The sequence below is a fragment of the Camelus bactrianus genome, chromosome 15 (assembly GCF_048773025.1).
Source record: "Camelus bactrianus isolate YW-2024 breed Bactrian camel chromosome 15, ASM4877302v1, whole genome shotgun sequence".
NCBI lineage: Eukaryota > Metazoa > Chordata > Mammalia > Artiodactyla > Camelidae > Camelus > Camelus bactrianus.
In genome coordinates this window covers 68,600,692-68,744,870 of record NC_133553.1, presented here as the reverse complement: position 1 = coordinate 68,744,870, position 144,179 = coordinate 68,600,692, and the positions used below count along the sequence as shown (strand labels likewise).

The window sequence follows — 144,179 nt, the reverse complement described above, 5'->3', positions numbered from 1 at the left end:
GGTGTGGGCCAGGACTGGCTGCTGGATCTCAGTCTTTCACGAACAAACCCAGGAACAGGACTGGGGCTGACTGCACAGAGGCAGCCTCAGAAGACGGGAGTGTGGTGCAGGCTGTGGGTTGGAATGTGTGCAGAACAGAACAGCCCAGAACCTCCATTAAAACACACACACACACACACACACACACACACACACACACACACACACACACACACACAACTGCTGGTACACAACAATGCAGCCAGGCCACAGCCGCTAACCCAGAGAGCATTGCTTGGCACCACTGTTGGCTCACATTCTCATGAGAAAAGAGGGGGTTCAGAAATAGCCATCTTTTCCACATAATCACTGGTTTGCAGCTCCCTGGAGGAGGTGGGGCTGAAACCTGAATCCATACGCAGAGATGCCCCAACTTCATGGGCAGGACTGAGGTTTGATTCCAGCCCCAAGCAGCAGTGGTGGATTTGCTCCACTGGAGCCTTTGTGGATGTGCACTTCTAAGATGAACAAATGTAATTCTGGTACCTGATGGGGATGAGTTTGGCATTAACAGTGGGACTGTGTACCATATGCTGATGCAGAGCTGGGGTCTGCACTAACTGTCCCCCCATGGATCCAGATGTGAGGCTGCATTCATGCTATGCTGGTTCTTAGTGCTTAACATTGGCAGATTTTCACTGGTGGCTCTGTGGGTGCAGAACCTAGGGGGCTACCAGAGTGGGTTGCCAATGTTCCCATGGCTGAGGCAGGGACAAGGGCAGTGTCAACAAAGAGTACTTGTAATAAACTTTAGCAATGTTTTCCCAGACAATAGAAATAAAAGCAAAAATTAACAAATTGGACCTAATTAAACTTATAAGCTTTTGCACAGCAAAGGATACCATAAGCAAAACAAAAAGACAACCTAAGGAATTGGAGAAAATATTTGCAAATGATGTAACTGATAAGGGCTTAATTTCAGAATATGTAAACAGCTCATATAGCTTAATAACAAAAAAAAAAAAAAAACAACCCTAATCCAAAAATGGGCAGAAGACCTAAACAAGCAATTCGCCAATGAAGGTATAAAAATGGCCAATAGACACATGAAAAAACGTTCAGTGTCACTAATTATCAGAGAAATGCAAATTAAAACTACAATGAGGTATCACCTCACAACAGTCAGAAAGGCCATCATCCAAATGTTCATGCACAATAAATGCTGGAGAGGGTGTGGAGAAAAGAGAACCCTCCTACACTGCTGGTGGGAATGTGGTTTGGTGCAGCCATTATGGAAAACAGTATGGAGATTCCTCAAAAAACTAAAAATAGACTCACCCTATGATCCAGCAATCCCACTCTTGGGCGTATATCTGGAGGGAACTCTAATTCAAAAAGATACATGCACCCCAGTGTTCTTAGCAGCACTATTTACAATAGCCAAGGCAAAGAAACAACGTAAATGTCCAACAACAGATGATTGGATAAAGCAGTTGTGGTATATTTATATAATGGAATACTACTCAGCCATAAGAAAGAATAAAATAATGCCATTTGTAACAACATGAATAGACCTAGAGATTGTCATTCTAAGTGAAGCAAGCTGGAAAGAAAAAGAAAAATACCATATGATATCACTCATATGTGGGATCTAAAAAAAAAAGAAAACACTAATGAACTTATCTACAAAACAGAAATAGACTCACAGACATAGTAAAAGAAAAAAAACCATGGTTACCAGGGGGAAAGGGGGTGGGAAGGGATAAATTGGGAGCTTGAGATTCACAGATACTAACCACTATATATAAAATAGATAAACAACAAATTTCTTTTGTATAGCACAGGGAACTATATTCAATATCTTGTAGTAACCTATAATGAAAAAGAATATAAAAATGAATGTATGTATACACATGTATGATTGATATATTATGCTGTACACCAGAAATTGACACATTGTAATTGACTGTACTTCAGTTAAAAAAAACGGAGGCCCAATCATCCTGAACCTCTTGGCCGTGGAATAATTTCTGCACGCTCCTAATAATGCAAACACTGATTTAACAACAAGCAAAATATCTAAAGATGGTGAGAGCGAAAGAAGGGTAAGAGGTATTTAAGGTGTTGAAATAACAACTTGAGAAATATCTAACTATGATGTGAGTGAAAGATGGGCGGTGGTTAAGGAAGTCGATGGATACATTTAAAATGGCAGTATAAATCTATTGCTTAGAAATATGGAATTAAATAATAAAGAGGAAACTAGAAGAGCTGAAGGTGGTTGTCTCTGAGGAGCATGACTGGGAAGGGAGTGGGTAAGGCATGGCTGTTTCTCATTATAAACCTTCAGCAGAGTGCCTGGCGTTCTCTCCCTGCTCTGCATGTACACTGTCCATTTCTCGTCTTCTCTTCACTCTTTTCTGCCCTGCTCTGAGCCTCATAAGGCTGACGGTGATGCTCCTTTTCCCCTGGGTTCTGGTTGAATTCAGCCACTGAGAGGCACTGCAGAGATAAAAGTTTGGAAAGAGGAAGGGATTTCCTGCAATGTGGCAACCTCCCTGCCCTGGGGGGATGTGTCCGGGCAGGGGATGCATTTCTCCTCCAAGCTCCAGCTCTCACCAGCTCTTGTGCAATATTCCCTCCTCTTAACGCCTTCAGATCCAGGAATGAGAACAGCTGCTCAATGTCCCTTTTTGTGAATCTTAAACCCACTCAAACCTCTGAAAAGTGTCCCCTTACTAAAGTCTCCTGAATTTCTTGAGTGTTTTAGTTTTCTGCCAGGACCCTGACAGATAAAAGTATTACACTGCATGACTTTTTAAAATTTTGTACATGCCAAATTATATTCTAAAAAAAAAACTGATGGCCCATTTTCTTTAAAAATGTCAAAATCATGAATAACAATGTCTGAATATCTGATACAGATTAAAAAAGATTTAAAAAAAGGCATTATTATTTTTTATCTAGAAAACTAGATAAAAGGAGGTATCCTGGATTGCATCTGGATAAGAAAAAAATTATGAAAATTACTTTAAAAGCCATTATTAAGATGGACAATTGACAGAATTTTTTAAAATCCAGACATTTGATAATAGCATTGTAACAAAGTTAAATTTCCTGATTTTTATCTTTGTCTAGTGGTTAATTAAGTGAGTGAATGCCCTTGTTCTTAGAAAATAGTTTCTGTAGTATTTAGGAGTTCAGAGCATCATGTCTGTAATTTACCCTTAAATAGTTGAGAGTAAAAATTATATAATAATAATATATATATTAAAGAGTGATAAAGAAAATAAGAATCTAGATGAAAGCAGTTTGAGGGTTCTTTGTACTAGACTTACAACTTAAGTTTGAAATTATTTCAAAATGTAAAGTTTTAAAAAAGTTATATGAGTTATTTTGACAAAAGAGAAATAATTTGATACTGGTACACGAACAGATCAATGGAACAGAACAGAGAATCCATAAATACATATATCTGTGAATGGAAAATATTGCTGGCCACATCAGTAAACAAAGAATTCTATGACCTTCAAGTCGTCGGCCGCTACCGCCACCCCCATGACAGTGAGTGGAGGGAACTCAGGATGCAGACAAGTAGGTAGCCTACCTCTGCAGCCACCCCCAGCAGTGCCCCCTGAGGGAACTCAGGATGTGGAAGAGCAGGACACTGGCCCTAGATAGCCAGGTGCATATCAAAGGAATGATTTCAATGAGCCCAGACCTTTGCACCTTCCCAGTACATACAAAAGCACTAAGTTCCTTAACTCGAGATGTCTGGTTTTCTTTAATTAACAGTAATCCTTAGATGTTCCAATTACCTGGTCATTCTTGTAAATCCTCATGCATCCTGGCTTCTACTTTGCCACATTGGAACTGCCTCTTAGAGAGATCTGAGATGCTGTGTCCTGGGCTCGAGTCCTCAGAAAATCTACCAAATAAAACATAACTCTCAGCTTTTAGGTTGTGCATTTTATTTCAGTCAACATATCCCCGCATGTATAGAATTTAATACATTAAAAGGGTGGCATTTCAAAGCATCATGTGCTGAGGGTAGGAGTGGGGAAGGTTTATTTTTTCAAATGATATATGAAAAACTAAGTAGCCATCCAGAAAAGAAGTAACATTGGCTCCCTATGTCACTCTATAGGCCAAATTAAATTCCAGATGGATAAAAAGCTTAAGCATTAAAAGAAAATTTTAAAATACTAGAAAAAGAAAACCATGAGCGAGTAGGAGATTAGTGGAACCACCTCTGTAGGAGTCAAAGTCCCCACACACATGCGCATCTGGTCCTTCTGCAGGGGCTGCCGTCTCCTGACTAGCCCTGGCCCATCCTGTGACTGGACCTTTATGTAGAGAATTAATGGTGCAGAGATGGGAGGGGGCAGGGGTGGTGGCAGCTGGACAGAATTTGTTGATCAGGGGTAGTGGTGACAGCAGCAAGCAGCCCTGACTGAGGCTGAGGGAAGGGCACAGCTGAGGAGTCCCTGCTCCGAGGACAGCTGAGGTGTCCTCACCAGACCTGCCCTGTGGGGGCATCTGGCTGTGCTGCTGGGTGCCCAGCTTCCTGTTCCTGGTCATGATTCTTCTGCTTACAGCCTACTGCCCGCTCCCTCCTACTACTGATTCTAAGAGCTACTTGACATTGAATTCCTTCCCTGTTCAAAATCAACCATGGTTCATTTCTATTGCTTACCACTTAGAAGGCTAACCATACACACACACTCACACACACACACACACACACTCACATATATTCATTTTTACATAAATGGTATGTGTATGTCTAGATATCTATATTGATAAATAGATCACATATATGCCATTATATGGCTTGGTTTTTTTTCCTCTTTTGCCTTAAAATTATACGTGTATAAATATGAAAACCCTTACAGAAGGCTGGCAGGCTAACAGCACACTGCTAAGTTACCTATGGGGACGGGAAGCTTAGTGGTGGAGTTTGACTCAAGGGAACTTCCACTTTTTAATCTATTTTCTGTGTTAAATTTTTTACAGTTATTATAGATTCACAGACTACTTTTCAAAATAAGAAACCTTTTACCACAATTTATTTTCAAACAAATCTTTTACTTGTTTTACTCCAGAGCCCAAGTGGGGAGGGTGGGCACGAAGCAGGAAGACCCGGCCCCCAGCCCCGTGAAGCCGGCTGCTTCCTGGGAAACCGGGACTGGGAAATAAGCACTGATTTAAGAGAGGGGGCCCTGTGACGAGGGGAGATGGGGCGTGTGGGAGCGCAGGGCAAGGGCACCGAGCCTCACCTAGAGGGTGGCCTGGAAAAGTTTCTCAGCCTTAGACTTAAAAAATGAGTAGGACTCAGGAGGCAAATGAGGGAGTGGAGAATGAGTGGGAAAGTATAGCTGGTAGAGGAAACAGCCCCTGCCAAGCCAGAGCCCACGGCTCCCTCGGGAAACCCAGAGCGGCTGGAGCACGAGGAGGCGGGGAGGAGAAATGAGCACAGAGAGACAGGCCAGGTCCCATCAGAGACCTTGCAAAGTCTTATTAAGAGTCTGGACTTTATCCTAGAGGAAAACATGGATCCGTAGAGGACAGAGGCAGAAAGACTGAGGGACTCGCCTTTAACATGATCAGCTAATCAGCATTTCCTGCTCCAGACTGTATCACTGTATCAGCTGGGAAGTATGACATTTTTTTTTTTATATAGACTTAATTTTTTTTAGAGCCATTTCAGGTTTACAGCAGAATTGAGCAGAAAATATAGAATTTGCACATAGCCCTCCCCACCCAAACATATATACTCCCCTGCCCTCAACATCCATCCCTCATCAATTGGTACAATCGATGAGCCAATGTGGGCACATTATTATGGGAAGTATGACATTCTTACTTTCATTGTCTCATAACTGCAAAATTTTTTCTCACCTTTTAGAAAACTGGGTGGTGTTTTCCTAGTGGCAAGAAGGAAGACCATCCACCCATCTGTCCCTGCTTGTGGTTCTTGGCTCTCATCGCCAACTTTAATAGACAGTTTCCTCCAGGGCTGACATACCATCATTCCTAAACCACTAGCTATACAGAATGATGCAAACCAAACCCAGAAACAGCCCAGCCCTTTCCGGAAGTTTAGTGTGGAGGGATCCCCCTGTGAAGTCCTCCCTGGGCAAGTCCGTTCAGCCACACTAGGCCCTGCAGGGCCGGGGCTGCGTCTGAGAACATCAGCGCGTACCCCCATTGACACCTCCACTGGCCCTTGCTAGTAACACACGCTGACCTACTGGCATCGGCTGGCACAGTCACCCTCCCCTCCCTACCTCGCGGTGCCACCGTCATTGCAGGGGTGCTCTTGTCTTTTGCCCAAACACCTGCTTTCAGGCCACAGTCTCTCTTATGCTCTGAGCTCGAGGGTTTTCCATGACAGTGAGCTCTGCTGGGAGTTCTCTCTCTGTTTCTGTTACGGCTGACGCTTTCTCTGCTAGGACACAAGTTCTGACTTACAGCAGTTTTGCAAACTGCTTTGTGAAATCACTGATTCGTGCCCCTTGCAATTAGGAATGATAATTAGAAGAAAACCAACTTAGCTTCTTGCTTTTGGCATGCACCTAGTGACAGTGGCACGGGAAGGATCCAGAAATTGTCCCTAAGATTCCATCCAGCACTCATCTGGCATAAAACCAAAGCTCTGAAGGCAGGTAAGAAATACTATCACCCATTGTTTTGAAACAGAGTCTTACAGTTGTTTATTCTGAAATCACACATTTCCATTTTTTTTTTTTTTTTTGCATCAACAGTCACTTTATTTTGGGGGGAGAATCTCATTTTTTTTAAAAAACATCTTTATTGTGGTATAATTCCTGTAATAATCTACACATATTTCAGACGTACAATGTGATGGATTTTGATAGATGTACACACCAATGAAACCACCACCACAATCAAGATGGCTAACATTTCCATCACTCCCCAAGAGGTGCAAATTTCTAATTCCCAAATTATCGCTTCCCACCTCCTTTACCTCCCGGTGACTGTAAGTTTTTTCTTTATGTCTGTGAGCCTGTGAAATCATGCATTTCTTTAAAATGAATTGAGAGTCCTTAGTGAACTTTTTATCTTTTTGTAATTTAAAAACCCAAACATTGATCTCTACTTCACGACACTCTGGTGTGACATTCCTGACATGAGAACAGATGGTTTCTACAACTCTCACTGCCCTACTGCTCCCAGATCAGTCTCTATTTTTTTTTTAATTGAAGCACAATTGATTTACAATATTATATTAGCTTCAGTGTACAGCATAATGATTCAGTATTTTTACAGATTATACTCCAGTAAAAGTTAATACCAAATAACGGCCATAATTCCCTGTGCTGTACAGTAGACCCTTGTTGCTTACCTACTTTATACATAGTGGTTTGTATATGTTAATGCCATACCCCTGATTTGCCCCTCTGGTAACCACTGGCTTGTTTTCTATGTCTGTGAGTCTGTTTCTGTTTTGTATATACATTCATTTGTATTATTTTTTTAGATTCCACATATAATACAGTATTTGTCTTTCTCTGTCTGACTTATTTCACTAAGCATAATATTCTGCAAAAGGCAGAATTTCCTTCTTTTATGGCTGAGTGTATTGTTGGGAACGTTAATTGGTGCAGCCACAATGGAAAACAGTATGGAGGTTCCTCAAAAAACTACAAAATAGAACTAGCATATGAGCAGCAACCCCACATCTGGGTATATATCTGGAAAAAACAAAAACAATAATTAGAAAAGATATATGTACCACAACATTCATAGCAGCACCATTTACAACAGCCAAGATAGGGAAGTAACCCAAGTGCCCATCAACAGATGAATGGTCAGTTTCTACTTATCTTCTTCAATAAGGTAGAGATGTGCCCATTATCTGCTCATCAAGAAAACACTGTGAGCTTACAGGCATAGACATATTTTTCTAAAGCATGTCTTTCTCTGTTCACTGTACTAGACTCTATTAGGCGGTGGGGAGTGAAAGGGACACATTGTCTGTCTTGGGTAAAAGCTCTCCAGCATCCCCCAAGAGGTCCTTCACCGTGGCATTGTAATCTCAGTTAGTGCGCCTCAAACTAAGAAACCTGGGATTGTCAGTGCATCCAAATGAACCTTTTTCTCAGAAGCAAACTCTCATTAACCAAACTCAATGTCTGATGGGCAGATACGTCTCCATTTATGTTGTTTCCTTTATGTGTGTCTGGCAGAGTCCTCATTTCTTATTGAGAGCTTGTGTTATCATAGTCCAGCCACGTTCAGAACAGAAAGGACTTTAGTGCTCAGTAAGCGTCACTGAAGGCACACGCTGGAGGTGACAGAAGCTCTAACAGCAAAGCCCAATGTAGGCTCAGCGCTGTGTGCCCAGCATGGTCCTGAGGGCTTTACCAGTATCATCGCATTATGACACTCACAATAACCTTACGGAGTAGTGATCCTTATTATCATCAAGGCTTAGAAATGTTAATGTGCCCACAGTCCCATAGTTAAAATTTACAAAGATGAGACTGTGGCTGAGACTTCAAGATGGCCACCAAAATCTGCCCATCACTTGACCATAACAATAGAGTTGGAGCTAGGCACATGGCCCCTAGCCAGAAACAGGATTTCCTCACTGTCCTTGCAACTAAATATGGCTAGATGACTAAATATGGGTAAATGAGATTTGAACCAAAGTAATGTACACAACTTCTAGGACCTCTCCAACCTAAAAGATGAGCCCCTTGTTCTACTGACACTCTCTTTCCCTTCCTGTGAGCTGGAACTCAACTTGGAGACCACCTAGCTCTGATCTACAGTTGCTCTGCCAAATAACCACTAGACATCTGTGGCTTATTTAAATTTAAATTAAGTAAAATTGAAAATTTAGCTCCTTAGCCACATTTCAACTGCTAGCCACATGTGGCTGGTGACTATCATATTGTAACACTACAGATGTAGAACCTTTCCATCATCACAGGAACTTCTACTGGGCAGTACTATGCAATAGGTAAGGAACGACAGAGCAATAAGATGGAAGGAGCCCGGATTCCAGCATGACCCCACAGAACACAGCTGCCCTGCTCGTCTATACCAGTTGAATTGTTACACGGAGGAGAAATAAACTTCTACTTGATTTAAGTCAATGTATTTTGGAGCATATATGTTACAGCAAATTAGCTTGAACCCTAATACAGAAAACGAGCAGTATCACTGCCAGGCAACTCAGCACAACAGCCAGAGAGCAGCAGGTCTCTCCCACCTGCCCCAGGGCTTCCACTGTCTTGAGACTGGACATTTGTGTTTTGGTTTTTTAGACCTGGTCCAGGATGTCTTGCACCCTTGACCTGTGCAGTTCACCTTCTCCTCATTCTACACCTCCGTCTCTCTGCCCCACGTTGGAGATTGCAGCTATCTGACACATTGAAATATTTATAGGATTCTATAAATATGGGCATAACGTAGCCTGCAGATTCTCCCAAATGTGACCAAATCACCTTGTTTCTCTCCTGCATCATTTCCTATAGGAAGTTTACTTTTTTTTAATTGAAGTATAATCCGTTACAATGTATCAGTTTCTGGTGTACAGCATAATGTCCCAGTCATACATATATATACATATATTTATTTTCATATTCTTTTTCATTAAGGTTATTACAAGATATTGAACACAGTTCTCTGTGCTATACAAAAGATTTGTTTTTTTATATATTTTTACATATAGTGGTTAACATTTGCAAATCTCAAACTCTCAAATTCATCCTTTCCCATTCCCTTTCCCCTGGTACCCATAAGATTGTTTACTATGTCTGTGAGTCTGTTTCGTTTTTGTAGATGAGTTCATTAGTGTCCTCTTTCTTCTGTTTTTCTGTTTTTTTTAGATCCCACATATGAGTGATATCATATGGTATTTTTCTTTCCCTTTCTGGCTTACTTCACTTAGAATGACGATCTCCAGGTCCATTCATGTTGCTGCAAATGGCATTATTTTATTCTTTTGTATTGCTCAGTGGTATTCCATTGTGTGTTTGTATGTATGTGTATATGTGTGTGTGTGTACACCACAATGTCTTTATCCAGTCATCTGTGGATGGACATTTAGGTTGCTTCCATGTCTTGGCTATTGGATACAGTGCTGCTATGAACATTGGGGTGCAGGTGTCAGAAGTTTACTTTTAATCTGTGTGTGTTCTGGCTATACGTAATTTTCCAAGAACACATCCCTTGCTCATGTCCCTTTCTCAGCCCTTGCTTGGCGAGTCAGTAATCTACAATGCAGAACAACTCTTACAAGGAGTGAAATGCTCCCTATGCACATGGCCACCACATCCTCCTGTTTCCCTGTAATGATGCAACACGGACAGACAACTCATGGCTGGAAGTGGCCCTATTCATTCATAAAGAGAAATCACTGTCACAGTGAGTGGAAATAGTCCAAATTTCCATGATCAGCACCTTCTTTCCCTGGGGCAGAGCTCCCTGGGAAGTCAAGTCAGCATCAGATCGTGGTTTGGGGATTGTTGGCTCAGAACAAAGGGAGCCAGATATATGATTCCAGGGTTTGAAGACACCTGAATAGGACAGTCTGTCATGTCTGGTCAATGGGACCACAGTATTCAGAGGCACTGGCTCAAGTTACCCTACCTTGGCGGGTGGGCCCTAACAACATGTCTCTGGGACACTTTCTACACTTTCAGAGACAAGAGGAAAGGAGGCAGGGCAGAACCACTAAAGGAATGACGCGACAGTTGAGGACAGGACACACTGGTTAGAACCAAGGTGGAGGAAGATGAGACTTCCAGTAGACCTTGACCTTGATCTCGTGGCACGGCCACAGGTGCCATGACAGCTCTTAGGCTGACCATAGAAGGTCAGAAAGTGGGCAGAGGGCCTGATTCCTGGAAATCCCTGCCCCTTCCCCAACGTAGTTGGAGTAATCCTTCTACTCATTAGCATATGAAATTACAGAGCCCATAACACCTAACAACTCTGCACCTTGTGTTCGCTCTCTCTCCTGCCCTCTGAAATGGCCTGCACTTTGTCTGTGGAGTGTGTATCTCCCTTTACTTTAAACTAAACACCCTCATACCTCTTGGCTTCTCTCTCTCTCTCTCTCGCTTTTCGAGATGACCCACGTTCTGCTTACGGAGCGTGTATCTCCTAAGCTGTTTTCCCTTCTGAGTGAGAGGACCACTCTGTCCATGGAGTGTGCATCTCTCTAAATAAGCCTGCTTTCACTTTACCAGGCCTTGCTCTTGAATTCTGTCCTGCACGAGGCAAGAGCCTCCGACAACACCACGACTGACCAGTGCCCCCTACTGACTGGCACGTCCTTCCAGATGTTTAATCAGGCCTAGTCGAATCTGGGAGCAACTCAGCCTCTGAATTCAGCTTGACTTGGAGGTTCCATTTTCAGAGGGCAATCTTCCTACCCCTTATTTCCAAATTCCTGGGGAAAACACGGCATAGTTAACATACTGGAGCATATTATTATGAGCAAAGGGCTTTGATTCTAGGATGCTGAGCAGAGCTGCACACTTGTTTCCTCTGCATTGCACAAAATTTGCCCAGCAGGGACAACACATTTCTGAAGTTCAGGGAGCCAGCAGTGAAAGGGAAGTAAGAATTTTGAATATAACACTCAATCTAACTCTTGGAGACAGTCTGGGACGCTCCTAGGCCAGAATCCATAGAAAAAGTCTGTCATTTCTCAGAAAACTCAGAGGAAATTCCTAAAATTGTTACAGCCTTAACCTGATTTGGCAGAAGACAGCATTTCCACCAAGTGGTTGTCTAAGGGGGGGGCCACCTTCATCAAGGGCTTGGGGAGCCAGTCTCCCTCTACTGGTTATGGCCCAGAAATGCAGGAGCCTCTAAATTCCTAGGCTACCTGTAGGCTTTATGCCAGGAGGTCAGGACCACTTCTTACCAGGACAATGGCTACTTTATTAATGATGAATCAGTTCCACAGACACGATGAAGGGCCCCTGAGCCAGGCACTATGTATCGTGAGGACTGGATAGACCAGGAGGGTTGATAAACTGCATATGGGACCAAATGATGTCTTTCAAATTCCAATAACCCTCATTCCTGGGCTCTCAGATGTCTGCCTGTGATTCTTCAGAAGATAAAGTACATTCTCTTCTGGGCATATTTGCCCTAACAAACTAATAGCCCTAGGGAATGCCTAATCTCACAGTAACTCCGGCTGGCTTGTTTCAGCCCCCTTATCAGAGTCATAAATCTCAATGCCCTTCACGGATCCTAATCTTCTTACCTCACCTACAACCAATCAAAGCGTTGTGCACAAGCTGATCAGGCACCTCGAGACCCTACCTTGTAAAAGACCGCAACAATCGACCCTCCGGGCTCACACAGGCACCCCTCATCTGTGTGGCCCGCTGTTATCTATGGCAGCTTAACCCGCATCACCAGGCCACCTCTGTGTTGTTTCCCCACAACACTCAGGAACACAAGTACATTGAACAGATGAAACAAACAGCCTTGCAGATGCTCTTACTGGGCCCAGCCTTCGGCTTGAATCTTTCTCTGCATCTTTCTGTGTCCAGTCCTTTCCTTGACCCAGGAACCGCACCAGAAGACCTATGAAATTCGATTTTTACTTCTTCTTAAAAAGAGTGGTCATGATTGTTTTCCTTCACTTTCTATTTCAGACATTCTGCGTTCATACTTTATCTCCCCCTGATCTTAGAGGATTTACATTTTCCTGTAGATCAGAAGTCTGTAGATCAGTGCTGGGGAAAAAATTACCTGGGGAATTTATTTTTTTTAAAAAAAGAGAGAGCGAGAGATTCTTGGAGCTCCAACCTTGACATTCTGATTCACTGGGTCTGGGGGTTGAGGGTGGTAGAGTTCAGAAACAGGCATTTTTAACAAATGCCACAGATGAATTTGATACATGGTCAAGTTTTGGAACTACAGTGTTCAGATCAGTAATTTCCAAACTGAATTCACTCTAGTGACACTCTGAAGGATACAGCCTTGGTTAAGGGCAAGTCTCTCCATGCCAGCACTAACCTACCCGTAAGCTCCCACTGGGAGAATATATTACAGCGAACATGAGAATGGTTTTACCGAGGAAGAGCCTTGAACTGACTTTAATAAATTTATTTTAAAGTCAATTATAACTATCGTTAGTAACAGATCAGTTGTGAATGATCTATCAACACATCTATGTCATAACCAAGAGCAGCTACTCCATAATGGGTTTTGAAGCCACCTCTTCTGGAGGCAATGGGAGTTTCAGGGTAGGGTTCCTCAAGGTGGGGGAGATGGCTGTCCTTCCCTTGGGGTGGGGCCGTGGTTTATCTTAATTTCCTCCGACTGGGATGTATCTTTCCTTTCTCACACTCATCACTTTGAGTCTCTATTAATGCATCACTAAAATACTTATTTGGATTAGAGAAATTTACTCCCGAGTGGTTCTCCTTCCACATCCCCATTTCCTGCAGGACCGGGATGGATCTTATGCATCTCAGCACCTCTGCTGCACAAAAATACTGTCTGGTGGACTGGACTTTTGGTTCTCTTTCGTCTCCTTCCATTTTCACTCAGCCTCTCATGAGATTGCAGTGGTCTTTACTTCCCAGTATTTTATTATGAAAAATTTTAAAAAGAAAAGTTGACTCGCCACCCAGAGCCTATAATTGTTCATGTGTTTTCCCACATATTTCTTCATTTATCAATTCATGTCATTTTCTATGTATTTCAAAGTAAGTTGTAAATATTACACATTGCCTCTAAACACTTCAGTATTCACATCATTAACTAGAATAAAAAATTTGTTTATGGGCTTTTTAAGGTAAAATTTACATACACTGAACTGCAATAATCTTAAGCGTACCATCTGCTGAATTTTGACAAACACAAACCGCCATATGACCCACACCGCTACCCAGATAAGAGAACACAGAAAATTCCTTCGTGTCTCTTCCCAATTCTCACCTCCATCCCTCAGAGACAACCATTGTTCTAATTTTTTTCTACCACAGTTAATTTTGCCTGTTCTAAAGCTTCATATGAGCAGAATTATATAGTATTATTCTTTTGTGTAACACAGATAGGCGAAATGTAATCTGACTTCCAGAAAACTGGGAGATTGTATCACTCTTGGGAAACCATTAGGCAATATTGGGGCAAGCAACCTCAAGCCCAGCTCAGAGATCTTAGTGGTTAGTCCCAACCCTGTATCAAAAAAGCTTTTCCAATCTCCTCTAGTTCTGCATCATAACAACTCCTTGTGTCATAACAACTTGCATCACGTAATAAGCAATGCAGAAAAGAACAGAGATGAGAACTTTAAAAAAAATTTCCCACCACCTGGAAATAACCATCATTAACATTAGGTAGAAAATCACCCTAGACATATTTCCATGAGAGAAAAATGGGTAGGTAAATATAAATATAAATAATACATAATAATACTACAACTGCTATTTTAATTGGAAAATACTAAAATGGCTTTTATTAAAATTTAACAGAAGGAAAAACTAAACTGAAAATAACTTTAATTAGGCTGAACATCAAATATTTATTCAGCATGAGATGATTTCCTAAAACACTCCCCTATGGTTAGCGACTACAAAAAAAAGAAGCAAGAAATTAGAGTCATTTTTTAAAAAACCGTATTTCCATTTTAGGTAGCATAAACTGATTTCTAGCAAATACGGTCTGCAAACTCCCCTTCATTTCTTTAACGTATTACTTAGCCTTTGAACTCTTATTTTATTGAATTCATGTTGTTACATTACAGTGTAATCCAAAGCATTTGTGAGGAATTTTCTTCGTTCTTTGTACTATGTTCTCTTCTAGACTGGGCTCCTCGTCTTCGAACACTGTGTTTCCGTTTTTCATTTGTTTCGCTGTTGCGCATTCATAGAGGTGTGCATGCTCGGGCAGTCTTTCCAGACCTTTTATATGCTCTGATAAAATAATCACATTTGTACTAATGAACACTCAGCCACATGGCGCTTACCATGTCCCAGTTACTGCTGCAAGGGCTCTCCATATTCACTCATTTAATCCTCGCAAGAACACTGAGGTTTTATTACTAATCCCATTTTACAGATGAGAAACTTCAGGCATAAAAAGGTTAAGTAACTTGTTCAGGTAACTTGGAAGTAGCAGAGGCAGGTTAGAAACTCGGCATTCTGGTTCCAGCATCCATTTTTCTTAGCCACCTTACTTCCTGCCCTTTGTTCTCTACTGAGCTACAGTTTGAGGGCTGGGTATTTCCTGTTCTGCATACTTTTCCCGTAGCCTGAAGGTATGGTGGGTAGAGAGGGAGAGCACATCGCAAAGGTGGGGTTTGGAGATGTAACTTACAGTACTAGGCGTCGCTCCACCTCGCTGGAGGCTGTATTCCAATCTCCTTAGAATGAGCGTCCGCAGCACTTGGACTCCGTTCCCTAGTTCACCCTGTGGCCCTCACAGCCACTGACGAGGGTTCATTTGCATCTGCTTCACCCATTTCTCTCCAGCAACCGTATCTTCTTCTCTACAGTCAGAGGTATCTCCTTGGTTTTCTTCTCTCTTGATTGAGGGTTGATTAAGAATTCTCAGAATTTTGAGTGACTCAGTTATATGACTTCTGGAAAAGGAGGTTAGGAACCTTTCTATGCAATGCACTTCTTCTAAATGTCAGAATCTTCAATATTATTCCTTATTTGCCACTTTCTGAAGTTAATGGCACTGCAGTGCACCCTATTCCTTTGTTCGACTGTTGCAGTAAAACATTTTGCTGATTTACATAACTGTGGGGGCGGGGGGGTTGTTCATTCATTTAATTAGGTAGGTATTAGAGAAAGGAGACTCTGTGAGGCATATTCATGCCACCATCCTGAACCAAATATATATGCCCATAGATAAGCATTCATTGTTTCTTGAAGATCCCAAGTTAGCTAAATTTTATAAATTTGACAGAGGAAATAGGCTCCTATGGGAAAAGATGAAGGAAGAAACGTAAAACCCTAAAGAGTTAAAATTTTTAAAATCTAAGATGAAATGGAATATTCTGAACCAATTAATCTGGAAAATAAAGAAAAATGCTTTAACCACTGGGACGACCAGAGCTACTTAGCCTTTGAGTGAAAAATGTCAGATACTGAGAAAAAAGGAGCAGGGACAAATTTTCTATTTTTCTGCTTCTTAACATGGTTTGCACTTACCCTCTGTGAGTATTAGGTCTTCATAGTGTTAACAGCAGCTTTCGGTAGCTTCACCCAACTAAACATCCAGCAACGGTCTCATCTGCCTTTCTCCACCCCCGGATGTGATGTAAGACACCAAGAAACTGCACCCCAAGCCAGCTGGGAGTGCATAAGCTTTCTGACCTGTTAGCCCGTGACTGCTAGACAACAAAGGACGGGAAGGAGGGTGCAGGAGTTAGTGTGCCGTGAAGGGAGCCCCGCTCCTCTGCAAGCCTTGCACAGAAAGGTTAAAAAAAAAAAAGCAAGGAGTCGCCTGGAAGTTACAGCTGCCTCATTTAAGTCGTTTCACCAACAGAACTGAGTGCAGTTAAGACTTATTTATAGGATTAAAAATACCTTAATGTCACAGAGAACTGAAAGAAGATATTTGCATAACACATGGCTGATAAAGGATTTATATCCAGAATATATAAAGAACTTGCAAAACTCATGACTCTTAAAAATAAACCCAGTTTTAAAGAAAAAGATGAGAGCAGACATGTCACCAAAGAAGTGCTATAAACAAGCACATGAAAAGACGTCCAACATACTAGTCATTAGCGAAATGCAAATTAAAACCACAATGAGACACCACTGTATACCTATTAGAACATCTAAAACTTTTTAAGTTAATACCAAGTGCTAGCAAGGATGCAGAAGAACTGAAATTCCCAAACACTGCTGGTCTAAACACAAAATAGTACAGCACTTTGGAAAACAGTCAGGCAGTTTCTTTAAAAATCAAACATACATTTACAGTAAGAACTAGCATTCCCAGTCCTATGTATTTACCCAAAAGAAATAAAAACTTGTCTTCACACAAATACCTGTATTCAAATATTTATAGCACCTCTATTCATAATCACCAAAACCCAGCTGATATCCAACTGAGGAATGGATAAACAAAACGTGGTGTATACATCCCACAGAATGGAATACCATGCAGAAATACAAAGAAATAAACCACTGATACACATGACTACATAAATGAATCTCAAATGCATTGTGCTAAATTAAGGAGGCCAGACTCAAGTCCACACTGTGTGATTCCATTTATGAAAGCAAAACTATAGGGGCGATAAATAGATCAGTGGTTGCCAGGAGCTGGGGCACCGGTTGGGTGGGAGAGGACTATGGAGACGCAGTATGACGTGATGATATAAGTCTTCTTTGTGATGATGTAACTTTTCTAAACCTTGATTGAGATGGTCATTATACGCATTTATCCAAGCTCCTAACACTACACACTACCGGGGTGACAGTCTGGCACAGTGTGACTGGGTTCTCTGCTCAGGGCCCCACCAGGCTGAAGTGAAGGTGTCAGCGGGCCTGGGCTTTTCTGGAGGCTCTAAGGGAAGATCCATTTCGAAGACCATACAAGTTACTGGCAGAATTCAGTTCAATGCAGTTGTGGGGCTGAGGTCATTTCCTTGCTGGCTGTTGGCCAAAGGCTGCCACATTCCTTGGCTCATGCCCTCCCCATCTTCAAAGCCAGCAACAATAGATCAAGTCCTCTCCATGCTTTGAATCTGACATCCTCTTCTGCACCATCTCTGTAATTTATTCTACCCTCAGCCAGGGGAAAGCTCTTCTTTTTAGAGTTCATGTGATTACTTTGGGCCTGCCCAGGTAATCCAGGATGATCTATTTTAAAGTCAACTGCTTGGTAAACTTTTTTTTTTTTTTTGAGTTATAGTCATTTTACAATGTTGTGTCAAATTCCAGCATAAAGCACAATTTTTCAGTCATACATGACATACATATTCATTGTCACTTTTTTTTTCACTGTGAGCTACCAGGTTTTGTATATATTCCCCTGTGCTATACAGTATAATCTTGTTTATCTATTCTACATTTTGAAATCCCAGTCTGTCTCTTCCCAACCCCCTGCCCCCTTGGCAACCACAGGTCTGTATTCTATGTCTATGAGTCTGTTTCTGTTTTGAATTTACGTTTTTTTTTTTTTGTTTTAGATTCCACATATGAGCGATCTCATATGGTATTTCTCTCTCTCTTTCTGGCTTACTTCACTTAGAATGACATTCTCCAGGAGCATCCATGTTGCTGCAAATGGCGTTATGTTGTCGGTTTTTATGGCTGAATAGTATTCCACTGTATAAATACACCACATCTTCTTTATCCAGTCATCTGTTGATGGACATTTAGGCTGTTTCCAAGTCTTGGCTATTGTAAATAGTGCTGCTATGAACATTGGGGTGCAGGTGTCTTTTTGAAGGAGGATTCCTTCTGGATATATGCCCAGGAGCAGGATTCCTGGGTCACATGGTAAGTCTGTTCCTAGTCTTTCAAGGAATCTCCATTCTGTTTTCCACAGTGGCTGCACCAAACTGCATTCCCACCAACTGCTTGGTAACCTTAATTACATCCGTTTTGCCACATAACATATTCACAGGCATGACCCCAGGGGCAAAGGTCATGGGGGCCAAAACTGTGCCCATGACATAGATTTTAAACAATGACCTAATATACACACATATAAATGAAACAAAAGGTAAAATAATACTTACCTTTCACTCAGTTCAACACTTTGACGCTTTTAATGTATTAAAAGGCCAGTGTCAACATACTATACTGATTACATGTTCCATTAATGAGATGCAACCTCTAAGTTTATCTTGAGAAAAAGGCCTGCATGCCCTTTTAAATTCTAATCTGAAACAACAGGAGACCCATGGAAGGGCATCAGGGGCCTGTGTAACCCCTGAAATTATTTATCTGGGACTAACTAAGCAGAAGAAAAACAAAGTCACCTCGGGGACAGTTTGCAGGTATCTCCCCAGTGCCACTACAGGCTGTCAAGGTCATGAAAAGTGAGAAAAGATTGAGAAATTGTCACATAACAGAGAAGACTGGGGAGACATGATAAGTAAACGCAATGTAACAGATTGGATCTAAGAACAGAAAAAGAATAATGAGAAAATTGGAGAAATCCAAAAAGTCTGGAGTTTAATTAACAGGGATATAAGTTTTAGTTTCTTACTTTTGACAAATGCACCTGGAGACGTAAGATGTTAACAATGGGGAACTGGGTGAGGGGTATACGAGACCTCTGTACTCTGTTTGCAGCTTTTCCGTAAATCAGTATTATTCTGAAAGAAAACTTACTTATAAAACATTACAAGATTGAGTACCTGTACATTTTTCTAGGAAGATTTATAGATTTTATACCCTCCATCCATGATCCAAAAATAGTAAGACCCACTGTTCAAAGCTTCCGCTGTTTTCCTTAACCACCCCTAAGTATTGACTCCTTTCTGCTATGTCACCCACACCTTCCCTCAAAAAAAACAAAATTTAGCCAGGACCTGGGGAAGGGGAGAAGGGATATGTTTAATGGGTTCAGTTTCAGTTCAGGAAGATGAAAAATGTTCTGGAGATGGGTAATGGTGATAACAATAAGAATACTTAATGCCACAAAACTGTACACTTAAAAATAGTTAAAACGGTAAATTTTATGTTATATATATTTTACCGCAAGTTAAAAAATAAAGGAGTGGGTACTGATATATGCTATAACATAAACCTTAAAAACATTATCTAAGTCAGAGAAGCCAGACACAAAATATCACCCATAATTCCATTAACAATGTTCTAAAATTGACTGCGCCGAGAGTTGTACACATCTGCGAATATACTAAGAACTACTGAAATGTAGACTTTAAATGGGCAAATTGTGTGGTCGGTGAATTACATCTCAATAAAGCTGCTAAAAATTTTTCACTGATTTTAAATACAGGATCACATTTACTTGACCTCTGGAGACCTTAAGTGGCACCTCGTAAATTCTGGAACCACATTCTGCTGATGTGCTTAAAAAAAAATAAAATAAAATAAAATAAAAAGGAACAAATAAATGGAAGACCGAGGCTTACAATGGCTGGCAGGGAAGATGAGAAGGATCTGTGACTAGGTGTGGCCTCGTTCCAACCATGGGGGCAAGAACAAGGCGAGACTGTAAAACACACTAGGCTGAAGTTGTCAGATGCCTTTATTTGGTCCTTATGATTCATGAAGCCACCTACACAAATCACTCTCTGTACCTCTACCGCAAGTAGCAGCAGCATTGATCCAGGCCAAAAATGGAAGACACGGCAGTGGAAGACCTTGCAGAGAAAAGGTAACAGGTGAATCTCTGCGTATCCAGGCTTAGGTTGAAGGTAGGACAGGAAAAGGGTACAAGTACAGGATTCCAAAGACTGTTCTTCAAAGCGGAGGCCTGCAGAGGTCCTGGCTGAAGGACGCAGGTGCAGGCTCACAAAACTGCCTGGCTCAGCAATCAGTCCAACGTCCCTAGAAACACAAAGAGCAATGTTTAAAGCAACACGCTTCAAGAGCTGGACAGTGTAAGCAAAGTGGGCAAAGTTACGGGGAAGCTACTCTGGTATTGGTGGTTCTTCTAAGACCAAAACACTCATTTTGAGGAACAGCCATCCAAAAGATCCTTGGGGGAAAACATGTCATTGCAGAGGGTGGGCAGCTGGGTCTGGGAGAGTTCGAATTAGAGGTGGGGAAAGGGCTAAGAAGCTGTTGTGTCAATCAGTGGGCATCTGCGGAGACCACACAAGGGGTGAGTGATACAAAATAAATGAGGGAAGTTCTCTAAGCAGAGTTTATAAACTTTGGCAAAAGTTTCAGTTCAAGATGGGAGGCTGAACCCACAAGTCTGTATGCCCTCCGATGCAAGGAAAAAAAAAATCTTTTAAAAGGTATATAAATCTACGATAAAGAATGGGGGCCCATCAGCAGTTAACAGATTTCAACAAAAAGCTGAATGATAGAAATCAGACTGAAGTACGTTTATAAATAAAGCGGAGGAAAATGAGCCTCAAATAAACACACAGGGGACTGCAGCAGAGATGGGGGCCCATCTACCCAGGAAATTCACGAGGAGACTCAAGACTCAAGACACCAAAAATGACAGAGACGCAAGGCCAAAATGAATAATGACTCAAGTGTCTGTATGAGAAACAGTTGACCCCTTCTCACCATAACCCTCCCTGCATGCAGCCCTACCAGAAAACAAGCCTTTAAACTAAACCTAACTTTGGGGGGAAGGTGTAGCTCAGTGGCAGAGTGAGTGCTTAGCATGTACAAGGTCCTGGGTTCAATCCCCAGTACCTCCATTTAAAATAAAATAATGTAAACAAACAAACAAACTAAACCTAACTTGAAAACCAAATCAAAGGGCTCTCTTCTAAAGAACTAAATGAATTATCCGGAGAACCAGAGCAGCTTCTGAAAACTGCAGCACCCCGCAGTCAAGTTTTCAATATTCTAGCATTTGGAGGCTCCCAATGTAACATCTGGTCCCATCCCAGCCACACTAAGGTAAAATCACAAGACAAAATTCACTCTCCATACATACACAGCTTCCAAACAGTGTTCTTATTCCCTCATTCTAAAATAGAATAAAAATTATAAGGCATTTGAAGAAAGTCTATTGAGGACAAGGAGAGACTAAAACTTACTTAAAACTAAAAAAACAAACAAACAAAAACCCTAGAATAATTCAGGGGAAAAAAAAAAAAACAACAAACAGAACTAAACAACAAACCAAAAGAGAAATACCTCAAAAAATGTTTTAATAGTCCTTGCTTTTGATAATGGCAAATTCCTGCTGAGACCAACTGATACAGCTGATTAAAATATTTTTAAAAAGAAAAATCCTTCAGGCATTAAAGAGGCCTCAAGAAAAGGCAAATGCAAAATCTGGAGAAGGTAACGGAACACAAAGAAAACCCAACCTTGGAAACTGCTTTTAACCGGAGGGAATCTGCCAATCCAAAAGAAAGCTCAAGAAATTGTGCTGTGATTTTGGCAGGCTGAGCAAATCAAGAGTCAAATCAGAGAGTCTGCTCAAGTGAGAAGTTCTGATTAACTGCCCCCTTTTAAAAGCTGGATTCCCAAAAGGCTACACCCTCAGAGTAAGGTAGAGCTAGAATTAAATGACCCCCTCACAGACCTGCCATCGGGGTTCTTTTTATCATCACAATGATCAAGGAATCCTCAAGTCTTAGATTTGGAAAGGAGGTCCTGCACTGATGCCCCGAGGTGCCTTGCAGAAGCAAGTGAACATCTCGTTTGGAGAAAGGTCTCATTATTCAGGCCTCAAATTATCCAACAAATTATTTTTTCAAATACAGTGAAAAATATACCAACATAACTAGGCATACAGGGAAAGAAAGACCATGAGACAATACCAACAGAAACAACAGAGAGAAAAATCAATCAATCAATCAATCTTAAAAGGCTTTGGACATTAGCTTGGACACAAACTATAAACAATTGTACCTGTTATGTTTAAGAAAATACAAGCCTCAGAACATCTGCAGCAAATACAAATAATAAAAAAATGACAAAATAGATTTGAAAACTAAATGAAATTCACAAAAACTGAAAAATACAAAAACAAGAACTGAAACTAATAAATCAACAGGAAAACATTAAAGGAGACAAGACCACAGAAGAGAGAGATAATAAACTGGAAGGTCAGAAAAATTACACAGAATGTGTCATGGAAAGGCAAAATTATGGTTGACTTTTAGCATATTTTAATAGGAATCCAAGAAAGAAAGAACAAAACAGAGTCAATATCTGAAAAGATACTGGCTGAGACCTCTCCAGGACAGACGAAAGCCATCAATCCATAGATTTAAGAAACCTAAGCAGACTACGGAAAAGCGAATCAACACCTAAATACATCAGAGTGAAGCTACAGAAAAAAATCAAAGACAGAAAAATCTTAAAAGCAGACAGAAAAAAGGGGAACAAATTAGCTTCAACAGAAACAACAGAAGCCAAAAAAAGAGAAGAATGATCACTTCGATGTGCTAAAAGAAAGAAAGTTTCACCTAGAATTCTATATTCAGCAAAAATATCTTTAAATAAAGAAAATAAAAGGTTTTCACACACACACACACACACAAAGTAGAGTTTGCTACCAGCAGACCCTGTAAAACCAAGGATTTACATCACAAAGAAAGAAAGTGATCAAAAATGGAGAAGAAACATAAAAAAGGAAAGAGGAGCAAAGACAGCATAAACATATGGTTAAGTTCACACAACGTCGCCTGTATACTACAGCGATAATAATGCCTTACGTGGGTTGATAATGACAACATAAAATGGGTAACAGTAACATCATGAGTCGGGGATGAAGGACTTGTAAATCGAGCTCATTGAATCCTAAGATCCCATTTGGCTGAGGATGAAGGGAAAGGTACCAACACTAGGCTCTCACACATTAAGGATGCATGTAGTACCAATTTTTTTAAAACTAGAATGTAGAACGTTCAAATTGATAAGAGTTAAAAACGGAATGAATTATCCTCAAAGAAAGGCAAAAAAAAAAAAACCCCATAAAACAAGGACAAATAGAAAGCACAAAATAATAGGATGCATTTATACATCATTAATTACATTAAATGTAAATGAATTAAGTGCTTCACTTAGAGACAATCAGCCTAAAATTTTAAAAATAATCTAATTATGAGAGAGGAAATCAAGACAGTGGAACAGGAGGACAAAGAGCTCACCTCCCCTCAACAACACATCAAAAATACATCTACATGTAGAGAAATCCTCACTGAACACTTAACTGGAGACTGGCAGAAAGACACCTGTAAAATCAAGGCTGTAGGAAGGATCCACAGACAGTTGGGTAGGAAGGGATGAGAAGCAGTCAGGTCAGGACCCGCACCTAGCAGGGGGCACAGAACAGGAGGGGGGTTATGCTGGCTTAGAGCCCCGCCCTGGGTAGTGAGCAGTCTGCATCACACCATGGGCACCCCAGCTCTGGGGTCCAACCACGGAGGATGAGGCCCCTCAGCTGGTTTGAAATTCACTGGGACAGACAGCATGACTGTTAAGAAATGTAGACTCCACGAGTGAAGGGCACTTATATGCTTGCTAATTCCTGGAACAAGGCAGAGGAAGCCGCCTGCAACCGCCCAGCATTCTAGCTGATTTCCCGTGACCACTCAGTGCAAGCCCCGGCCCGCCATGCTCCAGAGCCGCTCCACCCTAGGGCAACGGATGCTGCAGCTGAGGAGAGCGCATGCCTGTGAGGGACAGAGCTGGCGGTCACGGGGCAGCAATCAGGAGTGATCTGGAGCTCCAGCTGCTGTCGGGACCACCCCAGAGAGCACCCCAGCCGACACCAAGTGCCCACTCCAAGCCCCTCTTGCTCTGCAGCACTGTTCGCCACTAGGGCAAAGGCTAATGTTGCCGAGAAGAGTACAGAGTTGTGGAGGACAGAGCTGACTGAAGCCTGGCAGAGCATCCAAATGGGGAAAGAGCACCCATTACTACTGATCATGGGGCAGCAGATCAAGAGCAGTCTGTAGCTGACTGGTGCTGGGACCACCTAAGCATGGGCCTCAGCCTCCACGGGGAGCCCAACCCAGTCCTTGGGTTCCAGCACGTCTCCCTTCTGGGAGGGGAGAGGGCACACACTCAAAGAGAACAGAACCAGCTCACACCCTACTCTCAGGGCTTTTGCTCCAACAATTTAAGATGTGACACAAGCCCTAACAGGGTGGTGTTGGCAACTGAGCAGCAGAGAAGACCTGGCTCACACCTGCCTCTGGCTCTCGCCCCTCCATGTCCAGCCTGCCCTCGTACCAAGATGACAGCTGCCAGCACCCCCTGCAGGAAGAGGTGACTCTTGTTCATTTCAGATCCAGCTCTCCCACCAAAGCCACAGGCCACACGCGGACGGCATAAAGATGCTCCATGGGGAGGGTATATCTCAAATGGTAGAGCGCATGCTCAGCATGCCTGAGGTCCTGCGTTCAATTCCCAGTACTGCCTCTAAAAAATAAATATATAAGTAAGTAAACCATAATTACCACCCCCCCAAAATGTAAAGATGCTCCCACACGAGCACACCCCTTTAAGACTGGGATAGGTAACTGTTTCACCTAATTTCACAGAAATAAAGCTAAGCAAAATGAGAAGACAGAGGTATTTCTTTAAAACGAAAGAACAAGGTAAAAAAACCCTGAAAAAAGCAACTAATGAAACAGAAATAAATAATTTACCAGATAAAAAAAGAGTTCAAAGCTTCAGTACCAAGAATGCTACCTGAACTAGGGAAAAGAGAAGATGAACACAGTGAAAATTTTAACAATAGGAAATATAAAAAAGAACCAGTCAGAACTGAAAAATAAAATACATGACATGAAAAACACACTAAAAGGAATTAGCCAACTAGGTGACAAAGAACACGTAAGTGATCTGGAAGACAGAATAATGGAAATCACCCAATCAGAACAGCAAAAAGAAAACAAATTTTAAAAAGTGGTAACAGTACAAGGGACTCTGCGACAGCAAGCATATCAACATTCACATTATAGAGAGTCCCAGGAAGAGAAGAGAGGAAGGGGGATAAAAATGTATTTGATGAAATTATTGCTGAAACTTCCCAAACTTGAAGAAGGAAATATATTCAAGAGGAGGAGGCACAGAGGGTTCCAAAAGCAATGAACCCAAAGAGCCCCACAACAAGACATATTATAACAGCAAAAGTTAAAGAGAGAATTCCAAAGGCAGCAAGAGAAAAATAAAGAGTCATATACAAAGGAACCCCCGTAAGGCTAACAGCTGATTTTACTGGAGATCGTCATTCTAAGTGAAGTAAGCCAAAAAGAGAAAGAAAAATACCATGATATCACTCAAATGTGGGATCTAAAAAAAAAAGAAAAAGGATACTAATTAACTTATCTACAAAACAGAAACAGACTCCTAAAGTAAACAAACCTATGGTTACCAGGGGGAAAAAGGGTAGGAAGGGATAAATTGGGAGTTTGAGAATTTCTAGTACTACTATATATAAAATAGATTAAAGAAAATTCTTCTGTATTATAGCACAGGAAACTATATTCAGTATCTTATAGTAATTTGTTTTGAAAATGAATATATATGTATGACTGAAACATTATGTTGTACACCAGAAATTGACAAATTGTAACGGACTATACTTCAACAGAAAAATTTTTAAGTGAAGATTAGCTAATATATATAAAAAAAGAATACTGTGAAGAACTTCACATCAATAAATTTGAAAATTACATGAAATGTACAAATTCCTAGAAAAACTATAACACTTCAGGGGTTAAAAAATTGTGTCAAGAAAATAAAACAGGAATGGTCCTAAAACCATTCAAAAAATTGAATCAGTAATCAAAAATCTTCCCACAAAAATTCCAGGCCCAGATGGCTTCATTGGTGAATTCCATCAAATATTCAGGAAGAAATAATTCCAATCTCACCGTTTTCTAGAGAGCAGACAAGATAAAAAGGGCACCCTCTCCAACTAATTTATATAAGGCTTACATTCAATACCAAAAAAATGCCAATCTCTTTAAGCAAGTGATGCAGCATTTGCAATCGGTTAAAATTAATCTACAAAAAGCCTATAGTAGGTATGATTAATGGGGAAATGCTGAAAGCTTTTCCTTTGAAATCAAGATGCCTGCTATCAGCACTTCTATTCAACACAGTGTTGGCAATTCTAGCCAAGGGAAAAGAAAGAAAAAGATAAGGATTGGAAAGAACTTCACAAAAGTGTCATTATTGGCAGGTATTACTGCTTAATTAAAGAAATCTAAAACAATTAATGGATAAATCATTAGAATTAATTAGAATTCAGCAAGATGCTAGATACAAAATTAAAATATAAAATCAAGTATATTTCTATATACTAACAACATTTAAATGATTTTAAGAAAAATACCAATAACAGCATATTAAGCACTTAAAGGAAAGCAACTAAAAAATGTCAAGATTTCTTGAAAGATTTCTAAAAAAAGGTTTATTTTAAAAACATAAAAGATCTAAATAAATGGAGAAATGTACCATGTTTATGAACTAGAAGATTCACTATTGTAAAGATATGATTTCAACCACTAAGTAATCTACACATTCAATGCAATCTCAATCAATAACCCTTCTTGTGGAATTTGACAAGCTGATTCTAAAATGTACAGGCAAATGCAAAGAATCAAAAATCACCAAGACACTTAAAAGAACAAGGTGGGGAGATTTGCTCTCTCCGACAAAATAATTCAGATAGTGTGGTACTGACATGGGAATAGACAAAACAGATCAGTAGGAGAGAAACAGCCCAGAAATAGCCTTGACTTTTTTGTTTGTTTAACTGAAGTACAGTTGATTTTCAATGTTGTGTTAGTTTCTGGTGTACAGCACAGTGATTCATTCACACACACATTATACATACTCTTTTTTATGTTCCTTTTCATTATAAGGTTATTACAAGGTATTGAATATAGTTCCCTGTGCTTTACCATAGGGCCTTGTTGTTTATCTATTTTATATATAGTAGTTTGTATCTGCTAATCGTAAACAGCCTTGATTTATAACAAAGGTAGCACTGAAGTGAAAATGACATGGAAAAGTGGCTATCCAAATAACAAGAAAAAAATTAAACTGGACCCCCACCTCAATCCTATAAACAAAAAATCAACTATAGTTTTATGAAAAACAAAAAACTGTAAAGATTTTAGCATACAGGCGAATGTCTGATGAACTTGGGGTAGGGAAAAAAGTCTTAAACAGGACAGAAACAGCACTAGCTATGAAGGAAAAGATTAACATATTTGACTATCCTTAATTAAAAACTCACACTTATCAATTATCTTAAGAGTGAAAAGGCAATTCATAAACCAGGAAGATATCTGCTTCTGGTATACTGAGAAAGATTCCTATTCAGAACAGATACATAGACATATACATAGTAGTATAAGGCAGTAAGAAAAAGGACAAAATATCCAAGAGAAAAATAGGACTCCTTCCTGCCTAAAATGCACATGCACATGAAGAAGTGCTCAGTCACCAGCAATCAGGACGAAGCAAATTAAAAGCACAAAGCAGTCATCACTTCACATTCCTACCAGACCGGCAAAAATCAAACTCTGATAATACCCAGTGTTGCTAAGAATGGGGAGCAATGGAAATTGTCATACTCTGGTGGCAGAAATGTGAATCAGATGTACAGGTTGTCTGGCCGTACCCACAAAAGATGGAGGTAGATATATTCTATGTCCCGGAAATTTTACACACACACACACACACATCCCTAGAGAAACATGTACAAGAATGTCCATAGCAAATCGCTCATTAAAAAAAAGGCTATCCAAATACCCACATTAAAATGGTTCAGTTGTGGTACTGCCACACAACGGCATGCCATTCAGCAGAGAAAATGAACAGACTAAAAACATGTGCAACAGTGTTAACTGAATCTCATACATGTGTTAACCTAAAGAAAACAACTGTGGGCCCGATGCTGACCATCCAGATGCTGGACTACAATTTGGTTCCATTTTTTGGAAGCTAAAAAAAAGATATAAAACTAAATCTTAGTATTCAGGGATGCATGCTTCTGTGGTGAAACCATTAAGAAAATCAAAAGTAATTACCACCAAAAAGTTAGGATACAGCCATGTCAGGAAAGGAGGTAAAAACAGAATGGATAAGGAGATTTTGGAGGCTGCCTATTCTATTTCTTGGCCTAGTTGATGGTTACAACAGTGTTCACTTTATTATTTATTTATTTTACATTTGTTTTTTGTGTGTTACATGTCATAAGGAAAGGCTTGGAAAATAATATATATATATTTATATACACATATGTATACACACACACACACACATATAAATACAACTGCATAAAATAGCCAGATTACTAATGACAGCTGCCCACAGGGAGGGGACCTATATGAGGGATTAAAGACACAGCAGAGGAAGACTGTTCACAGTACTGTTTTTCAACTTCTACATTCAACCTACAACGCATGGAAGATTTAATTATGGTAAGAAATGTGTTTTCAGCCTTGACAATGTCAAAGTAACACATGCAGATAACACAAAGTGAGAGATGGGAGCGGGCTAAAAATGGGAAAGGAAGTCACACTTATAAAGTGAGGAGTCAACAAAAAAAATACATATTTTAGTATATTATATAACTTGTAAAGGTAACAGAGGAGCAAAAAATAATGACAAAATTACCAAAAATCAAAAAGGAGGGAAGGGATTAATGGGGCACTATAGGTTAGCCAAATCTTCATTTATCATAGCAGGAAGTCAACAGATAACATTTACAGTTCATAAATCAATGATGAAATATAAGTAACCATCTGAAAAGCTAAAAACAATAAAAAGATGAGGGGCAGCAGCTGCATTGTATTATAAGTGATTAGGTAACTATTTGAGTTTTAAATATGAATATATATACTGACTTGATTAAAAAAGAAAAAATAATTTCACTTAGAACATACACATCTAAGGACATAAGGACATTTATTTTATCAGGTATAAAATAATATAATATTGACTCAAGATATACGGGCTAAAGAGACCAAAATTCAGATCTGCTAATACACGACAGAGCAGAGGGATTCAACTGCTGAGATTATTAACTCTGAAGATGAGAATAAACATATCCATCACTCGGTAAATGGCCACTGATTAAAAATCCAAGCCAAGCACTATGCATGGTCGGTAGGTACTGTGATGTCTTTAAAATGGAGATTTGATCATCTGGCTTACCTCTTCGAAAAGCTGGTAATTAAAAACAAACAGGGTAGGCTCCAAACATTTTTGATTGGTCACTGATGGCATGTCGGTCACAAGAAGCTGCCCGCCTTAGTTAGGCAGCTAACAAGTTATTTTTAAGAAAAATGAGTAAGCAGTAAAGAGGCTGAAAAAAGATGCACAACTTAAGAGAATACTCAATAATTTAGGCTAACAGCTAGCCATGGGAATGTATCTTAAAAGACATTTAAATGAATATATCAAAAGAGCCATAGGCCTAAGTTGATACACAGTAGCAGAATAAAGAAATACAAATAGTGAAATAAATAATTTGAAAAAAAAGATTTCTGAAGGTAACGAGGCTTCAAGGAGGTGATGAAAACATTGGTGTGGTAAAGGTGAGAAAGATCTGAAGGCCCCTGGCTTTCACAAAACTATTCAATCAGAATATGCAAGGATGAGTATGCTGATCAGATTCAGGAATTACGTAAGAGAGAGAGCTCTAAGAACAGGTAATTAAAATGAGGTATTTCAAATATTTTCTACTTCAGTAATAAGCTTTAGTTAGCACACAAGTTAATCCAACAATCCTAAGAATAAATAGCTTACAGGGCAGTACAGCATCCCGCTGTGGCAAAATAATCACTTTACGCTAATTGTTAAAGAAGAAAAAAGAACAAGAAGTAATCCTTTAATTGTTAGCAACTGTTTCTGATCTCTAGCATTATGATGAAGGGGGAGATTTATATCTAGGGGTATAAATAGATAACTATTATCTATGGAGATCAAAGTAAGAATCAAATTTCTGAATCCACCTAATTCCACTGGTGTCTTTAGAGTGCCTCCCATTTTTTATGGTTAACAGTTTTCAGGAAGAAGTTCTAATTACCCAAAGGAATATGAATTAGAATTTGTTTTTCCTACCTTAATAGGAAATAGGGAGAAAGAATTATTCCCTACATGAACAAGGAAGAACCAGGCATCAGGTTTATAAGGTTGTGAACTCAGATCGCTAACGTGGGGAAGACAGGTGGAAATGATTACCCAGGGACCGAGAACTCACCTTCTAGAAAAGCAAATTCATCCACAGCTTCTATTGCATTATCTGAAACACAAGATAAAGGCCTACTGACTAACTCTGGTCACTTGGGCATCAACCTCTTCTAAAAGCACAACCCACACAGTGAAGGCATGAGGCTTTACACAAGGGAAGGCATTTATAAAATTTATCCCTTGCTATCTTGAGATCCACATCTACTCCACCACCAAATCTTACATATCAGCTGTCTCTCCACAAGAGTTAAAAATCTGGGTAAATACCGTTCACTGCGAGGAATCTCTTTGCTCTAAGAGTCATCAGAAGAGTTTCTGAAGATTATATATATAACATATACAAGGAAAGTAAGATTATGGTATATGAAAGCTTATACATATGCAAGGGTTACCAGCTAGAAAGTAGTCAGAAATCAAAACTACTTTCGGGGGGGGGGGGGGTCAAGCCTGGTACAACAAGGCAGAAGGCATAAAGGGGTCCAGTTAACTCTGGCAACACCTAGAACTCCTCTCGTTCACCGCCCTAGCACGTCTCCAGCCACCCAAAGCACAGAGATTCAAAAGGCAGGATTTTTCTGGCACTGAGGCAGTCCAACAGAAAGCATCGTTGAAAGAGACCTGGGACACCTCTCCCCTTCCAGTGCTGCCTTCTCAACCAGTCTAAGAGAAAGCCTCACCCAGCCCTCCCTTGTCTGCCCCCAGATGCAAGATACCAGTGACACGCTACCCAGATCTCTCCTCTGAAGGGTCTTCCTCTTCCCTTGTTGAGCACAACAGTAGGCATCTTTTGCAATGGTCTCCACAAACAGTTCCTGTGAAGAAAACAAGCCGGGGGACAAAAAGTAAAAATTCTAATAAACAAACCAAAATTGAAAAATTAAAAAAAAAGAAAAAGAAAGAAACAAAGAGCAGAGTTGTATCGATGAGTTTCAGCACTATTCTTGTGCGTGCTTCGGTTTGTGAGTGCGGCGCCAGAGGTGAAAGGGGGCTTGGATGCAGCGGGACGCTCCCGGGAAGGCTGCACTGGACTTCATGAAGGTCTAGTCCCCTTCCCCCTCCCGCAGTGGCCCATGACACATCCGTCCCTCCCTCCCTTTTAAATCCACCCCGCTCACGTACCTGCGACTCCTACAAGTTCTGTTAGTCTAGAGATGCAAATTAAAGTCGTGTCCCCGCCCTCATGAAGAGGCAGGTGAGTTAACAAACCAATGCTACAGTTCAACGTGATCCTTTTTCTGTCTTCCCTTCCTATACTCACATCTCAGAATCCGGCCCCAACACCTCTCTTACCTACTTCACCCCCGCTACCCACCCCACCCCCGCCTGGGTCCTCAGCACACCCCGCCCCAGACCCAACTCTTCCTCCGGCGCTCCCCAGACCTGGCCCGGGACGCGGCTAGGCCCCGCCCCCGCCACGCCCCCCTCCCCCCTCGGGCCCCGGCGCTCCCCGCCCTACCGCGGCTCGTGCCAGAATGAAGATGGCTTCCTGTCCCGCGAGCGTCACGTCGGGGTCCGCCTTCACCAAGGCCTTCACTCGCGCCAGAGGCAGCCTCGAGAGACGAGCCCCGGGCACACTCGTCGGGGCTTGAGGCTGCGGGGCCGCCGCGTCCCCACCTGGCCCCTCCTCCTCCCGGGGAGCCCCGCTTCCAACCGCTGCCGCCATCCCGGCCCCGAGCGTGCTGCGCGCGGCCGCCGACTGTGCGCGCGCAGGCGGCGCCGGCCCCTTTCCCGCGCCCGCTGGAGGCCGCGCCCCCAGCGGGCGCCTGGCTCCGCCCCTCGCGCGGCGGGGAGCTTCCTGGGAGGGCGGAAGGGCGCGGTGGGGTGGGGGTTGGTCTGTCTTTTCTGCCTCTCTCTGCGCCTCTGGCGTGTGGTGTCTGTCTTGCCGTTCCCGATGACTATCACGCGCTTTCTGTCTAGTTGAGCCCCCTTTTGAGAAACTTGATTGTAAAAGTAAACACAGTAGTAACAGAAACATATAAAGGAGAAACTTGAACAATTTTATATGCTACTGGAGGAGACAGTAAGTTGGAGCGGTATAATGTGGGAGGGAAGAGGACGCCACTTCCACGATTCTTCCCTTTCTCATGACAAAACCTCATCTATACCAGTTAGGGTCCAGTTAGGAGAAAGATACCACACAGGATTTTAATAGGGAAAGTAATTTGAAAAGCAAAGTTTAATATAAAATTAGTAACTGTAACGGGAGTAAAGAGGACTATTAAGGGGTAAAGAGAAGTTTAAAGAATAGAGGACTCTCATGTATATGCCCAGTGTTACTGAGTCCAAACTTGTTCTGCTCAGCACAGGACAGGCCAGTAAACTGGGAGACGAGGTGTTGGGGCAAGGAACAGCGACTTCATTTGGAAAGCTGGCAGACCAAGAAGGTGGCCGACTAATGTCCTGGAGAACCATCTTACCCAAGTCAGATTTCAGGCTCCTTTCAAACTAAAAAGGGGAAGGGGTGTGGTTGGTTGTTGCAAACTTCTTGCTGTAGGAATTCTTTGTTCTTGCAGCTGTCCACGTGGGTCGGTCATGGTGCCCCTGTAAAACCTCCAACAAAACAAATGTTATTTTCTATGTTGCAATTTGTTGTCTTTATATAAGTGCAAAAGTGTTAATAGCCTTAAAGGTCAGAGCCTTGAGAATAGGCTCTCCTGTATATTTCAGGCTGTATGCAACATTATTTTACAAAAGGTGCAGAGCTAGCAAGACTTAAGCCTAGAAAACAGGGCACAGGGTTAAAACCAAAGGAACAGATCTAACATGGAGTTAGATTTGTTATTTTCTATTACACCAGGGCTGGGGTGGAAAACTCACGGATGTAATGAACATGGGAGAACACGCCCTCCGGCCAGAACTGAGATCAAGACCTTGGAGAGGGTGCAGCCATTACTCCCTGAGCAGTGAAGTCTTAGAAGTGTGTGCTGGCAAGACTCACTGGCAATTCATCTTCTGGGATGCTTTGGGACGGTGCCTATGAAGAGATGCTTCACACTGCTGGCCAATGTGCACCGCACAAGCTTGTTAAGAAGAAAAAGCACGCTGGAACCAGGAAATGCCCTCTTTATCCTCCAGTGCCCTCTATTGATAAAGCATAACGTCATAATCATCTGGCCAAGGAGAAGTATTCTGGTACCACCAGCAAGCAATGAAGGTGGATCCGTAGCTGAGAGGCAATAGGTTGATAATGGCACACCAATCCGGGTTAAATTGAATCTTAATGCCTATTCCACACTGACACCCATGCAGCTCTATGTGGACAGAGAAAACAAAAACAAAGTCAACAACAAAAGCCAAAGTGACTACTCTTTCCAGGCTTGTCATCAGTCTCGTGGGGAAATCAGGGCAGCCGGCAATCCCACCACGTTCTACTCAGTTGCGTATTCACCCAGAGGATTGACACCTTCTCCTTCCTCCTCAAATGTACACCTTCTCCTCAACCCACTGGCTCTCTCTGCTGATGACTTTCTATTTCACAGAGAAAATAGAAGCACTGAGAGTAAGAGTTTCTGCCAACACTCCTCACCGCACCTACACACCTAACATCACTTGCACCCACAGACTCTGCCTTCCCACCAGTGACGGCACTCAAATGTCCGCGCTCCTCTCCAAGGCCATCCCTCCACCTCTCTCCATCAGATTCCCAACACTTCTTGCCTTCAGTTCCTGTCAGGATACGGCTTTAGTTAGGTAGGAAAAAGTAATTAGCTTTATATATATTTTAGAGGAGGTACTGGGGATTGAACTCAGGATGTTGTGCATGCTAAGCATGTGCTCTACCACTTGAGCTACAGCCTACCCCGCTACACAGCTTTCCAAAAAATTTGCTCTTGACCCCACACTTCTGTTCAACTTCTGCCTCATTTCTTTGCTCTTCTTTATAGCAAAAGTCTTCTCCAAACTTATGTATATTCAGTGTCTCCATTTTTTTTCTTTTCACTCCCTCTTGCATTTACTCCAATGAGATATTTGTCACTGCCAGTCAGCATTTTCAAGATCACCAATGACCAGAGCCACCCCTGGTGTGCAGGGACTGGAAAGATACTTTTTTCAGGGCTGTTTTTTTCATCTAAACTATTTGATTCTAAAATATATTTCAAAATATATGGGCCTGTGTTGAGATTTATCAATGAAGATTGAGGATCATCGGTATCAAAGAGATATTTACATGTTAGTTCATTGCCTCATCGCTGCACTTGAAGATTCTTTATGGAGTCTGAGCACCAACTATTCCTGGTTCGGGTGCAGGAAACATCTTTCCATGATCTTTTGGCTAACGTATCTCTCACCGTTAGAAAATGGTAGCAACGCAACAGCCGTAACAATTGCTCACAATATTATAGTTCTTTGAAACCTGTTTATATTGAAACAGTGTGGTTTGGGGCTTGGGTTTTTTGTTTGTTTTGCGTGCGTGCGTGCCTCTTCATTTCTCTAATAGCATGTATGTAATGCTGGCTACATCATTATTCTCATGCTGCATCATTAATCATGGCACCTGTGCATACTGGCTTCCAATCACTCTCCCAAATCGTGTCTCTGTTCTTCGTTGATGACCAAAAATGCAAACCTTACCAAGACTTATATACAGGAAAATATGAATGGTAATCCATTTTCTGATTATGGTAAATTTTCTGTTTGGAATTTTATAGTGTTAACATAGAACAACACATCTTCAAACCACATATTCTCTTAAATTCTTTAGGCTGTAATTGTTGCATTTTTAGAATGTGACCACCTTTAATGTTGCCTGTAGTCCTGCTTCTAAACACCACCATCAGTAGGGAGGAGAGGCAAGGAGATATGAATGGAGAAAGAAAAACAGTCCCAGTAACATGAGGAATGGCCATTCCTTATTAGGCATAGCTTAAGATTGACCTGGGAAAACACTATCACCATATCACCTGGAGCCAGAGTGGACATTGGTTGGAAGAGCCTGTTGGCATTACAAAGCAACAGTCTTAAAAGCCCTCAGAGGAGACATGCACAGCCACCCCTGGAGAACTTTCTGATGTGTGGTGTGAAGGAGACTGTGACATGACAACCCCCAGTGGCGAGGGACTCTGCAAGGTAAGAGATGCTGGCCACCATCCCACACCTTTGAGTGCTGTAAATCAGAGATGGCACTGTGCTTGGAACACAGATGGGTGAGAGTGAGATATGGGTCCACACATGCAGCTCAAGACAAGTGTCAGCAGTACATCCTTAGTAGCTCAGTGTCCTCTGTCCGATGTGAGACTCACCCTAAATTGGTGAGTCAGTGCCATCCTAGTGACCCAGCGTCACACAATCCCACATCAGCCAGCAGGAGCAGCCCAGTTGCCAGGCTGCCCTCCGAGAGCCATCTGATGACCCTATTGGCACAAATCTTGGCATTCCTCAAGGCAACGGGTCAACCCTATACGTAGAGTGGAGGAGGTTCAGAGAGTGCCCCAAAAGAGGAGAAAATGAGGATTGGGGTCTTCACATGTCCCTGTCTAAAGATGGGGGCTGCCATTTGTCCCCAGCACTGGGGTCTACCATGATGAAGCGAGCCCTACTCGAAGAGGGGGTTGGATAACCCCATCTATGTTTTTCCACGTACATTGTTGCCACGCTTCTCTCCAGGGACCCTCTTTTTTGTTCTAGACTTGACCTTATCCACAAGCACTTTAAGGCCCAGATAGAAAATTCCTCATTGCCAAGAATTAATTTTTATAGTATTTGGAGAGACCCCATGATTCATTGGGAAGTTTGTTTTTCCAAAGATGCGATAGAGTCCCAGAATTTCCCAGCTTGAAAGGATTTGAGGTATTCATAAAATCATACGACATTCAGATCTGGAGGAGTTCTAGGGTCATTCAGACCAATTCTTTATTTCTGCATTTCCTCTTTCTAAGCCTCCTATATTGGTTTCTGTAACATCCAATGCCCTAGTTTCCCTCCTATCTTTCTGGCCACTCTTTCTCTGTCTCCTTTGCAGGATCTACTTTTTCCAGGGCTAAATCTTCATACTCTTTTGCTTACTCTAGATCCCTGGGTGAGCTCATCCCGGACCATGGCTTTAAATATCATTTATAGGCTAATGATTCCCAAATGTATGTTCCCAGCCCCACACTCTCCTCTGAGTGTCAAGCTCATATATCCAACAGTCTGTTCCTTACCACTGGTGTATCTCACAGGCATCTCAACCTTGACATGCTTACAAATGGACCCTAGATGTTACATTTGACATTTATCAATGAGATCGTCCTCTAGTCTTCTGACCAAAAGAAATGGCTCCAATGTCCATACAGATGCCAGAGCCTAAAAGCCAAGGGTCCTTCTTCTTACCAACCTTCTTTTCCCTCCATCTCACATCCAGTCTATTAATACATTCTTTCCAGCCTTCCCACCTTTTCTCAAATGCCTCTACTTCTCTTCATCTCCAATGCCAACATTCGTATCGAAGCCATCATCGTGTCGCCTCTGGACCATGCTTGTAATGCCCTAACCTGTTTTCCCTATTTCCCGTGTCACCTCCATCCATTCTTTGTGTAGCAACTGGAGGATTCTTTCAAGGTGTGAATTTAAATCTTAAATCGTCCACGGGCTCCCACTGCAATCAGAATAAAGTCCAAACTCGTATAACTGCTTCAGACGGCTCCGTCACCTCTAACCTTTATCTCCTACTTCCCCCCTTGCTCACTGTGCTCCAGTATTGCTGGCCTTTCGATGCCTTGAACACACCAAGCTTTCTCTACCCTCAGGGCACTCACATACCAACACCTCTTCCTGGAATGCTCTTCCACTAACTGCTTCTTCAGGTCATGGCTTGTCATGGCTTTTGAACACATCCACACAGTCTTGGACTTTAACCTATCAAAAGGCGGAATCTAGTTTCCCCTCCCCTTGGCTTTGGACTGGACTTACTTAGCAACTTACCTCTAATGAATAAAATGCTGCAGAAGTTTACTCTGTGTAACTTCTAAGACTAGGTCAAAGAAAGTGGGGGGGAAGAGGGGGGATACAGTTCCCAACTTGGTTCTCTCTCTCAAGATCCTCACCGTTGGAACCCATCCACCAGGCAGGCGGACACATGGAGAGGCCACATGCAGGTGTCTCAGCTGACAGCCCCGTTCAGGTCCCTGGCAACAGCCAGCATTGACCACTAGACATGTAAATGAGAAGGACTTCAGATGAATGCAGTCCCCACCCTCCAAGCTGCCCCAGCTGATGCTACGTAGAGCAGAGACACACTGTCCCCATCAAGCCCTGCCTAAATTACAGATTTGTCAGCAAAATAACTGCCAAAATTGTTTTAAGCCACTAAGTTTTGGGGTCAGTTGTTACACAGCAATAGCTGTCTGGAGTACAGCTCACATGCCCCCTTCTCAGCACTGCCCTCCCTGACTGTTCTACCCTAAGTGTCCACTGGCTCCATCTACCACTAATAAATGATTAATTATTATTATTAACTTCAATGTCCAGCCTAGTGCCTGGCACACAGGAGGTAGGTGCTCAATGAATATTTGTGGAATGATGGATTAAGTAAATGAATCATTCTGTCACATTTAAAGTTATCAGTCATTAATAAGATGGAAGTTGTTTAATCATTTGCAGGATGCTAACATCAAATATTAATTCAGATAGAGGGAAGGGTAGGGACAGAGCATGTTTTTGTGGTGCTGCTGCTTGGGGAGGCTGGGCAGACTCGATGACCTCCACTCAGAGGATTGGATAACTAGAAGTCACTGGGGCCTGGGAAGGAGAAAGGGAGCCCCAAAGACACTAGCCTTCATGTCGGCGCAGCGGACAGTCTGCCTGTTATCTGTTACTGAGGAAGCAAGTGACTCTCTTTGTTATCTGTTATGCCTGCCAGCACATGTCTTTCTCAGACACGGGCAGAGTCCCAACTTGGGACACAGAAGACAGGCGGATTGAGGCAGGAGATGTTTCAGAGAATCATTCTTGCAAGAGATGCTGCAGAGTTGATAATGACAGACATGTCAGATGATTGAATTTCAGGCTGGTTCCTGGGGGCTTTGTTCATTGCTTTCCACTCTGACTTGCGGTTTCCTTGGTGACAGGACAGCTGCTGGGCAGATGAAGGCTTTGGGGCTGCCTGACTAGCTTGGAAACTAACTGACTCTGACAGCTTTGATTGGAATGAAAAGATTTAGGGTCCCTACAAGCTTTCCTAAATTAAACCCTCCCTCCTGGAGTGAGTTTGTTTATAAATGTTGCACTAGATTAGGAGACTTTTCCTGTGGCAAGAGAATTCCTTTACTGTAGAGGTTGACTTGTTGGGGCTGCTGGCAGGGTTTCTGAGGTGGGCTCCTCAAAGCAGCCCAGCCAGGAAAGGCTACACACTCATCTGCTCCCCAGGCAATGCCTCTCAGGGGTATGTACCGATCAGGCCTCAATAGGAAAACAGAAACCACATCAGCTGTCTTAACAGAAAGAATTTCATCTAGGTAATGGGTGATGTGGGTATTGAAGGCTGAAAACGCAAAAAAAAGGAATATCAAAATAAACACAGAGGCAGTAACTACAGAAGGCAGCTCCTTCTCTGGGACTGGAGAACAAAGGAAAGACATTGGGGTTCTAATCATTTAGGGGTTTGGAAGAGGGGCCCCGCAGAGCTGGAACCCAGACCTCCAAGAAGGGGTGACAGACTAGTATCTCTGAGGCTGTGCTGAGAGTGTTAGAAAGAACTGGAAACTGGAACACATTGCTATTAGAAAGAACTATCACTGCCGGGTGAGGGGTCATTGCTAGAGTGATGCTCACAGGGACAAGGAGCAGTGAGGAAGGAGCAAGTCCCTGCTCCCTCCTCCAGCCTTGTAATCCACCTTGTTGACAGGGCCTAATCTGGAGCTAGATGGCCATACAGAATTGTGATTTTCAGAGTCACAACCCCAGAATCATAGAGTAGCATATAGAAGAGTGGGTCTGAGCTGAGAGATGTCAGCTTCATAACCAGCACGGAAGTCTGAACAAAATGATCGCAGAGGATGGGGAGATAGAACACCCAGGCCACAAACACTCACACCTGCTCCCTCCTTCGCTGGTGGAAATCATTCATGTTTGCTTAGCTCTTTACACATTACACGGAGCTTCTTACATTATCTTATTTAAAGACAGATGATGGTAGCATGAGAGAAACTGCCTATGTGTCCTGGACCAGAGGAGGATGAGAGACTGTCCCGTGTCCAGCTTTGGCCTGCTTCACCCCCACTTTACCCCTGAGCTCCTGCTCTCAGGGCCAGGACAGCCTGGCGCAGCCCGACTCGCGCTTCCCTCATCTAGTGCGTTTCCCAAGATCTGGGAGTTTCCGGCTTGTTCCAGGAGCAGGGGGGAGGGTCACCAAGCAGGACAGTCACCCTGTCTTCCAACCCTGTTTCAGCCAGAATAGCCCCACAGTGTTTGTTTCTCATATTTGGTTTCTAAGTCAGTTTTACACTTGAAGAGAAGGAACTACAGGTGGCAAACCCTTACCCTAGAGGGGGAAGCTGTCAGACTGTCGCCAGCAAGTGTGCTGACAAGGCTGACTTCTAAAGTCTCCTCCTCTGAGACATCCTCTGTCCCAACCAACTGAGGCAGATACCAGTCCCTGTTTGTCCCCTTCAGAGGCTAACCCTCCCCCAAACCTCTTAAGAATGTCCCTTCAAAGGCATGTTGGCAGGTTGTCCACTGCGTGCTCAAACTCTGGGTGAATGGGTTGTGCCTATTTGTATGTGGGTGTAATTTTGAAGTATTGCTTTTTGTTCATATGTTAGTTGATGTGTTTTTCTGCAAGAAGTCTTTTAATCCACCCTAGAGGAAGAGCAGGGAAGGGAAACGGGCGCCTCCATAGGAAGGAAAGAATAGCATTTTTCCTTTCCCAAATGGACCCCAGTCCCACACCTGCCCCTAAGGTCTGTAAGAGCATAAATGGAGGCAGTCGGCCCACACACCCGCCTTCTCTCCCCCCTCCCAACTCCACCCAGCAGTCATTGAACACACACCTCAACCCACATGCCTAAGTCCCACTCAAAGCTCACTACAAACAGCCACCTTTGGCTACCCCTCAGCCCTAGATGAACTGAGCAGCTCACCATGGGCAGGACAGATGGGGAAGTGGCTCATGCAGCCCTGGGAGAGGCTGGGGAATTGGGACAGGAAATTTTGAATCCCAGGTACCCAGGTATGGTCTGAAGGGAGGGACTGGCCTTGGCTGGCGCAGACTTGGTCCATGAACCTCTTAGCCTGTGGGAAGGGGCCAACCTTGTGAATGAAAAATGTTGCCAGCCGTATCAGTAAACAAAGGACGCTGTGGCCATCAAGTCATCAGCTGCTACCGTCACCCCCTTGACAGTGAGTGGAGGGAACTCAGGATGCAGACAAGCACCCTCAGCTGTGCCCCCTGAGGGAGCTCAGGATGTGGAAGAGCAGGACACTGGCCCTAGACAGCCAGGTGCATATCAAAGGGATGATTTCAATGTGCCCAGACCTTTGCGCCTTCCTAGTACATAGAAAAGCACAAAATTCCTTAGCTTGAAGTATCTGATTTTCTTTCGTTAACAGTAATCTTTTGATGTTCCAACTACCTGGTCTTTGCTGCAAAAGCTCATATATTTACCTTGCCCCTCTGGAACAGCCTCGTAGAGTGATTTGAGATGCTGTGTCCTGCGCTCAAGTCCTAATAAGATCCACCAAGTAAAACATAACTCTCAACGTTTAGGTTGTGCATTTTATTTCAGTCAACAACCCCTACCAGGGTGGCGGGCGGAGGGAGGCAGGTCCTGAAATCATGGCTCAGGATTGTAGTCCAATAGGACAAAAGAGGCTGCCTGGGCAAAGCAGATCCCAGAAGGAGGGCAGTCCCATGCAGCCAGCCTCCTTCTGAAGCCCCCCACCCAGGCTGGTACCCCTCGGCCAGGACAAGAAGCAAGAGAAGTCAAGGTAAGGGGCCAGTGCTCAGCAGCAGTGCCCGGTAGCAGACAGGACAGGGGTAGCCACAGCCATGCAGGCTGGCCAGGGGGCCGCTTCCTTAGCAGAAGCCCGGGGGCACTCCATTCAGGCCCCCACAGGCCTTCACGACCCCAGAAAGACATGCGAAGGAGGTGGGCTCCCCAGTGAAGGGCTCTGGGCCACACCCTGGCTGACAGCTGGCGTTGGGGGAGGATGGAGTGATGGCTGATTACAAATTAATTCTAGAAAAGCAGAAATATAGTATTTCTTCACCTTGTTACACTTGCCAATTTTAGGTCCCTTCCCAGCTGTGCCCACCACCACCCCTACTGTCATAAAGCACAGAGTTCTTGAGTTTACTACCCTCCACTTTAATACCTAATATATATTTTAAAAACTTTTTCTATGGAGAAATTCAGAGAAAGGCAAAGTAGACAGGAGAGTACAATAAACCCAGATGTACCCATCACCGAGGGTCAGTGCCCATCAGCTCACACTCTTGTTCTATCCGAGACCCCATCTATGTCTCCCCTCCTGGATTATTTTGAGGCAGTCCCAAGTATCATTTGGTTTCTTCAATTAATATTTCAGTGCATATCTTTTTAAATTGATTCTTTTAAAAAATATTCACCTCAATGCCTTTACCACACCTTGATAAAAATTCCTTAATATCCTCAAGTATCCAATCAGTGTTCTCATTTCCATGTCTCCGAAATATGACCCGTGGTGCTTTGGGAGGGACCTGGGCAGAAGCATAATCCCAGACAGGACAACAGTGGACCTGGCTGTGGCTTGGACCAGGTGGGTGCTGTGAACAAAACACACTACAAGCCTTATCGGTAAACAGGGATGCTGTGGCCATCAAGTCGGCAGCCGCTACTACCACCCTGACAGTGAGCTCAGGATGCAGACAAGCAGGCAGCCCGGCCTTGGCTGCCACCCCCAGCGGTGCCCCCTGCGGGGACTCAGGATGGGACGCACAGGAGGCTGGCCCTAGACAGCCAGGTGAACATCAAACGAATGGTTTCAATCAGCCCAGAATTTTGCGCCTTCCCATATATAGAAAAGCACTAAATTAAAATTAATTAAAAGTAGCTTTTCTTTAATTAAAAGTAGCTTTTCTTTAATTAAAAGTAATCTTTTGATGTTCTGACTACCTGGTCTCTGCTGTAAATCTCCTATATATCCCGGCTCCTCCCCTGTGCCATTGGAGCGGTCCCTCAGGGCGATCTGAGAGGCTGTCCTCCTAGGCTCGAAGGGTTCAAGTCCTCAGAAATGTCCACCAAATAAAACATAACTCTCAAGTCTTAGATTGTGCATTTTATTTCAGTCGCTAGTGCAAAAGGTTTGAATGGGGGGAGAAAATGGTGGGAGATGGTCAGGGAGTATGGGACCCTGAGTGAGCACTGCGCAGAGGGCACAGAATCCTCTTCCATTCCCTTCCAGCCAGAGGGCAAGGGGAAGGTCAGGTAGGAAGACATGGTCAGGGAACAGCCAGGTCCACTTTTCCCCCTTCTCTCCTGGGCACCCACTTGGCACATCCACCCGCAGCACTTTGGTCTCCCATCGCAGCCCAGAGGCTCCTAAAGGGAGACACCTTCTCTCCTTCACTTGCTCATCCCCAACACAAGCAAGGGACTTGGCACACAGCGCTGTGTGGTGAATCACTGGCTGGACACTGCTACAGCTAGGAGGCCACTGCTGGGGGCCAGCGCAAGCCAGCGCAAAACGTGCCTCAGTGGCTATTGATTCTTTTGAATTAAAGTTATTTTTTAAATGGCCAGCGCAAGAGGGACACTCTGACCCTCCCTTCGGTCTCCTTGAAAACAGGAAATAAACTTCTTACGTGAAAGATGCATTTCCTGCATCTGGAGGTAAACAGATGCCCTTATCTGCAGAGACGGCGACTTCAGGCCCAGAAGCTGTATAAACAAACCGTGTTACTTCCTTAACTTACTACCCTAAGTCCAAACCCTGTTTGGAGAATCTTCACTAATTGGTCACCCAAAACCTGAGTTTTTTTTATCCTGTCAATTCCTCATGAATGTATTATTTCTTTGTCTGAAACTATAAAAGCCACCTGCTTTGGCCACTTCTTGCCCATGAATTCTATGAGACCTCTATGCACATGAACTCAGATTTGTATATTTTTCTCCTGTCAATCCATCTTGTGTTCATTGGGTAGTCCAGCCACAGGGACTCAAGAGGGGCACGGGGGCAATTGCCCCCTCCGCCACACCATTCAGCCCCACAGAGGGAGCGGGGCTGCCCGGTCAGGAGCCCGCACATGCTGGCACCAGACTGCCGGGGTTCTAACCCTACCCCTGTGCTTCCTAAATGAGCAATCTTGGACAAGTTATTTACCCTCTGTGCCTGCGTTTCCTCACTATACAATGGAAATTTGTATTTTAGAACCTATTTTATTACGTGCCTTTGCGTTTACGTGTATGAAGCACTCACACAATGCTTGACGCCTAGTACGTGTGCTCGACGACCCTCGCGCGTGCCATGATTGCTATTATGCCAGGGGTCGACTGGAAACATGCACAACCTAAAAGTTGAAAATTGTATTTTATTCATCAGGCTTCTGAGGACTCAAGCTTGAGAGGCAGCCTCTCAGCTCTGGGGGACTGCGCCAAAGACGGAAGAGGGGAGCCAGGATACACGGGGTTTTGGCAACAAAAACCAGGCGGTCAGAACATCAAAAGATTACTGTTAATTAAGGAAAACCAGATACATCAAGGTAAGGAATTTAGCGCTTTTCTATTTAAGGGAAGATGCAGGAGTCTGGGCTCGTTGAAATCATTCCTTTGATGTGCACAGTAACTACCAAGGGCCAGTGCCCTGTTCTTTCCCCTCCTCCTGAGCCCCCCAGGGCACACTCTCGGGGGAGGTTATAGTGGCTGATGCTTCATGGGTACAATATACTTTGCCTACTGATATGGCAGGTGACATTCTTAGTCCAAACAGGTAAATCACATTTATTGTGCAGGTTCCCTGTAGTTCTCAGCCATCAGCAGAGGTTTGACACCTTCACCTGCTGGCATGAGAGGCTTAGATACCACCCAAGAGGCAGCGGAAGGCAACAGCCCCTCCCTCCCTCCCGGGTTAACATTCCAAAGATACCTGCAAGGAGGCCCAAGAGCAGCTGTGTGTTGGCCAAGAGAAGGCAGTGCCTCCCACCTGCAGCCAGGCCACCCCCTTGCCTGCGACTTGCGTACCAGTGCAGCCAGGGCTGTACCCAGTGTCTGGACCCGTGAGTGGCTGGCACCACCTGGGGGCCACCTCGGGATCTGCGGGGAGGCCACGTGCACTTGGGACAGTGGTGGGGTACTTTCATTTTATTTTATCCTTTACACATTTATTAAACTGTGAATAAAAAATATTGCCTGCCATAGCAGTAAACAAAGGGCACTGCAGACATCAGCCATCAGCCACTAACTTCGCCAGCCCTGATAATCAGGATGGTTCTCAGGATGGAGACAAGCAGGCCACCTGCTGCCAAGCCCTCAGCCACTGCAGCCACCGCCAACAGTGCTCCCTGTGGAGACTCAGGATGGGGGATACAGGATACAGGTGCTGGACAGCTAAGGGCGCATCTCTTACCTGGTCTTTGTCCTCAAAACTCCTATATACCCTGGCTCCTCCCCTCCCTCAGAGCCATCTGAGAGGCTGTATCTCAGGCTTAAATCCTCAGAAATGTCCACTAAATAAAACATAATTCTCAACTTTTAGGTTGTACAACTTTTAGGTTGCACATTTTTCTTTCAGTTGACAACCCACTGCTGTGTGTTAGGCTCTAGTGATGTGGGTAGAAATAAAGGCAACTTCTCTTCCCCCATGGTGTTTATAGCGTGATGGAGGACACAGACCCTCCGCAAACGATTCAATGAGCAATACCAACGGCTGGAAAAGAGATGGATACAGTGCTCGCTTCAGCAGCACATATACTAAAATTGGCAAGACACAGAGAGATTAACGTGGCCCCTGAACAAGGATTACACACAAATTCATGAAGTATTTCGTATTTTTACTATATTCAGTATCTTGTAGTAATTTACAGTGAAAAAGAATAAGAAAATGAATATATGTATGTTCATGTCCGACTGAAGCACTGTGCTGTACCCCAGAAACTGACACAACATTGTAAACTGACTATACTTCAATAAAGATACATTTTTAGATACAATAATAAAATTAAAAAGAAATGAATACAAAGGAGGGAATAACTAATGCAGTCATTCCCTAAGAAATCCAGTGGTGCGAGGCACAGTCTGAACAATAGAAAGAAAGAAAGAAACCAACCAGCGTTCCTGCTCCTAGGGAGTCCATGGTACAGAGGACAGACGAGCAAACTTAGACGGAAGGGACAGAGCTAAGAAGGGCCTGGCCCGGGACTGAGACAGGAGGGAAGAGGGCAGGGCACAAGCATTGGAGGAATGACACAACAGTTGAGGACAAGACAAACTGGTTAGAACCAAGATGGCAGATTTGACTTCCTGTAGACCTTGAGCCTCATGGAGCACCCTCAGGTATGGGACAGTTCCTAGGCTGACCATAAAGTGTCCAAAAGTGGGCAGGGGTCTGATTCCTGCCCCTTCCTCAAAGTAGTTGGAATAATCCTCCTACTCATTAGCATATGAAATTCCAAGCCCATAAAACCTAACAACTCGACCCTTCATGGTCTCTCTCTCTCTCCCCTCTGTTCTGAGACAGCCTGCACTCTATCTCTGGAGCGTGTATGTCTCTAAATAAACTTGTTTTCACTTTACTATGCCTTGCTCTTGAATTCTTTCCTGCACGAGGCAAGAACCTATTTTCCAGCAACAGGACCAGAGGTGCCCAGAAGGCGATCAGGGAGACTTTCCAGGAAAACTTATTACTTAAATTGAATCTTAAAGAATGGGCAGAATTTCACCAGGTTGGGAGGTGGGAGAGGAGTATCTTCCGTAAACCTGTGGAAGCAAAAGGAAAGGATGTGGGTTGGAGAGTGGCAAGTGTTTGTGTCTGAAGAAAAGAAACACAGAAGTGCTGGGACACGGGGCTGGAAAGGGAGGTGGTGGTCGGATTGTGAAGGGCTTGGTTTGACAGGTGAAGAAGTTTGAACCTGATCCAGAAGGCAGCAGGAAATGGGAGAGGTTCTAAAGCAGAGAGCTGAGCTATAGGAAGTTCACCCCGCAATGCAGAAGTGAGGACTGGAGAGAATCCTAAAAGCTCAGAATCATATGTGTCAGGGTCATGCCGAGCACTTGACGTCACTTTTATTTTTAATCCTCTAAATGGGTCTATGGGATAAGAACTATAATTATTATGTTTTTACCAAGGTGGGGGGAAACAAGCAGCCATCAAATACTCACTAGATTCAAGCTTAAGTTCAAAGTCGGTCAGCTGTGGAGCCTGAGTTCTGCAGGATGAGCAGAGCCAGTGGTGCTGGTGAGGGGGCAGCGCTATGGTGGGCGAGGGCCGGCTCTAGAGTCAAGACCAGCTTTGTGGGTGGAGTCAACAACTTTCTGACTGTCCGATCTGCGAGATGAAGACTAGGAAAGAGCTGGCGATGAGAGTATAATTAAAAGTTCATTTCTGAGATAAATTTTAGACCTGAAAACTATCCATCGTCCAGGACAAACACCTGCTCTATGCATGCTCCTGGCACTGCATCAACCCACGTGCAACTGTACCCAATTGTCTGCCGCCCCCCCACGAGGAAGGACGAGGCCACAGTTTCCAAGTGCAGACCTCCACTGGCTCCCATCCTTGTGCCTGCTCTTAGCCGCCATTTCATCCATTGGCCCACCTCCCGCTGCCTGAATAATTTTTTATCTCCCTTTCTACTGAATTTTACCCCAAAACATATGTCCACCATGACTTCTCCCATCTTAAAAAAAAAAAACAACAAACCTCCTTGACCCCAAGTCTCTCCCAACCATCACCATTCTATTACATTCATCCTCTTCGACGGAGTTAATTATACTCAGACTCCATTTTCTCTCTTATTCTTTCTTAAAGGCACTTCAGTCCACGTCATTTCCACACCACTAAAATTGCCCTTCTTGTGGTCCCTTATCACTCACCATTGCAATCTCAAGTCAATTGAGAAATTTTATCTTAGGTGACCTGTCAGCAGCGCTCAACACGAGTCACTTGACCCTCCAGATGAGCTCAGCTCGGGCTGACACAGGACCTCACAAGGCACCCTGGGCTGATCCATGCGTCCTTCATTTAGGGTACACCCAGCCTCATGCCCTCAATGGGGATGCAGCTACAGAATGGCCATGTGGGCATCAAAGCTACATCAGCACTTCCACGGAGTCCCTGGGAAGACCATAGGGCTGATAGTCAGTCCTGACAGTGAAGTATGTGTGTCATAACACCAAACGCATCATAGTTATCCTGACCATGAACCTGTTTAGGGCCCACATGGATGATCCAGGGCACCCAGCTAGCAATTTCCCCTCTCTCTTATCATAATTTATTCTCTCTCTCTCTCTCTACTGGATCATTGTCATCAGATTAAAAATATCCTGCAATTCTTCCCATCTTGAAAAATAACCTGTTGGCTCCTATACCTTACTTACACCTCTGTCCTATTTCTGTGCTGCATTCCTGTGGAATTCTTCTAAAGACTCAGCTACACGCACTGCCGCTGGCCTCCTTCTCTGCCATCTGGAAAACACCTCACCTTCCCCCAGACTGCTGTGGCCCATCCAGGTCAACAGTGACCTCCCTCTGCCAAATGCAATGGTCACCAGTGCAGCTCCTTTCCTGCCTCATTTGCAGACTCTCCACACTGGAAACTCTTAAGCTTTTAGTCTTTAACATTTTTTTCTTATTTTTACTCATTTTTAAGGTGATCTCATCCAGTTCCATGATTTTAATATGTTTATAAATTTAGGACATCTTAATTTTTGTTTCTGGCCTTAACGCTCTCCTGAACTCCAGTCCTACATACTTAACTACTGACTTACCATCTCTGTCTGGTATCAGATTAGCAGCTTAAACTCCATGTGCCAAAAACAAGACTTATCTCATTTCTTTCCTTTCTCCCTCCCACTTCCTCTCTACTTTCCTCTTTTTCTTTCTCTCTCTCTCTCTTTTTTTTGCTTATAATAATGGGGAATTTCAAACATCCACAAATGTAGATAGATAGACTGGTATAATGAATCCCCATGTACCCATCATAGAGGTTCAACGATTACTAACTCATGGTCAATTTTGTCTCTCTTCCGCCCAGCCCTGTACTATTTTGAAGCCAGTTCCAGACTTAGACAGTGTATCATTTCATCTGTGCATATCAAAAAGATGAAGCCTCATTTTAAAATATGGCCATCATATCATTATTATACTCATATAAAATAACAATTTCTTAGTATCACCTTAAAGCCAGTCAGTGTTGGAATTTCCAATTGTCTCATAATTTTTTGTAGGCTTGTTTGTTTGGATCAGGATCCAAAGAAAGAGCTACACAGTGTGATGGGTTGATATACATTTTAAATCTCTTTTAATCTGTGAGTTCTTCCTCCCTTTCTCTTTTTTCTTTTCAATTTACTTGTTGAAGCAAGGCCATTTGTTCCATAGAGTTTGCCTCATTTTGGATTTTGCTGAATGCACCCCATGGTGTAGATTAACACATCCCACACTCCTCTGTATTGCCTACAAATTGGTATTTGGAGTCTAGAGATGGTGGGAGCAGCCTTCCACTGGGAAGCACACAATGTCTGCTTTTCGCTCTTTTTGTCATATTCAGAGAAGTTTATGCTCACTGCCTGGGCCTAATATCCCATTAAGATTGTCACATGGTGACATTCAAATTCTATAATTCTTTTTTATTCATTAGCTGGGATACTTTGGTAAAAAGACAAGTCCCCTCATCTACTCTTTGGGTACCCTGGGGTACAGTTTATATAGGAAAAGCAGGATAAATGCTTGATTCTTTCCCTTTATTAACCACTTTTCAGAATACTGAGATGGTTCTCTATCATTCTCCAACAGAGGCAGATTAAGAGAACATTGTAGTATCACTAACATCTTTGTCTTAAACATCTTGGATGATACTTAAGTCCACTGCAGTTGTATCCTAACTGATGCTCACATTATCCCATCTTTAGCAAGTGACTGAGTCTTTCTGCCAGGATCCTGTCTCTGACAACTTCCTTGCTACCGGATGTTTTGAGATGCTCCAGGATCGCTTGCATTTCCTGTCCTACACCTGGGATCAGCAAACCTGGGAAATAATATTTAGAGACCATAATTTGAGTGCTAGGGTGATTGTTCTTCCTGTATTGGTTCAAAATAGATCTCTTGATGCTCTCCTCAAATTTCTGCCCCTCTCCCAGCTTGCTGCAATCTCAGTGGATGACAACTTTATTCTTCCTGTTACTCAGGTCAAAAACCCTGGGGTCAGCTTTGATCCTCTCCTTCCTTCACATTTCCTATCCATGCTATTAGCAAGTCTACTGACTTTATCTTCAAAACCCATCCAGAGGGAAGATTGCCGAGATGGCGGAGTAGATGGTCATGGTGCTCACCCTCTTCCACAAATACAACAAAGACTACATCTACCTACAGAACAATTTGCACAAAATACCTACTGAACATTGGTAGAATATCTCTTGCTATTGGAACTACAAGGAAATAACTCGCAGAACTGGGTTTAAAAAAAAGAAGAAGGAAAATGAAAGCAGACAAGGACCTGTCCCCTGGGGAGGGAGCAGCAAAGGAGAAAAAGCGCCCTTACCCTGGGAAGCCCCCTCTCCAGTGGGGAGGTCAGCAGGGACAGAAAGGGAGCTCCAGAGGCTTAGAGGGAAAGATAGCAGCCACTTGGCAGACAGAACTGAGAGAGACCAGCACAGAGGGCCCCTGTGGTCCCTAGCCCAAGATGTGAGCCAGCAGGTGCAGGCCGAGACTGGGGGCTGGAGCTCTGGCTTCCTGGAAAAGCCAGGGGAGAGGACTGGGGCTGACCACACAGAGGCAGCCTCAGGGGCTGGAGTGTGGTGTGGGCTGTGGCTGGGAGTGTGTGTAGACAGCCTGCATTTCCCCCCACCCATAGAGAGCAACACTGCTTGTACGCATGCGGGAAGGGGTGTAATGCAGTCCAGCCATAGCAGCCCTAACCACTAGCCCAGAGGGCATTGCTCAGCACCATTGTTGGCACTGAGCTCTCCTGAGTAGTGGGGGCAGTTCAGATGGAGCAGTCTTCTTGGCTTGCTCTAGAGAGACACAATCAATGGTGTGCAGCTCCCAGGCAGAGGCAGGGCTGAATCTGAATTCATTCCCAGGGGTCCCATGACTTCCCAGGTGAACTGAGATTTGAATTGAGCCCCAGGCAGCAGTGGTGGATTTGCTCCACTGGTGCCTTTGTAGACCTGCGCCTTTGAGACAACCGAGCAGAGTTCTGACACATAGCAGGAGCAGCTCTGGCATTAACAGTGGGCCTGTGAATGCAGAGAAGGAGCTGGAGGCTGGGCTGACCCTGTGGGTCACAGTGGATCCAGGTGTGGGACTGCACGTGCACTACAGTGGGTCCCTGTGTCTGACATCAGCAAATCTGTACTGGTGGCACTGTGGGCACAGAATCTGACACTTCTGTGACTGAAGTGGGGACAAGTGTGGTGACAGCAAAATGCATCTTGTAAAGATGAACAATAAAGGCTGTTTCTGGTGGACGTCTCCTGCTGAGGAACACTCAGAGCTCCTCTTCCAGCAGAAGTGCTCCAGTCTGACCTGCCATACACCGCAGCTCAGGAAACGGGTCTGGAAGCCTCCCAACAACAGAGAAGCAGACCCAGCCCCTGTCAGGACTGTGACAACCACAGAACAAAGAGGAGCTCCCACTTACCAACCAGGGCAGGCTCTGGTCACCACAACACCAACCACACTCCCGATCAACAGCCAGCGTACATGGAGGGAAGACATGGCAATCATCCACACTAAAAACAGCTCTTGTGACAAAAATACTAGATGTGCACAGTGTACACAGGGATCTCCCACATTTAAAACAAAACAAAAGAAAATCACCCTTTAAGGCCATGGTAGATAACTGTTATTTCTAAATTCATAGAGTCAGAGAAATGTAAGTAAAACGAAGAAGCACGGGAACCTCCCCTAATTAAAAAAACAAGAGAAGTCCCCTGAAAGAACAATGAAACAAACCTTCACAGTCTACTAGATCCTGAGTTTAGAAAGGAGGTGATAAAAGCACTGAAGGAAATAACAGAGGTTATCAACTGAAATGCAAATACTGTAAAAGAAGGAAATTGAAATTACACAGAGGAGCCAGTTAAAATCAGAAAACCCAGTTGCTGAGATAAAAGCCAAGCTAAAGACAATCAATAGCAGACTAAATAATGCAGAAGAACAAATGAGTGATTTAGAAGACAGGGTAATAGACATCATCCAATCAGAACAGCAGACAGAAAAGCAAGTAAAAACAAATGAAAGCAATATAAGGGACCTATGGGATAATAAAAAGCATGCCAACCTACATATAATAGTGGTCCCAGAAGGGGAAGAAAGAGAAAAGGGGATTGAAAAGGTATCTGAAGAAATCATGACTGAAAACTTCCCAAACCTAAAGAAGGAAACAAATATCCAAGTACAGGAAGCACAGAGTGTCCAAAAAAAGATGAACCTAAACAGACCAACACCAAGACATATTATAATTAAGATGGCCAAAGTTAAAGAAAATATTCAAAAGCAGCAAGAGAAAAGCAAAGAGTCAATTACAAGGGAGCCCTCATAAGGCTCTCAGCTGATTTCTCTATGGAAGCATTGCCGGCCAGAAGGGAGAGGCAAGATATATTCTAAGTGCTGAAAAAGAAGAAGATGCAGCCTAGGATACTCTACCCAAGAATATCCTTTAGAATAGAAGGAGGGATAAAGAATTTCACAGACAAGCAAAAACCAAAAGAATACAACAATACTAAACCTATCCTAAAACAAATATTAAAAGGTCTTCTCTAAATAGAAAACAAGCAGAAATCTATAGAAAAGAGACAACCACAATTGGAAATGCAGTAACTACAATGAATAGCAAGAGAATAAACATCAAGATGTAAAAAAGAGCATCAGATCACTAAATGTGGGAGAGGAGAGCAAGAAAATGTAGATTTGTAAATTATTTTTAAGGTGTGTCTGAGCCTATATGACTACAAATATAAAGGAAATAGATGTAGTGATGAGTTAACATACTTGAAAAACAGGATAACCACAAATCAAAAGCATGCAATACAGCCACAGAAAAGCACAACAAAAAGAAATCAAGCTAATACAAAAGAAAATTATCAAACCACAAAAGGAAAAACAAAAAGAAAGGAACAAAGAAGAAATACATAATCAACTGGAAAAGAAAGTTTAAAATGGCAATAAATACACACATCTGTCAATAGTTACCATAAATGTCAATGGACCAAATGAAAAAAACAAAAGACACTTAGTGGGAGATTGGATAAGAAAACAAGAGCCAATGATATGCTACCTACAAGAGACCCACTTTAGTGCGAAGGACACAAATCGACTGAAAGTGAGAGGATGGAAAAAGATATTTCATGCAAATGTAAAAGACAAGAAAGTGGGGGTAGCAATACTCAGATCAGACAAAATAAAACAAAGGCCATGAAGAAAGATAAAGTACACTATATAATGGTAAAAGGAGCAATACACGAAGAGGTTATTACATTTGTTAATGTATATGTGCCCAATATAGGAGGACCTAAATATATAAAACAAATACTAACAGACATAAAGTGAGAAACTGATGGGAATACAATAATAGTAGGCGACTTTGACACCCCAACAACATCACTGGACAGATCTTCCAGACTGATTTTTAATAAGGCAATGGAGGTAATAAATGACACAACAGAACAGTTAGACTTAATCGATATTTTCAGGCATTATTACCCCCCTCAAATATACATTCTTTTCAAGTGCACATAGAGCATACTCTGGGATAGAAGACATACTCAGACACAAAAGAAACCTCAACAAATTTAAGATGAAAAAAATTACTTCAAACATCTTTTCTGACGGCAATGGCATGAAACTCAAAGTCAACCACAGAAAGAAAAACAAGGAAAAAATGACTGCATGGAGACTAAACAACATTGTAATAAAAAAACCAATGGGTCAATGATGAAATCAAAGAATAAATTAAAAAATACCTCGAGACAAACTATAATGAAAACACAACCACACAAAACCTACGGGGTGCAGCAAAAGCTATCCTAAGAAGGAAGTTCATCGTGATAAAGGCCTTCCTCACAAAACAAGAACAATCTCAAACAAACAATCTAACCTACCACCTAAAAGAATTAGAAAAAGAAGGACAAACAAAAGCCAAAGTCAGTAGAAGGAAAGAAATAATAAAGATCAAGGAGGAAATAAATAAAATAGAAATTAAAAAATAGAAAAAATCAATCAAACCAAGAGTTGGGTTTTTTTGAAAGAGGAACAAAATTGACAAACCTCTGGCCAGGCTCACCAAGAAGAAAAGAGAGAGGATACAAATAAACAAAACAAGAAAGGAAAATGGAGAAATTACAACCAGTAACACAGAAATACAAAAAAAAACCATAAAAGAATATGGAAACAAATTGGACAACCTAGGAGAAATGGACACATTTCTAGAAATATACAGTCCACCAAGACTGAGTCAAGAAGAAATAGACCACTTGAACAGACTGATCACTAGAAGTGAAATAGAATCAGCAATAAAAATCTCCCTGCAAACAAAAGTCCAAGACCAGACGGCTTCACTGGGGAATTTTACCAAACATACAAAGAACTCCTACTGATCTTTCTCAAACTCTTCCAAAAGATTAAAGAGGAAGGGATACTGCCAAACTCATTCTAGGAAACCACCATCACCCTGATACCAAAACCAGACAAAGACATTATCAAAAAAGAAAATTACAGGTCAATATTGTTGATGAACATAGAAGCAAAAATCCTCAAGGAAATATTAGCAAACAGAATCCAATGGCACATAAAAAAGATCATGCACCATAATCAAGTTGCATTCATCCCAGGGACACAAGGATGGTTCAACTTAGGCAAATCAATAAATGTGGTACACCACATCCACAAAAGAAAGGACAAAAGTCACATGATCATCTCAATAGATGCACAATAAGCATTTGATAAAATTCAACACCTATTTATGATAAAAGCTCTTACCAAAGTGGGTATAGAAGGAACATAGCTCAACAAAATAAAAGCTATTTATGACAAATCCAGAGCCACCATAATACTCAACAGTGAAAAACTGAAAGCCTTCCCATAAAATCTAGAACAAGACAAGGAGGCCCACTCCCACCACTTCTAGTCAACATAGTCTTGGAAGTCCTATCCATAGCAATCAGGCAAGAAAAAGAAACAAAAGGAATCCAAATTGGAAGAGAAGAGGTAAAATTGTCACTATATGCAGATGCCATTATACTATATATAGAAAACCCCAAAGGCTCCACACAAAAACTACTAGAGCAATGAAAGAATTCAGCAAGGTAGCAGGATACAGGATTAACATACAGAAATCAGTTGCATTTTTTTACACTAACAATGAAATACCAGAAAAGGAAAATTTAAAAATAATTTCTTTTAAAATTGTATCAAAAAATAAAATAAAATATTTAGGAATAAACCTGACCAAGGAGGTGAAAGAATTATATGCAGAAAACTACAAAACATTGATTAAGGAAATTAAAGATGGTTTAAAGAAATGGAAAGATATCCCATGCTCTTGGATTGGAATATTTAAATTGTCTAAATGGCCATACTGCCCAAAGCAATCCACAGATTTAATGCGATCCTTATCAAATTACCCAGGACATTTTTCACAGAACTAGAACAAATGCTCCTAAAATTTATATGGAATCACAAAAGACACAGAATTGCCAAAACAATATTGAAGAAAAAGAACAAAGCTGGAGGAATAACTCTTCCAGACTTCAGACAATACCGCAGAGCTACAGTAATCAAAACAGCATGGTAGTGGTACAAAAACAGACATACGGATTAATGGAACAGAACAGAGAGCCCAGAAATAAACCCACACACCTATAGTCAATTAATCTTTGAGAAAGGAGGCAAGAATATACAATGGAGAAGAGGCATTCTCTTCAGCAACTGCTGTTGGGAAAACTGGACAGACACATATAAATAAATGAAGTTAGAACACTCCCCCACACCATACACAAAAATAAACTCAAAATGGCTTAGAGACTTAAACATAAAACAAAACACTATAAACCTCCTAGAAGAAAACATAGGCAAAACATTCTCTGACATAAATCTTAGCAATGTTCTCCTAGGGCAGTCTACCCAGGCAATAGAAATAAAAGCACAAATAAACAAATGGGATCTAATAAAATTTATAAGCTTTTGTACAACAAAGGAAACTATAAACAAAACAAAAGGACAACTTACAGAATGGGAAAAAATATTTGCAAATAATGCAGTTAACAAGTGCTTAACCTCCAGAATATACAAACAGCTCATACAACTTTATATAACAAAAAAGCAACCCAATCCAAAAATGGGCAAAATATCTAAACAAGCGATTCTCCAATGAAGACATACAATGGCCAATAAGCACATGAAAAAATGCTCAATAGCCTTAATTATCAGAGAAATGCAAATCAAAACTACAGTGAGATATCATCTCACACCAGTGAGAATGACCATCATTCAAAAGTCCATAAATGATAAATGCTGGAGAGTGTGTGGAGAAAAGGGAATCTTCCTACACTGTTGGTGAGAATGTAGTTTGGTGCAGTCTTTATGGAAAACAGTATGAAGATTCCTCAGAAAACTAAAAATAGATTTACCATGTGATACAATAGTCCCACTCCTGGGCATATATCAGGAAGGAACTCTAACTTAAAAGATACATGCCTCCCAATGTTCATAGCAGCACTATATACAATAACCAAGACATGAAAACAACCTAAATGTCCATCAACAGATGATTGAATAAGGAAGTTGTGATATATTTATACAATGGAATATTACTCAGCCATGAAAAAGAATAAAATATGGCCATTTGCAGCAACATGAATGGACCTGCAGATGGTCATTCTAAGTGAAGTAAGCCAGAAAGAAAAAGATATATATATGTATATATATGATATAACTCATACGTGGAATCTTAAAAAAACAGACACGAACTTATTTACAAATAGAAGCGGACTCACAGACATAGAAAACAAACTTATGGCTACCAGTGGGGGAAGGGAGCAGGAAGGGATTAAATTGGGAGTTCAAGATTTGCAGATACTAACTACTATATATAAAATAGATAAACAAGTTTATACTGTGTAGCACAGGGAACTATACTCAGTATCTTGTAGCAACCTTTAATGAAAAAGAATAAGAAAAAGAATATATGCATGTACATGTATGACTGAGACATTATGCTGTACACCAGAAATTGACACAACATTGTAAACTGACTATATGACAATTATAAAAAAAATACCCTACATCCAGACTCTGACAGCTTCTCACCTCTGGCACTGCTTCTTGCCTGGTCTATCGTCTCTCACCTGATTTACTGCAATAGCCTCATACCTGATTCTTCTGTGTCTGCTTATTCTTTACATAGCTGCAAATGAGCTCTTTTTACAAACATAACTCAGATCTTGGCATTACTTTGCTCAAAACCATTTCCAATGCCTTCTCACTTCACTCAGAGCAGGTTCTAAAAACCTTACAATTGTTTGTAAGGACTTTTTTATTTACATTTTCATTCTATTTTTATTCCATATTTATAAACATGACTTGACCTCATTTCAAAATGAAAAGAAGGATCATGATTTGTCTCAAGAGAGAAAACTTGCTAAAATGTGTACTTTAGAATTCAGAATTCGGTACTTTGCTTAGTGGTCCATGAAATAAAAAAGAAATTAATTTAGAGATAATGCGTTACCATTTGAGCTGAATTCAGAATGAAGATCATATTTCATAACTGAGTGCCTGGTGCAGACAACGCATTTTATACATTGTATCTAGTTAGTATTATGCTATGGAGACACTGCATTATAGAGCTCAATACCGTTGTATAATTTGTCTATCAAGAACTTTTATAATTCAGTCTTTAGATTCATGAAGATAAAAGGAATATGCTTGTACAAAACCTTTCCATCTTCCTTTTCATAAAGTAGCTTTCTCATGTACTTTATAAAATATCTAATGTTTTCATGTATCAAATGGCATTTGTGATATATATTTTAAATATAGGGAAAAGGGGCTACACTTAATTGACAAGATTAAATGATAAAATATCCTGATTTTAATAATCTTTTTAAAGAATATTCTTAATGTCAAATGTTATGCTTTTGTTTTCTTAGACAGACTACGTCAATAATAATCTCATTTCTCTTGATAGTTTACAATTTTCATTACTGAGTAGCACGTTTTCCACCCTAATTTAATATAAAGTGAATTCAGAGGCTAGTGGGCTATAGAAAGTTGAGCTGCTTGCCACCCCTCCCTCACAGCATCATAGAGCCCCTTGCTTTGTTGTGTCCATGTGCCTGAGTTTTTTACTTTGCTTTTCACCCTTCTATTTTGCTATTGGGCTGTTAGCCGTCCTTCATTCATTCTTTCCTTTTTTTTTAAATTGAAGTATAGTCAGTTACAATGTGTTGATTTCTGCTGTACAGCATAATGTCCCTGTCATGCATGTATATACATATGTTTATTTTCTTATTCTTTTTCATTAAAGGCTATTACAAGATATTGAATATTGTTCCCTGTGCTATACAGAAATTTGTTTTTTATCTATTTTTATAGATAGTAGTTAAAATTTGCAAATCTCAAACTCCCAAATTTATCCCTTCCTACCCTCCCTCATTCTTTCTTGTTTCCATTTATCTAATTTTTTAAAATCGTGCTAAGAGAAAGGAGATAACCTTCAGACACAGCACTCGTCTGTAACAAAGCTCGACTTGGGCAAGTCACTTCTATAATTTGCAGGGGCAAGGTTGGGGCATAGGTAGTTGAGAGGAATAAAGAATGGCTTATGACATGTGAAAAGCACCTGGCTTCCAACAATACCCAGCTGCAGTTGTATTGACTGTCCAGAGGATTTCCTCATCAGTGACAGCCATCCTCCTGGATAAATGAAATTACTTGCCAAATATTTAAAAATATTGTTGCGTTTTGATTTTATATAACCAAGAATGATACAAGCGAAGAGTCTCACAGCCCCTCACTCAAGGCAAGGAGTAATGACTGGTGTGTGTTCAGTTATCCCATAAGGAGAGGCATGGGCCTGGGACATTGTGCTGTATACCAGAAATTGACACATTGTAACTGACTATACTTCAATTTTTAAAAAAAAAAAGAGGCATGGGATAGAAAGATGATTTCATGAGCTATTATATATATATATATATAAAAAATATAATATATATATATTTTTTTAGAGGGGGGAGGTAATTAGGTTTATTTATTTATTTCTTAACAGAGGTGCTGGAGATTGAACCTAGGACCTCATGCATGCTAAGCAGAAACACAACCGCTGAGCTATACCCTCTCCCGCCCCCCCGAGCTATTAAATATTATCACAACTATCACAGAGCCGAGTAGTTCAAGATATGAGACTATGAGCTGCTAAATCAAATTTTATCTGTGAGCATTGCACATCCCCTGAAGATTCTCTAACCCGTGATGACTACTTTTGAAGATAGCTTATGCCCAAGTCAACCTTTTTCTATTTTTTCAAAAATTTTAATTTGTTTAACTGCATATTTTTTTCTCATTTGTCTTTTGAGCCCCTTCAAAGCCTAACGTGACCTGACCTCCATCTACTTTCTTACCTCATCTCCTCCCACTCTCCCCTTCGCACCCTCTGCGCAGACACACTGGCCTCCTGGTGCTTCTCGATGGCGCCTGCTGTTTCCTCTGCCTGGAAGGTCCTCCCGCGACATGTACACCTGACTCTCCCTTTATCTGCAAGGGATTTCTTCTCCCCTTTGTATAAAGCAGCCACACTGCCCCACACCTTCATCCGCAACGCTCTTACCTTGCTGGTTTTGTCTTTAGAGCGCCAACCATATGTGACGTAATACATGTTAGGCATCAAGTCTGCACTGCAAGGATACAAGGCAAGGGTTTATCTATTTTGCTCACTGTCATATCCCTAGCATCAAAAACAACGGTCCTAGCAGTAGTTCAACCAATATTTCTTGAGCGACTGAATGAGTGAGTGAGCTGAGGTGAGAGGGCAGGGAACATTCAGAGACGAGATTGGGCATCTGAGGTAATTTGCTGGTTGTGGAGTTCCGGGGGGCCCAGAGGAAGGGCTGAGAGGAGGGAGGGAGTGATTAGATTAAAGGAAGACAGTGCTGGGCCGAGGTTATTGGGGCTGAAGAAGAGAGAAGGCCCCCAGGGAAGGGATGCTTGCACACCATCTGATGGAATCAGAGTTGTCATGTCACATGTGCTTTCCCACCGGCCCCCCACAGGGTGGGTGCTGGAGCTAATGAACAAGATTTGGCTCCACCTACTTGGGGTGCTCTCTGCCCAGCGATGGTGAACTTGTGCAGTGAGGGGCCTGGAGGCCTCTCCTTTAGTTTTTGACAGAGGCGGTGCTGATCCCAGACCTCAATGTACCCGGTGATGTGCTGTCGATGGGAAAATTACATAGCCCTCCTAGTTCCACACTCTGATTAAATGTCCCTTCTTAGCCTTCTACAAAAGTATCCTTCATCCAATTTACAGATGATTTATAATCAGGATTTAGCACTGAATCATGAGAAAAAAATGTATTCTGGAGAGCCAGAAAAGAAAATAATATAAAGACAAAAGAAACAGTGTGAACAGGAGAAAACTCAGCACACTAGGATTTCCATTAACACAACAGAAGAGAGAACCTGGAAGTGTCTGAATTCAAAACAAAGCTAGGCAGGGCCCCAAGCAACCCAGTGAGAGGTGGGACTACCCACATGCTCATTTCAGAGAGCACACTTCTTCAGAGCCAGTCTGCTCTCTGCTCCATAGAACTTAGGTGGGAAATCTAAATTATTGATGTACAATAAACCTAACTGACTGTTGAGTTACTAGATTATTGGTTTATAGTACACCACTGTGGCTTTTCTCTTAGACTGCCCAGGGTGAACAGCCTGCCTTGGGAAGTCTGGCCATCTCTTTAAGACACGCAGCTCTCTCTAGTGGTAGACTGGTGCTTTTGAGGGTGTTGCCGTGATTAGGTTTCTTGTCTCCTCACAGAAAGAATTCAGAGATGAGAGTTTGAGAAGGTAAAGCGAGGATTTATTAAGGGCTGGATAGTTCACTCTCAAGGGGAAGGCGGGCAGACTCAGGTGAGCAGCTGCCCTGAGTTTCTTTGGCAAGTTGGTTACATAGGGTGTAAAAATCAATGGGCAGAATCTTCACTGGGGAGGGAAGGGTCTGGGGTCATAGTCCCTGATCTTCATCTCAACTCCACCTTCCTGAAGGGAGGAGGGATTTTTGTCCTTATTTAGCCTGGATCAGAAGGCTCATGGCATCAGTGCATGGTGGGTACTTCTACTCTGCAAGATTAATTTGATTGTAATGAGGGCATAATGAGCAAAAGGTTACGTTCAGACTCTGGAAATTCCTGCCTTTTCCCACCTTTCTTTGTCAGCCCCCAGGTCACTTGTCATCCAAAATGTGTGACCGCGTATCAGCCCAGAGGTTCCTACTTTTCCTTCTCTGTCCAGGAGACGCTGTTGTTTACATAAGGTGTGGTTTCCTACATTTGGCCTGTGTCCCCCCTTTCTCTGCTCATATCTAGCTGTCTGTCTGCTCTAACAAGGGCACCAGTACAGGATGGTCTATGCAAGATGGGAACCCAGAGGTGCTAGGGTTGATGGCGGAGTAAGGTCAGGGTGCACCGTGCCCTGAACACACATGCCAGACAAAGCCCCCTGCCCCTTCTCCCTACACCTCATCACTCTCACCTGGAGTGGACAAGCCTTCTTAGCAACTTCTTCCTCCCTCTTCCCTTTCCTTTTCCCTCCTTTGAAACATTGTCTACAATGTAGGAAACAAAGGGAAACATATGATTTTAAACTATTCTGCTTGTTTTGGGGGAATCTAAATGAAAAGTATCCATCCGGTGCTGTGTGGTCAGGCCACTCAAGGTGACTGTTCTCTTGCTCTCTGTACCTCCCCTGCTGGACCAGCGCCTGCTTCACCTACACCCACTCGGGACTGACCTTCCAACATAATTGCCCCAGGCCCCAGCTAGTGATTGTTCTTATCAAAGGGGTGGGTGACGGGTGTGCCCTTCTGATGGTTTCCCTGGTAACTGATGAACCAACCTGTTGTCAATCCCTACTATGACTTCCAACCTCCCCCTGCCCCTGGGAGCAAAGACTGCTGCCGGGTCCTACCCACCACCCACTGCACACAGTGGGAGAGTTGCTCTGTTACAGCAGGCAGGTAGCTAGACATGAGCAGAGAAAGGGGGTGCAGGCCAAACGCAGGAAATCATACATCATGTAAACCACAGGGGCCCTGGGCAGAGAAAGAAAAGTAGGAACCTCTAGGCTGATACGCATCACATGTTTTGAGGTGACAAGTGGCCTGGGGGCTGACAAAGAAAGGTGGGAAAAGGCAGGAATTTCCAGTGTACAAATGTAACCTTTTGTTCATTATGGCCTCATTTCAATCTAATTAGCTTTGCAGATTAGAAGTATCCATCATGACCCTTCTGATCCAGACTAAATAGGGACAAAAATCCCTTCTTCCTTCAGGAAGGTGGAGTTGGGATGAAAATCAGGGACTATGACCCCAGACCCTTCCCTCCCCAGTGAATATTCTGCCCATTAATTTTTACACCCTATGTAACCAATTTGCCAAAGAAACTCAGGGCAGCTGCTCACCTGAGTCTGCCTGCTCTCCCCTTGAGAGTGCACTATCCATCCCTTAATAAATCCTCACTTTACTTTCTTAACCTCCACGTCCCATCTCTGAATTCTTTCTAGTCACCAGCAACAGCTTCAGGACCTTGCTTCAGACTTGTAAGACCCCCCTACCCATTAAACCATTGATTTCTCTGCCACTGACTCCAGGCTTTTTCTTAGGTCTTGAAGCTGAGTGACTACTGGAGGCTGGAGCAGCCTCCAGTCTTCACAGTGAGTCAGAGACTCAAAGACAAGTTTGGGGACAGGGATAATCAAGACACAAACACGGGGATGGTTTCTGCATAGGATGCAGTTCCCATGTGCAATCACACAGGGTGCCCCTTAGGCAGAGCTCCTGGCAGCCCAGGGATGGGACGCCGGTGCCACCTCCTTAGCAGGGTCTGGGGAGTGTCTGGTGCCAGGTGGGGTGGATACCTGGGAAGAGGCCACAGCAGGCTCTGGGGAGCAGGGGATCTTCAACAGGCCACCTGGGCTCAGAAAACAGGAGGACCACAATGTGCTGAAGACTGGAGGCCCTTTCTCAGGAGCCACTGGACTGTGCCACTTCCAGAGACTCCCGCTCCATCTGGGGAAGGGGAATACACCCCAATAATGCCCAATGTTGGACATCTCATTCTCCCTGATGAGGGGAGGCTCAGAGCTAGTATCAGTACTGTGACATTTCTTGCATCCAAATGTTGTGAAGCAAATTCATACTTGTTTCATGCATAATGTACATAAATTGAATAGGACACATGTTCAAATGCCATTTTCGCAATGTTTTCACTCTATGGAGCATAGGGAAATTGCCTTACAGCAACATTCAGGGCTAGAAAGTTGCCAAGGAAAGCATCACATGGTCCTGCTTGAGCTGGCCCAGACAGAAGACAGAGCTGGTACCCTGGGGCAACTCTGGCACCTGAGATAAGAATATTTCTGGCATGACTGAGTAAACTAAAAATGGAAGCTTAGAAGCCCACTGGTACCCCCTTCCCAGTCCCCAAGGTCAGCAGGCTGCCATACTTTCTGAGGCAGGAGGGAAAGGGGCAGGGCACAGCCATTCAAGGAATGACAGCAGTTAACAACAAAATGGTGGAAGATTCAACTCCCAGTTGGCTTTGAGGATTAAGATGGCGGGAGGTTTGACTTCTAGTAGAACTTGAGCTTCATTATATGCTCACTGTAATATATTAGTATGATAAATGACATGCCCACAGGTGCCATGAGAGTCCCAAGGCTAACCACAAAAGGTCAAAGAGTGGGCGGTGGCCCAGTTCCTGGGAATCCCAGCTCCTTCCGCAGGGTAGTTGGAATGATCCTCCCACTTGTAGGCATGTGAAGCTACTGAGCGCATAAAAACGGGCAGCACCATGCCTCAAGGCTGCTCTCCTTTCCGAATCAGATGGACCACACTCTATGAGGTCTGTGGAGTGTGTACCTGCTTTTACTTTAAGCACCCAACCCCCACACCTCGTGGCCTCTCTCTGGCCTTCTAAAAGGGCCTGGGCTCTGTCTATGGAGTATGTATCTCTATAAATAATTCTGCCTTTACTCAACTGTGGCTGGCTCTTGAATTCTTTCCTATGTGAAGCCAAGGACCCACACTTGGCGGGGTGTGCCCCAGGGACTCAACTGAGACCTGGGGCACAGCCACCCTCTCGCCCCACATTCATTTTTCCTGTATCAGGACCACGGGTAGGAAAACAGAGTGCATGCACACAAGGATATTTATGCATTAATGAGAAGTAATGTATCAGATGTGCATAATGGCACCATTCATGAGTCTTTTTTTTTTAAAACCAAAAAGCGACTTTTAGCCAGTAGCATTTTGTAAATTAAAAAAGCATACACACAAAACAGTGTATGCTTCACAAAGACGTACAAATAATTTGCACATCAGCACGATAAGATGGTTGCCTCTTGTTGAGTGGAGAATGGGAAAGAGGATAAAAGGCAACACGAAAATTAAAAACCAAGAGAAGTCCTTGCAAAGACTAGAAAATGCCCTGAATTGAGGAGGAGTGTGTGTAATCTAGCTTCTGCCCCTGAGGCCCAAACCACAGAAAACAAAGCAACGACGAAGGAAGTGAAAGGTGAGACAGGGTGGCAGAGGCTGGAAAATCTATTTCCAAGCTGGAAGCAACCTGGGTGCACATCACTGAAGGCAAGTTCACGTGCCCACCGCACCGTGAGGCCAAACTGAAACATGAGCTTGGAGCTAGAAAAAGGTTTATTGCAGGACGAGGGGGCTTATGCCCAGGAAAACCCCAAACTCCTCGAAGGGTTCAGCAAAGTATATTAAAGGCCAAGTAAGGGGGTGGGGTCACAGGTTACAGGGTCAGCTCCTGCACAATTCTGATTGGTTGATGTTGAAGTAGCAGGGTGGTCAACACCATCAACCCCTACACACCAGCAGGTCTGGGGGCCGCATGCGCCCAGTCATCAAGTAATTCATTTCTTCCCTCTGGTGGTGGTTTTAAGCATCTGAAAAACTCAGGAAATACACATGAGGTACAATTATCTGGGTACTTCAGGGAGGAGCTAAAACAAAGGATATGGGGGTGGGGTCTGACCCCGGAAGGATCCACAGGGTCCTGCTGAGTCACATGCAGACTGCCGGCTTGTTTGCAGGGAACAGATTGCCCCTTGGTGAGGAGCCCCACGGAAGAGCTGGGAGTTGGGCAGGGTCAGCCCGAGGGAAACCTGTGAGCACAGGCATCCCAAACACTTTCAGGGCCTCCGAGAGCAGGAAACCGTTTTAAAGTCTACACTGAAAAGACTCCCTTCTGAGTACCTTGTCCAGTATTTAGTCTATGGGGAATTAAGGGTCTACATCCCCTGGGAGCTCAGTGGGAAAAGAGGAAAGCAGCTCTTTTCCAAGGCTTTGTGATGGTGTTAGCGAGTCCAAACTCGTTCTGCAACACTGTTTCACAAAAGCTGCGGAACGAGCAGTACTAAGCCCAGGAAACAGGGCACAGGGTTAAAGCCAAAGGAACAGATCTGATCTGCAGTCAGATCTGTTCTTTGCTATTACAATGGGGCAGCAAGGACCTAGGGAGGGCGGTGCTACCAAAGTTGTCCTGAGCAGCCTACTGGCCCTCCAGGGCTTAGCGGGGGTACCCAAGTCCCAGAGAAATCTGAGCCAGAGCTGCTAGAAAAAGGGCTGGGCCCGCATACTGTTCTGTAATGGGAGACACTGCAGAAAACGAGAGGGTGGGAGGGAGAAGCCAAGGTATTTCTCACCACTCCTCACCCCAGCTCTGTGGTTCCAGCTTCTGCACCTCCTCCCCAGCTTTTGGGCTCTGGCCCAGCCAGTGGGACTGAAGTGGCTTCTTTTGACGTTGCTAATCTCTGAGATGCTTCTCCATACTGTGGGACTTCTCAGCTCTTCCGTCACCAAGAATATAACCAAGTCCCTGTGTTAAAATCTGTTTGAAATAACTAGAGATTTGTCTTCGTAACCAGACCTTGGCCTGGGGTAGACAGACCCATTGTATGGAGTTTCTCTGTCCTGTTATTATAAGTCAGACAGTAGCCAATACCCTTAAAGCTAAATCTTGGTCTCCAACTGGACTTTTTTTTTTTTTTTTGTACATCTGAATCCAACTAGATGTATTATCTGCACAAATCTCTAGAAAATTACACAAAACATGTATTTGATTAGGGGTATCAAATACACACAGAACATGTATTTCCCTCCTAAATGATTGTATCATTTGCATTTCTACCAACAGTATATGAGAATGTTGCCATAATCTTGAGAGAGATGATTAAGCAGGCTTACTGACACTGGCTGATTAACAAGGGAGAGAAAGTGCCAGACTGTTAAGAAAAAAAAACAAAAACAAAAAACACAAGTTTTTCCTCTTGTCCCACATCTGGCTCCTTGATTCCAAGGACATAGCCATACAGCAAGACATTTTGTTTCCCAACTGCTGCCTTAATCCCAAAGACATACCCCGGTACCCCGCTTTCCTTGTTGTCTTTTGTCCTGCCGAGTTTCTGCTTTATTCTGCAGAATAAAGATAAAGATGGCAGAGCCTTGCGGTCAGACCCCACAGGCCGATCCCGGGCCAGAGCTGTCTCAACAGGCTACCTGCTCCAGTGTTTTCTTTCTTTCTTTCTTCTTTTCCGCCTTTTTTCCCTTCTCCCTCTGAGCAATAAAGAAGCCTTTTTTTTTTCTTCACTTTGCTGCTCTGCCTCTACTGAGAATTCTTTCTCAATCGGCAGGCAAGGACCCACACATTTGGTGGGCTTTCCAATTCGGGGTCGTTATCTGCTAACAGTCTCAGAAATAGTAAGTCAGAAAAACATGATCTAATTTACTTATTTTTAAAGAGGACACTTTTCGTCTGTGGGAGAGGTAATTTGGTTTATTTATTTGTTTGTTTATTTATTTAATGGAGGTACTGGGGATTGAACCCAAGACCTCATGTGTGCCAAGTGTACACTCTACCCCTGAGCTATACCGTACCCCAATGGGATCTAATTTAAATGGTCTTTTCTTCACCAACTAGCAAGGCAGGATTTTGCATCCTGTTTATCGTCAGCATCCTAGTAGCTGTGATCTGTCTCTTCCCTCAGTTATTGTCAAGCAGGGCCGTGTCAATGTCAGTGAGCATCACAGGGGATTTGTGAGTTTATTTCCCAGGTTTGTATTTTGCTTATTAGGGAGAGGGTTTGAAAGACTGGCAAGGAGAGGACAGAGGTGTTTTTCAGATGTTCATGTAAGGGCTTTATATTCTGAATGCGAATCACACATGCCCACAGAGACTAGCCAGAGTCCCTGAGGGTTCTGCTACATCTCAGCTGAGCTGCTTTAACAGCAGACTGGTGGGCCACTCATGGTGCTTCAGTTTAGGGGCTTCATGCTTGAGGTTTAGGGGCTCAAAGGCGGCCTAGAAAAGTTGCTTACCTCCCACTTCCATTGGGACTGAGTTTCTGGAGTGAGAAATATCTGGAGTCAAGACGAAATCTTGGCCACACGTCTATCAAGCACATACAGTCAAAATCAAGACACTCATCAACTACTCAGATGGGCCAGAAAGTGCTAATATGCTCAAAAGATGACTACACTTTTGAAAATGCTCATGAATCACACACTGAATATTTTGAAAAATGTTAAAATTTATTAATAATAGTTAACATCACACAGTTAATTCAACTAGTTCTTTACTGTACACAACAACGTCTTCACTAAACCGAGTGCTCGAAGATTTGAGATGATCTGCCATTGAGCACATTTCCAGTCAAAGATTGACATGGGCAAAGCAGCATCTGCAAGGAACTGTCACCTAAGTGAGAACACAAACATTCAAAATGCATTTTCCAGCATTCCTTTTTGGAAAACCAACAGCACATCTTAAATAGCAAAACACACACATACACACACACAGCTCTACCTTTTAAAAATGTACAAGTTCATAGACGGTGCCTAATTTTCAAGTTTAAGTTCATCTCTATTTCTTGGGCATCCCTTAGTGACACACAAATCTAGACACTGTTCTCAGGACAAGTTTGATAAATGTGCAAAAACTGGGTGCTACTGCGTTATGCAGTTCCATCTTTTGATTTTGAACCTTGTATCCTACTCAACAGGGTTACAAGGCCATTCCCTCTTTATTGCGAAGTATTCAGGTGTAATGTGTGTGCATAGTTTAGGGCAGACGTGGGCTTTCAGATTCAGAATGAACCGCGCTCTCAAAGCAGAGTAAGAAAGGTTTTAATGTCCCTCTCCCGCCCCTCAAAGGAGTCTGAAATCCTTGTTAAAACAGCTCAGCCCAGGGAAGTCTGTGGACAACACCTCTTGCACAACATTTACAAAACAAACTCGAGGTGAAATTTAGTGGAGGGCACACAAATCCAGCACAGTGTTGCCCCTGAGGTTTTGTTTGTTGGTTTGATTGTTGAATTGTTTTGGTTTGCTAGCAACAATTGGACGTTGTTTTCATGTGTTTGGTGGCTTCCTTTATCTTGTTAGGGAGGCTGAAAATACTACTAACTTCTCTATGGATGAAGATTTCTAAGCAGAGTCTATTCGAAACGCTTCCCGCTTCCTCTGTTAACGTCTCGGGTAATACAGCTCCAGGAAACTCTTGCCGGAGCAGCCAGGTGGTGTGGTTTCTTCAGTCCATAGCCCCAGCCTCCTTCCAAGTTGCTGACTTCGCAGGGAGAGGACGAGGTGGGAACAGCTGCTTGACCATTCACTCACCCCAAAGAGGCTTTCTTCTCTTCTGGCAAGTGAATGAGGTATTTCTAGTAACCAGTCAGTATCTTCATCTTCCACCCTTTAAACTACACTCATCTACTAATGAGGCTGAGTCTGAGATCCTGTGGATTTATATACATACCAAATTAACGTATAAATACATTACATACAACCGATCAGGTACGTACAGTGTCAAGATAAAGGAACAGATGTACTTCATGAACTAAATACATTTCAAATATAAATTAAAATGAAAATACAGTGTTTCCACTTATGCAGGAAAAAAAAAATTTTTTTTAACAGACCCTCTGCCAAAGATCCACTGCTGATGGATGACTTGCGACCCCACGAGGAGATGTGATGACAAGCCCACTCATGGGATGCGTCAATTCCTGGCTTTGGTTTTGTTTGCTCAGACTCAGGATGCTTTAGTTCCAGAAACAGCATCCACTGGTACCCACTGGGCAAATGCTTGTAGATGAGGTTGAAGAGGGGCTGCCGCATGGCTACCCGTGGGTTTCCCCTCCCTTGCCACCTCTCCTCCCTGCAACGGTCTGCCTGTGGGAGAATCCGGCTGGAGTTGGTGGAGACCCCCCAGGTCCCTGGGAGGAGGAACAGCATCAGCCTCCTTGCTGGACAATGCTCTCCACCTAGAAATGTCACGCTCAGGCTCCAAGGTGAAGCAACCGCATCTTGTCATTAGTGTCCCCATCCGGTAGGATGATACAGCGACATGGAATTTGGCCAGGGGATTACTACTGGTCAATTTCTTTTCTTTCTTTTTTTTTTTTTTTTTTTTTTTCAAGTTTGAAGAGAACCAGTGGTAATGGTTGTGAAGACTGAATAAATCCTAACTTCAAATTGCATCTATCTTGGGAGGGGCAATGCTTGGGCACCAAACTCTAATGGCTGAGTAGACAGAGACAAAACTCAGTTCAATAAGGTCCTCTCTGCCAAGGAAGAGCCAAGGGGTCCGTCTCTGACACAGGGGGTGGCATCTTACAATTTAAGGCAGGAAAGAGGGGAAACCAGAGGAAGTCCTTCCAACTTCAGGGGCTCTACCGCTGTCCAGCCTCCCGGATGCGGCAGGCCACAGCAGTGATGAGAGCCGCCCCCTTCCCGCTGCCGTCCTCTGACTCCAGGAAGGACACGTCACACTTTGGAGCCAGGTCCTTCACCGTCTCATGCATGACTTTGGCAAAGCTGGAAAAGTTGGAAGAAAGACAGAGGGAAAAAAAAACCTTATTCATGACTGATTTGTGTCCTCAGAGATGGGACCCTAAGAAGCGATCCTGGAAACTAGGTACTGTGTTTCAGAAATCTGAGGCTTGGAGAGACCAGCAACTTACCCAAATTCTATGTCACAGTGGGCGGGCGGGAAGGCAAGATTCAACTCTAGCACAAAAGTCTGAGATTCTGGCAAGCTCTGCTCTTAAAACTAAGTAGTGAAAGAGAAGTTTAATAGTTGTGGGTGCCCCAAGCATGCCTTGGCAGAAGTGTATAACCTGTTTGTCAACTCTGGAGCGGAGGGCCAAGCCCCACACATGTGACAGTCTACTTCCCAGAGGTATTGACAGACATCAGACCCATGTCTAACCCAAAATGTCATCAAAGGCAAAAGGCGCAGACTTAAGAGAGGTGCTCTTGGGAGTTTATAGGGGTCTCAGACTCTCCCTGATATGGGACTAGAGAAAGAGATCATTCATCATCTGCCCCACCACAGCAGGGTCAAGCTGCTCCTCGCCAGCTGCAAAGCTGGGGACAGAGGCTCCCAACACCAAGCACCAGCGCTGGTGGTGGGACTTCTGCCCTGCCTCCTGACCCCTACGTGGGACTCAGGTTCTTATTTTCACGACACTGATCAGCAAGAGAAACTTGGAACTTCTCAAGGCCCACTCCTTTCACTAAAGCTGTATAGACTCTGGGCAAGTTCCTCAACTCCCTGTAACAATCGTGGTGACAGCAGGTAACCATCCAGTCGATGAGTCCCTCCACCCTGCGTACTGCCCAGACAAGGGGCACGGCTCTGTCCTTTCAACCTGTAGCTGAGAAGCTTCCAGAGGAGGACTGAGGAGCTTCCTGAGTTTAAAATAATTTATTCAAAACATATGTAGGTGAGGGGAGAAAGGAGAAGAGAAACAGGGATGAGAGGAGACAAAGGGGAAGAGATGGAGAAAGACAGGAAACAGTGAAAAGAAAAGAGAATTCAGTATTTCCATATAGGGGGTGAGTGTGGCGAACTTCTACAAAAGGTCAGAAAATAAATACTTTGAATTTGGTGGGTCATATGGTCTGCTGCAACTACTCTGCTATTATAGTTGAAAACAGTCATAGACAACACGTGAACAAAAGGGGGAGGGTGTAGCTCAGTGGTAGAGTGCACACCTAGCATGCACAAGGTCCTGGGTTCAATCCCCAGTTCCTCCATTAAAAATAAATAAGCCCTTCCCACATAGTAAACTGACTATACCTCAATCTAAAAATAATAAATAAATAAAAATATATAAAAAAAAATAAGCTCAATTACCTGCCCCCCAACAAAATTTTTTAAAAAATAAATAAAATTTAAATTAAAAAAAAACAAATGTGGATGCATCTCAAAACCGTGAGCACTGTGTGAGAAGAGCCAGTCACAAAAGGGAAGGTGCCGTATGATTCCCCTGTAAGTCCGAAATTAAGTAAAACTAAACAATGTGGATGCATACATAGACATCCGGGGGGTGGGGGGTGAAAGCAAGGGCCTTAGTCACCATGGCACTTACTCCTGGTGAGGGATGTGATTCTGTGGATGTGAAGGCTGCAGCTGGGAGGGGCTCGCAGGGGCTTCCAAGCCGGGTGGCGAAACCCAGCCCTACTTCTGGTCATTAATCTTTAAACTATAATATAGACATTATATACACTCTTTGGAATGCCTGATAATTCACCATCAAATAGAGAGAGAGAGAAGACAGCAATGAAAGAATGGAGAGCTGGAGGGAGACAGATGGGCAGGAGGAGTGGACATCAGGCACTCACTGAGGATGTAGCTTGTAGAGGGTCCCGTCCACGCCCACGGTCACTTTGAGGGTGTCTAGCCCACGGTTTTCTCGTATTTTGTCCACCACAGCAGCCATGCCGGCACCACAGAGCTGGGCTGCCCGCCGTGCCACCACGGTGCACACCTCCTTGACAATGATGCTGTCATCGCAGGTGCTGTCGAGCCCCAGGTGGTGCAGGATGGCACGGACCTGCAGCAGGGCCAGGCAGTCACTGGGGCGGGGGGAGACAGCGAGCGGTCAGGCATGTACCGAGAGGGCCGGATGGCCCACCAACCCTGAGAGGTGGCTCCTGTTCTTTTATTTTTATTTATTTTTTTAGTGGGGGAGGCAATTTGGTTTATTTATTTGTAGAGGAGGTACTGGGGATTGAACCCACTGCATGCTAAGCATGCGCTCTACCACTTGAGCTATAACCTCCCCTCAATGGCTCCCGTTCTTAAACTCAGTTCAGGAACTACTGGCCCACATGGACAGGAACACAAAGAAACAGCTCCCTGTGCCGCTCTGTCCAGGCAACGTAACCCACTGCTGCTACAAAACTGACACTCAAGGCAGGGAGGGCATAGCTCAAGCAGTAGAGCGCGTGCACAAGGTCCTCGGTTCAATCCCAGCACCTCCTCTAAAAATAAATAAACAAACCTAATTATCACTCCCCACCAAAAAAAAAAAAAACCAAAAAAAAAACAAACCTGACATTCAAAACAAGAAGACATTCACTGTCCATGTGTTCCACTTGCTTGGAAATAGTAAAGGCAGGGATGATGCTCACAGGTGACAAGTTTTAACTTGCAAAGCCCTTTCCTGTCCAGGCTCTCACTGTTGGAAGCATCACCAACCACCATCAGACCCCTGTTCTACTTCTGCTCTCCCAGCCTGGGTGGTCTGAAATCTACGTGTGCATGAAGTGCAAATAACACTCCAAGGAGAAAATAAACAAGACGTGCGAACCAGAACATACTCTGCCTATTCACTAGTGCAGATATCCTCGGTCCCCACTCATGTGGGTCATCCAGTTCCCATTTTTCTATATGCCTGAGAGTAATAACACAGTATCAATTTTTAAAAGGCTCTGAAATTCAGCGTTCTAATTTGGAGCAGACTTTCCCACCATTAGACTGGAGGAAGCAGGCTTTGCTCTAATGAGCTGCCACAAAACAGGTTTCTGTATTGCCTGACTTAATCCTGATTGCCTTGTCACTGGAGCCAGCAGTTAAGAAGGACTTTCGCGCCGAGCATAAGTGCTTTAGTGGATTACCTTCCTCTGTGCATCCCAGTTTACATTCTATGGGCAGCTCTCTTTCTTTCTGCCTTTGAAATTGGTCTAAAACCCAACAATACTGCTTTGCACAGGCTCATGCCAGCTTCACGTGGTTTTTCAAAAGAATATTATATATTTTCCCTTAAAATGCCAACTGTTCATAAAGTGCTTTAAAACAGCACTATGGAATGTGTTAGCTACTAAACTGGCCTTTAAGTAAGCCACACCCTGATCCTACTTGAGCTGTGGAAATCCTTCAGCTCACCTGTCTGTGAAAAGGAGGAGGTAAATGGCCCCGCCCTATTCCAGGCCCTAAATTCTCACCTCTCAATCTGAGACAGGAACTTGGTTTCAAAGATTCCCCTTGTCTTGAGTCGCTCTGAGATGCGGCCACGGAAGAGCAGCCCACGCTTGGTAAAATCAATGAGGATGTTACGAACAATCTCGCCCAAGTACATGCCACTGATCATTTTCTCAAACCTGCAGTGAGGGTAATGTTCATGGAGTGTTAAGGAGGAAGGTGGTAGGTAGGATGTGCTGAGATAAACCAGCTCGGTCCCCTCCCCACTGCATTAGAAGGTGGAGGGCAGACAGATTTCCCTTGGTGGGAAAGGAAACGCCACTTGACTCACTGGGGCAGGATTCCTGGTGTCCACACATACTGACTGATGCACAGACTGAGGTCCACGAGGTTCCCTGAGACTGACCCCACCTTGTGGGTTCATGTCCCTTCCAAGACTCCTCAAGAAGGAATGCACATCCAACCCCCACACTTCAGAAGGCTAGGATGCAGTGTCTCAATCCCTAATGTTGCTGAGAATTTAGCATGCTTTCTCTTCGACCTAATCAGCTATCACTCAGGAAGCCAGTGCCAGCTGAAGCCCCCCAATCCCCCCCCCATCCTGGCCACGAGAACTAAACATGGCTACTCAGTGAGTTGAGGGTCTTCTGGCTCTGCACAGTGACTTTTCAAAAAAGTCAACATTCCCAGTTTCAATCAAGACCCCATCAACAGAAACAGACTCACAGACATAGAATACAAACTTGTGGTTGCCAGGGAGAGGGGGGTGGGAGGGGACAGACTGGGAGTTCAAGATTTGTAGATACTGACAGGCATATGCAGAATAGATAAACAAGTTTATACTGTACAGCACAGGGAAATATATACAAGATCTTGTAGTCACTCATGGTGAAAAAGAATACGGAAATGAGCACAAGTATATTCATGTGACTGAAACATTGTGCTGTACACCGGAAATTGACACAACACTGTAAACTGACTATAACTCAATTTAAAAAAAAAAAAACCACCATTCAATCTGTCTTGTTCCAGTCTGTTTCTTTCATTAATGCTTCCTGCCTAACCCCTGGAGGCATTTCTCTGCGTCTGTGACCTCTACTACAGAGAAATATTTTGCAAAGAAGTCTCTGCAGAACTCTGGTCCCTGATTAATCCAGTTAGAAAACACTGCATGCAACCCCTTGCTCATGGGATGTGTGCTGGATCTTAACACCACGTCCCTCAGCTCAGAGCCCCACCCCCACCCCCACCCCAGTACTAGGGGCTCTGTGACGCTGGGGCTGGTTCCTTGTCCAGTTAGACAGTAGAGGGCGCTACATTCTTGATGGATGGACGGAGGAGAAAGAGAGTGCTCCTGTCTGCTTCCTGCTCCGGTCTGCCTCAGCCCAGCAATGCTTCCTCGCTCTGATGGCAGCAGGTGGTCCAGCTGTTGGTTCTCCCACAAGTCCCAGAAATAGTTCTTAACACTCTCCCCTGCCTGTCCTCCCTGCCCTCGGGGTGGGAGCTGCTCTTCCATGTGCTGGCGTCTGTGCTCCGCAGCATCCCTCTAAATCCCAAATTCCCTATACGAAATGAAATGCCCGCTGTAACAGAACCGCTGTGATTTGTTCTCCCCGATAGACTTCAAGAACATCAGAGTCCAGAAGGGGGAGAAGGACTTAACCCAGAACTTTCTAGATGTACTTGACAAGAAGCCCTTTCCAAAGAGATCTTTTCTATCAACGTCACAAGAGAACAAGCGTCCTGGGCTTTGCTGTGTAGAGGGTCCGATCGCTCACCACTAATCCCGGTTCCCGGATCAACACACCAGGGCCCATGGGCAGCTGGGTGCCTACCTCTGTTTGCCCGGGTTGAGGGACAGCTCATCCACAGCCGCATCAAACTCTGTGCGGAAGTCATCGAGGCAGCCATTGTCCCCGAAGGCCCCCCACTCCATGTTGACGCACATCCGCCCCTCGTCCCCTTCCACCAGCTCCACGTTCCGCATCTCCTCCATGTAGCAGGCGTTGCTGCCCGTGCCTGCCGACCGCAGTGACATCCGTCAGGGCCTCGCTCAGCACCGGCCTCCCACCCAGCCTGGGCTGTGTGTCCCCCACACGGGAAAGGCGGCCCGAGTCCTTACCAACGATGAGGCCGACTTCACAGTGAGGGTCTTCGTAACCACAGGTCATCATCGTCCCAACCGTGTCGTTCACCACAGCGACCACGTCTAAGTCAAACTCCTGAGCAGGCGACAGCAGATCCCCAGTCCCCAAATGAACCACGATACTCTCCCTTCGGACACTCACAAGGGAGATTTAAATGTGTATAAAACTTATTTTATATGGCAGGGCTCATTTTCTCTTTTCATTCAGTCTCACCTCCTCAGAGACCTTCCCCTGGATATGCTGTTTACAAGAGTGTCCCTCCCCAGCCCACTCACTGTGTCTTCACCCGACTTCATTTTCCTTCTTAGCTCAGTAGCACCCGACATCAGCCCATGGCTTTGTTTACAGACCCAGAACTTGCTGCGGTCATTTCTAGATCCCCAGCTGCCAAGCGCAGGGCTTGCTCACAATGGATGCTCATGAACAGCTGGAGGACTAAGCTGATCCTCCTGATCCTGCCTCTGACCAAAGCAACCACACTCAGCACCTCCCCCAGTTTGGGAACACAGGCCACCTGCCACACCTCTCCCACCTCTCTTCGGTGGATGGCTTCCTTCAGCAGCGTGACCACGTCCTCGCCCTCGCAGCCGGACGCCTTGAAGCCTTTAGTCCACTTCAGGAGGATGCTCTAAAAATCACACATGGACAGGGATAAGGAGAGCAGAGAAGGGCCCTTGGGTCATTCCCAAGGGCCCAGCTGTGCATGTTTCTCAACCTCACAGGTTAGACAGGTGCCCTTTAATAACCAATCATCTCCCTAGCATGCACGAGGGGTTCAATCCCCAGGACCTCCATTAAAAATAAATTTAAAAAACCCAAATTACCTCCCACCAAAATAACCAATCATCTCACCCACGAATGATCCTAAACCTGTTTCCCCTACTAGGATTATCGAGCGCCTACTATGTACCAGGTACTGGGCCAAGCATATCACATGTGTACGTCATTGAATCCTCACAGCAACCTCAGGAAATACTCATCATTATCATGCACATTTTACAGGTAACTGTGGCTCTGGCCTGCAGCCTGGAGGCGAGGACGACGCCCCCCCGGGCCCACCACTTCCAACGGATGGGCTCGCAAGCACCACACAATTGCCCCTGCCAGGGAACAAAGTTCTGTACGCTTGTTTCCTTCACTGGGATAAGCGATTTGCCCTGTCCTTCGTACAGAAGGGTCGATTTGTGTCTCTTAATTTTCCAACTCTAGTAGGAAGTAAGCAAGCAAGTACATTTCGCTGGGTCACAGAGCCTTCCGGGAGCAGATGCATCATGGCTTCGAATGCGGCATTTCATGCCCAGAAGTTTGGCACCACGAGTCAACCTGTATGTGTCATGCTGTGTTCAGATCCCAGGAGACTCCAAAAAACAAAGTACAATCTCAGCGGTATCCTGGTTTACACACCTATATCCAAACAACCGTGTGCTTATCGCCACCTAATTTTCTTGCCTACAGATTAGCTTCGTATCTCTGATGAAATTTTGAACTTGGCACTTTCAAGTTTACAAAATGTTCGAATAACATTATTGCAGGTGGTCCTTAATAATTAAGGCAGGCAGAGGCCCCAGCAGATGGGGAGAGCTGCCCGGGGCCACCAGCTCGTCCAGGCAGCTTGAGGCCTTTGGACCTCGGCCCCTGCTGGTTTCCCCATCAACAGGGTGATCTCACCAGGGCAAGAACCCAGCTTACAGACAGAACAACAGACGGAAACCCTGTTTCTGCTTCATTTGCTCTTAATTTTCACAATTGTAGACTGAACACGTGCTCCTTACAGAAACTTGGAACATTATAGAATAAAAGCCAATACAATGACCTGGAAGTTTACAACTCAGGCAAAAACAAAAACAGTTAACATGTCTGAGGGCCACCAGATAAATGTATAAACCCATATATACACATTGCTGTTCTTGAAAATTAGGATCGTGTCTGTCAAAAATGTTTCAGTAGGAAAAATCTAGAAGCATATACACTAGAATGTTATGTTTTTTATCTTCCCTTTAATCGCATTTTTTGTATGTTTCTATATTACAAAGATTATACTTTTCTTAAAAATATGTTTTAGTCTTTCCACCAATGACTTTTCACAAATCATTGAAATTTCTTCCAAAAAACTAGTCACTGATACAGGGCAGTGAGTGACTCATGGCTTAACTATTTCCCCCCTGTTGTAACCATTAGGTTTGTTTCTAACGGCTATTATAGTAAGTAGTGTTTCATTAAATATCCCAACAGTCCTTCTCCACATGTTTGATAATTCCTTTTGGTAAATGGATGCAAAGAGAAGGCTTTGAAAATCCGACGCCTTGACACTGAAAAAAGTAATACACTGAGACAAAGCTGGACAAGCTAAAAGCCCTCCTGGACTAGTAATACCGGGCAAATGCTAACAGATGTTGGGAGATACTGGATTAGGCGGGGGGTTTAAGGCAGGACTTCTCAAACCTCCCCTGTACTAGTGCACGTGGCGAATTAACTCTCAGAGGGGAGGGGTGGGAGGCATCCACAAAACTCAGCTGAGTGATGTAATTAAGGCTCGCTGTTCCGGGGACGCCGTGGGAAATGCAGGCCTTTCCTCATCACTGCTCCAAGCCCACTTTACCTGGGACGGTTCCCACCTACGTGGCCTCCACACTGCCAGGCCTGCCTGCCTGCCTGCCTTCCCCAGCAACTCATTCTTCTGACCAAGTATTCCTCGTGCCCTCCGGGTATGTGCTCAGATTTGCGTCATCCTCAGCGCTTCATCGCCCTGCTGGTGCCACGTTCCAAAGAGCAGCTCGTACTGTTCTGAGCTTGCTTCATCCGTCCAGTTTGTTTGTAAGCACCTAAAGGAGGAACTTTAGTACCTTCTGTACCCCGACAACTCCATCCACAGCATATGTCCCCTTGTACCAAGCTTCTAGAACACTGATCAAGACACAGAGGAACAAATGCTTAAATAATAGTATTCTGATCTCTGACATACCACTCAGCCACCCTGAGCGAGTCTCAGCATTGCCTATCCAGCCATCCTAACTTCAACACACCATGTCCAGCACATGTGGGAGCACCAGATCTTTACCATCTGCTTCATCCAGCCAAGGCAACTGACAGGGAATGAAAAGCAAAGGTGAGACTAGAGAAACACCAGGGCATGCAAACAACAGGAGATGGAGGGAAATGTCCTGAGCCCAAAGCAGGGGCCCCAGGAGCAGCTGAGCCCTAACTGACAGCCTGGGCTCAGGTGCCAGGAAACCAGAATGAAATCACGGCTTGGCCGCTCCCACGCTCTATGACCTGGTGCAAGATACCCAGTATTTCTGTAGACCTTGTTTTCCTTTCTGCAAAATGGGTATAAAAACAACTACCTTGTATGGTTGCTGTGAGGGTTAAATGAGATGCATGAGAAGCCTAGAATAAAGGGCTTAAAAGATGACAGTTGTGCATATTTTGATTAGCATCATCATCATCATCCCAAAGACTGCTCCCTACTTGACCCACCCCCACCAGCTCTGACTTACCTATTCCCGTCCCTCCCCCAGGACCTGTCACTCACGCCCTCCTTCCCTTCCTCTCAGCTCAGCCTTCTCCCCCGCCCCACACTCTGGCCCATCAGAGTCAAGACAGCCCATAGGAAACCCTCCAGGAAGGCACCCTTACCTCGTCCAGGCTGTTCTGCTGGCAGGGGAAGGAGAAGGTGAACCCCAGAGGCAGGGACACGCCCTTCATGCCCATGTACTCCAGGAAGTCGGCAATGCACTGGACAATGTGGTCAAAGAGCTACAAGGGAAAGTCGGGCTCTGATGGGGGGGACGAGGGGCGCCCCGGCCTGGGCAGGCTGCCCCCTGAGCACGACCAGCCTGGGGCCTCCACCCAGGAGGTACGCTAGCTCGGCACATGCAAACCTCAGTAAAGGCCAGCCCAGGGCCCTGGCCCGCGGAGCCCTCCCTGGGAACACGTGGGAGCAGAGAAAGCGCTGTCCTCCCTGGCGAGAAAGGGTGTCCCCGGGGGCCCCCACCCGCGGTGCCGCCGCCTCACCTCGTCCCCTGTGCCGTGCATGACCTCCTGCGGGATGGAGTAGATCTTGTTGTGCATCTCCACTCCGCGCCGCTTTCCATTCCGCACGCGCACCAGCAGGACCCGGAAGTTGGTGCCGCCCAGGTCCAAGGCCAGGAAGTCACCTTTCTCTGGAAAATAAGCCCAGGAAGATGATGCGCTGGGGCCAGAGAGCGACCGTCTAAAGCGCCGTCCCCGACGGGGAGTTCTCCCGGGCAGCTCTCCCGGGCGGCCCTGGGCAGCCTCGGGGCGGGGTGTGCGAGCGCCACCTAACGGTAAAGACAGTAAGCCCCTCCCTCTCCCACCCCGGGGACCAGAGACCCGCTGGCTCTTCAGTGGTTCTCGAATGATGTCAAGTGGAGGGACCTCAGGAGTCCCCAAAAAGCCCCAGAACACAGGAAAGAAATGGTGACACAGTAACTCAAAAATATCCAAACGCACAATCTGTGCTAAATCAGAGGCCGCCTTCTGTTAGGTTCTAGAATACAGAAGCAACAGCAGAAGAGTCCAGCCCTTTAAAGGGAACTGAAGAAAAATCTTTCTGAATGGGGAAACCCTCCTTTGCAGGACAGTCACAATGCACTACGTGCCTCACACACAGGCTCCATGCAACCCTCAGGCAGCCTGCAGAGGGAGGAGCTGCACTCCCCTCTGATGGCAGAGCAAGACCTGGCTGAGCTGTATGGAGTGAGTCACTGGCTCAGGGCCACACAGCCAGGATTGGGTGGAGCCAGGACCAAGCCCCAGTCTTCAGCTCTGAAACCTGGACCAGCCGAGCTACACTGGCCTGCTCAAGAGTCATTTTTCTGAATTGGAAAAAGACCTCCATTACTTGAATTGCAAGACTTAGAGCAAGGAGTCAGCCATCTTTTTCTGTAAAGGGCTGAGCAGTAACCATCTTGGGCCTTGTGAGCAACTGTCTGTTGCAATCATACAACTTTGCCATGGCAGCACAAAGCAGCCATAAAGGCCATACTTATGCCATGGACATGGCTGTGTACTAATGAAACTTCATTTAAAACAATAGGCAGTGGGCCAGACTTAGCCCCTGGCCTTTAATTTGTCAACCCTTGACCTGGAACCAAAATTCCTGGCTTTGAATCCCAGCTCTGCCATCTCCCAGCTGTGTGAAGAGGTTTCTTAATTTCTTGGTGCCTAAGTTTTGTGCAAAATATTCATAGCTCATTAGCAAACCAAATTAACTACCAATCTCTATTAACAGGTAAAGATTAAATGAATTAATATGTGTAAGCTGCTTAGAGACGTGTTTGACACAGAGGAAGCATTCATGAAGTATTTACATATTAGTACTGTTCAGATTTTAGCAGAGGAATGCCTTGGTTGAGCTCACTGGTCATTAGAATTTCCCAGGACTAGAGCTGAAAAAACTTGTTTAACTGTCTGGTCCAAGCACCCAGCGCTGAGGCTCAGGGAGTCCTCCCGGAGTGTTCAGCATCAGGACAGAGGCCCACCGTGGTGAGCCGGGTGGCTGCCCCGCCACATACCTGTGCCATCAGGGGTGGCACACACGTAGGTGGGCAGCATCTTGACGGGGGCAACGGCATGAGTCTCCTTGCTCAGACCTCGCTCCATTTCTTCCTTCATCCTCCTCTTGACCTCCAGCAGCTGCTCGCGGCTCAGCTTCAGAGACTCCAGGGTCTTCTGGCGGGCTCGGTGCTGATCGGCCAGCCGGTAGGCCACTGCTGTCACCATGGCAGCCCCCTTGCCGCTGCCGTCCTCAGAGCGGAGGAAGCGGATGTCACAGTCAGGCACCAGGCGCCGTACGGTCTTGTGAAGACGCTTGGCAAAACTACAGTCACAGGGTGTCCACAGTTAGGGTCAGTGGTACAAATGGCTGGGGCCGTACCTCACCGCCTCAGCCCACAGTGGTACCCTAACATCCTCTCCCTACTCTTCCTTCCTGAGTAAGGGTGACTGTCTAAAAGCGCAGATATTCAATTGAGGCCACCCAGCTAAAAGGAAAAGCCCCTTCTGGGAAGCCACTATCTCCTGCGTGCAGTCACGGAAGACCTCCCCCCGTTCCCACAGGCCACAGCCCCTCTGCCCAACTTAGTGGTTCTTTGATGGGGCAGCCCAGGGAAACCAGGTGATTCTGACACCAACTACTGTTCACGTTTCATTGCTCATTTCATTGGATGCTGCCGAGGAAAGGCCCAGAAAGGAAAAAGTCGAAATGCTTTTCTTGACTTTGGCCCCTAAAGTTTCTGCAGCACTGGATGAGGAGACCAGGGAATGGAAGGGCTGAGACCTTCTGCACCGACCTTCAGCTAATGGAGGCCCACTGATGGGGCACTCATGCGAGGTGAAAATGATGGGACGGTAAATGGGCACAACAGAGAGATATCCTGCAGGTCCCAGCTGAAATTTGAGTATTCTAGCCCTTATGACCAAAGGAGCAAAACGTGGAGGGTAGAGCAGGATTACCTCGATAGCCGAGTGAATGAAAGCAAGAGGGTGGCAGAAAGCGCTCCCAGATACCAGGAGAGCTCTGAGCAGACCCCTGGTCATTGGCAGCCTTCAGAAACCGCCTCCACCCACACCAAGGATGACACACTCCCAGCCCCCGCCTGCTCAGCTGGGAACTTTTCTTCTACCAAGAACCTCAACGCTGTGGTCCATCTCCACCAGCCCACAATGCAAAACAGAGTTTCCAGGGAGTCCAGACTGGCAAGTCTCCCCCCCGCCCTGAGAGCTCCGTCACTGGGGGCCCTGGCATGCCGGCTCACTGTGGGTGCTTCTTGTAGACAGAGCCGTCCACCCCGATGGTGGAGCGCAGCCGCTCCGCGTCTTTGTTCTCCTTGATGCGCCGCAGCACAGCCGCCAGCGTGGCTGCACACAGGCTGGCCGAGCGTGTGGACACGATCTGGCAGACCCGGTGAGTGGCCACGCAGTCCTCCTGGGTCGGGTCCAGGCCCAGCCGCATCAGGATCTCGCGGGCCTTCTGGATGCCATCCTTCTCCCTGGGAAACAGAGACAGCACGTGGGCAGGTGCCGCCCGCTGTGGCCAGGGGGAGGGGGCCGTGCAGGCTGGCAGGGAAGGCCCACAGCGGCAGCAGACGCCCTTCCCCGGTGAGGGCAGACGCCCACCTCACTGCTCTGCCTGCACCTTGCAGGGGCTGAACCAGGAGGAGGGGAAACACAAGCCAAGCTGCTCTCCCAGACACACACACGCACACAGAGTACTTCCGGTGCCCCTTGCTCTGGATGCTCCTAACTTTTCTCACGCACGTACTATGTAGGGACAAGGCCCTTTTCTTGGGGCTTTAAACACCAAGTTGTGTGTGAGCTCACTTGTGCTCGGGTCAGAGGGAACGGTGCTCGCTGAGCTGAGCAGCCCACCCCATTTCCTCTCTTTAAAGTAATCAGTCTGTTACACTCCACAACAGAGCCATCACTGCTTTAACTTGTGTCTAAAGACGGTGAGAAAGGGCACTCTTCTTAGTGGAACTAAATGCCTCACAAATATGCCTCCTTTTATCCCCTCTGAGCTTTACAAGGAGGCACAGTTCCTTCAAGAATTCTACTTAAGTCACTGGAACGGTCTCACTGCTCCCTTGAACACCAAAACCACCTTCTCGCCACCATCTGGTCCCTGAAACAACAAAGCCTCCTCAGGCGACAAGTGGAAGGTCTCAGGGAGAGGAAACTCGGCCCAGCTCTTTGGATATTGTTAAGTGAAAAACAAAAAACCAGGCCATCTTCACACCCACGCCTGCTGCTCTGTGAAAATGCAGGCCTCAGCTCTACCTTTTAGAACTAAATGAGTCCATCTCAGTGTCGTCCAAGGACCAATTTTTCTGTCACGAAGCAGGGGGTCAGGACAGAGCCCTTTTTGAAACTCGCCAATAGGGAATGAAATGTCGGAGCTTCGGGAGGAGGGAAAGGAAGTAGGTGCAAGGAGCAGTTAAGAGGCCCGCTGGGCGCCTCTAGCACTAAGCTGAGGCCCCTCTGCCAGGCAGGAAGACCGGTGCCAAAGCACAGGTCCCTGCATGGGGGCCGGGTGTCCCCAGGGACCCCGAGTCACTTTGGTAGGCAGCACGTTCAACACAGACGAGTGTGGAGACGACCCGGCAAGTGACGTCGAGCCGTAGGCCCGCCGTGGCCCATGCCGGGTAAGACCCCCCCCGCCATCCACATCTGAAGGGTGACTCTTCCTCACTCCCCAGACTGCCTGTCCGCCCTTCTGAAGACCCAGTGAACAGAGAAGGGCCCACAGCTTACCCTTCAATATCCGAAACGTCCTTGGTCTCAAAGTGGCCTGTGGCGAGGAGTTCAGGGCTGAGCTTCCCCCCAAAAAGCAGCTCCTCCTTGGCCATCTTCACTAGGATAAGCCTCACCAGCTCCCCCATGTACATTCCACTGATCATCTTCTCAAATCTGCCGGGAGATACACATATATATATGCATTCCTGGGACACTGTGCTGTACACCAGAAACTGACCCATTATAAGGAAAAAAAAAAAAAGGAAATCTTATGTAGAACCTCGATATTTATTTACAAGGTGGGGGGCGGGGGAGGCAATCTGATTAAATCTGGGGCCCAGGCCCAGCAACTTATCACCTCACATAGCCCTTCCCTTCGCAGGACACTTGTGGATTCCTGAGAAGACCGTGAAAACCTGGGATGGGAGGAGAATGGCGCAAAGGTAGGTGGGCAGGTCGGGGCAGGTGAGAAGGACCTTAAATGGTCTTGGCAATCTGAGACAGGCTGGAAGCTTCCAAGCAGGCAGGTGACAAATAGCTGAGAGGGCAGCTGGGTAATTTATTTTTGTCAACACTAGGTGACACTGTTTTCTTTAGAAGACACTGGCTCAGACTATGTAACAGGAGAAAGCAAATCCTCACAATTCTTTCTAGCCAAAAAGGCTCTTTCTTGGTATCTTAGAAAGATACCAAGGGTCCTAGAGAGAGGAGGCAGTTGGGCCTCTGGACACTAACACACCAGCCTTCAGGGAGGAGGCCCAGACAAGGGTGTGGAAGGGATTCCAGTGTCACCAGGTGTGAAATACAAGAGGAGGCCGGACCTTCAGGAAGCGACCTGCTCAAGACCGAAGACCGGGAGCTAAGTGGACAACTGACCAAGTGCTCGAGCAGAAGGTTTGTTTGCAATGTCTAAGCACCAGCACGGGCACACTGCCCTGCTTCAACAGTGAGAATTCGTGTGTCTGCTTTTGCACCTTCCCCCAGAGCAGTCGGTTCTATGAGACCGAGGGGAGGGGGCCAGTGGGGCTCTGCAGTGTGGCTAGTAAAAACTCTTATTTCAGTTTGCTATGTATATATATATATATATGTATGTATTTATATTTTTATTTTTTTGTTTTTTAAAACATTCTTTGTTTCAGTCAAGGCTTGGAAAATATTTATCTAGAAACATACAAAGAGTGAAGAAAAGTTCCCACTCAAGCCCAACTTCAGGGAGAGCTGACACATTGGTATATATCCTCTCAGCATATTTTTTGCTTTGCTTTGTTTTGAGCAGCTTTTCAGTCCATAAAATTTCTCACTAGCCATGGCCAACACAGCCAGAAGCCTATGGAAGTTCCAAGTAAATGGGCTAACATTTCAACGTGTGAGAGAAGCTTGTGACTTAAATAAACTATGCTTTCAGGAAGCAAGGAACTCCCCTTCCCCCCATAAAGAAAAGGGTACTTTTTTACAAAGCTGGTTTATAGGGGTAGAGTTTCCTCTCTAAGTGGGGATCCGTGTTAAAAGGTTCCCTGCAACAGTCACAGCTCCAGTAAGACCAGAGAGGGCCTGATTGCTCAAAACGTTTTGTAATTGCCTTCAGAGCTTACACCAAGCCCTGTTTCAGGATCTTTAGTAAGGACATTGGGCAAACGTTTGTGAGAGTGAGATAATGTCTTGTAAGAGTCAAAAGTAACTAAAAACCAAGTCTGACCAGGCTGGAGAATGTAACATTCTGGGTCCAAAATGCTACGGTCCCGCCTCCAGTCCACTCCAGGACCCACGCTGGACCACAGGTCCAGAGAAGGTGGCCAAAGGGGCTCCTTAAAACCAACTTTTCCACAGGCCTTGGGTCTGTCTCCAGCTGGGTCAGGAGGCCCTGGGGCCCCTGGGACCTGGTCTAGCTCACAGGCAGCCCTGCCAGGGGTCTGAGTCAGAGCCTCAGCCAGTGCTTAGGAGCCAGCGGTCACAGCCCCATCGTCTGGGCAGTGATGGGGGTGGGAGCTTTGAAAGGAGCATTCACACGCCTAATCTTGGCCATCTCAACGTGACTTTTCTTACTTGGAGCACAGACTGCTTCTATGGGCAACTCATAAACGGAAGGCGGCGTGAAAGTGCAGGGCCACACACATAGCAGACTACGACCTCCTAGAATGACAGCTCTGAGAGACGCAGCCAAATCATTACCTCTACTCCAGTCTGTCCGCCTGCACGACATTCCTGCAGCCAGGGCGCAGGTGCCTTGGCGACTTTGGGGGGAGGGGTGGTGCTATAAGACTACATATAAAGTAAAGCCGAGAAGCGCCCTCCACCTCAGCTCCTGAGCCACCCCCCAAGCCCGCCGCCCGCGGGGGGCCTGCTCACAGTTGCTTCCCGGGGTTCAGAGAGCCCATGTCGATCTCCTGGTCAAACTCGGTGCGGATGTCGTCCAGCGCGCCATCGTCCCCAAAGGCCCCCCACTCCATGTTGATGCACATCCGCCCCTCGTCGCCCTCCACCGTGTCGATGTGGCGCATCTCCTCCATGTAGCAGGCGTTGCTGCCCGTGCCTGGATGACACAGGGGACTGCTCAGCACCGTCCTCCCCCAGCCCCCAGTCCCCATCTTGTACCACTGTCCTGAGACTGCCGAGGGGCGCTGGTGGTCCTCGGTGCAGACTCCTGGGGCATCCCAACATGGTCCAACCCAGTACCACCCCCAACTCCACAAGTCCTGGCTCAGCCCTCCAAAGTGACTGCATCATTAGCTTCTAATATGAATTACCGAGGAACACCCAGGCCTTGGATCCCTCCTTCGTCTCCAGCCCACCCCCACCCACACCCACGGGCCAGCACTGGCCCTCACACCCAGTGCTCACGCACCCACAATGAGACCGATCTCGCAGTTCTGGTCATCATAACCACAGGTCATCATGGTCCCCACTGTGTCGTTCACCACGGCCACAATGTCGATATCAAAGTCCTGCAGGGATAAAAGAGGGGCTCTGTCTTTCATCGTCACAGAAAGGTTACAGACATGAAGACAAAGCACAGGAAGACACAGCTCAAGTGCACAGGGCTGCCCTCACTGACCCTACTCAAAGCCAAAGAAGGTTAGAGCTGGAAATCAGGTCCACAGCCAGTCTAACAGCAGCATCTCACTTCCCACCTGCTTGTCCTCATCACGGAGGACCTAGCGCAGTCCAGCGCGCACAGCATCCCTGCAGTGGGAAGGGCCTGTCTTGTCATCCTTGACTTCCTCTCATTCTCTTCCTTCTTTTCTTTCTCTCTGTCCCTCCCTCCCTCCCAGGTCTTGTGTGACAAGACCTGTATCGTGTCCTTTCTCTGCCCCGTTCCACCCTCAAACCAACAGCATACCCACTTTCTTGTTTGAAAATGACATTCAAGTCTACTTCAGGTTAAGAGCTAAAGGGTTCTTCTTGCACCAAGGCTAAGACTCGTTATCCATCATGCTAATCTGAAGACCCCAAAGGCATCTGATCACGTGTGAGGTCACTGGTGTGCTAACTCTCTGTCAATATAGGTATGTCATTCTGCAGCACACCTTAAACTTACACAGAGCTGTATCTCAATAAAACTGGAAGAAAAAAAGAAAAAGAAACAGAAGATTATTGGGTAAAAATAGCAGAGAAGAAAAGACCTCTCCTTAAGAATCACAAAAGGGGGAGGGAGTAGAGCGTGTGCTTAGCATGTACAAGGTCCTGGGTTCAATCCCCAGTACCTCCGTTAAAAAATATGTATTTTTTAAATAAATAAACCTCATGGCCTCCCCCAACCAAAAACAAATTAAAAAAAAAAAAAAAAAAGAATCACAAAAGATTCTCATGCTGATTTGAGGGCAGAGAGGGAAAGACTTCAGAGTGGACCCCAAAGAATGAAAAGAGCTTCCAGTCCCCAAGCTCCTGCCCGGCCATCTCTGCTGCCACCACTCACCCCTCTCCTCTGGATGGCCTTCCGGATCAGAGTGACCACGTCTTTCCCTTCCACACCACTGGACTTGAACCCCTTGGTCCACGAGACCAGGAAACTCTGGAAAAGGAACAAGGAATATTGATTCCACACAAAACTCAGGCCACGCCCCTCTAACAACCATCATTAGGACACCTCTGCCGTGAGGCTAAACAGGTCATGACTGAATTTGTGTATTGCTTCCTGTCTAGCCTAGGAAGGAGAAACTCGGTCAAAGACCAAGAAAAGAGATTAAATGAATGATTTACTGCCCCAAGAAGTGGAAGCAGCAGGCTACTGAGCTGCCAAAATAAGATGCTCGTTTCCTAACATCCTTAACTGTCAAGGGTCTTTATCACAACACTTCAGAACAAAGGCATCCCTGACGCACTTCTCATTCCTGTTTCCCTAAGAGGAATAAGGATGATGTGCAATGTATGTGGGGTTGCACATTGTCATTTGAGGGGAGAGTGATAAAGACCCCCCTTCTCTGGTGCCTCTTAAGCACCCCCCCAACACACACCTACACACATGCACCCAGCAGGACAGAACTCTCAATACTCTAACGTTGTCCACACCATCCATCAGAGCCACCCCGTACACCACAGTAGCAGGTGGCTGAGAGTTCTTCCCAGTCCTTCCTCCCAGCCCAAAGAATGAAGCAACGAAAGTCTCTAAAGAATTCATCTTACCTCGTCTAGTTTTGTTTGGATGCAGGGAAATGAGAAGGTAAAACCCAAAGGGAGCTTCTTGTCTTTGATCTGTAGCTTCTCCATGAAGTTAGCCAGGCATTCAGCAATGTGGTCAAACAGCTAAGGGCACACAACACAGGAAGATGAGCAGGGAGGCAGAACGGTAGAGAGATTAAGAGCGGGGACTTTCGGCTCAGAAAGGAACTAGCTGAATGTGTGCAGGATATGTATTCCTTCTGAGGCTTTCATTTGTTCATCTGTGAAATGGGGGTGATAACTGTACATGCCCATGAGCTCCCAAAAGGATTAAATGAGTCAATACATATAAGGGCTTAACACCAGCTAGTGATTATTAAATACTGCCTGCTACTTAAGGCCTTTATCCAAACCACCATCAAAATAATCCGATGAGGCAGGGGGAATCACAGCCAAAGCCAATCAGACAGTCATCGCAGGCCCTGGGAACAGAACATCCTTTGGTGGCTCTGTCAGAACCTCCCTTGACATGGGTGCACAGCTGACTGTCTTACCAGAAAGGGCAGCCCATCTCACTGCCAAGAAGTGTTTTAGCCTCCTTGTCTTGTGTGATTGGGGGAGGGGACGGGACATTCTCTGTTGGCATTCTATAAACGAACTTCACAAAAATAAGTAACTTTTATATTTTTCCTCCATTCTAGAAAACTAATTTCCTGGGGACAATTCAAAGAAGTTATCGTTGTTTTTCTGACTTCAACATGGAATATCCAGTGAGTCCATAAAGGGCGCTGAAGAATAAATAGGGTTTGGGGATGGACCGCCTCCCAACTGTGACTATTCTAAGCAGGACCCAAAGCTCCTGGGGAAAACCTTAAACCTAAGAAAAAAAGCTGTAGTCACAATTACCCCACAAAGCCCACAGCCCCGTGGCTTCCTTTTTGCCCACTCAGCATCCCCAAAGAGAAGTTGGTGACCACTCCAGACACGCAGAGGCTGAGACCAGGAGCATTCTGGTACAAAAGTAAGCAAAAGTCAAAGAGACTGAGCAGATGCCAAGGGCCAGCTTGACCAGATGGCAAAATCGAAAAACCAAGGGAGGTTAATAAGGACAACATTCGTTTTCCTCTCCAGGCAGAAGCAAGAAAGTTTCCACTAAATCAGGGGTTCCCAAAACGTGGTCCACTGCAGCATCACCATGTTATAAAGGCAAATTCTAAGGCCCAAACCAAAACCTGCTAAATCAGAAACGGTTGAGAGGTGTACTGGCTCCCCAGATGTCTCGGGTGTGCTCAGTGGGAGGCATCAGGGAAGACGAGGCCACCGCCATCTAGAAGGCGGCCGGCTGTAACTGAACTTCCTGCATCCATCCTGGCCATGTGTTGGACCACGTGCAAAGTTAACCTCAGCTGAGGCTGAAACGCTCAATCTCCAAACCAGAACATTCTCAGGAGCAAAGGCTGGGCAATGTCAGGGCTCTCTCACTGAGAAGACCCCCAGAGCGCCGGTGCCAGCCCCCTGGAGCCGAGGTCAAGTCTTTAAATACGTAAGTAGGATTTCTAGACAGATATTCAGCAAGTTCTACTCTTCTGTTTGGAAGCTGATCAGAGACAAAATTTATAATAGAGTTAAACAAATTGCCAGCATCCTCTTCCCGGTTCTCTAGTCAAGATGGTCTTTAATACAAAAGATCTTTTTTTTCCTTAACTTTTTTTTTTTAGTACAATAGATCTTATCCCAAAAATAAGGGAGTTGCAGAAGCTGCGCATAGAGATAAGGCCAGTCATCAGAGGAGGGGGGCGGGGAGCCAAACGGTCCCCCCTACTCAGCCCCGATCACTGCTCTTTCCAACTGCACTACCAACAGGGGGAGGCAGAAAGAAAAGAGGCAGTGAAGAGGCATTAAATAATGTGTTGCCCCATATAGCAGCCATGAGAACTCTGCAGCTATGTCAATTACTTAGAATTTTTAGGGAACCTGGCGCTAAACCATTCCCAGACGACCTGTGTCTGGATCGGGTATTCGTACACAGCACAGCAGCTTCCTCCCTGCGATCTACTGAACGTCAGCCCTCGACACAAGGGTTTGGAGAGAAAAGAAAACATTTTTAAAAAGAAAACTAAGATTTTAAAAAAAAAAAAAAGAATTAAAAAAAATTAAAAAGTCACTTCCTCAATCACACTAGTTGTATTTCAAGTGCTCAGTGCTACAGGCAGCTGGGAGCTGCCTCACCACACAGGGCAGATACCGAATATTCCACTACTGCGAAACGTTGTATTGGACAGTGCTGGGTTAGAATAATCTGCAGCTCTTTAAAAGTGGGTAAAAGGAGACCATCTGCTTCCTTTACTGGAAGACTACTCCTTTCCTGTTAGCTGGTGATCTAAGGGTAAGATACGGGAAGAAAGAGCTAACACCCTTCTGCCATAAAAAGGCTCAAAGGGCATCATCTTCTCAATAGGTTTCCTTTTCCTTATTGGTCTGAGAATCTGCTCACTCTCCTTCCCAGGACACACTTATAACAAATTGCAATTACAATTTGCAATTCACTGCTCTCCAGTGGAATTTCACGCGTCAGGAGACAGATTTTGTCCAGGGACCCACCCTGACCAGGTTCACAGGTCTTCAGAAACCTCTGCAAAGCTCTGAGTTTTTGGTCTTGGTTTTAACTAAACTTTATTTTTTAAATCCATCTGTTTCCTCTAATTAAAAGATTGATACCTAAGATTTAATTTAAAAAAAAAAAAAAAGGAAAGGAAAAAGGAATGTAGCGCCAGTAATCCCACCACTGAAATAGCCACTGTGAGTTCCTTCCCATCTTTATACCAAGTGTTCTCTGCTGCTTTAGGACAACAGAGATCTTTCCCTTCCAGGATTAAGCACCTATATTTTCTAATTTTCTTCGTTTCACTTTTTATATAGCATTTTTTTCCCATTTATTTGAAGGCTTTTTAATATCACAATAGTTTCATAGTTTCTTCCGGAACGGTCTCAGATTTTTCCTGGACTGAAACATTTTGTTTTTCTATACTGGGGCTATGTGACAACCTCAGTAGTGCTCAAATCCCACAGTCCCAGGGACTTAGCCTTCCTTGTCCAACCCCAGGATTAAAACAAGGAAAGTAGTAGGTTTACCCTGAGGGCCACCCCCAAGGACATGTAAAGGGTCTAAAAATATCTCCCCCATGTGTTCTAGTCTTGGTCCAAAATTCCTTTCCCAGGAGGTGGCCTGCAGTGGCGGGAAGAATAGTGCACTAGGAATGAGAAGGGCCACCCCTTCCAAGCTCTAAGTCTCAAGAGGTAACCACGCAGGAAGACTGTCTTACTTGGATTTCATTTCCTCCATTCACCCTTTGATTGAGTACATAGTAGGTACAATAAACTACAGCAGGAAGAGCCAGTGCTCAAGCCGAGAGTGATCCCTGTAGCCGAGAGTGATCCCTGTAACGGAGAGTGATCCCTGTAGCCAAGACTGATCCCTGTAGCCGAAAGTGATCCCTGTAACGGAGAGTGATCCCTGTAGCCAAGAGTGATCCCTGTAGCCGAAAGTGATCCCTGTAACGGAGAGTGATCCCTGTAGCCGAGAGTGATCCCTGTAACGGAGAGTGATCCCTGTAGCCGAAAGTGATCCCTGTAACGGAGAGTGATCCCTGTAGCCAAGAGTGATCCCTGTAGCCGAAAGTGATCCCTGTAACGGAGAGTGATCCCTGTAGCCGAGAGTGATCCCTGTAATGGAGAGTGATCCCTGTAGCCGAGAGTGATCCTTGTAACGGAGAGTGATCCCTGTAATGGAGAGTGATCCCTATAGCCGAGAATGATCCCTGTAGCCCAGAATGATCCCTGTAGCTGTTCTAATATCCAGGAATGTCTTCAGTGATTCCTATCCATGGCTGAAAGCAGCTAGAGAAGGACTAGAAAGAATATCCCAAGGGAGCTTTTGCAGAGCAAGTGAAAGGGGACACCTAAGAGCAGAGAACAATGGCCGGACCTGTGGCCATCTCCCACCAGCCGGAGACTCCTGGTGTGGTGGCGGCAATGCGCCCCCTCTGTAGGAGGGCTCTCTGGGGGCACTCTTGAGAGGCGGAGACTGCCCTGCAGGATCTCCTGTCTCCAGAAGCATCAGCCCCTTTGGGGAGTTCTTCCTACTTTGGAAGCAGGGACAGGTAGTCGGGACCCAGGACCACCACGTTGCCTAATTCCAGGTAGCACCACCATTCCCACAGACCACATCACGTGGCCTAAAAAGTGGAAGGAGCCCCCGAGAGTTGCACGAACAAGCTCCAGTCATAGGGATCTGGCTTTGTGTCTTGCCTCTGGCCCCTCCCACTCCTGTAAGGCCAAGTCACTCAGTCTTTCAAAGCCCAATTCCACATCTGTAAAGTGGAAACGACAGGTGCACTCAGCCTTAGAGCTAGTATGAGGATAAAATGAGAAAATCCATACAAAGCGCTTTTGCTCAGCCTGACACACAACAAGTTATCAGTGTCAGCCCCTTCAACAAAACATTTATTACTTTCTCTTTTTTTTTAATTGTTTTTCTTTTCTTTTTCTTTTTCTTTTGCGGGGGTGGTAAATAGGTTTTATTTAATTAATTTACCTTTTAATGGAGGTACTGGGGATTGAACCCAGGACCTCGGGCATACTAAGCATGCAGTCTACCACTGAGCTATGGCCTGCCCCCCAACACTTGTTGCTTTCTGTGGGTGGGTATGTATGTCTTGGTGGTCCGGCTGGGCTTGAAGCCTGGAAGGGAAGGACCAGGACTTTAATTCCCAGCAAGGATCAGTGGCCCAATGCCTAGGCGATGCTCAGTACACGTCTGGACACTATTGTGATGGCAAATTCATCCTTGCTCATTTTTTTCTAGCTATTACTGAAATGATTCTTAGTTGGGTTTCACATTTCTTCTCCATCTGCTCTTTTACTGTGTCTTGCCTCTGGCCCCTCCCACTCCTGTAAGGCTGGAGTTTAGTGTTTTTCTCAACAGGCTCCCACCCCTCTGTGCAAAACCTCTTCTGCTTTAAAAGGTCAGAAAGAGAGAGAGAGAGTGCAATAACAAAAAGGCAAAGGGGCATGTTCCATTTTCATGCCATGTTATGCTAACACCTGTGAGTCGGGGGGCTGTAGAATGGCCACCAGGGCTGTGACAGTGTTGAGCCCATCATGTGCTCTACTGACGTGCTCGTCAATGACACCACTGACCGTTAGGTGTCTGGGTGTGTTGGCCCAGCCTCCTGACAGCAGGCTTTCCTCAATAACCAGCACATGCAGGCAGGCCTCAAATAAGATGGAAAATCAAAATCCCTCCCATGTTTGAAATTTGCACCTCTTTGGGGGAAGTGATGGGAATGTTCAGTATCTTGATTGTGGTGGTGGCTTCATACGTGTATGTATCTATCACAATTCATCAAATTGTACATCTGAAATATGTGTAGTTTACTTTACAGAAATTAAACCACAATAAAGTTGTGAAAAAAGAAAAATCCCTCCCACAGAAGCACATCCAGACCCTGGGGCTTCATTCACATGCTCCCTGCCCTCTGGTCACATGCACCCCTCCAGATGGAGGCCCCCTGCCTAGCCTCCAGGCATGGAAGGGGGGGACTAGGCAAAGAGAGGATGGGAAACCCGAGCCTCAGTCAGGGTCTCCCTCCTCTGGACCACAGAGAAGGAGCGGCCTCTGCTCCCCGGGGCCCAGAGCCCGGGGCCGTCCTGAGAGAAGGGTCATACCTGCGTGCCGCTGCCTCGCATGATGTCCTCGGGGATGGCGTAGATCTGGTTCTTCATCTCCACCTTCTGGAGCCCATTGTCCGTGACTTTCACCCAAAGCACCCGGAAGTTGGTCCCTCCGAGGTCCAGAGCCAGGAACTCTCCATGCTCTGCAGAGAAAAGAGCCACTGTTGGTTCAAGAAAGACAAGGTGTATCTGTTTACCAGAGACCAAAACTTAAAACCTAAGAATCCGCCACAAACCCTGGTCACCTCCGGGCGATGAGGTGGCCAGCAGGTCTTCCCTTTGTCTGTACACCTTAATGTATTGCTGGTTCCTTTCCCTAATGCCAAGCATATCACTTCTAGAATTCACATGAACAATGAGACAATGTCACAGCCAGCAATGGGATGCCCACCCCTCGCAAGAGCTGACTATTTCCCAAGGGCCTTCAGCCAAGTCCTCACCGAGCTCCCAGGACCCATCACCCCCGCACCAGAAAACCATGCCTCGGCTTTGTTCTTCGCGACCCCCGGGACACCCAACAGGCCGCTACAAGCTTGCAGGCCCTTGGGCCTTCTGCCCAATTACAATCCCTTTACAAAATTCACTCTTTAATGTTTGTATACAGTGATGGCAACGTCCCTGGCTGGGCAGGATGAGAGGGTCACGTGATGGAGTGGAATGGGATCCAGCTGGCTATGAATGAAGTAGCCGAGCAAATAAGTCAAACAGGTGCCCCTGACCCTCCAAAAAAAGACTCCAGGCTTATTCAAATGTGAGAGAATACTGACCTAAGAGTATTTAAGACAAGAGTCAGGCCACTCAGCTGTGCCACTCAGACAAGCCAGAGCGCTGAGATGGAGCCGGGAGAGGGAGACGCCATGGACACAGGTGGGTCAGGATCTCAGGTGTCACCGGGGAGGCACAGTCCAGTCCCCCCAGGAAACAAGCAGTGCAGAACAGGAAACATCCAGATTCCAGACAATAATAGCAGTTAATGGGACATGCACCATTGTATGGCCCAGAATGAAAGTGCTGAAGAGGCCAGAGCCGGGGCTGGGACTGGGGCTGGGAGGCGGGCAAGGGCTGGGGCACAAGATGGGCTCATCCACTCAGCAGCCTCCTCCACCAGTAGTGGCTCCACCAGTGCCCTGCCACACACCTGCTGGAAGGAGCCAGGATTCTTTCCTGCAGGATTCACTCACCGGCATGTTTGTCAACACTCAGCCCCTTCCTGATGGGACACTGGCACTGAAGTAAGGGAGAACCGATCGGAGGGCCAGGGCAGTGCTCTGACCACATGAAACAAGAATTGCTCTGACCCAGGTCCTCTCAGCTGCAGTAACTGGCCCTGAGAAAAGCTACCTCTCCCAGGCTCCCTGAGGGCGCTACCCACAGGCTGTAGTCAGAGGGGCAACATGGGGTGGTCATATCCACCCACGATGCCATGGGGACTTGTCTCTGCACAACCATGGTCTGGTGGGAATGACCACAGAGACTGGGCCTGGAGCCCACATTACCCACATCAGAACTCCAGCCCCCTTTTGGCTGCAGCAAACTCCTGAGCCTCGGAGACTCGGCAGCCTCATTTCTAAAATGGGAACATCATACCTCATGTGGTTGATGTGAGGAAGAGAACCAGGTTAACGTGCCTCAAGCACCCAGCACAGTGCCAAGAACTTAACACACTCACAATAAGTACTAGAAGCTCCCCATCTGGGGTCTCAGCAAACACCGCCAGACACCCACATTTGAGTCTCCCAGGCCCAGTGTTAGGGCTGCCTCTCAGACTGATAAAGTAAAAGCAGCTCTGACAGGGAAGACTGAAGAAAGCTGTCCAATAAAAGCCATTGGAATGTTCCCCAGTGACTTCAGCATTCCTCCTCAGGGGTGCTCATTTTCCACCCCTTCCCTGGCACCTGGAGGTCCCCCCACCCCTCCAGCTACAGTTGTTAGATAACTGGGGTGGCCTCAACCCCATCCAGGGTGACTTGTGCCCCTTTTGTGGCCATGGGTAACTTTTCCAGGCACTCCTGTTCTGAGCCTCCCCTACGAGTGGGACGTCAGCCAGTTTGTAGGGAAAACTATGTGGTGGTTGTCATGGGGGATGAAAAGGAAAATCAAAGAAGATCCTCCTGCATCAGCACTCTGCAGCCCAGGACACGTGCAATCTGCTGAATCGGCAGCCACGGGGGATTGAGGCGGCTGAGGCTGCCCCCGGTTGGTCAGGAGTCGAGGCCAGCCCAGCTGGATTCACTGAAGGGGACAGCTCCATCAAGAATGGCGGTTTTGCAGTATCTGCTGATGGGCTGAAGGGAAACCACAAATGATAAAGTGCTGCTGATAATTCCGTGCCCAGGAAGGAATGTCACGCCTCCCTCTCTTTTCAGACTCTATCAAAACAGACATTCGTCTGCGTCCCTCCTCCCGGGCACCCCCACCACAAGCACACTCCATCACAACTGCCAGAGCCAAGGGCTTTGCTCTTTCCAGGGTCCAGTATCTCTGAGGCAGGCCCAGCACTGTGGTTCCTGGAGCTAAATCTTAATCCTAAGGTGACGCCCTTGGGACAGTGGGTGGACGCCCTCCCCTAGCGCCCACCTCACACCACACAGAATCAGGCCCTCATAGAGCAGTGGTTAAGAGCTGGACCTTAGAGATGAGGGGATAGGCTGTTTTGAAATCCAGCTCACCTGCTTTACTACCTGAATGGCTTTCTCTGTGGACCTCATCTGCAGAACAGGGCTCATAATGCAGACTTCCCCGGGGGTCATGAGGCTTACAGAAAATACAGAACATGTTATATGCGAATATACAGGTACATAGCCTGGGTACACAGCCACAAGGCAGAGGACCCAGGAAGGTGCGGCGAGATCCTTCTGCTCAATGATTACGGGCAGTATTTGAGGCAATGTAGTAAGAAAACATCTCATATTGCATTTGCTCCCTGATGGTTCATTTGTTAAACAAAATGCTAGTGCCAACTGGAGGATCTGTGTAAGAGACAGTAAGGCTGCAGGTAAGATTCCTTTTATTGTTGAGCACGCTGTTATGTCTAGAAAACAATTTGAGCTTTGTAAAACTAATCAAATATAAACAGCTGATTTTAAAAGTTCAAACAGTACAAAAATGAAACAAATGAAAAGCAAACATCTCTCTTCTTCTCCACACCCCAAAAGTAACCATTATTAATGTTTCTTGAGTGGCCTTAGGTACACACATGAAAACATATGTAAATATTTTATAAAGCATATATACATATATAAAAATGTATAAAAATAGGAGGCTCTTAACTGACATATTTTAAGAAAAAGGTTTGAATTGCTGGTTCTAAAGATTTATGGCTTTTTAAGAAAAAAAAAAGGTTTTTAAATTGAAGTACAGTCAATTATGATGTGTCAGTTTCTCATGGGCAGTACGGTGTCCCAGTCTTGCAGATACATACATATGTTCTATGGTTTTAATTTGGAAGAGGTTACCAAATTATCTTCCTAAAAAGTCTCTCCAATTCCCACGTAAACCAACAGGGGAGCTCCCCTCTCACCAGTGTCCTATGTTACATACAATTAATCTTTGCCAACCTCCTAGATCAAACTGGTCTCATTTTTTTTTAAACTTGGTATCTTTCTTTTGCATGGGTTAACACCTTTTGAACTGTTGACTGGTCGTGTGAATTCCTTTCTCTGAATTTTCTACTCACGTTTTGCCTTTTTAAAAATAAATATTCATTATTTTCTTAATAACCTAAAAGAGCGCTTCCTATATTAACGAAAATCATTTTTTAGTAAGTTTTTTTTTTTAATGGAGGTACTAGAAATTGAACCCAGGACCTCGTGCGTGCCAAGCACGCGCTCTACCACTGAGTTCTTCCCCTCCCCTCTTAACGAAAATAGTTTTGTTGGTTGTGTATTTGCAATTACTTGTTTCCAATTGGATGTTTGTCTCTTAATTTTGTTCATGGTGTTTCTGCCATACAGAAATGCTTAATTTTTATGTTGTCAAAATATGTATGGTGTCTGGGTTTATGGTGTGCCCCAAAAAGTTCTATAGAAGATTACATTAATTCAATGCCCTTTCTAAACCTCTTCAATTCCTTCTAAATGTGGTCAAAACCACTGCTAAAATCAAGGAAGCAAGGTTTCACCATTGATTTATTTAAAAGATCAAATTCATCTTCTATTTTGACTTCTATATGGCTTTTTTGAAAAAAATGAAGCCCAGAACATTGTCTTCATCTCTTGTCTCTGGGGCAGAGTTCAGACTTTTGCGCTTGCCTCTGGATTATGGTGGTAATGTAAAGATGCGAAGACAGAGGCAAGTATGAGGAAGGTTTCGTTTATTTATTTAAGGCCCCACATGTAGATAATTTTAACAGAAGAGAAATATTCGTTAAGTGATGGTCACTTTATAAACATTATCTCAGTTAATCCTCAACAACCCTATTGGGCATTATGATCCCAATTTCCAGGTGAGAAAACCAAGGCTCAGGTCAAGTAATTGAAACCAAGATTTAAACCCAGGTCTAGCTCTCTAAAAAAGTTTTCTACTGCAATGAGCGAGGATGCTGCTGCTCCTGAGAAAGCTGTAAATCCTCACATAAGGAATTCTTCATTAACAATGCCAAGAGCATGAAACCCACAGGCTGCCACAGACTCTAAGCTGGCCTGGGTGGCAAAGGAAGTGACTCTGGTTCAGAAGCTGAGTCATTTGGTTAAGATCACACAGCGGGAAATGACTGCTGGGTTTGTCCCCAAGTTCACCTGACCCCAGAGCCCGTGCCTGTCCCTGTGCACCACACCCATGGCACCTGAGATGCTGGTTCCTGGAAGGCGAGGATGACCTGGCACAGAACCCAGGATGGAAGCAAATAAGCCATCAAGTGGTGAAAAAGAAAGCAAAACCGCCCTAATCTTTATCAGTAACTTCGGCCCATCCCTCTGGACCTACTAGATGGCCAAATACTCTCAGACTTGAGGGGGGAGATGGCAGACACACATTCACCAGCAAGAGGGTGACAGGCGCTTCTCCCCAAAACAAACCCAGGACCCACTAAAGCGTTTTGATGCAGCCACCCATTGGGGCTGATGCAGGGAAAACAAATGTGGGGTCAGAGGAGGGCCGTGCCCAGGTCTCGGTTGAGCCCCTGGGACATGCCCTGCCAAATGTGGGCCCTTGGCTTTGCACAGGAATGAATTCAAGAGGGAGCCACAGTTGAGTAAAGATAGATTTATTTAGAGAGATACATACTACATAGAGTGCAGGCTGTTTCAGAAGTCCAGAGAAAGGCCACGAGGTGTGGGGGTTGAGTGCTCAGGTTAAAGTAAAAGTGGATACACACTCTATAGACAGAGCGTGGGCCGTCTCCTAAGAGGAGGGAGTGAGAGTGGCCATGAGGTGCAGTGCTGCCAGTTTTTATGGGCTCGGTAGCTTCACATCCCAGCAAGTAGGAGGACCATTCCAACTGCCCTGGGGAAGGGGCTGGGATTCCCAGGAACCGGGCCACCGCCCACTCTTCAGCCTTTGAAGGTTAGACCCGGAGCTGTCATGGCACCTGTGGGCGTGTCATTTAAAATGTTAACATATTACAATGAGCATATAATGAAGCTCAAGGTCTAGTGGAAGTCAAATCTCCCGCCACCTTGGGCCTCAAAGCCTGGCAGAAGTTGAATCTTCCACCATTTCAGTGTTAACTGCTGTCATCCCTTGCATGGCTGTGCCCTGCCCCCTCCCCTCCTGTATCAGTGCCATCTCATACAATTATAGCATCCTCTGCTCCCAACTTACCGGACACTCCCCAAGCCCCTTCTGGTGAAGGTCTTCCTAATTAAGAACGTCCCCTGCAAAAACGGACAAAAGAAGGGGTAGCAACCCTCTACAAAGAGAGAGCTCGCAGCGAAACGATTAGCTCACAGCTACGAGGGACTGGCAGCAGGTCTCGCCACCCGCCATCAAACTGCCCGGCGGCTCCCACTCAAGCGTCCCCTCTGGCAGAGCGTGTCTGCTGGCTCCCTTCCCGTCCCGGGCTGCCGTTCCTCCCACTTTCAGTGAGGCGCTCATCAAACACAGAAGGCCAGCAAGGTCAAGGGGCTTCCGTTTCTCCGGGGAACTCACCTGTCCCAGGGCGAGGCTGAAGAGGACTAAAACCTATGTCACTGCCTGAACACGATAGTCACCATCACCCCAGTCAATGGGACACCAGGCGCGCGTCTGAGCAGGCCTCAGCGCCAGCCCTCTTCAAATCCCACACGGACAGCATCCCCACCATTTGTCAGGCATGAGGGGTGAGGCCGGCTGAGTTTTCTAACAGTCTGTTTTCAATCACTAGGTACTTGCCACTAATTAAAATAGATCGCCAGCTGTTCCACCCATCAGGCGCTCGGAGCAGTGTGCCAACCAGGGCACCAAGAGTGAACTGAGGACAGGTCTGGCTTGGTTTCATATTTTTAACAAAATACAAAACAAAATACAGCGGTGCCCTTTAATTGTAGGTAACTCTGTTCAGAAGTGGCAGAGCCCTGTCTGGTTAAGGCTGGAGCCAGAGCCCAGCCCCTCACCCCAGGGCCTCTTCAGGTGATTAAATGGACTTCTTCAGAATCATAAGCTCCAGAAGCTTTTAAACAAGCAGCTTTGACACAGCATGCCCAGAGTTCTGGGGATCCATGAAGACGGCATAGTCTCGCCTCCCACATCCTCACTTCCAATTCCATTTCTTTTCCCTACTCTTTAATTGTCTTACATATGGCACTCAATATAAAAGATTCCATTCTGTTTAAAGTTGGGAGTGGGCTCCACTACTTGAAAAATGTTTTAAAAATCACAATTTTGAGCATCAAACACTAAATCTATTCTAGGACCTGCCAACAAAATATTCTCCATTCTGCTATTATTAGTTATTTCAACACTAAGCACTGGAGACAGTCACCAGAAGCTTCTTGGCTGCCTGGTGCTGTATGCAACTAAGTCCCCGCCCGGACAAGGGGGATGGGAACAGTTAGATGCACCGCGGCAAGTACCATGATAGCAGTGTTACAGAAGGAATGATATTTCTGCTCAGACAAGGAAGGCTTCTCAAGAGGCAACACAAGACAGCCAGGGCTTAGTGGATGGGTATGAAGTTGCCAGAGAGAGGAAAGGGGACACACAGAGAGGTGTGGAAGTTCATGGCAGGTCCAACACAGGGCTCCCATGACATGGCTACAAGCACACAGCAAATGCCAGTGCCCAGGACTTTGGTTTTTAAGCAGAAGGTCAGATTTGCAGTTCCAGATGGGCTCCAGTAGCACTGGAGATGAGCAACTGTAGAGCCAGGAAGGCAGGTGAGGAGTATTTAAGATAGTCTAGCCAAGCAGTGATGAAAGCCTGGGTTCCAGGGCCATGCAGGGTAGTCAGTCTCCCTGGCTTACCCAGGACTGACACAGAACTTTCAGCACTAAGTCTTGGAGAGTCCCAAGCAGACGGGGATGGCTGGTCACCCCAGGGCAATATTAGACAGATCCAACCCCAGGGCCACCAGCCCTTCCTTGTCACCCAATGCCCGAGGCATCCAGCCATACTTTCAAATCCAGTTCCTGTTTATTTGGTCCCAAAGGGTCTTGCTCCTACCTGCCTTGCAACAGCAGGAATATTTCCAAGGGCCCCAGGTGACTGCACTGAACATTCTGATTTCCCTTCATGGACCAGCTCCGGGCTGAGAGGGACCCGTGCTTACCCTTGGTTTGCAAAGGCCTGCTAGCACACCACAACAGGCTGCTCTGAGAATGCTCGGCATGAACCCCAAATGAGAGGACAACCCAACATCTCCAGGTCTCAGCTGGATGATCCAGCAAAACTAATTTTCCCAGACACAGGGTTCAAAGCACATTATTTCTCAAGGACCTGGAAACACCCAAGTCACTACCACATCTGGCTGCTTCTTTTTCAGCTCTAAGATCCCAGATACTCCAATAGTCTCCACTCAAGAGCTCAGAGGTGAAAAACAGCTCCATGTTATTAAAGGCACCCAATCACAATCAGTTAATTCTGCTATCTGGTACTGTCAAGGAAAGGGGTAACGTGACAGTCGATGTTGCTGGCTTTCAAACCATTTTAAGCAACAGGATGCTGAATGCCAAAATGCAGGAACAGAAAAACAGAGCTGCTCCAATGGAAGGGAGGGGCCTGGAGCGCATAACCACCTTGTAAGTGCCCCCCAGAGCTTCCCAAACCACCATCACAAAGTACCATCCTGGGGCTTCTATGCTCAGCGAATGTTTCTTAAACTTGAACTATGGGCCACTCACAGAGGGGTGTTATCCTCGCTCCACAGATGTGGAACCAACTCATCGAAGGATTAAAACATGATTACATTTCAATGCTGTGCAGGCGTCGAATGTATTAAGATTTCACACTGGCAGACCTGGATCCAAATCCTGTTTTCACGTGTATTAGTCAGTCATACAATTCTGGATATTAGAAATCTGATACTCAGATTCCATCCTCTGTTAAAAGGGGACAGTAATAACTTCCTCTCTAGCAAGTATCTCCCCATCACTCCCCCAGACACAGGGACACAGACACACATACACAGTTTCTGGTCAAGATTCAATGCAGTGAATGCACAAGGTGTTTGGCCCAATGCCTGGCACGTGTAAATGTTTGATCAACTCCAGCTACCACTAAATGGAGACTCTATCAATACAATCCTCAGTTTATATTGCAGGCACCATATAAATTCACGTATTACATCGCACGGATGCTCACTACTGAACTATGTCTCCACCATGGAGCTGCTGAGACAACGCTGAGCAACCAAGAAAAGGGCCCTTTCAGGGCAATACCAGCCGCCATGCAAACTCCCACCAGCCTAGTCTCTCTTTATCATATCGGGTGCCTGCATTAAATGCCCCAGTGCCATCCTGTAATCATTCCATCTGTGTAAGCCTTAGCTCCCCAGGATCATTTTTACTCTTCAAAGGTGGGGCACAAGGCTGCTCAGGACACCGCTGCCCCCCAGAGGACCAGCCTCAGAGGGGACTCTTAACTGAATGAACTGAACAGCCAGGCTTCAGTTACTAAGAATGAATGCATTGTGCCAGCAGGTGAGCATAAAATGCGCCACTAGCAGTAGGTCTAAGGGCCCCCTGGCACTGGAACATAGCTGGCTGGGTTCCAATCCCAGCGCGTCCACTTGTGTCCTAAGTGACTTTGGGCAAATTGCCTCATCTCTCTATACCTAGTTTCTTTTTCTCCAAAATAGGGTTTAGGGTGTCTACCATTGGATCACGGTGAGAATTACTGAGTACTGAGACAGCTCCAATATAGTGCTGAATACAGTACCTGGCATTTGATAAATCTACGTTTTTAAATTATCATCATCATCCCCTGCTCTTTAGGGAGTTAAGTCTAGCTAGAGGATGGAGATACACTCATTGCGGGGGAAAAAAAAAATTCACCATTCAGGGAAGTGGGGAAGGATCAAAAGATCAATACGGAAAAGCTTTCATCTCGCTTTGCCTCTGACATACGTATATCTAAACAATCTTGCCAAGACAGTGAGGGCAATCAAGACATTACAAAGATAATCTGTTTTTAAATGAGAACGTGGGGTTAGAGTATTTGTAGATTTTCAGCTGGGTAGTACTTGAGCTTCTTATCATAATGGTACAAAGCCAACCCTGATTAATGATCAACTTAAAAAGATAAAAATCTGACTTGCTCTAGGAACTTCTGTTCAGTGACATGAGCCAATGTAAAGCACAAATCTTATGACCATGGAATCAAGACTCCCTGTGCTGACCTAAATGTCCATCGACAGATGACTGGATAAAGAAGCTGTGGTATATTTATACAATGGAATACTACTCAGCCATAAGAAATGACAACATAATGCCATTTTGCAGCAACATGGATGTCCCTGGAGAATGTCATTCGAAATGAAGTTATCCAGAAAGAGAAAGAAAAATACCATATGAGATCACTCATATCTGGAATCTAAAAATAAAACAGACAAATGAACTTATATATAAAACAGAAACAGACTCACAGACATAGAATGCAGACTTGTGGTTGCCAGGGGGGAGGAGAGTGGGAAGGGATAAACCGGCAGTTCAAGATTTGCAGATACTGACTTGTGTATGTAAAACAGATAAACAAGCTTATACTGTATAGCTGAGGGAACTGTATTTGATATCTTACAGTAGCTTATGGTGAAAAAGAATATGAAAATGAATATATGTATGTTCATGTATGACTGAAGAATTGTGCTGTACACCACAAATTGACACAACATTGTCAACTGACTATAACTCAATAAAAATAAATATAAATAAATAAATAAATAAGTAAATTTATTTTTTTAAATGTGGGAAAAAAAAAGACTATGCTAAAATTCCAACTCCACCACTAAGTGGCCACAGGCGACCTCGGCAACCTCTTTTAGCCTCAGTTACCTTATTTTTCAAGTGGGAGTGTCTCTCTTGTAGAATTTGCATAGAGATTAAGACAGACAATGTAAACAGATTATCACAGGTGCTCATGAAATGGTGTCAATTATTCCTGAATTTCCTTTTAAGACGGAACTGTCGCCTGAAGGCCAGATCCCTGCGCTGTATGTCGTGGGCCCCCTGACAGGACTGTTGTTGGGGCTGGTCCTGCAAACGCATGTGTCACATGCAGAGTCACAGCTTAGGCCAGAGCTGCCCACAGAGAGGTCAAGATGGTGAGATTCCTGGCAGATACTCACTGCCAGAAACAAAAGGGGTTGGGGGGAGGTACAGACAATAAATATCAGTGATATGGGAGGCCAGTGGAGCTCTCCTCCATCACTGGTGGGAGCATAAAATAGTTCAACCACCTTGGGAAAAGGTCTGGGAGTTTTTTAATAAATTAAACACATCCCAAAGTCTATAACCCAGAAATTCCACTCCTAGTTTACTCAAGAAAATGAAAACATATGTCCACAAAGAAGCTTGTGCAAGAATGTTTATAGTCGCTTTCCTCATAATAGGCCAAAACTGGAAACAGCCCAGGTGTCCACAGCATTTGGGTCATATAGGACTCCAATCAGATCCTGGAATCAACAGCCTTCAAACTACTGATATACACAACACAGATACAGCCCATCACGGTGGGTAAACGAAGCCTTGCACAAAGAGTAAATACTGTAGGATTGTATACATGGAAAGTTCTAGAACAGGCAAAACTAATACAGTGGAAAATTTAAAACAGGGATTGCTTCTGGGGGTTGGGGACAGGGATCGCCTGGGAAGGTGCACAAGGGAATTCCTGGGCTGACGGTAACGTTCTCACGTTGACAGAGGTTGTATTAAACAGGTATATGTATTTGTCGGTTCATCAGATGATACTTAAGATCTGTATCTCATATGAAATTTTACACCAAAAGAAAAAAGAGCAAATATTGAACTCTGGTTAATAATGTGCATGCTGAAGTTTTAGGGTTGAAATGAACTGATTTCTGCAATTTTTACTCTGCAATGCCTCAAATAAAACAAGATGGACCAATGACTGGAAGGATGGCAGAGTGTGATAAAATAAATCTAGTAAAATACCAATGTGGAGTCTAGGTATTCTGTATGTGGATGTTCATTACGTAATTCTTTCAACTTTTTAAAACTGTTTGGGAGAAAAGAACAAGTAGGGGGCATTTTTCATATACATACCCCAGCTGACAACAAATTCAGTGATCTTAGTAAGACATTCCTGAACTGTTCATAAACATTTCATTTTTATCTGTGCCAACCATGTTTCTTTGCATTGCATGGTCCACACGATCTGTGAAGCACAGATATTTCAAAATCAGCCCCGAGAGGGGTCAGCAGCTACCGACACTTCCTTCCTTCCTCACAGAGAACTCAAGCCGTCATTTGGAGGTTCATTTCTCTTGTGTGGAATAGAGGCCACCATCATAAATGAATCGCTGAAACTTGCTGAGGTCTCTACCACATTATCTCCCAGGTCTTTGATTTCCTGGGACCTGTATAAAAGAAAGTTGGAACCCGGTCCTCGCTCCAAGAGGCAGCGCCTCCAGCGACAGGGATGAACCCTGCTCCCTCTGCAAGAAAGGTCCTGGGAGGTTCACCAACCCTCTCTCAGTAAAATGGGAGCTGCTGCGCCTCTTGCTGTGGTGGCTGAACTTACAACACGTAAGAGGTTACACAAGTGATTCTCTCTTAATTCTCAGAGAGCTAACCCTCTGATGTTTCCTCTTTTTACAAATCAGAAAATGGAGGACGAGGGCATAAATGAACTGCTCCAAAACACACAGCTTGAATTCAACCCTTTTCTTTTTCCATTAACATTTTTCTATAAATAAAGAAGATTCACTTTGAATTTGCTACTGTCTTCACACCTAAAATTTTCTTTAAATTAAAGTATAGTCATTTTACAACATTGTGTTAATTTGTAATGCATAACATGTTTCAGTTATACATGTATATGTGTATATTCCTTTTCAGATTATTTTCCATTATAGGTTATTACAAGATAGTGAATAGAGTCCTCTGTGCTCTACAGTAGGACCTTGTTGTTTATCAGCTTTGTATACAGTAGTTAGTATCTGCAAATCCCAAACTCCCAATTTATCCCTCCACCCTCCCATTACCCACCAGTAACCATAAGTTTGTTTTCTCTGTCTGTGAGTCTATTTCTATTTGTAAATAAGTTCATTTGTGCCACTTTTTAGATTCCATATATAAGTGATATAAAGTATTTTTCTTTCTCTTTCTGGCTTACTTTGCTTAGTATGACAATTTCTAGGACCATCCATGTTGCTGCAAATGGCATTATTTTATTCTTTTTATGGCTGAGTAGTATTCCATTGTGTGTGTGTGTGTATGTGTGTGTTTGTGTACCACAACTTCTTTATCAGTCATTTGTCGATGGACACTTAGGTTGCTTCCATGTCTTGGCTATTATAAATAACACTGCCATGAATACTGGGATGTGTGTATCTTTTCAAATTAGAGTTTCCCCTGAATATATACTTAAACGTAAGACAAGATACTATAAATCTCCTAGAAGAAAACATAGGCAAAACATTCTATGACATAAATCTTAATATTCTCCTAGGGCAGTCTAACCAGGCAATAGAAATAAAAGCAAAAATTAACAAATGGGACCTAATTAAATATATAAGCTTTTGCACAGCCAAGGAAACCATAAACAAAACAAAAAGACAACCTACAGAACGGGAGAAAATATTTGCAACTGATGCAACAGACAAGAGATTAATTTCCAAAATAGACAAAACAGCTCATGCAACTCAATAGCAAAAAAACAAACAGCCCAATGTAAACATGGGCAGAAGGCCTAAACAAGCAATTCTCCAGTGAACACATACAAATGGCCAATAAGCACATGAAAAGATGCTCAGTATCGTTGTCAATTATCAGCGAAATGCAAATCAAAACTACAATGAGGTGTCACCTCACACCAGTCAGAATGGCCATCATTTAAAAGTCCACGAACAATAAATGCTGGAGAGGGTGTGGAGAAAAGGGAACCCTCTCAACACTGATGGTGGGAATGCAGGTTGGTGCAGCCATTATGGAAGACAGCATGGAGATTCCTTTAAAAACTAAAAATAGATTTACCATGTGATGCAACCCTTTTTAAACCTAGAACTCTGTCTGATCGTCACTTCTTACCACACGCTGTCCTGAAACCACCCGTCACCTCTGGCAAGAAGTAGCCAATTTTACAAATGCTTGTCTAGAAAAAAAACTGGGTGAGGAGCATCAAAGACGGTGGCTTTCACATTGCAAGCTGAAAAAAAATGAGTCCGTTCTGACTAGAAACGCTTTTAAAGGCTAGAAGGTAACAGAGCTGACTGTGTCACGTTTAAGAACAAACATTGGTTCCTGAAATTTGTTTCAGTTGTGTATCAGTATTTATATGTATGTGTTTCTTGCTGTGGGGGCAGAAGAGTTAAAAGTCACTGATTAAGTCCCCCTGAATCAGAGGTTTCAATATGAGGTTTAATTTCCCAGATATGAAAAGCAATGCTGGAGGTGGGGGAGGGTGTAGCTTAAGCGGCAGAGTACATGCTTAGCATGCACGAGGTCCTGGGTTCAATCCCCAGTAACGCCTCTAAAAAATAAATAAATAAGTAAACCTAATTACCTGCCCTCCAAAAAAGAAAAAAACCAATTTAATTAAAAAAAAAAAAAAAGTAATGCTGGAAAGGAATGGGGGCGCAAGAAGCAGTCACCAGTAGCAGCAACAGTGCCCAGACTGTGGCCTCGGCCCCAAGCAGGTGCACGAGCCAAGCCTCACCAGCGGGCACGTGACCACATCCAAGGGGAAAGGCAGCTGTCCCTGCACACAGCTGCTCACTCTCAGCACCTTACCGGGTGCCAATAATAAAGGAGAATTTGCATTTTTGACAGGCTTTATCTGGTTGAAGAATCACTGGTTCCCATGGCCACATTCCGTAATTCACAGCCCCAACTAACAAAATACAAGCCAGAAGGACCTGATGTTGACCACTTTTATCACGTTCCCTCATGTTCCCGTCTCCAGTTCCATTTCCTCTCTTTCCCTCCAGAAACAACCCCTATCATTTATCCTGTGCTGATTTTCCAGTTTATATCCTAATAATTTTAGGATGCGTGCATGTCCATGAGTGATGAACAGCATTATTGAGGGATTTTTTTAATTTACATTCAACTACTACGAGGTACTTGCCCTTTTGCAATTTCTCACTCAAATGTTTTTCAGATGTATCCATATGTATACACAGTCATTTCTGTGCCGTATAGTATCCCATCACATGGACGGTCCCTAAACTGTCCCCAAGATACTGTCATTATAAGCAGCACTGCTGTGAACATTCTTGGCCATTTCTCCTCCAGTTCATATGGGGATTTGTGCAAGGTATAGTCGGCAGTAGAATGGCTGAGTTATCACATACACGTAGTCGCAACGTAACTAGTTATTGCCAACCTCACATCCTAGGCTAACCACTAACAATAGCTCAATACAGGTCCTTGAGACTTAACACACCTGCACATGAACATATATACATGATTTCACAGAATATGAGCATAGATGAAGCTCTCTCATGCATTGTGATGAGTTGCAGAGGACAGCTTTCTGCATTAACTGACCAACAGCCAGTGACCGGTGTCCACCGGGACGTTAAGGATTTTTTCCCTCATTACGGTAACTCAAGGAACTTTGTGCATAAACACACTGACAGGCTAGAACATGTGTAGAACCGACCGGGACTTCTGGACCCACCTCTTACTTTTACAAAAGTGAATGGCTGAGTCCCAGAGGCCTGGGTGAGGAGCTGGTCCACGGACCCCCCCCCCCCCCCGGCAAGTGAGGAATAAAGGGGCTGGAGGCCACAATTCATACAGTCTGGCCCCTGGCTCTCTAGAGGGCACTAGCTCTGCTTAAATGAGGAAAGCATTCCGACACCCAGCGTTGCTTTTACGCACCAGCAATATTCACGCTGTAGAACCCAAGGTGTGAAGAGGCAGGCTGGGCACCACAACAGTCAGGTAAAATCTCTCTGCTTCCGCGTGGAAAGCGAGCCCAGACCCAGAGACTCAACGACCCCACAGTACAGCAACCAGAGCCAATTCTCAGAGACGAGGGAGGGCTCCACGTCTCCAGTCTCAGGAAGGCAATGAGAATAGAAAAAGTTGGCCCCACACCTAATTCTCCCCAGCAAACGGATTCACCGTGCCTATAGCACAGACCAGGCACGCAACTCCAGCCTCGTTTCGAAAGCTTTCAGCTGCGCACACGCTGGGTGCCCTGGTGCTGAGTGGATGGGCTGGCAAGTGCACATCCGCACGTAACGTATCCGGTGCGATCTCTGACACCTGACCCTTGGCATATATGAGTTTGAATCCTGACTCAGCTTCTCATTAGCTATGGGACCTTAGGCAAGTTACGTGACCATCCAAGCTTCCAACTCCTCACCTAAAAAAATACATAAAGTCTCTGTCTCTCTCTCTCTCTCTCCCTTGTCTTCTGAGATGGCTTGCATTCTGTCTGTGGAGTGTGTACCTACTTTACTTTAACCACCCCCCCACACCTCCGACCCCATGGACATCTCTCTAAATAAATCTACTTTTATTTAAAAAAAAAAAAAGTAAAATTTGTACCTAGCTTACGGGGTTTTGTGAAAAGTAATGCGTTACTACACAGAAGTGCTCAGAGAAGCCCTTAAGCCCATAATGTATATTTAGGAAATATTCAGGGTGCTCACTTAGCACTAGTGCCTGAAATAAAGACAAAGCCCCTGGCCTTAAGGAGCAAGTAAATTTATCAGCATGTCAAATAAAAACAATAAAAGCGGGTGTGGATGCCAGGCGGAGGGAGGGGCAGGGATAGTAAACGTGCCATTCTAGAGGGCATAAGAGGGATACCCAAAAATTGGAGGGGGCCTCTCACCTCGAGGAGCTCTTTGAAGGGCTGAGACACACACTCAGAGGTCACACCCTCAGTGCTAGGTCCCAAGTCTTCAGCAAGTACCTACTGATTTCAGGAAAGGCACAAAGTCTTACTGGACAAACCAGGTCCCCAGAGGCTCTCAGGCGAGTAAGCCTCAAAGACACAGAGGTGATGGAAATGCCGAAGGCATGTGGTGCACAAACAAGCCCTGTCCCTTCCACACCCCTGTCCCCTGGGCTTCTCTGCAGCTGGTGCACCAGCGAGCTCCTTGGCGCTCCCCTCCCTCAGGTTCTCAGGCTCTGTGCTTCCTGGGTCCTCCACTGCCCTGGCGGCTGCCCCTTGGGCCCTTTCTTCTACATCAAGGAGCTGTCCCACACCTCTCACCCCTCATGGCCCCCGTAGGTAACCTCATCTCTAAACAGGAGGCTCATTATGAGGACTAAATGAAACAAACTGTGTAAAAGTGTTGGCACAACTTAGTTCGGTTCCCTTCTCTGAGGATGCTGGCACCCCCCAGGCAGCTGGACGCAACGCCCCAGCATCACATTGGAATCCTCTCCGGTCCCTGCCCAGTACACTCCACCAGGGCCGTGCCCGACGTGGGAACAGACACCCAGCCGCTCCTCAAACCGGCCGCCCATCGGCCACCCCTCCACTCTGCATAAACTGCTCACGGTGCACATCACCGAGACACTTCTGCCCATCACACCCCTCAACACACCTCCCAGTGTTTCCTGAGGAGAGACTCAATGTTTGAGGCGTGCACACAAGGCCCCTGGGTGGAGCTCCAGCCCAGCTTCCAACTTCAGTCTCCACCGTGAGCCTTTTCTCCAGCTTGATCAGATCACTGGCTGGGCGGTGCACCGGGAAAGGCAGATTTCATCTCCCAGTAAGGGGTTAACAGAGCTTGACGGACTCCTGCTGCACAGCTTCAGCGCCCTCAATACTCAACAGGCACCCGGGCTCTTCACATGCCCCCAAGTTTATCTGGGTTCTTTTTTCCCATGGGGTTCAAGAAACGATCCAGGACCATGTGGACCCCGCTGTTTCTCCAGCAAGCCTGTGGCATGTGCCACTTAGGTGGGCCCAAGAGTGACCGCCATGGCCCAGGGCGGTGGCTGTCTCAGACATGACTTAGGGGCATCGTTCATCAGCATCTCTGTGTGTGATCTCAGTGAAGCTGTAAGATCCCAAACTGAGCCAAGCAGCCTTTCTCAGCACTCGGATGGGAGACAAATGGCTGACAGCAGCGCCCCGGGGGGGGGGGGCTGACAAAGATAGACTTCTCCCTTGATGGCCAGGGCTGCCTGCTTTCCCAGCCTGCCTATTGAGCCTGTCCCACAGACCTCTGGTAAATTCTGTGTGCTTAAATTAGCCCAGGTTGGCTTCTGAGGCTTGAAACCAAAGAACCCTCACTAATAACTATATATATATATAGTTCTTTGGTTCCCTGAACAAAGTCCCCCAAACCTCCCCCAGCAATGGAGCACCCAGAGCCATCCCCGGGGGTGGTACCTGTCCCATCTGGAGTTGACCTCACAAAGGTAGGTAGCATTTTTACTGAAGCCGTGGGGTGGGTGGTAGCTCCGAGCCCTTTCTCCATCTCCTTGCGGAACCGCTTAGAAATCTCCAGGAGGGTCTCATCAGAGAGCCGCATGTGGTAGAGATACTGGTCAACCTGAAAGAGGGGGAAGTGAGAGGAGTGACCTCACGTTGTTTGCGTTAAATGAACTACGGCATGCGTCTAGGTCAAGGACCATCACTTAGCTTTTCAAAAGAATAAAACCTGGTATGTACAGAAGGTCCAGAAGGTTAAAGATCATTTAACCAGAATCTATGACAGAACTTTGTCCTTCAAAAAATTAAAATTAAAAAATGACTAAAAATTAAAATTAGAAAATGGCTCATTTTTTAGTGGGGGAGGGTACAGCTTCGCATGCATGAGGTCTTGGGTTCAATCTCCAGTACCTCCATCAAATAAATAAACACACAAACAGATCTAATTACCCTCCCCCCACCCAAAGGCTCATTTTTATTTTTGGAGAGTGCTAAAGACTGGGGGAAAGGCATATTAGGGAAAAGGGGGGCTCTCTTCAGAAAGGATGAGTTTAAATGTCTGTGACAACATCCCTGGAACTGGGGTGCGCTACTGACCATCACCTCTGGTCCTCCCCAACACCTCATAAAGCCAGTCATGCCAGCCTTAGTCTCCCTCGGCCATTGCCTCTTGCCTGGACTTACACAATCCCAGATTTCCATCCCCAGACAGACTCCACTACTCCCCTAAAAGCTTTCAGTGATTTCCCATTACAACCAAACCGCAAATCCTTCTGAGGCCCTATATAAGCTGGCCTCTCCCACTCTTAATCTTCCTGCGTGCCTCTGCACTCCTTGTGCAGACTCCATCCTCGGTTCAGTCCTCCGAAACTCACCCAACTGGCCCTTTCCTGCCAAGAAGACTGTTCACGCAGACCCACAGCTCCTGAGCCTGCTCTCCATCTGTGGGTCCCTTACCACCCCTCCAGTCCTCCCCGCCCTGGAGGCCTTCTCTGATCCTCCCACTAAAACAATCAGGCCTCCCTGTTTTTCTGAAAACTCAAGACTTTTTCCTTCACAACACCATCCTCAGTTGGAAAAAAAAAAAAAAATATATATATATATATTTATTTATTAATTAATTAATGTCCAAGTCATTCAGCATCAAAGGCAAGAACCGTAACCACCTGTTCAGCTGCGCATGCCTGGAGCCTGGCACAGCGCCTGACACACAGCAGAGGCTCTACATACTTGGTAAAGCAACCTCCCCCATCCTCAGAGGCTGGCTCAGCTCTCCTGAGTTACTTCGTTTCTCTTGTTTCCAACCTAAATTTACAGGAACTCCTCCCAGACATAACACCAGGAGGAGAAATATTAGGAGTCCCCTCAGACAGTGTGCTTCTTGAAAGCTGTCATCTGCCTGGGCCACGGATATTCCCAGTTTCCTCCAGTCAGGAAGAGGTCGGGTAGAAATCCATCCAGGAGGCACGCAAGTTTCCACAGGATCTCTGTTCTCAGCAGCAGTGTCCGGGAAAGGTTGAGGCTGCTGGCTGCGGCAGGGGAGGAAGAGAATCAGGACCCTTGAGCCAGGTCACAGCTGTGCCCTCAAGGTCTGAAGGTCATGGTCCTCCCAGCCTGGTCGGCAAACTGGGGAACCAGAAGGGACCTTGCCCTTCCCAGCTCCCAAACTCCAGGATCCCCAAGGGCAAAGTGTGGCCACGACCACTCTTACTCCTGTGCGAAACATGAGTGAATGCCCACCTGTCCCTTGCCCAGCTCTGACCAAGGAGCAGAAACTTTTACAATTAGCTTTCCCAGACAAACATTCTCATTCATATTAATAGCCTATTATATTTTTCAGCACTTTTTGACAGCTCTTCTTGGAATTTTTTTTAACCAAACTTGCAGCCTAGGATTTCCAGAGGAACGGCAAAAGGTGTTTCAGCCTTTAAGAAAAGAACAAACCCATAGGCCTCCTTTGGTGGGGAGGGAAGAGAGAGAGAGGAGGGTCTCCTCACTCACACCTTCTCTCTTCCAGGCTATATCCTAACTGCCTATGGAGTCTGGGGTCCATCTCTCTCTTTGGGCTTGTTTCTGCCTCTGAGGAATTACGAGATTGGCCCTCCTTGGATCATTTCAAATATCCTGACCAGTTCTAATCTTTCATCATTCTTCTAAGATCCACAAAGTTGGAAGATCAGAATCTAGAGCAAAAAGCTGAAAGCAAGGCCAAGGAGAGTCTGTGGTCAATCAGCCAGCCGTCCCCTGTGGGAAAGGACAGAGCAGGAGAGAAGTGTGAAGGCCGAAGGCCAATTCTCCACCCCGTTCCCAGCCAGCAGAGGGAGGGGCCAGGCCTGTCCCGCAGGGTTGTAAATTTGCAAAGATGAGAATTTCCCCAAACTCCCTCGTGGACAGCATTTATTAAAGAGCTACCATAGACTCCACTGGTCTAAATCAGGAAGGATCCGACCACCCATTGCTTTCTGATTTCGGGCTCCTAGCATCTCAGGTGCCTTGAGCCCACTGTCTGCCCCAGGCTCCCAGATCTGTGGGCACCAGCCCCCCAACCCCCACCCCAAGCTGGGTCACACTACTGGGGAGTCAGGATGCTTCTGAGAGAACTGGTTTCCCCCACAATGACATAGGAGGCTCCCTAGGAAAAGAAGGGGTGCAGCCTGAGACAAGTCCTCTCCCTATTGGTACAGGGAGAGACAAGCCTCTGCAGATTCTGGGCCCAGGGTAACTTTCATCACCCCAGGGGCCTCCTGCTCCAGATCCAACAACGCATGGGCTGGACCGGGGACACTAGATTATGAATTACGCCATCTCACTGCACACGTACAAATTCCCAGCCACCAGACCAGAGGCCAATGCCAAGCCCACGTCCAGGTACAACCTGAGATGCCCTCATAGGCAGTAGCAATAACGGCAAACCCTTTAGCAAAACGTGTTCTCAAGGTTCTATATACTTCATTAACTCTTTTAATCCTCCTAAGAGCCCTGTGAGGTAGGTAATGTCATCTCCTCCATTCTACCAAGAGGGGAAGGCAATGCGCCCCAAATGCAAATGCAAAGACCACACAACGCAAAAGGCCAAGCCAGGACCGGGCCGGGCAGCCCGGCTCCTCTGTGCTCCTGTGCGCCCTGCTAGATGAATACCCTCCTCCTGTTGAACAGCAGGGCCCGTACAGGCCAGGTGGTGCTGCACAGCACATTCAGGCAGGATGCATCCGTGAAAAGGCCATCTTCTAATCCAGTCACCCCACCAGACAGACACGAGGGACCAACAGTGGAGGGCGTGGCCCGCGGGGCTGCCCCAGCAGGTAAGAGGGCAGCAAACATATCTCTGGACATTCACCATTTGACTCCTGACGAAGCTGGAGCTCCCACATTCCTGTTTTCCCCAAGAAAGGAGAGGGCGGACGCCTCGCTGCCATCCTCACCCTGCCTCCACTGACGGCTCCAGGTGTTGCAGAGGAAGCAAGAGAGAGTGCCTGCGTGGGAAAGCGCAGCCCGCACTGCCCTGTTAAGAGGTTGCATTGTCACCTCCGGGAGTGTGAGGTCATGCTCAAAAAAGCAAAGGTGGAGTGGCCACAATTCTATAGCAGCCATTCCACCTTTTTTTTTTTTTTTTTGGTTTGGTTTTTTTTGGTTTGTTTTCCCCTTTTTCAGTTTTATTAGGTAGAATTATTACAGTTTGACTGCACACACACATTATATTGCATGTAAATGCATATATACAATACACTGCACTTCTTTTTTTTAGTTTACGTATAGGTACTGATCATTGCTTCTAAGAACAGATTAGAGTTTAGCTTTTTAAACTTACATAGTTATCAAAGGAATAAAGCCAACCACAAAATAAGAATCAACAGAATGCGGTGATCCAGTCATAAAGGACAGTCAGATGTGCTGACACATATTCAAGAAATCAATCATCTCAGTTATAAATGGTAAGTAGCTCATTATGTCCGTATTATTATTATTATTGTTACTATTTTTCAGTTTCCTCATATAAATGATGTCATATGGCATTTTTCTTTCTCTTTCCAGCCCACTTCACTTAAAATGACAATCTTCAGGTCTACCGCGGCCATTCTTAATTTAATTTTGATGTTTAAGCCACTACCCAGCTTGATGGAAATCCAGCCAACACTGCTCACCCTTGACCCTCAAAGAATCTAGCAAGTTAAACCATCAGCCCTTCCTCAAGTCATGTTGCCCTTTGCCCAACAGATCACAACCATCTTTCAGTGTTCGGTGACAGATGAAAATGATGATGGTGACCATTAAGGAGCCAGGAACGACCCTATAGGTTTACTGACTTGATTTCCACTGTTCTTTTGTAAAATTTCTACATCGCTGTCTTACATGTCACTTGGTGGTAAGGTGAAGAGCCAGGATTCAAAGCGTGTCTGGCTCTAAAGCCAGACCCTTGGGACCACTACCCTCCCCTGTCCTGGGGACCCTCTTAGAGCAGGCAGCCACTCTCTGCCCTGTAGTTTCTTGGATGACCTCAGGGATGGCCATCAGATGAGACTAAGAGAGAGGATATGGAACAGCTGTGAAAATGCAACATGTTGGCCCAAATTTCTCCTCTTTGGGCTGTGAGGATGTATCCACCCTGAGTTTATTAGGTCCATTCAGGAAGGGATGATTAATCACCTAATGTTACAGCTTCCTAAACGCACCCCTGGAGGCCCACTCAGCCTTGGCCAGCACTGCTGGGTGAGGGGTGGCCAAGGAAAGCAGAAGTCAGAAACAGGAAGCAGCCTCCACATGAAGACCTTTTTCCTGGATGGGAAAGACAGCGAAATACACTTGGCAGAGTCTTGCCAACTTTCACCCACAGCACAGCCACAGGGAGAGAGCACGAGGCCCAAGGCCACAGGTCAATGTCATTTAGGAGACAGCAAATGTTACAGGGCCCAGGAGGACTACAACTGAAAAAATACTAACCCCTAGAGAGGCCCTCGAGTAATGAGAGCCCCCACGGAACCCAGACAGCATTTGTGTTGGTCTAGTTTGTCTCTCGCACCCCAACAGTCACAGGGCCCAGGTTTGAATGCTTCCAAGCATGATAGGCTCACTACTTCTCTAAGTTGGTTAGCACCTGCTGTTGGTCAACCCTAGCTGTTAGAAAGATTTTCCTCAATCTGAGATCAATCTACTTGTGGGTAACTTCTGTCTAGTCTCCATTCTGCCACTTGGAATAAGAGCTCCCAAACTTGGCTGCATGACACATTAAGAATTCCAGAGATCCTTTCCAGACTAACCAAACTGACAGCTTTAGGTCTGTCTGTGTGTGTGCAAACATCTTCCCCTCTCCTCGGGCTGGTATCCACCACTCCAAAAATGTGATAATGATGGGCTGTGTTCAGTGTTCAATCAACACTGCCTAAGGGTCATTTGTACCACTTCCTGCCTGGGGTCTTTGAGTCATTAGTTAAGGTGTTAGGCTAAGTGTGGAATCATCCAGTATCGAACCTGGGTGCTGGGAGTTGGAAATAGAAACCCTATACTTGGCGGAAACAGATTTAAGTTGTTGGAAACTATCAAAGCAGAATCATTCAGGCCAACCCTTATTTCGTAGCAGGTTGTGGTGAAATAAAGGCTGTGGCATCAGAAGAATCAGTGTTCAAATCCTGGCTCTAGTATTTGTGCAGGTGTGTAAAACTGGGCCTGTGTCAGTTTCCTCCCTGTAAAATGGGATGAATAACCCTCACAACAGGGTCACTGGCGTAAATGAGCTGACAGGGTGAAGCCCTCCATCTGCTTAACCCTCTCCTTCTGTTCCTTTTCCTCTTTTTCTCCTAGACTCCCCTCTGCCACGTGGCACCCTCAGAGGATCAGGGACATTTCTTAACCCTACTCAGTCACATTCAGGGTAAGCAAAACAGGGGCTCTTGCCCCAAATTGTTCCATCTCTTTCTGTAGTGGGCGTGTGGCCTACCACGCGGGGCTGCTTCTCTTTAAATCTCTGTCAGGAAGAAAGAAGGAAAGGAGGGGGCATTCCAGAGGCAAAGCCTGAGTGAGGTGAGGGAAGGCCACTTGCCTGCCTGGAGGCAAGGGCGTGAGAAAGGGACAGTAGTTTTGACACATCTGTTGAGCAATCTTGAGATGAGAACTTCCTCACTGGACAATTCTTATCAGTTTCTTTCTTCCCATAACACACAGGTCCAACATCCTGCCTCCTCTACAGAATTGTGGGTAGAGGCCAGAGCTGTTCTAAAGAGAAATTAACCCCAGACTCTTTATGAAATAACACCCCAGACGGAAAGCCCATCTCCTTCTTAAGTGCCCACATTTTCCTCCAGACCAGCACTAAAAAGAGGAAAAACTGCGTCATAGCAACGATACAAAGAAGGAAGCGAGAAGAGCCTCTGCTTCAAAGTGTGCAGTGACCCAGGTGTGGCAGACACAGCCCCAGCCAGGTATGAGGAAGGCCAGAAAGGGAAGGCCTGGAGGTGAGAGCCAGAAAGAAGTCACAGAGAAAATGAGGTCAAGGCAGCACACCCTTGACCAAGGTCACATAGTTGAGACCAGAATCTGGATCACCCAGACATCTTACTCCATTATCAGTAACAGCAAATGACAGTCTGCGCCCAAGCCTCCCGGAGGGCCTGTGTCAATTTGCAGGCCAGTTTCAGCTGAATGGCTAGTGGCCACTTCCTGGATGCTGAGGCCACCCTATCAGGCCCCAGTGGGAAAATGGTCTTGATAGAATGATTTACATCCAGAAAAGAGCAATATTCCAACTTTGACAGTGTGTTATGTAAAGTGTTAGCAATTCCTACTTTGAATACCTTAAGAGGTCTCAAAAGAAAGCAGAGAAGAAACCTTAAATCTCAACATCTAAATCTGTAAGATTTCTAACATTCAGCTCCTGAACCCCTGACCACGGCTGTGACCCCAGCTTCTCTCATTTTATAGCCTTTGTTGAAAACCAATTATACACAAAGTGCTAGAGTGTACAGAAACATAATTTAAAAAGAAATGATTTCTGGAGGTGGATAGCAGTGACACTGGCACAACAATCTGAATATACTTAATGCCATGAATTGTACACTTTGAAAATATATACAGTTGACCCTGTATATATTTATACACACACATACATACATCATATATAAGATATACAAATAATATGTCATATATAATTATATACTATATATACATAGAATACATATATTGAATAAAATAGGTAATATAGAATAAAATATGCATACATACAAGTTATATTATATAAAATTATATACACATATATAAATATATAATACATATATAGAACAAAATATATACATACACTTTTTTTTAATTTTTAAAAAAAGTCAAGAATCCTGTTTTCTAGAACTTTACAAGATAGCACAGAACTGAACTCATTATAGACCCAATAAACAACTCTGAAATGACTGGAGGGATGGGTGTTAGTGGATAATAAGGGCAGTCACATTGCAAAGCAGCCCATGGGGTGTCACAGGTGTCTGAGGAAGTGGCCCGTGAGACTGGGCACTCAGGCGGGATTGTTTCTGGGCTAAGAATATACACACATAAATAACCAACATACACGTTGGCGGCTATCTGTTGACCTGGAGGCAGTAGGGAGATCATGTGAAAAGAAGGTGTGGGCCAGCCCAAGATTCGGAGGTTATGAATTTTAGGACCAGAAAGTTACTCACCTCACTACACTGCGTTAGCACCCTATTGCAATGTCTTCGTGTTCGGGTGATTTAATCCTATCACCTTTAATCAAGGGGTCACAGGAAGGAAGAATCATCAAGATGACTCCACTGTGTAAAGTTGCTATGTTGTTCACTGACCAGCCAGTTCTCTGCAGGGTCAGGAGAAAGTCTGGTTGCCCAGAATCACTGAGCTTCCTGCTACAGGCCAATGAAATTAAAACTGACTCAAGAGCTGCCCTTTTTGCCTTGACTGTCAGGAAGCTCAACACTCTGCTGTCAACTTCAATGCGATCAGTTTTTTGATAATCACCCCTGCCTGTTCCAAGCCTCTTATTCTAGAAATCTTTTTAATGAAAGCTGAACCATATCACCTAATCCTTTCACTAGGGAGACAGAAAATAAGTAAGACGTGACGGAGCAACTGCCCATCAGTCATTCCTGTGTGTGAGGACACAGCCTCTTGGTAGAAGCGGGGATTCAAGTGACCAAATCAAATCCTAAGTGATAAGAAAGCAGTTCCCCACACATGTAGGTGTCAGCGCCTAGGGCTCCGGGACAGCCTGAGGCACACTGCTGCTCTGCTGGACTTCCTTCTCCCGTCTTAGGTTATTTCTGATTTAGTACCTAGAAAACCTTCTCTCCAGGAGGTGCTGGATGAACACTAGCTAATTCCTGACTTTTAGCTTCTTCTAGACTCCAAACAGATCAACTGATTGAATTATGCCCTTACTGCAAATCTTTTGTCAAGGAAACCAAGGCTTAAAGACGCCTCCCCAAACCATAGGTCAAGTCCCTGGCAGGACCCAAAACATCCAGTGGCCAACTGAGTGCCCTCATCTGGGGCATACATATGCCCACCCCAGAAAAGCTAGGCAACTGCTGTCAGTGACCTCATTAATAATAATGCCTTCACAGACCCCTCCTGGGAGGACCAAGGCTGTGCACAGGGCAGCAAGTTTATCCTGTCAAGTTGCCAAGCCAAGCCCAGATGTTTCTGATAAATACATTAAAATAAAAAAAAAAAAAAAAAGAAAGAAAAAGAAAAAAGGATGAGTTAGGGAGGGAAAGACAGCAGATCCTGGATTCCTTAAGGCTCCTGTCCTCTGAAACACAGTTAACCAAAAGTTTCAGGTCTGCCACAATACTTTCTTCAGAAGAGACAAGGTGGACCCGCGCTGGGGCCACCAGACCACCTCAGGGAGATTCCAGCCCTGACGCACCTGCCACCCACACGCCTGGAGCAGCAGGGTGAGTGTGGCGCTGGCGGAGGAGGCTCAAAGGCCACTCCTCCAGGATCCTGTTGCACAGTGAGTCACAGGGTTTCCTGTTCTTCTAGTTCTTGGTCTCAGCTGCCTCAAGTTACAGCCAGACAGTCTGTAAGCACCTGCCAGGAGATGTCCAGGAGATGGGCATTTGGGACGTCCCAGGACGCTCCTACACTCTGAATGTGGGGCATCAGAGCAAAGGCATAATTATATGCCAGATGGACGGGACCCCGGAGCAGTTCATTTACCCGCACGGACTGACTGAGCACTGAGTGGGCTGTGCCAGGGCCAGGCGCTGAAGGGACCCTAATCTCAACTTGCAAGGTGCACAGTGTATCGGTGGGAGGCTAATATGTCAACAAGTAACTACAGACTGAAGGTGGTGAGGCCAAAGGGTAAGCAGTTTCTTTCACTATGATAAAAATACAAGCATTAAATCAGACACATCAAGGCGGGGAAGATATAGCTCACGTGGTAAAGTGCATTTCTAGCATGCATGAGGTCCTGGGTTCAATCCCCAATATCTCCTCTAAAACTAAATAAACAAATGAACCTAATTACCTCCCCCCAACAAAAAATAAAAATAATAATAAAAAATCAGAGACATCAATACAATCCTGAGAAGTTTTTGTCTTGAAAAGGTTAGAAACGAGTATATTTGTTGACCCTGTGCCTAGAATGGTCTTATCTGGCCTAACTCCCACTTGCCCTTCAGGGCCCCCGTACAGATGGCCTCTCCCCAAATCCTTCCCCAAATTCCCAGCCAGTGATGCTGACATACTTTTGACACTTGTGTCTCCTGCCTTCATGGGTCCCAGAGGACTAAAGGCACCGACTACATGTTCCCAACTTCATCTTTGCGACGCCCATGCCAGGCTCCAGAGTCTGCCACCAAGCCTCTTACCCCACAGGGGCATCTGAACCCCCCAGCTCTTCTCTGCTGGACCAAATCCCCGTCGGTCTGTTCCTTTGCACTACATCTGGCCCCAGACCTTCCCAGTCTGCCCCACCCCGACCCCCCCACAACCACACCCAGCAGAAGCAGGGCAACCATATGTCCCAGTTTGCCCAGGACAATCTCAGTCTAGTGTGGGAACAGCATAACTGTTAATAGTGTCCCCTATTATTTTTAAAAGTGGCCCAGTTTGGACACTAAATTATAGAGTCTCCTTCGGTACAGGCCACAGACCAAATCCTGTGGTCATTCTTGGGGAGCCCACACCCGAACGGTGAGAAGAGAGCTCGTGCTGTGCAAATGACGCTGAAGGAAATAGGATGGGGTTCCTGGCTGGTCCCTTAGTACCTGGCACTTGGTTTCCTCACCTACAGAATGAGGGGTTTGGATTAGATGATCCCAAAAGTCCCTGACACCTGACTCATAACCTCATGAAACTGAAAAACCCTGGGCCATGCCCAGTAGTCCCAGGCAGCCCCCTGCTGGGGCCAAGGGCCTGGGCTCTGGCATCAGACCGCCTGGCTTTGAATTCTGGCTTGCCCTGGAGCCAGGATGGTCCCTTTCTGGGCCTTGCGGCCTTCATGTGAATACTCGGTAACGATGATGCCCACCCCGGAGGGCTGCCTGACCACACCCAAGTTGCCGCAGAGTTCAAGGACAAAGCCTGGCACGTAGTACGTGCTGCACACGTTTGTTATTTTAAGACTTTTGGGAAATCGAGGGGGAAATTCCTGGGACATGGCTGGAAGGCTTCACTGGAAGGCTTTGAGACAGGAAAATTTGAGAGGAAGCAGAAGAAAGCCCCTCAAATGGGAAAAAGGAAAAAGGGCACCTTCAGACTGTCCAATGGCCTATCTGGCTTCCTTCCTTAGTCAGGCAATACTGAGAGGTCCGAGGTTGGAGGCTGGGAAGGAGGCCTTCCAAGAAAATGGACCATGTCTCTGGCCTGGCCTCCAAAGCAGGGCTGCGGAGCTGAGGGTGAAAAGAGGCAGGAAGCGGCGGGGGGGGGGGGGGCCAAGGCCTCCCAGAGCCACATTTCTCAGGCCTGACTCACTCTCTGGGTCAACTGCAAGACCAGGTCCATCCAGAAGAGAAGGACTATAAGGGAAATGCTCAGAGATCCACACACACCTAGTGCAAAAGCATCACCCCACCCCCCGACAAAAGAGGCCAGCACTTCAGGGAAACCGAGACTGTCTAGCTCCGGCCGCCACAGGAACACGGCCAGGACTCCCAACTGGGTTTGGACAAGACTACAGGCTGCCCAGGTTTGGGGAGAGGTAGAGCGTGGGTTCCATACAGTCCTCTCGGGCTTCGTCAAGAACCCCGGGCACCCCAGGGTCAGAAGGGACCACACTGGACAGCCTAGGGTGTTTGAGAGGCAATGAGCTCTCAGCTGAGACCCAAGATGGTCAGGGGCCCTCTCTCCACCCAATGTGCCAAAAGAATGTAGGAACGACTGAGTCCCTAGGGGTCAGTGGGACTGAAACCTACCATGACCTGGTCCTATGACTCAACAGCACAGGGCACTGTAAGCAGTTTCCCCAGTGGGAAGCCAGAGGCCAGGCACCCAGCACTGGCCAACTCCAGCATAAGTGGCCTCAGCAACCGTCCTCGGAGCCTCAGGGACTCTGCCCTGCAGGGGAGGTACTGACAGGGAGGGAACTCGGTCTCTGCACTGAAGAGGGGTTGAACGAATGCTGGGATTATTCAGTACAGCTGGGTCTCTCGTGATACCCCTAGGGAGGTCACTTCAACCTGAGGTGCGCCAGAATGGCCAAGGCATCCCAGAGACCCCCCGCCACCCACCCACCCAGTGGGGATGCTGCCTACCGAGGACCAGAAGGAAAGCAAGTGAGACGGGTCTCCTATGTGCAGGAAAGAGAAGGGTGTAAAAGTTGGAAGGGGCAGTGAAGATGCTTCTTTATGCCTCAGCTTTAGGAACGTTCCTTCCTTCTGCCCTCCCTGTCCTCTGCTCTAATCTGACATCAGAGAGCATAAATGAGCCAGAACCCATATGCCCTAAAAGCCACTGGGAGAAAGGAAGCAGGGCCCCTTCTGCTCCCACCCAGATGGAGAGTGCAGTAGGGCATCTGAGAGTGCGTACTAATATCGGGGACACAGTGTGGATCAGGCTGAGCTCTAAGAGATTCGCACTCAATCTCTCTTGAATCCTTACAATGACACTGTTAAGGTGTTACTACTCTCTGTTTTACAAGAGGAAGAAACTGAGGCCTAGAGAGGTTAAATAACTGACCCAAGTTCATAGAGCTGGTTTGTGGTGAGCCAGGATCAACCCCAGGGAGCCTGGCTCTGTATCTCACCACACAGCCCCTCCCAGTGATGCTGGACTGGCCCTCATGGGTATCAACAGCCCTCTTCCGCTCCCATGCCTGCCTTGTTCAGAAGCCTGACAGATGCCCCGCCTCCAGGGAAACCCCAACAACAGCCAGGGTGAGATTCTCCTGGGCAGCAAACTTCTCTCCCACTGGCTTCCTGGAGGGCTCACCTTGCCCTGAGGACAGACACAGGAACCCCAGTAACCCACGCTGCAGCGCCTGGGGTCATGGACATCTGCTAACTATTGTGGTCTGCAGATCTCACCTTACAGTCAACTTTTGGAAAAGGCCACTTCCCACCATGACTGTCCCATGACATGGCACACTGAGCACTAGGAACCATGGCCCTGGCCGCAGCCACTACTTTAGCTGTATGACCATTAGTGACACAGTATAACACTGAAGCAGGGGATAGCTGGGGTTTTTTTTGGGGGGTGGGGGGTAATTGTGTTTATTTAGTTAGTTAGTTTTTCAATGGCGGTGCTGGGGATTGAACCCAGGACCTTGTGCATGCGAAGCATGCGCTCTACCACTTGGCGCTATACCCTCCCTCGGATAGCCTCTGTTCTTGTTTGCTGTTTTGTTGCTTTTGTTTTTTAGCCTTCCATCTGTGTTAACCTTATCTTTTTTTTTAATTGAAGTATAGTCAGTTTACGATGTTGTATCAATTTCCAGGGTACAGCATAATATCTTAGTCATATTCATACATATATGCTCAGGACAGCCCCCCTTAAAGACTATGTTCTTTTGATGCAATTTCTCAACCTAGAGATATTTGGGGCCAAAGAAGTCTTTTGTGGGGGAGGTTGGGGAGGCCTGTCCTGAGCATCACAGGATGTTTTAGCATCATTTCTTGACTCTTCTTACTAAGTACGATGACACATCTTCACCCACCTGCCTGTGACAATTAAAAAGGTCCCCAGACATCACCAAAGTCCACTTGGGGTGACAAATCACTTAATAGTTTAAAAACTACTGCTCTAAAGGTATAGTTAAAAAAAAAAAAAAAAAAGGAACAGGCTTTGCCCCTTTAGATTGGAATAGGGTAAAACTCTTGCTGTTTATGACAGGCTGGGAGAGCCCCTCACAAGATTATCCAGCCAAAAACGTCACTAGCACTGAGGTTGAGAGACCTGCTTTATTACAAAGCCGACGCGGCCACCTGTGATCCACGGTGTGAGGTATTAAGTCGCAGCCAATGAACTCTGTGATTTGACGTGCCACACCTCCATTTCCACTGCTTTGGAAAGGCCAGGACAGACAACACACAGTGTCGGAAAACAAACCAAACTTGCCGACTTCATGGGGGGTACAGCTCAGTGGTAGAGCATTTGACTGCAAAACTCAACCCATGATAAAGAGGAACTGGTTATTAAGAGTCATCTTTTAAACTGGAAGTTACTGAACAAAGGAAGCCAGTTTTCTGGGGTTCCTGAGTTCTTTCAGTTCATCCGATCTCCTTACTCTGGCTGCTGGATTTGGAAAAAACTGTTGTGATTCGTGTTGTTTTGTTGCCCGCCCCTGGGAAAGAGCTCCTAGCTGCCCTCAGACTCCTCTGGGCACTAGAAAAGTTCGACATTGAAAAGTGATGTTTAAAAAAAAACAACAAAACCTTTTGGCTTTGTCTGAGGAGCCTCAAAGAGAATTTTAATTCATTCAGGGGTAAAGAAAAAAGGGCTTCTTGGCGCTCTCTGAAAGAGATGCTTGACAACTTAAAATAAATGGATCATCTGTAAAAGCTACAAAATATTCCTGCTACCATCAAGTGTCTTTTGAGCAGGGAAGGGACAGTATTCGGATACTAAGTATTAGGTTACAGGGTGAATAAATGAGACAAATTGTACCAGTCAATGTTTATTAACTCAGCCAAATATAACCTGATTAAGGTTTTAATCAGCTGTTTCCTTACATACTTTCATCTGTATCTGAAGATTAATGGCACATAGTAGGTGCTCCAAAAATATCAATCAAGTCTCTCTTGAGGTCCCCAACTCCCCATCCCGTGGGAATGATGGCCACGGCCTGGAGACGCTATACGCCACCCTTTAGTGGCTGTGAAGTAGCTACTGGTGGAGCCTCGTCTCACCAGACAACTGAAAGGTTCCTCACTTTCAGTTTCCCACATAGTATCTACAGGGCCTTGTACCCACAGTAGGTTCTCAGAAAACATTAAACTCTCATCTTGAATCTTGGGGGCTCTGATGAATCTTTCTGCTTCCAAGATACTCGCCCCCTCCTCATTAAGTCCAGAGCTGAAAGCTACCCCTCACCTAAATGAGCTATCTATATTCTAAGACTGCACGTCGCCAGTCAATGCGCTTTGAAATAATTTTGTCAGTGGCTAAAGGAAGGCATGTATATACTTCATTTCATTTCTATGGGAAACCCTGATTCTCACTCCTAAGAGATAAAAATCCTGTATCTTATGTATTAATTATACCTTGATTAATAAAAAGAATCTGCTAACTCTCCATAGATAGGACAAAAAGCCTTGATTGATGGGGAACAGGAAACACTCCTCTCTCCCTGTCTCTCTCTCCCCTTTCCTTTCCCCTCAAGATCAGCCTCAGGCTTTGATGAATAGCTTAGTCTTTCCCTCCAGGGGTCCACCTATCCACCCACCGCTTCAGCCCAGTACTAGCCCGCAGCTGCCTCTCACCCTCCTCCACCTCCTGCAGCCCTTTCTCAGCCTCTTTTTTCCAGGAAGGTCCCCTCCACCCCATTCCTTCTTGCACTCACTGAGTACCACACCAGTGGCCACAAACTGGCTATACAGGTGAACAGCCAGGATTCTCCCTGCCCTGAAACTATCAACTCCAGTGAGTCCGATGGAACAACACAAACGCCACAACAGGGCAAAAGCACCCAGTGCGAACAGGCATGACACTCAAAGGACCTGCAAGTCCAGTCTTTGGGGAATGAAGCTAAGGAAGCTGAGGCTGAGGTGGGGGCTGGGGGGTCAGGGGTGCATTCAGCATGCACAAAACCCTTCTGAAATGATCTAGTCTGGCAGCAGAAAGAGACTGGCAACAAACACTAGGAGGCCTCTGAAGTAACCCAGAGACCAGCTGACAAAGATGTAGCAATCAGAAAGGAAAGTCAGTTAAATGAGTCCCTGGCTCCCATCAGACAGAGGCTACTGGTGCCACTAATCTAAACCAAGAGAAGAGATAATTGCATTTCTGGACACGCTGGGTGAGGGAGCTGCCAGCAGCCAAGAGTGTACGCAGACTCAGGCCAGGATGAGCCCACTAATGGTCCCAGAGGCAGGCGGGTGTGGTCAAGAGTATGGGCTGCTGGAGCCCAACTGCCTAGCTTCAATTCCCAGCTCTTACAAACAGAAGGAAAAAAAAAAAAAAAAAAAGCTAGTGACCTCAAACAAGTCACTGTGTGCCTCAATCCCTTACCAGTAAAACAGGGATACCGATTATAATAATAGTGCCTACTTCGTGGAGCTGCTGTCAGTGTTAACGAGCTAACATATATAAAGAGCTTAAAACTACCTGGTACACGGTAGATGCTTATGTGTTTGCTTTTGAGTTTCAAAGGGTCAGTCAGCAAAAGTGAGCAAGTAACACTTCTCCTCCTCCTAATAGCCCAAAACACTGGGGGCTTGTCTATGTTCTGGGCAGGCGAACCTAAGCTTTCCGTGCATCAGACTACAACCCACAACATGTAAAATGACGGGGATTTCAGGAGAGTCCAAATCAAGGCATTTTCAAGACTCTAAAACTCAAGCTTCAACCTTCTCTCCTAATTCTTCCTTCCATCAGCAACTTTAAAAGATGCTTCTAAAACATCCTCTCTGATTCTCTTCCTTCTTCCTAATAATTGCAGCTGTAATCAAACAGCTTTGCTCACTTAAGCAGGGAGGCTAAATCTCGGGTTCTGACACCTGCAGAGTTAAGGCCTGACTCAATTCCGCCCCCACTGGTAATTTAGAGGAAATACATCCAAGTGTCCCTGAGACGTTTCACGGGCTGAAAGGTAGATGGCAAGGGTAGAGAAGACTGTAAGACATTTTTCACATTGCTGTGCTTCATTGTCACAACTCTTTAAAGTGGAGAAGTTTTCTGTTATCATCCCTGTTTTACAAAAAGAAATCGCTGGTCCAAAGAAGCAAAGTGACTTGCTCAGGCTCCTGAGGTTCATAAACCACAGAACTGAGATTACAATTCATTTCTGCAGAATCTGGCTAACTCCCTTTTCAATCTGGGACTAAAGAGACGACCCCGACTATTCCAGGCCAGGAAGGTGGTACAGCTCCACAGTTTCAGTTCTAACCTCCATCCTCTGGTCTGGGGGAGAGTAAATTTGTGTCCTAGGCTCCCTCCTCTGGATTTGGGGAAGAGTAAATTTAAATGTCCAGGGGCAGTGGTCACCCAACTGAGAAGACTTTCCTTGGATTAATGATCCTCCAGCTTTGTATTCTAGGACTGGCCAAGAGATGACAATCTTCCACAAGAGTTAACTCACTTCTTGGGCAAAGAAGACAAAAGAAATTGCCAAGATCCTGACGGCTCACACGTTCTTGAATAAGCTGAATTAAAAGTGCTGAGCGGAGCCACATCCCAGGAATAAGTTAGAGAGATAACAGAGGTTTATAAGCAGAGTTTGTAAATTTACGTGGGTAAACCAGCCGGTCTCTGCTCCCCACTCCAGTCTGAAGCTAGGGAATATAATGCTTTATTGGGGGTTTCATTTGCCATGGCTCCGAAAACACAGTGATGATAACCCACCATCCTCTCCTTTGCTCTCAGGATCCCTAGGATGCGAGTATGAGCAGGTAGCCCCATAGAAAGATAACGTCAAGACATTTTCCCAAAAATGTGTTCCCACTAGGACACAGAAATTTCAAGCATGTAATTGAGCAACGCTCCGTCACTGACTCACAGATTTGGACACCCCTCCCACCCTCGCCCCAGCCCATCCCCTCTTCTCAAGTACCAGCAGAGCCCCAGGGCCAGGACCCAGTCTCGAAATCCCGAGCATTTCAGAAACACAATTCTCCCCAGAGAGCGCCTGGAGCGCAGCCTAGCCCCACCCCCAGCCCCATACCCGGAGGCACGGGGACAAGTCTCCCCGGCAGGGCCAGAGGCTTTGTCTTACGTAAACGATCTGGCCGAAGCGCCAGCTGGGGCTTCGGGGGCTGCTGAGAGGGAAGTGGGCAGACAGGTCCCGGCCGAGGGCAGGAAAAAGCTCGTTTTCAGAACGACAAAAATCTCCAGGAAGACGGCAAAGCGTGTGGGGGGTAGGGGGAGAGGCCCTCGCGGGGTAACTTTTAGGAGCACCAAAAGTAACATCCGAAAGTCCGCCCCCGACTTGGGGCCTGGCTTGGGGGGGTACTCAGGGTTGGGGGGGTCCCGAGGCACCCCGCTGGGGCGGGGGGTGGTGTACGCCCCTCACGGAGCCTCAGTTCCGGGTGCCTCAGTTCCGGGGAAGGGGCGCGGCGGGCGGAGTTCCTCTACCCCTTTCCCAGCCTCTTCACGTGCCGTCTTCTCCCCAAGCCCAGCTCCGCAAGGCCGTCACAAAAGCTGGGGGCGAGTCGGAGGTCCCCAAAACGCGATCCCTTAGCGCGGTCGGGCCCCGGAACAGACCTGTGCGGCCGCAAAGCCTCCCCCCACTCAGCTACGACTCTCCCCACGTGCTCTCGCCGGAACTCCGGCAGGGGAAGGGGGACTCCTCCCACGTGGGCCCGGCAGTCTAAGACTACGTGCCGGGTGGCCCGCCCCTCCGAGAGAAGAAAAAAAAAGCGCGAGCGCGCGCAGGGTGGCCGGGAGGGAGGGAGCCGCGCGGTGCGCGAGCCCCGGCGCCTCGCACGCGCGCACAAGCCTGCCAGTGCCTAGCGGACGTGGCTCCTCGAGCCCGGGAGTATCCCAGCCCTCCTGACTTTTTCCGAGTCTTCGGCCCGGAATGAGGAGGAAGCAGGGCCCCGCTGGGTCGAGGAGGAGAGCCCCAGCCGGCCGGGACCCCAGAGAGAGGTCCGGGGACAAGGCAAGCCGAGCCAGCCACCCCGCCCGTGGCTTACTTACCTTCTGCACTTGGTCATGGTTGAGCTCCGTAAAGAAGTAGGCAAGCAGATGCGAGGCAATCATCGTGCCCCGCGTCCCGACGGCGCGAAGTTGGAAAACTAGGGCTTGGAGCGCGTGCGGAGGTGGTGGGCCGCGCGGTTAGACCGCTTTGTACCCGGGCTTGGCAGCCCGGCCGGGAGCGGTGAGTCCGGCAGGCACACAAAGAAGGCACACGATGGCGCGCCCGGCTGGAGGGTCCTGGGTCTCTAAAAAGAGGTTTTGGTAGTCACAACTACTGGAAGGAGCCCAGGAACCACTCCCGGCGACGTGCTGGGATGCCCCACTGACAAGATACTAACTTCAGCCACAAGATCCCTAAGGCTCAACTTGAGAAGAATCACGGCCCAACTCTACTAGGGCAGTGGGACCTCTCTGGCTCACACACGCGCTGCTCTCGCCCGCGGATCTCCCCGGCTTGGTGACACGGCTGTGCTAGCGGCGGCCCGGGACTCCTGCGCTGGAGTTTCGAGCAACAATGTGGCTTATTGAGGGGTTGCCGGCTCGCGGGCCTCCTGGTCAGTGACGCGCGCACGCCCATTGGCTGCGCGAGGAGGGTGTGTGCGCCCACGGGCCGCCCGCCGCCTAGGCGCAGCCAGTCAGCGCGCACGGCCCGCGGGCGCGGCTGCTCAGACACCCGAGCCGGCAAACTGGAGGGGCGCGCCTGGGGCGGGGGGCGGGGCCAGGAGGCGAGGATGAGACGTGTGGTCCGTGGCAAGAGGCTGGGGCGGAAAGGCGCATGAGCCACCGCCGCGTCAGGCTCAGCTATGGGTGGGGGGCGCGTGATCACAGACCCGGGGCGTGAGGCTACTGGAAAGACGGGTCACCGGACCAGCATACGCCCTGGGCCGGGAGAGAAACACCTTCTGGCACCTTGGGGTCATATGAGCGCCTCCTGCAACACCCCCCACCCACCCCCTGCGCGCTCCTGGGTCACATTTCTGAAGCATCTTAGTTCTCACCTATTGTGGCTCAACACGTCCGCGTAATACTGATGCAAAGTGAGCCGCTGCAGCCACTGCTTACTTTGTGCCGTGCATCACAAAACTGAACGGTTCTGGGGTTTACTAACCTCGTTTTACAGATGAGGAAACTGAGGCACGGGGCCGTTAAGAGACTTGCCCAAAATCACACAGTTAATGCGTGGCAGTAAGGGAAGGACCCCAAGTCCGACTAACTTCGAGGCCCTACCCGTTTCCCTGTTGTCCTATCCTATCTTATATCTAAGAGATCTAAGAGCCAGGGAAGTCGAAAGCAGGAAAAGAGCTTTGTCTGAAGCTGCAGGACTGATGCGGGGGTGACACTGGGTGGGTAGTAAGTGTGTAACTGAATGATCCTGGACATGTGTGGGGTGGGATGGGGTGGGATGTGGTGGGCTGGCTTACGGATGCTGAGAGGAGTGGGAGTCCAAGCGACAGCTAGTGCCTAGCACCAGACTTTTATACGTGGTGGAAGCTGGCAAGAGTGCAGCCTAGGGAAGATCGGTGCTTATGGAGAATAGCAAGCCTGGGGTTGGAAAGGTCGCAGGGGAGGGAAGGTGAGGGTTTGCAGTGTTCTACTGAAGCGTTTCTCCTCTCATAAACAGTGGGATGCTATCTGTAATGTGTAAATAATAACAACAATAGTAGTAATAATAACACAAGTATTAAATGTTCATTGTTGGAAAATAAACAGAAAAAAAACAAAAACATTCATGATCTAGCCTCTGAGTAAAACTTCTTGAAAGCTAACCTACCCTTGCCAACTACACATTCTCATCCCTCCTTCCCTGTAACTCCAATCAGGCTTGGGTCCCAAACTGCTTTTGTCATGGTCACCAAAATGATCTACATATTGCCAGAGGCTGTGTTCCCATCGCTTGTATGCCTTGGCTCACTCCACCTCTCAGGGATGTTGGGCACAGTTCACCAAATCCACCATCTGGACACACCTTCCTCTGTTTGAGCCGGGGATGCTCCACCCTCCTGGTTTCCCTCTAACCTCACTCTGCAGTCTTTGCAGCCCCCGTTTTCTCTGCTGGTAAATGCTGGAGTCTGCCAGGGCTGTCCTTCACCTCTTTTCTGATCTAGTTACACTCTCTCCCCGGCGTTCACTGCCAGCCCCATGACTTTTGTATCATTTACACGCTGATGACTCACAAATCTATAGCAAGTACCTCTCCTGGAGCTCTAGACTTATTCCTCCAACTACCACTTGTCATCTCATCTCCCACTGAAGTGACTGGCATCTCACACAACGTCCAAAGCTGAACTCAAGTTTTCTTCCCAAATGTATTCCTTCCACGGTTCTCAGCAAATTGCATCACCGTCCACCCTAAATCATCCTTGATTCCTTCCTACCACTCACCTTTATATCCAACCCATCAGCAATCAGTCAATTTGACCCAGAGAGTAGACCTTATGATCGGCTTCTCTCCATGTCCTTGGACACCTCCTAGCCAAGCCGCCAACAACTCAGCCAGAACCAATACTATATTGTCACACCCCAATACTATATTGTCACACCTTGCACCCTGCTTCCATTCATGCCTGACTCCTATAGTCAGTCACTTGTTCATTCAGGAGCCAAAGTGACCATTTAAAATATGAACCACTCTATGTCTCTCCCTGGCTCAAAGCCATTTAATGTCTTCCAATCTTAGAATAAATTTCAAATTCCTGACAAAGACCACTAAGTCTTTTACTAAGTCAAACTCTTTCTTACGCAAGGGCCTTCACTCTCCCTTCTTCTTCCGCCTGGGATGTTCTTCATCAAGTCTGTGTCCAGCTGCCTCTTCCTCCATATTTCACCCAAAATATCACCTCCTCAGAGGACTTTTCCTGACCGGTTTATCTCAAGTAGTTCCCCAAGTCACTATCACATGACGCTGATTTCCTCTGGGTTTTCTGTGTATTCACTCTCTCCTCACTAGCCAGTGAGCTACGTTAAGAGGGCGGGATCTGCACCTATGTTGCTTCCTCATCTCCACAGCACCTGGGATGGTACCTGTCTCATTGTAGTCACCTACTGAATGTTGGTTGGTTATATGAATAGAAAAAAAAAATCTTAGAGATAACCATTGTTCACATTTTGTATAACGATTTATGCACCCAGCATCTCTCACCAGATTGCAACAGTCTTATAACTGGGCTTCCCTCTTTAGATATAGGAACATTATAGATATGTAGGTTTAGCTCTCCAAAAGAGATTCTTAGAGAAGTGATATGCTCTAACTTGCTTTTTTAGGGCAATAATTGCCTTCTAAGTGGAGAGAAGGAGAGGAGGTCTGAGACCAGAGGCAGAAAGAGACTGAACCCAGAAGATAGGATCAGGGCCTGAGCCAAGGTGAGGGTGGGACAGAGAGTCAGGCTATACGTTTAGATGGTTTAAAGTCTGGGGTGGAATTGATGGCTTTGGCTAGGATGGATTTTATTTATTTACTTTTTGGTTAGGGGGTGATTAGACTTATTTACTTATTTTATTTTTAGAGGAGGTAATGGGGATTGAACCCAGGACCTTGTGCATGCTAAGCAGATGGCTTTGGCTAGGAGTGGTGGATCAAGAGAAGGATGCCCACTGCCTAGAAATACTTAGAAACCCAATAGTCCAGTGCTGCAAAACCCACTGGCCCCAGGCAGATGGGGCCAAGTGCAATGGGTCATGTCAGCTATGACCCTTTCTCCACATACTGATTTTAGAGCCTCTTCTCCACTCCCTTCTCTAGTCCCGTTTCCTGTGGGCCAGTTAATAATCACAAGATGCCTGAAGTGCACGTTATCTCTTAAGAAGCTCCCAACCCCAGGAAGTGGTTGGAGTAGTTATTGTTATAAGCCCCAATGTATACATGACAAACTAAAAGGGATTACTCACTCAAGGCAAGACTTGAATCTTTGACTTTTGGGACTCCAAACTCCATTTATTATTTATTGATTCTCAGATCTCTCTCTGTCTCTCTGTCTCTCTCTCTTTCACACACACACACACACACACACACACACACACACACAATTGTTGAAGAGTAATGAGACACCTGTGTAATTTACATCCCACAACCCCCAAAGAGAAATCAACCAGCAAATATTTATTAAACCCTTGCTGTGTTCAGGACTGTCTGCTCGGTACGGTGAAGAAATACAAAAGAAACACAAGATGTGGTCCTTGCCTCTGAGGGATTAGCTGTTTAATCAGAGGTATAAAACAATTATTACAGAATGGAAAAGTCTATCATGGAGAGCCAAACATGTGTATGTCTTTCCATGTGGTGGAATTTTGGAGGAGGAAGAGGCAGAGCTGCGGGCCAAAGTCAGCCAAGACGGCTCTGATGTATACAATGCCAGCTTTTACAAAAGACTGGCTCTTGCCTCACACAGAACTGACCTGAGCCTGACCATTAGGCTCCAGGGAGCTGTCCTGGGAAGAGGCCACTTTGCCAAAAGACCTTTACTTGCCAAGTATTTCTTTTTCTAATTAGGATTTATCAAGTTTGCAGCATGTTATTAGTGACGGGATTATGTACAGAATGCAAAGACTGAGAGTGGGCCTGCCCTGAATATGAATACTTAGGACTCCTTGCATCCTGTTTTCTTTAATATTGGGCCCTAACGGTCTGCGCAATCTCTTGTGTTTCATAGTTCAGTTATAATGTGTGAATTTGGGGGGTTGGGTAAAAGAGGTGTTGAAATCAGTTAACACTGAAAAATGGGAGCCTCAGGGTACACCACAACCTCACTTTATCCATCAGATTTGGAAGCTGAACCCATTCAAGCTAGTTTAAGCAGAAAAGGAATTTACTGAAGAGTATTTAGTTCCTTTCAGGATCTTCAGGAAGGTCAGAGAATCAAGCTCAGAGGAGCTTAGATCAAGCATCATACCCAAGTTTTACCATCAGACTCCACTGATGAAGATGCTATTGCTATGGCCACTGGGCACAGGCATCTCTGCCCAAATCCTGGTCCTGGGCACAGGATTTTATAGCCAGAACATGCCACAGCCACCTTTGACTGTTGGATATCTGTCTTTCAGCATCCTTGCTGGGAGGAATTCTGCGATGCACCTCCTTCTTTATCTTATTTGCTTCCAAACTGACATCTTACAGCTGGTTGCCAGAGCCTGGGCCACATGCTTATGCCCTAGTTGCAAGGGAAGTTGAGGGAAACAGGCCCACGGAGTCGGGAGTCCTAGCTTAGTGAAGTCCCTTGTCTCCTCAGGCAAGAGAAACAAAACCAGAAATAAACAAATGGGACTACATCAAACTAAAAAGCTTTTGTGCAGTGAAGGAAACTATCAACAAAACAAAAAGGCCACCTACTGAATGGGAAGAGATATTGGCAAATGATGTATCTGATAAGGGGTTAATGTACAAAAGATACACGAAACTCATACAACTCAACAGCAAAAAAGAAAAAAAAAATCCCACTGTCTTCTTGATGATGGCTATTTTGACAAGTGTGAAGTGATATCTCACTGTGGTTTTGATTTGCATTTCCTTTATGATTAGTGATATTAAGCATCTTTCCATGTGCCTGTTGGCCATCTGTATGTCTTCTTTGGAAAAATATCTATTCAGGTCCTCTGCCCAGAATGGCTATCATCAAAATGACAACAAATAAGTATTGGTGAAGATGTGAGAAAAGGGAACCCCCACTTCCCGTGCACTGTTGGTGGGAGTGTTAATTGACGCAGCCACTATGAGAAACAGTATGGAGGTTCCCCCCAAAATTAAAAATAGAACTATTATATGGTCCACCAATTCCATTTCTGGATATTTTCCAAAGAGAACAAAAGCATTAATTCAGAAAGATGTAGGCATCCCTATGTTCTTTGCAGCATTATTTACAATAGCCAAGTTATGGAAGCAACCTAAATGCCCATCCATAGATGAATGGATAAATAAGATATATATATATATACACATATATACAATGAAATATGTATTACTCAGCTATTAGACAGAAAAATCTTGCCATTTGCAACAACATGGATGGCCCTAGAGGGTATTATGCTAAGTGAAATAAGTCAGACAGAGAAAGACAAATACCTTATGATTTCACTTATATGTGGAATCTAGGAAACAAACAAACAAAAATGAACAGTAAAAATAAGACATCTGTGCTCTTTGGGAACGAGAAAGTAGTCAGTGAGCCAAATGACACCAAGAAAACTAACTATGAATGAACTGCCCTGGCTGGATGATTCACTCTCTCCGCACACATTCTGTAACCCAGTGCCTGTTCACAGATGTATTCAGTGTCACGGTCAGGGAGGAAAAGGCCACTATGAAATACTGCCAGGAGGCGTCCCTCCATTGCCATCCTAAATGTGAGGGCTATAATGTGTGGTCCCTCATCCTGATGGCCATAGGGCTAAATATACCCCAGACAGCTTGCCTGAGAAGAGCATGGGTGCCGTGCTGAGGCTGCCATGGGAACACTGTGTGGTCTTGGGCCTTTCTGAGCCCCAGTTTCCTCATCTGCAAAGTGGAGCTCATGAGGTGGAATATGCAAAGACTTCAGTTCATGGTGGATCCTGAATACCAGTTTCCTAATCACATCACTCATAATATCAAGTTTTCTGTATAATAAGAATTCAGTGATTAAAGAAAATTCCAGGTGTCAGGAACAGCAAATGCAGAATCTTCGGGACATGGGAAAGATTGGTTTGTTCCAAATGGTATGCAGTCTTCTGGTCTAGAGGGCAGATTTCAGTGGAGAATGGCAGGAGGGAAGCTGGGCCAGTGGGCAGGGAGGGCTCAGCTAAAAGGGAAGTCATTGAATCCCATCAGCGCTCAAAAGCACAGCGCCTGGGCTGGAAGCTACACAGAGGACAGATTGGTGGGAAGTGAGGCCAGAGTCCTGGGAAAAAGACGCTGAGGGCCACTACTGGGCTTACGGCAGATGGACAGAGAAGTGAAAATTAGTGAGGAAAGTAGGAGATAACCCAAGCAGGACGTGATAAACGACTGACTGTAAGGGGTAGGGACGGGGAAGTCTCCGTGACAGTGGTGCTCACCCTTAGCTGCTCTTTGAAAGAGTGGTCTTACTGTAGAAAGAGCTTCTTCAAATTAATAAGAAAAAGAAATCAAAAACCCTTGGGTAAAGGATACAAACAAAGAGTTCATAGGAAAGGAACAAATGACTCTGATATATGAAAAGACGATTGTCATCGCTCAGAATAGTGAAAATGCAAATTTAAAATATACTGACCTACAATTTTTCACCCATCAGTTTGGCAGAAGTTAAATCATGATAACATACCTTCCCACGGGGAAAGAGGTACCCTTTCTTCCAGCACACTGTTGATGGGAGAACAGAGCCTTCTTCAGGTCAATTTGACCCTCTCCCTCACTTAAAAGTACACCTGCTCGTTGACCCTGATACCCCATTCTTCTTACAGGTTTACCTGCACATGCCGTGGAAGTTTGTTCACTGGGGCGTAATTTGTCATTGTAAGGGTGAGATCAACCTAAATCGTATCATTTGTGGACTGGTTAGGTAAATTAAAGCCCATTCATACAATGGGATTACTTAGTCATCATATATTAAAAAAACAAACAGACTATTAATAAGGAATAATCTATAAGATACAGTTCAGTCAAAAACGTAAGATCTAGAGCAGTGTGCATACAAAGTTATCATCAGCGTATAAAAAGGAACGGAAAATAAGCTTAACCTGGGTAGTATAGTCATAAACTTTCTTCTAAGTAGAGGACCTGGGTGACTGGGAGACAGGAGTAGGAGAGAGACTTTATTGGGTAGTCTTTTGTACCAAGTACAAATATTTCCTATTTACCAAAAAATGGAATTAAATTAAGAAAAGAACCTACTAATTTAAAGGCAACACAATAGAGTGGAAAGAACTTGGGGTTAGATACCTGAATCCGCCAAAAATGAAGTTTTAAGTTCAAATAAAAAGATGCCCAGGCCACACACCAGTCCAGTTACATCAGAATCTTGGGTGAGAGGGAAGTGGGGAGCAGAGAACTCAAATCGATATTTTTTGAAGCTTCTCAGTGGTTCCCATGTGCAGTCAATGGTAAAAACCAAGTGGTAGCTACTCTGGGTGTTTTGGCCTTCGTGCTTGGAGGATCAGCTGAGCCCCTGTCAGTCTTAGCAACTAAATCTGACTTTTCCACCCGCTAAGCACCAGCTTGATCCCTATGTACTTCTCTGATCTGTTCATGGCGCAGAAGCATTTGGTCCTTATCTTTGTAAGCTGCTCATCCCTGCCCTCTAGGCAGCAGGAACTCATTGATCTTCTTATGAACTTGACAAAAACCCAAGTAAAGTTCCTAACCTCTTGTCACTTCTATGACGGGCAATGTATTATTTTTAATTAAGAAGGCAATTGTCCCAGCAGGAATGAGTAAGGACCATACCTCTTTCTGTGCCACTCTTTCCCAGTGACTTCGGATGATTACAAGTGCAAGAAACAGAACACTCTGGCTCCAGCAATAAAGATACTTGTTGTTTTCAAATAAAAAGCTGCCTGGTGGTGGGCTGGGCTCCAGGCTGGGTAACTCAGGACTCTGCACCCACTCCTCTGAGAATTTCTTCACCCTGACTCACTCCCTGAACGGGTTTCCTCTGCATGCTGGTAGCAAGGTAGCAGCAACGTGTCCAGATTTCATCCGCAAACTGCAAGACACAGAGAAAGATGAAGGAATGGTCTCCTCCTGAGTCTCTTTCTTTTAAGGAAAAAAAAAAATATCCTGAAACTCCCAGCTCCCTTAATCTCATTAGTCAAATTGCCACATACCCATTCTAAACCCAGTTATCTTGAAAAAAGAATAAGATTATCACTGGTGGGTTACACCAGTGGTTCTCTAGTGGGGAGTGATCTGTTTTCGGGAAAAGAAGGGATGTGGTATTCAACCAACAGTATCGCCTACATTACTGCTTCAAAGATCCTGGGGTCCAGCATCTGCCTCCAGCAGAGGAATCCTGACAGGGAATTTATAGATTGATGGCCTAATCACAACAGATGACATAGATCTACAGTCCCAGAACCCAGTGTGGCTAACATTCATGAGGTCAACATTTGTGAATTAATACTTATGTTTCTGCAGAACTAGAAGGCTGGCACTCCAAAAGGCCACAGAACACTTGCTCATTGGTCAATCCAAGAACATTAAAACTTTGTTTCAGTCTTATCAGAGAGGACAGTGTGATGTCACTCTTGTTAGGATTTTTAACCAACAGGGAAAATGTGGGGTTGGCTGCTCCCACTTGCAACACGGGTTGGTGTCTCAAGGAGACATGGGAGTTCAGGGAGTCAAGATTAAAGTGTCAGCTAAAACATCCAGAACAATACATCCCCGTTCTTTGGTTTTTAGCTGAGACAGTTATTTATCCAATATCTCTTTGGCCTGAAAACATTAATTACAAAGACCAACATTTTAGGGTTGACATGTCATCCTAGGAACTGTGTATGTCTGTGTAGATTTCTGGTTACAAAGTCTCCGGAAATATCTTGAGAACTAACTCATGTCCACAGAGCAGGCCCAAACTTCCAGCGTCATCAGGTCTCAGCCACCCCCAGTGAAAGGCAGCTGGTTTCCATGCCAACATGGCTTTGTCCCTGAGTTCTGTTCTAAAACAAAGTTTTGTTAAACTTAAAACTTAATTCACCCTGTGGATCACATCCCTATAAGTTATAGTTACTATCTGTTGTAATCATTAGTTCTAGCCACCAAATATTCCTAGTTCTCCAAGTTCATGGTAGGATTTTATAACCCTGTTCCTTTGAATTTAGATGTGGTCATGTGACTTGCTTTGGTCAATGAAAATGCCAGCAAGGAGACACAAAAAATTGAGCATAGGCTATCGTGGAAGGACAGAGACAGCCTCTGTCAACCTGGATCGCTAAGTGAAGATGACATGGAGCAGAGTCTCCATCAACCTGTAATGTTGGGGCTGTTTGTTACAGCAGTATAACCTACTTTATCCTAACTGATACAGTTCCCAAAATCTTGGCTCCCCTTCAGTCATTCATTTCCTCCTACATCTTCTCCCTGTATTGCCCCAAGCTTGCTCTCCTCTGTCTGATTTCCTACCTCACTTTCCTTATCCCCAAATCTACAGCATGCCTTCTGGAGCCCCAGTTTTGTGCCAGAGAAATTCTCCTAGATCCTTAGCTTCTCCACAAAATGTGTCCTTTACCTCTGGACCTTACCTGCACCCTGGCTCTCCTCTAAAGTCTTCTCATCTCACACACCTCAGAACTGAGGGTTGGGAGGTGAGATTGGTACTCCCAATGCCAGTGCTGGTTCTGTCCTTGAGTACAAGTTCCACTCCTTTAAGATTCATGGCCTCCATATGGTCACCCCAGGGCTTTCCTCATTTTACTGACATCCTGCTCAGATGTCTTGGGCACCTGGATCATAGTCTCCCTGTCTTATCCAAGTCTTGCAGAATCCTGGGAGACTTCAGTGGTCCTGTGGACAGCTACTTAACACCACGGTCTCATAGCTTCTGGACCTGTCCAAATCCATCCACCTCCACCCTCTTTGTATTCTGGCCACTCTGTCTGAGGCTACATCCTAAACCTTGTCACCACTCAGAACTGTTTCCCTCATGCAGTCAAAGCTGTGTGTGACCACCATGGAGGAACAATGAAATGCCTCAGGAAACAGAGCTGCACTGGATCCTAGACAATCTTCCTCTTCCCAGACTATGTCCTAGAGCAGAGGCTGTCAAATTTTAATGATTCCTTCTAATCACCTGGGAATCTTGTTAAAAGGCAGACTCTGATTAAGCAGATCTGGACTGAGACCTGAGATTCTGTACATCTAACAGTCTCCCAGGTGACAGCCGTGCCGCCGGACCATGGACCTTCCTTTAAGTCACGAGGAGCAAAGTGACCATGGGACCTGGCTGCCCTGTGCTTTCTAGTCTTCCTATGAGAAGAGCTCACCATTGCTTGGACTTCTAATCAATCCCTGCGTAACCTACCCGACAAGTGGAGACCTGTCTCAAGAAATCCAGTGAACTGTGGGTTCTGCCTGGAGTTTGGGATTTTGACTTTTAAGTTTTTAAAGAGTCTCAGACGTAAATGATTCACTCTTCTTCAATGCATAACACACTCTCATCAGCCTATGAAAGGTCCTTCCTCTTGTAGTTTATTTCTTTTCATTTTCATTTTTTAAAAACTCTTCCACCCTGATACCTGTTGCTTTTCCCTCCCCAGCCCTTGTCATAGGCCAGCATGCTACAGTCTGTTCAATATAGGTCCTTAAATATGCACTCATTCAACCTTGTAAAATTAACTGTGTATACTTATGTTTTTAAATTATGTAAATGATGTGCAATTTACAAGGAAAAAAACATAAGACATTCTTATGAGGTCTTGAGGGCTTCATGTCCCCCTTATTTATACAGAAAAGAATGCACCCCTCATTATTTGAACCAGCCCCCGGAGAGTCTCTGTTTCTTGCCACTAAAATTACGTAAGGAACACACTACCTCATGTGATCATTGTGAGCTTAACTGAGAGAGGGATGTGGTGTCTAGATGTCCTCAGTCCATTGCTCCATAAGTGTCAGAAGCTCTTCTGTTGTAGTTGGCAAAGTGCAGGATGGTGAGTGACTTAGTTCAGGATTGAGGATTCAGTCTCCACGTGGCCCAGTTAGCTATGCTAGATACCAACAGCATCCCTAACACTAACCTAAAATGGTGCTGTAACCTCTTTGACATAATGGCAGAAGTTTAAATCAGGATGAGATAGAGTAAAAAGCCCAGAAACAGAACCAGAGACACACAGGGCTTTAGTATATGCTAAAGGGTGGTTTTCCAAGCCAGTGAGGAAAAGATGGATTAACTAATAAAAAGTGTTGAAATATTAGGGTGACCATCAGTAAAGAAAAATTAATTTGGATTCTTATCTTATGGCTTACAGCAAAATAAATTCAAGACAAAGCAAATATTTATATGTTAAAAAATTAATTATTAGAAAAAATCATGGGAAAAGTTTTGCAATAACCTCCAATTAAAGTTTGTCTAAGCACTATACAAAAACCCAGATGCCTTAAAAGAAAGATGAATTTAGCTACATTAAATTTTTTTAATTCCTAAAGACAAACCTATCATAAATACACTTCCTTAAAATATAAACAACTTATACAAATCAATAAGAAAAAACACTGTCTCATTTGAAAAAGTGGACAACATGGAGAGTTCACAGAAAAGAAAGTATAAATGCTCTAAACATACAAGAATATGCTTGAAATCACTTGTGATTTAAAAATGCAAATTAGAATAATAATGACAATGTATTTTTCAGCTCATAGATTGACAATTTTGAACGATTTTAGAAACTACTAACAAAGGTTTATGGAAACAGGCAGTCTTGTAAATGACTCAAGGGGGCAATTTAACAACCTGTCAAATTTAAAATGGACGTATCTTTTGACTTTCGGAATGTATTCACAAATATACTTGAATATGTGTGAAATTACATGTCATTTTATTAATGCCAATTATGATTTGTCTAAATAATGGAGTACTATATGCAGCTATAAAAAGTTGTAAATCTTTTGGACTATTGATGCAGAACATATTGTTTAGAGGACAGAGAAAGTTGGACAACAACGTGGAAGTGGGGAGGAGGGGAAAGCAAGTGAAAATATATGCATATTTGTAAGCACAGAGATCTCCAGCAGGTTATGCAAGAAACTTACAAAGAGGATGTGGGGACAGTGTGGGCAAGGGAGGGAGACAACATTTTGTGTTATCCTTTTCTGACACGATGAATTTTACAGTATGTGCAATCATTACAAAATGTAATAAAAATGTAATAATAAATACATACAGCAAATGCTACCAGTTTTTCCAGCAGAAACTTTTGACACCTATTGAGTTATGGTTCTAATTGCTATTGACAAACCAAAAAGGAAGTTTAGAAAGGAAGTAGAAAGAGACTCTAGGGAGGACCTGTTTTTATTCTGGGGGTTGGTTTTTCTAGGCATCTGGTGATGAAGTAATGCCTGTTTTCTCAAACCACAAGATTATGAGGAATGGCTATAGTGTAGTCTCAAAGAGTGGGTGGCGGGTGGCAAAGATCCATCACTCACTGATCCATGAGAGCCAGTGCTGGTCGGTGGGGCTGGCAGGCAGTAGGGGCTCACTAGGGGCAAACCCAGAGAGAAAGACCGAAGCACTGGGGCTGTTGATTCAACACTCAGAGCCCAAGGCCAGGGCCAGAATGCCTGAGACCCCTCTGGAACACAGGAATCAAAAAAAAAAAAAAAAAAAAAAAAAAAAAAAGTGCAAAGAGCTCAGCCTCTGGGCATGCAGAAAAATAAACAAGCAGCCGAGGCAGAAAGTAGCAGCTTGAAAGAGCAAAGAATATCAGGGCAGGGAATGAGGTGTGAGAGGTGGGAGGAAGGCCGAGGGTCACTATGGCTGAGGCAGAGAACACTCATCTCCCTTCATTTTGTGTCGGGGGGATCATCTCAAGAGATAAGGTCGAGCACTGTGCAGCCTGAGTTCACATTCAGGGTAATAATGGTGCGTTAATGTTTAACCCTACTTAGAGGATAATCAGCACACAGTTCTGAGAGCCTTGACAGATGGGACTCTCAGGGAAGCACCCAGTGTGGCGCTCCCCGGGGCTTCAAGTTTTCTCTGTATTGGTACCATCCATCCATCATTACTCAGCCTGTCAGACTCGGTTCCCTTTGCCCTGAAGGCTTTCATTCATTCATTCCTTTCTTCATTCATTGATTCAACAGGAATTTACTGAGTAGTTATTATACCAAGCACTGTATTAAGCCTGGAGACAAAGCGGTTAACATGACAAATACGATTTCTACCTTCAGGGAGCTTACAATCTAGAGAAAATACAGAC

At 45.4% G+C, this 144,179-nt stretch overlaps 2 protein-coding genes, 1 long non-coding RNA gene and 1 other non-coding gene across 9 annotated transcripts; 1 reads left to right on the top strand and 3 right to left on the bottom strand.

Moving 5' to 3' along the window:
- Positions 1 to 20,160: 20,160 nt before the first annotated feature.
- On the bottom strand, positions 20,161 to 32,544 carry POLE4 (DNA polymerase epsilon 4, accessory subunit). 3 transcript variants are annotated; one of them, XR_012499034.1, is made up of 5 exons: positions 32,254 to 32,544; positions 31,525 to 31,609; positions 30,808 to 30,849; positions 24,813 to 25,001; positions 20,161 to 20,480 (listed from the first exon to the last, which is right to left on the bottom strand). XR_012499034.1 is itself a non-coding variant. In XM_074341422.1 (4 exons), the coding sequence occupies exons 1-4, from the start codon at positions 32,458 to 32,460 to the stop codon at positions 20,467 to 20,469; spliced, it is 348 nt and encodes a 115-aa protein (XP_074197523.1). In that variant the 5' UTR covers positions 32,461 to 32,539; the 3' UTR covers positions 20,161 to 20,466. The 3 variants fall into 3 exon arrangements, 2 of the variants coding, with proteins under 2 accessions (XP_074197523.1, XP_074197524.1); XM_074341422.1 differs by lacking the exon at positions 24,813 to 25,001 and having other exon boundaries at positions 32,254 to 32,539; XM_074341423.1 differs by lacking the exons at positions 24,813 to 25,001; positions 30,808 to 30,849 and having other exon boundaries at positions 32,254 to 32,542.
- Positions 32,545 to 45,634: 13,090 nt separating this feature from the next.
- Positions 45,635 to 45,740, top strand: LOC123616431 (U6 spliceosomal RNA). The gene has a single exon (XR_006724413.1). It is a non-coding gene; the product is annotated as a U6 spliceosomal RNA (small nuclear RNA).
- A 21,963-nt stretch (positions 45,741 to 67,703) lies between these two features.
- Positions 67,704 to 130,862, bottom strand: HK2 (hexokinase 2). Of its 4 annotated transcripts, XM_074341419.1 has the most exons (19): positions 130,661 to 130,862; positions 130,323 to 130,567; positions 112,029 to 112,191; positions 94,128 to 94,276; positions 88,425 to 88,544; positions 87,718 to 87,813; positions 86,647 to 86,746; positions 86,151 to 86,334; positions 83,823 to 83,978; positions 82,328 to 82,561; positions 81,086 to 81,390; positions 79,563 to 79,711; positions 79,185 to 79,304; positions 76,072 to 76,176; positions 75,524 to 75,623; positions 75,237 to 75,420; positions 73,425 to 73,580; positions 71,820 to 72,053; positions 67,704 to 70,007 (listed from the first exon to the last, which is right to left on the bottom strand). In XM_074341419.1, exons 2-19 carry the CDS (start codon positions 130,383 to 130,385, stop codon positions 69,863 to 69,865), a joined length of 2,763 nt encoding a protein of 920 aa, XP_074197520.1. In that variant the 5' UTR covers positions 130,386 to 130,567; positions 130,661 to 130,862; the 3' UTR covers positions 67,704 to 69,862. The 4 variants fall into 4 exon arrangements, with proteins under 4 accessions (XP_074197520.1, XP_074197519.1, XP_045371452.1 ...); XM_074341418.1 differs by having other exon boundaries at positions 130,323 to 130,862; XM_045515496.2 differs by having other exon boundaries at positions 76,081 to 76,176; positions 130,323 to 130,862.
- Positions 94,285 to 112,021, bottom strand: LOC105067750 (uncharacterized). The gene is made up of 4 exons (XR_835189.3): positions 100,221 to 112,021; positions 99,894 to 99,946; positions 96,803 to 99,660; positions 94,285 to 96,418 (listed from the first exon to the last, which is right to left on the bottom strand). It is a non-coding gene; the product is annotated as an uncharacterized LOC105067750 (long non-coding RNA).
- Positions 130,863 to 144,179: the final 13,317 nt, after the last annotated feature.

What these genes read in the sequence shown, in the direction of transcription:
- HK2 (XM_074341418.1), bottom strand. Translation starts at nt 130,385, where the DNA reads ATGATTGCCTCGCATCTGCTTGCCTACTTCTTTACGGAGCTCAACCAT. An exon ending in GTCAACTCCAGATGGGACAG is followed by an intron (nt 94,277 to 112,028) that starts GTACCACCCCCG and finishes TTTTCTCTGCAG; the next exon opens with AGCATGGAGAGTTCCTGGCT. An exon ending in TGAAGTCGGCCTCATCGTTG is followed by an intron (nt 75,421 to 75,523) that starts GTAAGGACTCGG and finishes TGCGGTCGGCAG; the next exon opens with GCACGGGCAGCAACGCCTGC.
- POLE4 (XM_074341422.1), bottom strand. Translation starts at nt 32,460, where the DNA reads ATGGCGGCAGCGGTTGGAAGCGGGGCTCCCCGGGAGGAGGAGGGGCCA. An exon ending in TCATTCTGGCACGAGCCGCG is followed by an intron (nt 31,610 to 32,253) that starts GTAGGGCGGGGA and finishes TTTTCTTCACAG; the next exon opens with GAACTGTTTGTGGAGACCAT. An exon ending in CCTTCAGAGGAGAGATCTGG is followed by an intron (nt 30,850 to 31,524) that starts GTAGCGTGTCAC and finishes CTTGTGTTTCAG; the next exon opens with ATAATGCAATAGAAGCTGTG.